This window comes from Poecilia mexicana, unplaced genomic scaffold (genome assembly GCF_051168715.1).
Source record: "Poecilia mexicana isolate PSO_F unplaced genomic scaffold, ASM5116871v1 scaffold_1, whole genome shotgun sequence".
Taxonomy (NCBI): domain Eukaryota; kingdom Metazoa; phylum Chordata; class Actinopteri; order Cyprinodontiformes; family Poeciliidae; genus Poecilia; species Poecilia mexicana.
In genome coordinates, this window is record NW_028263370.1 from 18,499,077 (window position 1) to 18,606,975 (window position 107,899).

The 107,899-nt window shown below is 37.6% G+C and overlaps 8 protein-coding genes across 11 annotated transcripts; 3 read left to right on the forward strand and 5 right to left on the reverse strand.

Annotated features, from left to right (window-relative positions):
- Positions 1-1,970: 1,970 nt before the first annotated feature.
- ptp4a1 (protein tyrosine phosphatase 4A1) lies at positions 1,971-10,641 on the forward strand. 2 transcript variants are annotated; one of them, XM_088005912.1, is made up of 6 exons: positions 1,971-2,127; positions 4,939-5,620; positions 6,975-7,067; positions 7,795-7,925; positions 9,336-9,410; positions 9,515-10,641. In XM_088005912.1, exons 2-6 carry the CDS (start codon positions 5,516-5,518, stop codon positions 9,612-9,614), a joined length of 504 nt encoding a protein of 167 aa, XP_087862038.1. In that variant the 5' UTR covers positions 1,971-2,127; positions 4,939-5,515; the 3' UTR covers positions 9,615-10,641. The 2 variants fall into 2 exon arrangements, with proteins under 2 accessions (XP_087862038.1, XP_014863173.1); XM_015007687.2 differs by having other exon boundaries at positions 1,976-2,127; positions 4,942-5,620.
- A 1,930-nt stretch (positions 10,642-12,571) lies between these two features.
- col9a1a (collagen, type IX, alpha 1a) lies at positions 12,572-40,778 on the reverse strand. Its single transcript, XM_015007695.2, has 33 exons — positions 40,689-40,778; positions 34,754-34,936; positions 33,634-33,708; positions 32,655-32,693; positions 32,486-32,548; positions 30,826-30,879; positions 30,665-30,700; positions 30,443-30,466; positions 30,061-30,114; positions 29,881-29,934; positions 29,158-29,190; positions 28,007-28,063; positions 27,869-27,922; positions 27,722-27,775; positions 27,547-27,600; positions 25,754-25,807; positions 25,622-25,675; positions 25,300-25,353; positions 24,273-24,326; positions 23,538-23,591; positions 23,410-23,454; positions 23,251-23,304; positions 22,418-22,471; positions 22,128-22,181; positions 19,182-19,253; positions 18,201-18,236; positions 18,050-18,094; positions 17,854-17,886; positions 17,009-17,155; positions 15,841-15,895; positions 15,557-15,745; positions 14,348-14,425; positions 12,572-13,210 (listed from the first exon to the last, which is right to left on the reverse strand). The coding sequence occupies exons 2-33, from the start codon at positions 34,826-34,828 to the stop codon at positions 13,002-13,004; spliced, it is 2,067 nt and encodes a 688-aa protein (XP_014863181.2). The 5' UTR covers positions 34,829-34,936; positions 40,689-40,778; the 3' UTR covers positions 12,572-13,001.
- On the forward strand, positions 36,942-46,958 carry hyls1 (HYLS1 centriolar and ciliogenesis associated). Its single transcript, XM_015007691.2, has 12 exons — positions 36,942-37,207; positions 37,945-38,064; positions 38,174-38,293; positions 38,379-38,452; positions 39,302-39,525; positions 39,818-39,873; positions 42,099-42,244; positions 42,833-42,872; positions 42,987-43,041; positions 44,240-44,321; positions 44,560-44,586; positions 46,743-46,958. Exons 1-12 carry the CDS (start codon positions 37,174-37,176, stop codon positions 46,872-46,874), a joined length of 1,110 nt encoding a protein of 369 aa, XP_014863177.1. The 5' UTR covers positions 36,942-37,173; the 3' UTR covers positions 46,875-46,958.
- LOC148161193 (uncharacterized) lies at positions 39,885-42,082 on the forward strand. Its single transcript, XM_088005905.1, has one exon. The coding sequence runs from the start codon at positions 40,839-40,841 to the stop codon at positions 41,664-41,666; it is 828 nt and encodes a 275-aa protein (XP_087862031.1). The 5' UTR covers positions 39,885-40,838; the 3' UTR covers positions 41,667-42,082.
- mrpl4 (mitochondrial ribosomal protein L4) lies at positions 46,896-51,005 on the reverse strand. The gene is made up of 9 exons (XM_015007692.2): positions 50,813-51,005; positions 49,942-50,023; positions 49,667-49,838; positions 49,533-49,584; positions 48,715-48,832; positions 48,442-48,548; positions 47,394-47,503; positions 47,244-47,317; positions 46,896-47,135 (listed from the first exon to the last, which is right to left on the reverse strand). Exons 1-9 carry the CDS (start codon positions 50,858-50,860, stop codon positions 46,990-46,992), a joined length of 909 nt encoding a protein of 302 aa, XP_014863178.1. The 5' UTR covers positions 50,861-51,005; the 3' UTR covers positions 46,896-46,989.
- Positions 51,006-52,037: 1,032 nt separating this feature from the next.
- On the reverse strand, positions 52,038-66,250 carry LOC106930258 (uncharacterized). 2 transcript variants are annotated; one of them, XM_088005857.1, is made up of 5 exons: positions 66,019-66,250; positions 61,923-61,954; positions 61,714-61,825; positions 59,979-60,148; positions 52,038-59,900 (listed from the first exon to the last, which is right to left on the reverse strand). In XM_088005857.1, the coding sequence occupies exons 2-5, from the start codon at positions 61,923-61,925 to the stop codon at positions 52,734-52,736; spliced, it is 7,452 nt and encodes a 2,483-aa protein (XP_087861983.1). In that variant the 5' UTR covers positions 61,926-61,954; positions 66,019-66,250; the 3' UTR covers positions 52,038-52,733. The 2 variants fall into 2 exon arrangements, with proteins under 2 accessions (XP_087861983.1, XP_087861989.1); XM_088005863.1 differs by lacking the exon at positions 66,019-66,250 and adding an exon at positions 65,916-65,952.
- Positions 66,251-67,950: 1,700 nt separating this feature from the next.
- abcc10 (ATP binding cassette subfamily C member 10) lies at positions 67,951-89,464 on the reverse strand. Its single transcript, XM_015007690.2, has 22 exons — positions 89,255-89,464; positions 88,376-88,590; positions 85,997-87,329; positions 84,825-85,052; positions 83,591-83,747; positions 82,746-82,897; positions 81,379-81,458; positions 81,130-81,301; positions 79,908-80,006; positions 79,246-79,435; positions 78,631-78,708; positions 78,274-78,459; positions 77,516-77,654; positions 77,214-77,406; positions 75,642-75,985; positions 74,340-74,509; positions 74,104-74,264; positions 72,490-72,743; positions 71,462-71,607; positions 71,280-71,377; positions 69,969-70,081; positions 67,951-68,418 (listed from the first exon to the last, which is right to left on the reverse strand). Exons 2-22 carry the CDS (start codon positions 88,549-88,551, stop codon positions 68,283-68,285), a joined length of 4,605 nt encoding a protein of 1,534 aa, XP_014863176.2. The 5' UTR covers positions 88,552-88,590; positions 89,255-89,464; the 3' UTR covers positions 67,951-68,282.
- A 904-nt stretch (positions 89,465-90,368) lies between these two features.
- On the reverse strand, positions 90,369-107,638 carry sp2 (sp2 transcription factor). Of its 2 annotated transcripts, none has more exons than XM_015007678.2 (8): positions 107,584-107,638; positions 104,004-104,077; positions 102,282-103,007; positions 99,401-99,619; positions 97,916-98,210; positions 97,113-97,290; positions 95,373-95,566; positions 90,369-94,049 (listed from the first exon to the last, which is right to left on the reverse strand). In XM_015007678.2, exons 1-8 carry the CDS (start codon positions 107,627-107,629, stop codon positions 93,949-93,951), a joined length of 1,833 nt encoding a protein of 610 aa, XP_014863164.1. In that variant the 5' UTR covers positions 107,630-107,638; the 3' UTR covers positions 90,369-93,948. The 2 variants fall into 2 exon arrangements, with proteins under 2 accessions (XP_014863164.1, XP_014863163.1); XM_015007677.2 differs by having other exon boundaries at positions 102,282-103,010.
- Positions 107,639-107,899: the final 261 nt, after the last annotated feature.

A 107,899-nucleotide genomic window follows, 5' to 3' on the forward strand; every position in this document is an offset into this window, starting at 1 on the left:
TTTAATTCTCCACTGTTTGTTCAAAGTATCAATGAATACCAATAAATTTGAAAATATGATAAAATTCAGTTGCGGTGTGCAGATTAGTGCTATAAATCACACTTCTCCGTGTGATGGGTGCCCTAAATGGGAATCTTTTTCAGCAGTACTTGTTTATGTGGGTCTATAATTTCTGTGTCCCTCCATATGATTACAACCATATGATTACCTAAATAGTAATAAATTGTTCTTTATCGTTATCTCACAATAGTACCACAAAATACTGTGGTCAATTTTTAAGTCCATATGCCCACCCCAATGTACATTGTATACAATAATAAAATAATATATGGGGAATATATATATGCAATATGTTTAATTGCGATGTTTATTGATTGTTATTCTCCTCCAGCAGTAATGATCCCACATTTTTTTTAGCATATTTTATTTCCTTCCTTTAGGAAGGAATTAACAGCTTACTGTTAACAATTAACAGTTTACTGTTAATTTGTTGTTGAGAAACGAGTCAAACTGGTTCCATAGTTTCGCAGTAAAGTGTGCGGGTCGTGTTTTGAGTCGTGTCCAGTGTCCCGGGCGTCAGAAACCACCTGACCTGCGCCTCCTCGGGATGAGTCTGGGCATAACACTGCACATTTTCAGGGTGGGGTTTCCAGGGATTGCATCAAGGCAGTGGCAGTGAAACACAAAAACAATCGAAACCGGAAGCAGAAAGTTCAAAATAAAAGTGCCTGTATCATGAAAGTTCTCTTTAGAGTACATTTTATAGACATTGTCAAGAGCTGCAGGTCTGATCAGCAGGTCCTGCTATCTCTTGATAATGATTTTACCTTAGTAAATAAGGACATTAATGCAGCATTTGCACCAAATATTTGCAAGAAAAACAATGAATATCCAGTTGCGCCAGTAGAGTTTTCATATCTGAAGAGCCCTTACACACCCTGTAGTCTCTATGTATCAAGAAAACAGCTTTAGTTATTGATTTGGTTGCAATTTGTAAAATGTACATTCTCTTTTGTGAACAATTAGCAATATGACAACCAAAAGACAGCTTTTGAAAGAATAGCAGAAAAAATAACATGCAAATGATTAGATTGTGCTACAATTTTCGATTAAAAAAAGATGTGAATTATACAAATATTGCACATGACACGAGATTTGTATCAACCTTCACAATATAAAAATTCTGGTAAATGAAGTTTATAATAGAGTATCAAATTACAGCAGGTATCATTTCAAGGGACTTTTCTTAAAGGCCCAATTCAGATGAAATTACAAAAAACAGTTTCAGTTCATAGCAATACAAAACAATCATAGGGTCGCATTACTATTTCTTTTACAAATCAATTTAATCCAAGTTGTAATTCAGCTCTAAGTTATCTGATCACAAAATGTAAGTTAGTGAAACGTCATATACTTAAGGAAGTCTAAGTAACTGCATGAGACATTTAATCCTGAGCAAGCATGTAATGACTAAATAGGACAACTTTGTATTTGCAGCACATCATAATCCACTGGGGATTATAGGAACAAAAAATGTAAATTTAATTTTTTTTTACCTGTTCTCTTCAGATTGATAAGTAGATTCCCAATTCAAAGTAGGAGTGAGTATTTATCGTATTATAATTTATTATGACAAATTTCTTGTAATAAAACTTTGATTTGTTGTTGACACAATAAATTCCAATGAATTATACTTTTTTTAACTGTCTGTTACCTAAAAAATAGTAATTGTTCTTATGACCACTTTTATCATTATCACAGTAGTGCCACAAAATATTGTGATAAACCATTAAGTTTATATAGCAAAAAAGCCTAATTTCATTCACAATAAAAAAGGCAGTTAGTCTTGATATGAATCATTTGTGTGTGTTTTAAATATTGCATGCTGATGCTTGTTTTTATTCAGGCAGTCTTTTATTGTGAAAGTCCTAACCGGAAACGTCACTCTGCGTTGCCTCATCTCCGGTTCGTGTCAGTGTCTTCTTCCCCGGCAGATCTGCAGACTTCGGCTCAGCTCGGAGAAACAACACCGGATTGTATGGTGGAGAACCGTTTCATATTCTGACCGTTTTTCTTGGGACCGGCTGTATGATTAAGCTACAATCTTCAATGAGTAAGCATATCCCAGTAAGTAGCGGTTTTTCTGGCTGCCATTTTGTTTTTCTGTGTGTTTTTTCCAGGCTCACCTCTTCGGGTTTTGTTCTAAAATCAGGACGGAAGCTCTCACCAGCTGGCCTTCACGTTTCCTCGATAAAACCGCGGCCTACGCGGCACAAATTTAATAAAATTTCTCCTTACTCAGACGTCAAAGTCTTTAATTTTTTTTTATTTCGCTGCAGAAAGTCAAAGTAAACTTATTTCTGTCCGTGTTTTTAACGGTAGTGAGGGTTTCTGTGCTGGTCGCCATGCTTTGGAAGCAGCGATCGGATGCGCAGCTGAACCGGTCTTAGCCGGTCTCTTGAAGTTTCTCCTGGTTGAAGTTAACGTATCTTTTGATTAAATCAGTCACAAACACAGCCAATACTTTCCTTTTTGGGTTTATACACTGCTTTTTTAAAATGAAGTTGGCAAAAGGCGTTGTTTTTTTACCCTAAAAATTAGGCTATATCTTCAGGCCTCTGCTATGTGATGGCGCCCCATCTGAGCTGGGAGGACACGTTTAAAGTTTTTAACGAAATGGCGAAATTATATTGGTTAATAAAGGATGAATATATTCTTCTATGTTTTATCTTTATACATCGCCTCCCTTTCTAATAGCTTCTTTGTTCGACCCACAAAATGTCCACCAAATGCTACCGTTCAGCCAGAAAATAGCGGATTATCGCAGCATAATTGAAGAGCTTAGGTTTTAGATTTGCCATAAATGAGGAAAAGCGCCATTGGTGGAAAAACTGGGCTTCAGAGTTCTTGTTAGTGTAATGGTCTGAAACATTAGGATCTGAAAACGGTAAAAAACAATTTAATAACCTTGATGGTAAATTAAAACAAGAAATATTATGAAATCTGTAATGGAGGCCTCATGAAAAAAACAAAAATCTGGCATAGATGTCAGAAATGACACATCCTTTGTATAACACTGGTGGCCATTACATAAGATACTACACAGCATTACTGTAGGTGATTTCCTTTCCCTTATTCCATATCATCTGCTCTGCTGCAAATTATTGTTTAGTTTTAGTGGACAACCCCATTAAAACGGATTAATTTACCACCTGTTGTGTATATGTTCATGCACATTTTTACTCTGTAGACCTTTTATAGAGTTTAATTTTAAATCACAGTTATGCATTGATTTAGTTTCTTTATATTGACATGTTTGTTACACTATTGGATCAGGATTTTTGCTCTAAATAGTATATTTTCATTTCTCCCTCAATATCTTAAATATTTTTGTCTGTCACGCATAACTATTTAGAGATATGCAGACATATTTTTCAGCAGAAAAATTTTACTGACGTCAGTGTTTCCCAGCCCTGATACTCAATGTAGTCTGCCCTGCATGTTTTAGATGCTTACCTGCTTTAACACAACTGATTCAGGTGATTACAGCCTGTTAATCAGATATCATTTGAAGTCAGGTGAGCTGAAGCATGGAAACACTTAAAACATGGAGACCAGAGTTTGGAAAACATTGTTCTACATGAACCATACAGAATTTTCTCTGATTTCTGATATCTCCTTCTGATTTTCTGGCACTACCAATTCCAATTTTACCAGATTTAAAGATTTTTACTCAAGAACTACATTAGCAGAAGATGTATGAAGAATATTTTATCTCAAGGCAATCTAACTGGCAACAGTTATTAATCATCTTTTGAGCAGAGGTGACATCACCTTGTGTGAATGAGGTCACCGTAGTCAGACACTGAAAAACACTATTTTACTGTTTTAAAGCAAAATAATAATGGAGAGTTCATATTAAACTGGCTTTATCACTTTATATTAGTGATTTAGTAATTAGTGTGGTTAGCATTACAAATGACAACATAGAAAAATGTGATTACTACTTTAGCAGTTTGATTTCTAAAAGGCTGCCAGTAATTTCTAAGTCTGGCATTTTTCATCACAGGCAAAGGTTAAACGCCTCAAAGGCCAAGTCAGAGTAATTTTGCTCTAGTCTGCCTTTCAGCGCCAGAGGTGGAAATCATAATTTGATTCAGATTTAAAAGGCTATAATGTGATTATAAGTAGATTATTGACACGCTCACACAGAGACCTATACCCACAGCTTATAATATAAAGAGCTTTCATATGAATTAAAAACGGATCAGAAACCAGGGCTGGGCAATATGACTGAAAAATGTATCACAATATAAAGATTTCATATCAGTTGATCAATAATTATTGATTAGGTTTTTTATTTTTAAATATCTGACGTCGGTGTTGCAATTTTCTCCTTTCATTCTACTCTTGTTTATTTTTAAGCAGCTTTTTAAAAAAAAAACTGCTACTGCATAAGTTACTCAACTGGTGTTGCTAGGTAACCACATAGTGAGTGAGTTGCTAGGTAACCACAGAAGGAGTGGTTAGTTGATGCTACCAACCTCGCTTAGCTATCTGTGAGAGGTTGAGCAACTGAAGTCTTTCTCATAGAAGTATCTTAATCTTTAAATGAGTCCAGAGGAATTTAATCTATCATGTGATTTATTGATTTATTGCGACAGGCCTATGCGTCATCAACCAAATTTCTGTGTTTTAACAGATTATTAAGGACTTTCTTCCACAGAACGAGTGGTTAGTTGATGCCATCAGCCTTGCTTATCTGTGAGTGAGCAACTGAAGTCTTGCTCATGAAAGTATGTTAATCTGTAAATGAGTCCAGAGGAATTTAATCTATCATCTGATTTCTTGTGACAGGCCTATGTGTTATCAACCAAATTTCTGTTTTAACAGATTATTAAGGACTTTCTTGTGTTTTTTTATTGTCTCATTTCACAGCAGTTCTGTGGTGTTCTGGGTCGCACATTTATGGAGTTTCTGAAGGGCAGTGGAGACTACTGCCAGGCTCAGCACGCTGCCTATGCAGACGAGTGAACAGCAAAGCTTGCCATCCATTTTACATACTTGAGCCACTGGAGGGACCCTGGAAAGTTTACAGGACCGGGAAACCTCCCAGAACCAGCGATACTTCAGCCTGGATGGGGTAACTCCACCCGCTGCACACTGCCCTCGTTGGCTTCCACCCGGCCAGACTCAAGGTGGAACCAGCCTTTTTTGGTTTTTTTTTTTTCTGTTTTACTTTCTTTTCTTTTGATTTCATCCCAAAGGAGAGGATTTTAAGTTGCTTTTCTAATTGCCTGCCACTTCGTCAACTGGCATCTCCTTCAAGTTGCCAGCCATTTTTGATGATTTAGCCTTGCCAACCTTCTACAAAGACCGGGGGATCTTTTGTTTCTGGGCTTCCTTGAGCTCATTGGACCTTTGTGTTTTACATTCCCTCTAACTGTTTACACTTGTGTTGTCTTGTTTTTTTGGAATAAGTTTACGTTTTGTTAACCATTTTTACATCGTTACAATGGCTCGCATGAACAGACCAGCCCCTGTTGAGATAACCTACAAAAACATGAGGTTCCTCATTACCCACAATCCCACCAACGCCACCCTGAACAAGTTCATTGAGGTGAGATACGATCTTCATTCTGAGTTTTTGCCAAATCAATATGAATCAGTGAAAATAGGATCTAAACTTTTAGGTTTTTGTTGAGTAATGCTGCTGTTGTCTTATAAACTTAAGACAACAACATAAAACAGTAGCAGGTTGCAGCAAAAAATGCTATTTTCCACCTGTACCTCGTGGACATGTTGATGTAATAAAGCAAGATTTAACAAATCATGAATTGGCGAAAAACCAGTATAATAATTTATTGCATAGATTTCTAAGAATTCATTATTCAGATCTCACTAAAACCAACCAAACCAAATTATAAACCAACAAACGAATCATAAAACTATTTCTTTGGGTTCATTAATAATGAGATTTGTCACCATGTGGTGACCGTTTAGTACAAGACAGATAATCTGATTAAAAAATGTATCTCCTCTGCCTTCTCCCAGTGCTGACTAGAAACAACCAATCAGAGCCAGGAGGCGGGTCTTGGTGCTGTCAATCACCCTCCTTTGCAGCTAGCATAGCCTGTTATGAATGTTCAGGGCTAGTTGGCATAGTCACCAATGACGGCAGATGAACTTTTCCTGTCACTGAGTCGTTTCTCTGCCATTGCCACATTGAGCAGCTAGTACATGAGATTGATTGACAACATGAAGACCCTCCTCCTGGCTCTGATTGGTTATTTTTGGTTGAGAACGGTGCATTTCATCAGACAGCAGTAGTAGCTGAGGGAGGAGTTGTTGGAGGAAATTGATATTTTCACAGATTATCTCTCATACAGTCACATTTTTAACATGTAAAAAAAAACAAAAAAAAACTTTTTATAAGTTACATGCTGCAGCTTTAACACACATTTTTGTCAAATGTGCAAACATTTTATAACTACAACATTTTGAAAATGGCCAACTATTCAAGTGACCCATCATGACAAGAGAGGAGTTTTATTATAAAACCTACACTTTTGGATGCTGGATGCTGCAATCGCCTCTAGAGGGCGCCCTTGTGACTCCAGTCACGTCATCTGATCTCAGACAAATTTTCTTAGAGGTGGAGCAGCAGTGTCATTAAGAACTTAATAAACTAAGATATTTGCATCAAAGTTTTATATATATATATATATATATATATATATATATATATATATATATATATAAAGTAATATTTAGAAAGTATATATCAGAGATGGTATTGTCTAGATTTCTTGCTATGAATCTTTATTTTGATTCAAGAGTTTTTAAAAGTGTTTTGCATGCCTGTGACCAGTTAGTCATAAAATATGAAGAAGCATATAATTTACATAAATATGGAAAAGCAGTAAAACTAATCACATCAGGTTTCCTAATCAGTTGTCGATATTTTCCCGCAGGAGCTGAAGAAGTATGGTGTCACCACCGTGGTGAGAGTTTGCGAGGCCACTTATGATTCCACCCTGGTGGTAAAAGAGGGGATTCAGGTTCTGGTAAGTCCAGTCCTGTTGCATGGCTGATTAGCAGCAGTTAAACTGTCTAAATTAATCTCAGGATAAAGTGAACATTTCCACTTTGATATATTTTTTGAAGGGCAATTTTCTTTTTAGAGACTTCATATTCTATTATTTTGATGGTTTTGATTGTGAGTTTTTTCCCCCTCATTTTGTTTATTATTTTGAATATTTAAAAGTCTTTCAGATCCAGTTTGAAAGACTGGATCATTGTAAACATTCTTTACAATGTTGAAGTTTTAGTCTTTTAGAGGATGAACTTGCAATATTATGCTGTTATTATATTATTTCAAAATGGTCTCAAAATAATGCAATAATTACTGGGACAATTTATCGTCTAGCAAAATTTGTTATAGTGACAGGGCAAAGCAGCAGCAGCAGAAATATTATTTTCAGTTCTTATAGTTAATTTAATTTCAAAGTTAATTTGATGAAGATTTGTGTTTTCTGGGGGTTTTAAACTCTGCTGTAAAATGATCACAAAAATCCAGTTTGTTTTTTTTTTCTAAATCTGTAAAATATTTTGTCAAAATGTCATATTTTTCTAATCTTACATCAGCATTTAGTGTATAATTAGAAATGGATGTTCAACACGTTCCCCCTCCGTTTCTCTTTCCATTGTAACCAGTTCAACCACTCCTTGTTTCCAAGAACAGGGATCCATGACATCATTTCCTCTTTTTCTTTTACCACTCATCTGCCGCAGGATTGGCCGTTTGATGATGGCGCTCCTCCCTCCAACCAGATCGTGGATGATTGGCTGAACCTGCTGAAGCTGAAGTTCAGAGAGGAGCCTGGCTGCTGCATTGCTGTCCACTGTGTGGCAGGGCTTGGGAGGTAGAAATCCATCTTTATTAAAGATGCAGGACTCTTTTTGCAACAATTAAATTAATCAAAATATCCTCTAATAATAATAATATGCAACAACCAAATATCTCCAACGTATCCAAAATTAATGAATTATATTGTTGGCCATTTTAACACAGGTTGTTGTTTTTTTGCGTTCTCTTCCTTACATTTTACATCGGACTATCAATAAAAGCTACTAGTGCCACAAAAAATAATTATCGACCCAATATAAAGATATTATTTTGTTTTTTATAAATTTTGGAAAACTTTAAATTAGTTCTTTTTTTTTTTTTTTTAAGAGTCAACCGTTTTTGGTCTTAATGAGAGAAGTGATGACAAAGATTTACATTTTTGCTCCTTAATTTTTATTGTTTCCAGGTATGTTATCAGTTATTGGCCTTTGGAATTAGAAAACTAAACTATTGAATATTACTTAAAAACGTTAGTTAACAAACTCGTTTAAATCTGCGTTAACTAACTCATTTAATGTAAATTTAACTCAATTTACATTCTGATGTTTTTGAGGGATTTTATTTATGAAGACGTCACAATTCATTTTGTTTGTTTTTGGTTGCGTTTTATTTTTGGATATGTAGAATATCTTCCAATTCCAGTCTTGCATGTTTTTTTACAAAATTAAGTTTCAGTTTTTGAGAGAACAAACTGGCATTATTATTCCACTATCAACATAGTACTTGAAAATTGTCTCAAAACAACAATGTTATTGTTTATCGCAATAATTAGTGGAACAATTTATTGTCCATGCTGCCCCTCTGACAAGATGCTGCCCTGGGTGGTTGCCCATGTATCCCATATCAGAAACGTGCAATTTTAACAAATCTTTAACATATGTATATATACTGCTCAAAAAAATAAAGGAAACATTTCACTTTAATTTTGTGTGTGGCTCCAAATCCAGGCCTCCATTGGTTAATAAATTTGATTTCCATTGATGATTTTTGTGTGATTTTGTTCTCAACACATTCAACTTTGTACAGAACAAAGTATTCAATGAGAATATTTCATTCATTCAGATCTAGGATGTGTTATTTGAGTGTTCCCTTTATTTTTTTGAGCAGTATATATAATATATATATATATATATATATATATATATATATATATATATATATATATATATATATATATATTATATATATATATATGTTATATATATATATATATATTTGCAGAGGCATGATAAAATCAACTTAATATACTTTCAATTCTTCACTGATGGAAACTTTGAGGTTTTTCCCACTTCGGTGAATCATTGTGATGTAATTGCATAATAATAAAATAATTCAGATTTTTCTCTCATCATAGTGAAAGAAAATGTCCTTAAACGTTTTTGTTGGATAATGACTCAAGTTTTTAATAGGTTTTGTCTTCCTGCAGAGCTCCTGTCCTGGTGGCGCTCGCACTGATAGAATGTGGGATGAAATATGAAGATGCTGTCCAGTTCATTCGACAGTAAGTTTGTGTAACAGTTAAAATTGGGATTTAGCGTCATAAAAATGCTGTAAAAACTTTTCATTTTTGAACACTGAACTTCTTGCTGCTGCCTTTTCTTCCAGGAAGCGTCGAGGAGCGTTCAACAGCAAGCAGCTGTTCTACCTGGAGAAATATCGTCCAAAGATGCGCCTGCGCCATCGCAATAACTGCTGCATCCAGTAGAGCCAAACCCCATTCCCTCCTGCCATGCCAGCCCAAAACCTCCCGAAAACTCCTTACTGAAAAACTCATTTCATCCTCACTACCTTGCTTTCTTGGCAGGTTGGATTGTTTTTTCTTTTTTTTTTCTTCTTTGTCTTTTGCCATTGTGTTGAAGTATTTTACTTTGAAAAACCATGTGCTGTAATTCAACTTCCCCTCTCAAGGCTTAAATAAATTACAAGTGTCTGAGGGATAACAAGTTGTGTGAACCACATTGCCCAATAAAAAAGTAAAACTATAAAAACATGAAGGGCAGTGCTGCGTTGTATCTTTGTGAAATGTTGGATTTATAGTTGTTGCAAGTGTCCCAAAGATTTTAATTGGCCACTATGTTAAAGTACTGCAGAAAAAAGTAATGTGACGAGTTAAAATCCACTCTTCTTCCTGTTTGTTTTGTTTGTTTTAATTCAGTTTCAAAAGAGTAGAAAGAGATATGCCTTCCTTCAGATCACATGGATCATTCATAAATGCCTTACGAAGTGAAACCAAGGCAGTCGTGCCACTGGCGTCTGGGAAAGAAAGGTGTTTCATTTTTCTACTTGGAATAATAAAAAAAAAAAAACCTGTTGCCTTTGTCTTGTGCAGGAAGTTACACTTCTTCCCTTTCATTTAATTTTTAATTTAAATTACCTTGCTGTCATATTTATCAGTTGAATGTCTGAGTTTATTTTATTTATCAAACCATCTGTTTAATATTTCACTGCCATGCCATTTGGTTATCTTTCTTCTTTTTAAACTTGGTTCAAGCTGTTTCAGCTTCAAACTGGACTTCCACCATCTGCGATAATGTGTATGCCTTTTTTTTTCTGTTTATGTCCATAACTTAAAACTTGCATACTTGATGATTTTATGTATTTGAAAATGTGTACTATTATTAGGTTGGCTATTTATACTATCAATGGATGTGTGATTTAGTACAGTGAGCGACAAAGTTGTACCTGTTCACCAACTTGTGAGATTACATTAAATGACACTGAAAAAAAACAAACGGACGTCTCATTTTCTGAGTTATTTGTTGGAAAGAAGGTTGAATATTATATGTAGGACTAATTTTTAGTAATTTATTATTTGACACTTTCTGCAGATTTTTCATTTAATCAAATCATTAAAAATGTTAACATTTTGTTGCCTAAAGTGCAATAACAGCATTCTTTATTGTACTCTTATTTGTAGCAAATGATTCATCTGCAGCTAAAAAAAATACTAACCATAAAAAACGTAGCTTTTTCTGCTTGACTTAATGTCAACACAGTGTAGGTAATAACTACCAAAATGTGTCATTGGAGATTTATTTTACAAAATCTGAGCCAGGTAAAGCTAAAACTACACCACTTGAGTTTTGGGTAGAACATACTTTCATTTTTCATCTTTAATGCAAAATGTATATATTTTTGTACAGCTTTGGCTAAATTAATGCTCTCGATATTTGTGTTATTTTAGCAAACGTCCTTTTTTTGAATCTGTATACTCCAGTTAATCATTTACTAAATTAGTTTATGATTAATTATGGTGCTCATCTATATTGTGTTGGCCATGATATTTTTAATTAAAAATCTGATGTAGTTTTGTTAGAAACACATTTTTGGAGGTTATGTTAGCCGTAAACAATAACCACCAAAATGAGCAGTTCGTAACCACTTTTAGAACAAGCATGTATATTATAACCTTCCTCTATTCTAACTACAGGGGGCGCTGTAGTTTTTTTTTTTTTTTAGAGAACCTAGACACGAGAAGTAAAGTTTTTGAAAATGTAATATTAAGCATAATCTAACCCAGTGGTTCCCAAACTTTTTCTTCTGCGCCCCCCAGTGGTTTCCAAACATTTTCTGCGCCCCCCCCTATGGATTACAAATGGCTGTCTGGTTGAAACGACGCGTGTGACGTGGGGGGATCGACTTTTTTGGGGGCAAAATGAATGTACGTTGCTGAAAATAGACACCAACATCGGCAGCCTACAAGGTACTTGTTAAGCTTAAGGTTCTGTATTGATATTAGCTAGTCATCTTTTAGCTAACATTACCTGAATCCAACAGCTTTACTCAACTCAGTCGGTTAGTTTGGAGGGAAAAACTGTGAAAAGTTCTTTGCGTTTTGCTGGTTTGCTGCCGTGATTCTAACACAAACCTACGTAGCTCCGCCCAGGAGCAGGAGGTCTCCTTCACAGGTGTAAACCCAGCGCGAGCGTCGTAGCGCTCATGTTGCGTTTAAAGGCGGCTCGGAAAAACAGGTCACAACATGTTAACAACGGATTAAACAGTTTTAACTGCTTATAAAAGTGACAGAGGTCACAGATATGGGAAGTGTGGAAGCCTCTACTGTACCAAATTGACATAGGAATAACAGAGAGTTGGCCATTCTAAGGTAAAAACCCAGCACATACAGTGTTCATGTTTTGTTTTGTTTTTTTCATCCAGCACTGCTCTAACATTCTTTCTTTCATAACTGTGGCTTTTAGCAAGTAGAAATAATTTTGGAAATTCTGACTGACCTAAAACAAGAAACATTTGGTCTGATGTAACTTCAGACAGTGAGAAAGAGGTATGTGTCTTTTTATTGAGTGTATTTAAACTTCTGGTTCCAACTTTAACCCTGCACATCAGCCTGTGGTGAAGCAGCATCATTCCGCAGGTTTTATTTTTCTTTGGCAGGAGATAAGTATGATGGTCGGAAGCTGGTTAGTGTCCAAAAGATTTGACTCTGGGCTGAAGGGCAACAACAACATTAAGCATCTAGTATATCTTAAATTAAAATTGTTAAATTAAAATCATTTACTTGGTCTATGCAAATTTAACAACGTTATCATTTCTAATACACTAAAAATGTGTTAAAATTGGAACCTGATGGTTTGGGATTGCATTAGCCTTGGGCCGGCTCTCTTGTATTTTGTATATTGTGAATGAATATTTTCACAGAAAAGGTAACCAAAATGTGTATATTTCCTCCTTTGTACAACTTGCAGACATGACATTGAACCTTGATATAATAAATAAGAAATCATACAAAACTGTGTTAGGATCTTTCACACTTCACTTCCTCTTCTGCCCAGAAATGATGGCAACTTAAACCACCTTAAATACTATCAAACTACTGCTATCCAGTTATATATATTGACACATTTACATAAACATACAGAGAAACAGGGTAGAAACTGAGCAGGTGAGACTGTACAGTTATTTCATTTTGGTTACTTATATTTTACAGTACAGAGATGGAAAAACTGAGGTAAAAACAAGAACTTGGAAAAGCTGGTTGGTTGGTTTTTAGAGCATTAAAGTCAGTGTAACCTCCAATTGTGGCTTAAAAACATACTCTTGTTCTGCTGATTTGTTTTTTTAGTTCTGTTCCCTCTCAGTCATCGCTGGGGCCCTTCGTCTCGGAGTTTTTCCCAAAGACTGGTGGCGATGCCACCATGGGAGGGACGCACTGCGACGGCTCACAGTAGCCATTCCTGCCAGCGGGACCCGGAGGGCCTGGAACGCCGTTGATTCCGGGAACGCCGCGCGGCCCCCGCTCTCCGTCACGGCCGTTCGTGCCGTAAGCCGGTCTTCCGGGTTCACCTGGAAGGTGAGTGAACAAAGATAAGAAGTCCAGTTTTTTTTTTTCCATTTATGACCATAATACTGTTTAAAAATTGATTTGGCATTTTACTGCGTTCCGTACCGAGTGTAGACTAGGAGTGTTAAATTCATTTTCATTTTGGGCCGTATTGAGATCACAAATGTTGTCAAAATGTTTTTGGGTTTCTACTGCTTCTATAAAAAAATGCCCAAGTGCTTAAAAGAAAACACACAGGCATTTTTTAGGCAGTAAGTTCATGTTTTTTGTTGTCTGGAAAATTAACTGTTTCAAAATCCTTCAGAATGTAAAGTCACAAATCAGTAGGCACTGCCTGTTGCCTAGCAACCCATGCAAAACCCCAGCCCGTTACCTAGCAACCCAAACTGAATTCCAGGATATTTTGTCAGTTGGTTTTACCTCTGTGTTTGCTGTAAAAGACAAGTAATATTTAATTACTAATATTAAATATGCTTAATATTTGTGAAAAAGAACTGGTCCCACTGGCAGATTATTTTAACAAGACATTTTGTTCATGTTATAAGTGAAATAATCTGCCAGTGGAACTAGTACTTTTGATCAGTATTAAGGGTTTTTCACTTAAAATAAGCACCGATATCTTGCTGAAAAGTTACTTTTAAGTTACTTTTATCTTATTTCAAGTGTACTATAATTGCACATCTGTTTGCAGTCATTTTCACATGTGAATGTAAACAATGAGTTGGGCGGGGTGGCCAGCAGCAGCTTATTTGGATCTAAAGTCAGGAAGCCCTAAAACTGCCTCTTGGACAGCAGCTGACATTTTCTGCACAAGCTCATTCCTGGATAATAACATTTTAGTCTGATCAGTTCTTCCTATGTTCAGCTCCTTTCAGAATGAGCTACTTTAGGGCCTCTTGTCACATACTGGAATGTTTGTCTTAAAATCCAAACCAACAAAATATGGGGTCATCCCAAAATTTAGATTTTTCAAACAACTTACAGTGTCTGTACGCAGCTGGGATTTCCTGTTTTGTTTATTCCATAATAGCTAAAGCATTGGGGAAATCCTAATCAAAACTATCAAACTATTTTTAAAAAACAGTTCTTATAAAATAATACTTTAATTAAAGACAGTCATGTCAGAGATTATGCTTCACCTGGTAGTCCAGGGACTCCTGGTTCCCCTTTGTGGCCCCTCAGTGTGGGCCCTCTGTCCCCTCTGTCCCCCTGGTCACCTGCAGAAACGACAGTAGTTATCACCATGAGCAGACATCAATAACGTTACCATAGCAACCTAGACTAAAATACTAGCAACAAAATGACTGATTACAATGATGAAAAACAGACTCTTATTACGAGAAAACAGACTTTTTGTTGCTTCAAGCATTTCTTATCTAATTTTAAAACTTATCTAATTTTAAAACTGATTGAGTTTTCAGTTTCTCTTAGAGATTATCCTGATTTAAAAAAAATAAATTCTGGATTGGGTGTCGGTGACAATGTTCCCGATCCATAAGGGCCAGTCTATTCAGTCTAATTCTATGCTTTGTGCTCTGAGCAACATCATGCTTACCTATCACTTATAGCTTATTTTACGTTTTATTTAAAATTCCTAATTGCCCTTTCTGAACCATTTGAATGAAGAATTGTTGCTCTTTCCTTGGTAGTCAATCTATTGTTTATGTCAGTTTCAGGTTTTTTATTATTTATTTTACATCGGCTGTTATACTCCTGATATCACTGACTGAACAAATTAAAGTTGTTTTTACATGTTTGACCAAGCTTTAGAAGCTATTGGTCTATTTCAATGTGCTATACTGGTGAAAAGTTATCAAATAAATTTGTAATTCAATACATTTATGTTGGTGTTTAAAAAAATGTATTCAATTCAGCGCTGTTTTTCTGTGTTGGATCGGTATTGGTCGACAACAACAGTGTGAAAGAAGTGGATCGGTGCATCCCAGGTTTCTTTGGTTGGTTTTTTCGCTAACCTCTATGTGGCAGTAATATACCAACTAAGAAATCACTGCAACCCTGCACCAGGAGGCTGTTAGCATACAATGCCGAAACACAAAATCTTATAAAGTAGTGTTGGTCTAGTTTCTAGTGTAAATGTCTTTGTCTGGTAATTTTTGGTTGTTCCTCATTCAGCAGAGTTACTCACAGTCCATAGAGCAGCGATACTTCATAATAAAATGACTCAAGTGAAAGTAAAAATATGCCTAAAAGTACATTTTTTGTCAAGAAAGTTACTCAAGTAGCCTGAGTAAATGTAACTTGGTTGTTATTAACTATCTCAATAACTATGGACATCCTTAAAGTAAACAGGGGAAGTTACAGATAAGAGATTCTAGTTTGGATTCCACCTTTTGGTCCTTTGCGGCCGATTAGCCCAGGTGGGCCCTTCAAACCGGGGAGTCCTCTCGACCCAGAGTGGCCTGGGAATCCGTTCTCTCCAGGCGAACCCGGTGGGCCAGGTGGACCAGGCGGGCCGGGGAGTCCGGCGATGCCTGACTCAGGCCTGCTCAGGCTGGCCGCTAACTGGGCCAGCTGCTCTGTGACATAGACATGTGAGGTATATGAGGTGACTTGATGATGCTAAAGCAACTGAATTCTAAAGCCAGCTAACATGAAGATGACAAACACTTACCTTGCATTACTCTCATGCAGACCTGTTTGATGTGCCTGTCTGTTGGTGGTTTGCCCTGAAAGTATCACAATAAGGCCGACAATCGTATCACAACATAATCATTTTATATCAATCGACATTAATAATTATTGATTCTTTTTTTGTTTTGTTTTAAATATCTGAAATACTGCCAAACTGGTGCGGTGACCTTTCCTGTTTTATGCAGTTTTCACTCCAGTCTGTTGTTTTTTATTTTTAAATAGTTATAAGGCACAGTGTGGAAACCTTAAGCTGCTGCTGTGCCAGTTACTCAGCAGTTTGTTGCTAGGTAACCACAGAATGTGTGAGTTGCTAGGTAACCACAGAATGTGTGAGTTGCTAGGTAACCAAGGAGTGAGTGAGTGACTTGATTCCACCAACCTTTCTTAGCTAGCAGAAAGATGTTGTACGGCTAAAGCTTTTTCTCTGCCTACATCTCCCAGAATGCTGTGCAGTTCTGGGTCGGAGTTCAGTGAATATCCTGTATATTGAATATTCTGTCAGCAGTGTTATCTATTGACATTGGTAATGTGTCTATCGTGTTATATGTTGCTATTGATTGATTGTCCTGCTGTACAGATACATATTTTATTACCCAACTTACACATTTCTTTTAACCTGAGTATGCTTTTTTTTTTAGTAATGGTACAGTATTATTTCTCCTGGGTTTGTCCTTGTGGTACAGTCTCCCGTTCCAATTTTTTTGTTTCTGATATATATATATTTTGACCTTTGAATATACATGGTAACATGCTCTTATATTTTCCTGAAAAGTTTCTTGTTAGTTTGTTTTGTCTTATTTCAAGCATACCCAGACATTTGCAGTAAATACTTGGTAAGATTTTGTGTTATGTACTGTAAATGAAATAACGCTTTGAAAACTGCTCTTTCTTTTTGACTAAGAAAGAAAGAGCTAAAAAGACTGATCAGTCTAAAAAGACTGATATTAAAATTAGTTTGATGACCTTTAAGGGCGGCAAAAACAAAACTGTTTAAATAACAGCCATTAGATTAGCAGGAAAGGCTTTTTAATAGCACAGGAGGTGAGAAGGAGAATCTGCTTTACTCCTCTAATTTATATTTTCTCCACAATTACTACCATATATTTTCCTTTGGTTTTATACGGTTTAATTTGGTGGTATTTTCTCACCGCCTTCCCCTGCTCTCCAGGTAGTCCCGGCACCCCGGTGTCTCCCTGCATGCCTCGTGGTCCTGGCTGACCCGACTTGCCCTCTTTGCCCGGCAGCCCGCGGCCGCCTTCAGGTCCTTTGTTTCCTGTTTCTCCTGGTGGACCGAGCTGCAGTCAGCACAAAAGAAGAATTAAGAGACATGAACTGTACTCCTGAAACTACCCATCAAAATCATTTCTAAAGATATATACAAAAAGGACATCTTGTGGTAGCCTGCGATATTTAAAATCTTCCTGTTTCAGTTTCTTGTGGAGTTCCACAAGGCTCAGTTCTTGGGCCTCTCCTTTTTTCATTAACAATGTTCTTTTAATCTTTCTACTGATGACTTCCAGGTTTATTTTACACTGAAACAGTGAAGTTACTCACAGTGGGAAGAGTGAACAGAAATTTTATTCGTACTTCATAATAAAAATAATCAAGTTGAAGTAAAAAGTAGAGCGTAGGAAAAATATATTTCCAATACATTACTCAAGTGAATGTAACTGATTAAATGCAACTAGTTACAACAAAACTCTGAAATTTATAAACGTGTCTGAAAATCTAATTGACTTTTTAAAATTTCAAACAATGCCAATATTAAAATGTTGAAAACTATGTGAATAAAAACTAGATAAGCCATAGAAAATACTCAAACAGATGATTACACTGTCAGAAAAGCTTAAGAAAATTTTTAAAAAGCCTTTCTGATATGTTAGGCATCCTCACTGCACTCTTTGCAATTTGCTCACTCATGTTACATAATATAACAGCTGTAAATACACACAGACTTCAGGAAGATACAGAGAGAGAGCTCAGGCCTACGTACCGATCCTTTCTCTCCTGGTTCTCCTTGGTCACCCTGGAATGAAAATGAAGAACATCGATTCATATTTCATGTCTCCAGTGAATGTGGAGGAAGGTTTTTCTACCAGACTTTCATTTATATATGATCTTAACAGACCGTTATTGTTTCTCATGACACATTTTGTTAGCTTGTGTCACTCAGTCTGTGTGTCACTCACCAGTTCACCTCTCTCTCCTGGTATTCCTTCAGCACCTGACGGTCCCTGGAGTAAAGACAAAAGGCCGGTTATTAAATCCAGCCGTACCATCTATCATCTGTATGACAGTCTGGATAACAGCAGTGATAATACAAGTTATTATTAAAAATACCTGGTCTCCTTTGGGGCCGGTGAGACCAACAGGACCCTGATGAACAGAATGGTAAGAATTAAGATTATATAGAGGACACACTAAAATGAGTTTGAATCTCTTCATACTATCAACAAGTCAGATTTGACCACTTAAAAAGACAAGAGACATATTTTTGAAAAATATCTTAATTTGTTCTGTTTGCAATATTAATTATAGATATGTTAGCCCACAGCTTCTAAATTTGCAATTCTGTCCATACACTTTATATGGCCTATATGACTATATTGATATAATAGCAAGTGTAAGTGCAAAAATGCAAAATCTTACCAAGTATTTTTGGTCTAGCTTTATGGTCAAAATTTGAGTACAAATGTCTTAGTAAGCTTGAAATAAGACAAAACTAACTTACAAGCAACTTTTCAGCAAGACATAAGAGCTTATTTTCAGCCAAGTAAGCTTAATGTTGATGAAAAAATTACCAGTTAAACTGGCAGATTATTTCACTTGTAACATGGGAAAAATGTCCTGTTATCTGTGAAATAATCTGGAACTAGTATTTTGTTGTTAATATCAAGTCTTGTCTTTTCCAGCAGCCAACGCTGTGGTAAAACCAGCTGACAAAATGTCCTGGAACTCAGGTTGGGTTTCTAGGTGATGGGCTGGGCTTCTCTGGGGTTGCTAGGTGATGGGCTGGGCTTCTCTGGGGTTGCTAGGTGTTGGGCTGGGCTTCTCTGGGGTTGCTAGGTAACGGGCAGCGCCTGCTGATTTGTGACGTTACATTTGGAAGGTTTTAGAAACGGCCCAGTTTCCAGCTATCAAAAAATGTTAACTTATTGCCAAAAACCAGGTAGGTGATTTTTTTTTTTAAAGCACTTGGGCTGTTTTTAGAATCAGTAGAGACCCAAATGGAAGCATAAAATCACACAAACTGAATTTCATATAATTAGGTCCCCTTTATGATCTTTCTTATCTGATGAAAGATCCTTGTGAAATTCTTACCCTGTCTCCTTTTAGGCCTCGGAAACCGGCAGGTCCAGGAAGTCCTGGAAAGCCGGGGTCCCCTTTGCTTCCCTGTGAAGCACATAAGCATAAACTGAGACAGAAAACACTGACGCACATTCAGAACCCACACAGAACCGAATGTGTTTAAAGCCTCAGTGTAAACACACAGGAAAAAACCCCCAAAACATTCAGGCTTCAGGTCATGTGCACAGGCGGCCGCGCCACCAGCCGCCCGGCCAGCATGCCTCGCTCCGGGTGGGTAAGGCTGGGTTTGGGTATGTGGGCATTCCTGGAGAACAGAGATTTCATTGAGGGCCTCTCAGTTTCTTTTCCTGTCCTGAATCCCCTCTGAGCTGCAGGAAAAAAAGCACCTGCAACAAACGGCCCTTCATGCCGACCCATGGATGGATTACAGACTTAACTGCAAGCACAAAACACACACAAAGGGTGTGTGAGCAAGACCCAGAGCTTAACTTTGCAAGGTAAAATTATGTTGGATAATACAACCAGAACAAGAGACCATGCATGTTTTCCCCTGACTGAAGGCTTAAGAGCTCTGATCAGGAGGTATGAAGCTTTAATGAGGTTCCAACAGTCTTTCTGACTTTTGGCATTTTTAAAACCTAGTCTCAGTTGATTTTATCTGCATATTTTCAACAAGCCACATTGGGATCTTGTTGCTTTTCTGTCAGAATTAGCTCTGTTGCTGTCAGGATTCCAGGTTGTTTTGGTTTGTTGTTTTCTCTTTGGTCACCATTTTGTTATTTATGCTCATTCTTATTTCATATTCGTTTTCTGTTGCTGTCCTGTTGGTGATTGGATCACTCTTTCCTTAGATGTTTATTTACATATGTTTAGATTTTGATGTGTTGGTTCATGTGCTTATGGCTGTTCAAAGTGAGGTTCAGGGGCCATTTGTGGTCCCTGGGATGATTTTGTGCGGCCCTCGACTATAATTTAAGTATAATTTAAATAAATTGGGACAAAACTACGGCTTGTAAATTAAATTCTACTCACAAAAATGTTAGCTGTGACACAAAGTGACAATCTTTTCCAAGCTTTCTGGATTTCTTCTGTTTTTATGGTAAATGGAACCACATCTTCTGATTGACTTATCTCTAAATTACAAGTGACTTCACTCAAATCTGCTTTTAATTTCCATTTTTCCTCGTCTGCCTCTACCTGCTCCCTTCTCCAGCTGCTTCTACTCACCTGTGATCAGCTCTTCTGGTTCTCATGTCATTCTCCACTGTGTGTATACGTTGTTCTCCACTGGTTCCTCCATCTTTTTCAGTGTTTCTCTGCCTGTTCTTTAATTCAGCTCTTTGCCCAATGTTTAAGTTCTTTGTTTATTTAATTTTTTTATTACACTCTGAATGTGGGTCCTACCTTAAACCAAACATGACAGTTGGGGAGGTCATGGTTTAACCTTGATAATGTCTTTCTGCCATCAGGAGTTCAATAAGGCTTTGCAATATTAACATGGCTGGAGAATTCAATGTTGGGTTTTATGTTATTAATGAAATAATTTTCTACTTCAGTTTTTCCATTGCATCACTTCTGTTTATTCTCATCTGTTTCAGAACAAACATAGATATTTAGATTCCAGTGAAATATGTTTCCAGTACGTTACTGTTAAAAGGAGAAAAGCCGAAATTATTAATATGATCATCCTTGAACTGACTGTCACTGCAATTTGGAGTTCCTCAGGGTTTTGGACTAAGACCACTTCCTTTTTGAGGGAGGTAGAGCTGCTCTGGCCACATCTCCCATTTTTTTCTGTCTCCAAACTTCTAAAAATAACTTCACAAATATCATGGTTTACTCATAAGCAACTCTTTAGATTTACACAGTAATGAGATCTGATTTATTCAGACTAGACAAAAGTGAGGAATCAACATTTCTTCCCGTTTCTTCTCGATGGGGCCATCACAAACCTTTCTTCATGTTAATACAGGACAGGATGAATGTCTTAGAAATGAATTATTGCCAATATTTCACATCCACTCCACTTGAAATGTACCTCTGAGCAGTGACGTGCGGTGAGGTTCATAGCTGGTGAGGCACCGACTTAATTATAATCGGATTTACAAATCTAGACCCCTGCATGTTATTGTTTACATAAGGAAATTTCGCGCATGCGTACAATGGCTGGAGGGCAAAAAGGCTATTCTGTAACATGTGATGCTTAGCCGCGCCGCCACAGAATAATTCCGTTATCTCAATCAAACTTAGACATGTAGATATTATTAATTTCGTGCTGTGCTTAACAGCAAAGGGAGAAACAGTTAAAGTACAACTCAAAACCACGTCTTTCTCGCTCTCTGTATCAGCGTAGCTACTGTATGGCTAGCTCGTTGTTACTGTTTCTTACTCTGCAGTTGTGGTCTGGGTTCATGAGCGCCCCCAACGATGAGGCACGAGAACTGCCTGCCTCACCTGGAATCTGTTCTCTGCCGTTTCTGATCGCTCCTCAGCACATGAAACACGTTAGTGACAATAAAAACACAGCACATTAAATACATAAACTTAATTATGGAAAATCAATGTTTTTAACCATGTTATTGGCGGCGCACAGACAGGAGGAGCATGCTACCCTAACCCTAACCGGTGCAGTTAGCGAGAGGTTGCACAATCCCAGGTGAGGCTCAGCTCACTGCTGCTTCGCTTCCAAGCATTTGAATGGGAAAATGCGAAAATTCAGTGATTTTGAAGAAAAAAGATCATCAGATTTGGTTAAATTAAATGAAAAATAGGTACTTTATAGTACAAGCCACAGGGTGAAAATATCTTTATAAATGATTTTATTGTTATATATTATTATTTTTCCTTGATGACAGTTGAGGCTATGCCTCACCTTCCTCCCCTCACCACATGTCACTTCCTCTGAGGAAATTTCATTTAATATTTTTCCCTTGAAATAAGCCACCTGTCAGGTCTTACCCTGCCTCCGGGTAATCCTGGCGGTCCATCAGGTCCTCTCTCCCCACGTTCACCCTAAAACGGGACAGAATATTAAACTGTCTCTAGTTTGTCTAACAAATTAGTAAAAATAATCATCAGTAGGAGTGAAAAGGTTGTTGCAGTGCATCTGCTAAGCACTCTGAATGTTTTCAGTTGATTAACCAGATTTCCTATCAGTGGTTTGGCACCAAGTTATCAGAACAAACTGGAATCAAGGGTGAAGAAAATAAACTTCATGTTTTAGGAAGAACTTTAAATATGAAGCTCACAGGTCCTCCTCTGGGTCCCACAGGTCCCACTTCCCCCTGGTCTCCTCGCTCCCCCTGGAAGTAAATATGACCACTAATAAGATAATCATTTAAACTTCAGGTGACATTTATTTCAGTTAAATAGTTTAAAATCACTGTCTTTTGAATAACTCAAGAGAATATTTACCTCTACGTCTCAGAATGGTTTCTGTTGCATTTTGGACTTTAATTTAATTTATTTATTTGGGAGAGACTATGCACATTATATTACATTTATGTAAAGGCACCAGAATTAGCCAAAACGCTACTTTTCATTTGTTGTCCCTGGACAATAAGTCATTTGTCTTGATGAAAATAAACAAAGATTATACAAAACAAAGTCAAAATGACTTTCACTGCAAAAACACAAAATCTCACTAGTATTTTTGGTCTAGTTTATTGTGAAAATAGTACATTTGAACTTTTCAGTTACTTGTAGCTTTAAAACTTATAAGTAAGTTTTCATCAAGCTATAGAAGCTTGTTTTAAGTAAAAAATTTCTTAACATTGATGAAAATTTACTGGTTTGACTGGCAGATTATTTCATTTAAAACACAGGAAAAATGTCTAGTTAAATAATCTGCCAGTGGAACTAGCACTTTTTCATCAATATTAAGGAGTTATTTACTTAAAACAAGCTCCTGTTTCTTGCTGGAAAGTTATTTGTAAGTTAGTTTTGTCTTATTTCAAGTGTATTAAGATATTCACACTAGAAACTAGACCAAAATTATTTGGTAAGATTTTGTGTTTTTGCAGTGTATATACACAAATTCAGCCAATAAATACAATAAGGGTCTGATTTTGCTTCAACTTACTTGCTTCCCTGGAGATCCCATCAGTCCCACAACTCCTGGGCCTCCCGTGTTACCCTTGTTGGAAAAAAGGAGTAACTTTTACTCCTCTCAACCTGTCTACATTTAGTGAGTTTATAAAGTTTTTCTACCATAATAACTGCTACACAGTTTTGATTATACCTTTGTGCCGCTTTGTCCTTTCTGGCCGTATGTACCTGGTAAACCCTAAATGAACAAAATGATGTTCAACAACATTAAAGTGTGAGAATAAAAAAGATAAAAATGGTAATAAAAAAAAAATCACTCACAGGAAGCCCCTGCGTGCCCGCGTCACCCGGAGCGCCACTTTTCCCTGGAAGACCCTGAAAATAAAACAACGGAAAGGCAGAGCGGATCATGACATGTTTTAATGACTAATTAGTAAACACATTTATTCATGCACTTTAACAACACTAAATATTACAAAGGATTTTTGGACTAGTTTCTAATGCTGATATTAATACACTCTAAGTAAGAGAAAATGAACTTACAAGTAACGTTTCAGCAAGATATAGGAGCTTGTTTTCAGTCAATAATTCCTTAATATTAATGAGAAAGATCTAGTTCTACTGGCAGATTATTTCACTTATAACAGGAAAAATGTCTTGTGCAAGTTAAATAATCTGCCAATGGAATTAGTACTTTTGCATTAATATCAAGAAATTATTGACTTAAATCAAACTGCTATATCTTGCTGGAAAGAATTAGAAACTAGACAAAATTTACTTACCAAGATTTTGTGTTTTTGAAGTGTGTGTGATTTTAATTGCGTTTTTTTATTTAATGGAAACACTGAAATTGTGAAATTATGTTTTTTTTTTTTTTTTTGTATTAAGGGAATAGACAAAGTTTTGCATACATTTTTAATGGAAACACAGCTACTGATAAACAGGTTAAAAGGAACTAAACTGTGCTTACAAAAACCTAAACTAGCGAATAAAGTATTTTATTTTTAACTGTGGTTTGGTATAATTTCACATGTACAGCATCAATAACGACATTACCCTTGAGCCAGGCAGTCCAGGTATTCCCTCACGGCCATCTGGACCCGGAAGGCCCTGCCAACAAGACAGGAAGCCATGAGAAATCCTGATACATAATTATATATTAAAACCATCAATATTAAAAAACTATGTATGATTCATACATGAAATAAACAACCATGAACAGGACTGATTTTTGATTGGATTCTTCAGAACTGAGTGTAACTTTTGATTCAGATTATTTTCTGTGACATCTTTACCATTGTTTTGATGTGTCAAGCTCAAGGCTCGGGGGCCAAATCCGGCCCGCCATAAGTTTTTCTGTGGCCCTCAGGACTCTAGATAGACACATAAATACAGCCTTCGAGGAAACAATATTATTTTATTAATCAAATTAAAGCAGTGTTTATCTCTATGCTGCCAAATTACATTAATGTGAAAAGATGTCAATATTATTTAACTTTTAAGAAGTACTAATTGAATGCAGAGACACCTATTTATTTATACTTTAACAGTTTAATAAGGAGTTTTTCAATATATTTTGCCACAACAATCATGATGCTGATGTGGCTTGAAATTAAATTAAGTTTGACATCCCAACATTAGAGCTTACAGCTAAAACCAGATCTTTACAAACACTGAATATAAAGACTTTTTTTTCTCACTGTCTGCAGTTAAATCAGGCAAACCTTTCTTGTTTTAGCTTTGTTAGAATTGAAATAAAATAAAATAATTTATATTTGCTAAAAAGAACTTGGCCAACATTTTTTAGACATTTTTTTTGTAACTTTCCTCAAATTTCTCAAATGTTTACATACATTTGGTGTCTATCAAGGATAATTGTCTTTTAAAATGTATGACAATTTGATACTTTTTATCTAAGTTTGATATCTCATCAAACATAAATATTTTGGTGTGTTTGTGGTGAAACAATAATAGTCAGACTATAATAATCAATAATTGGTGGATTGGAAAGAACCGAGGATGTGCACCTTGACAAGAGTACAGTTTTGCATTTCTGGCTTAAATACGATGAAGTGAGACTTACAGGTTCTCCTTTTGGCCCTGGTACCCCCCTGATTCCTTGTGGGCCCCGATCCCCCTAAAAAAACACAAATAAGAAGCACTGACAAAAAAAACTGGTGCAAATGTTTGGTTTTTGTTTTAAAAGCACAATTTGAGTTATTATCTGTGAGAAAATAATTAAAATAATCTCAATTTCACCTCAATTATAATACAAGCAAAGAGAGAATCAGGGTGTTTATGGAGGAAACAGAAAATGAAGAAAGTGTGAAAGTACTTATCTCAGATGAGAAACCATAAAAAGTTCCTGCTTTTTAATATTCTCTGTACTCTTTTAATTGTCTTACCTGCGCTCCTATTTGTCCACTCTCCCCTATTGCTCCTCGTTGACCTGGATCCCCCTGAAAAGTGAAAACATTCATCAGTAACATTGATTGATTAATTAATGAATCTCTGCAGTCAATTGGATGTCCACCCACTGGTGCTCCCTGAATTCCCCTCGGACCGACATCACCGGGTTTTCCACGAGGTCCCTGTTCAGATGGAGAGTAGAAACAGCTAAAGGTTAATTCAACATGCTTTATTCCCTCTATTTATTAGTACTTATGTCATATGTTGTTGGAGTACATCTACTTAAAATGCACAGAAAAACTTGTTTTATACTGGAAAAAAATTGGATCTCCCCATCAAAGATCTAACATGGGGCAGGATAACAAATCAGTAACAATATCTATTATGATTGATATGAATAGAAAACCTGTAGAATGTAGAATATTCAATAATTCCACTGAATCCCAATCCAGAACCGCCCAGCATTCTGGGGGATGTAGTCAGAGGAAAGACTTTAGCTGCTCAACATCTCACAGCCAGCTAAGCAAAGTTGGTGGAATCAACTGGCTCACTCGCTTTTTGGTTGCCTAGCAACTCATTAGTTCTTTGGTTGCCTAGCAACAACCTGCTGAGTAACTGGCGCAGCAGCAGTTTAAGGTTTCGCTCCCATGCCTCATAACTGCTTAAAAATAAAAAAAACAGTGACGTTGAGTGAAAGGAGAAAATGTGGATAAAACAGCAAAGGTTACATTTGGCAGTATTTCAGATATTTAAAACATACAAAGAAAAACTTAATAAGTAATTATCAATATCTGCTGATATCCATATCAGCAGATATTGATATTCTGTGATATGTTTTTCAGCCCTAATCTAACATGATTTTACTTTTCCCCAAACACAATAAGAGTTTACTTTTTGGCATCTTGATTAGTGTTAGAGAAATAATATAACTATAATAAGTTTCTACCCTAATTAAGCAGCAAGAATTAGGAAATGTAAAAAAGACAAACCATAATAAATGTTTAAAAACTTTTCATAATAGTATGACATATCTTGGAAAATTCTATTGAAAGACATATGGAAATGGCTCCAAGAAAAAAGTCGTGTTTCAAAAAGAAAGTAGTAAATCCTAGTTATGCGAAAGACTGGCGACCTGTCCAGGGTGACCCCGCCTCTCGCCCGGAACGTTAGCTGGAGAGGCACCAGAACCCCTCCCGACCCCACTGAGGGACAAGGGTGTAAAGAAGATGGATGGATGGATGGATGGATGGATGGATGGATGGATGGATGGATGGATGGATGGATGGATGGATGGATGGATGGATGGATGGATGGATGGATGGATGGATGGATGGATGGATGGATGGATGGATGGATGGATGGATCGATCCTAGTTAGTTTTCTTAAGTTGGAACTGGGAGTTTTTTGTCAAGTTGACTGAAAAAAATCAAACAATTCCAGATACTAGCCAGTTTTAAACCACAAAATGAAAAGTTCTTTAGTTTTTCAGCATCAAGCAGGCATCCAAATTATAAATTCTGGCCTTTTGCAAAAGTTTAGTAAAAGGCCAGAATTTTGAGTGATTTTTTTTTTCTCTAACAGAAAATAAATATAGCCAGATCAAAGTTTGTGTCAGACTGATAGACTCCAACCAACAAAAGCCAAAAACTAAAACGGAATCAAAAGTTGTTCAATAACATTTTAGTTTAAAGATGTGCAGACTCGTGACGCCAGATTATTGCAGTTTTTATTTATTTTTTCACATTATTAACCTTTTTTCTTTTTACATAACAGAAAACAATATTTTAACAGAGATTGTAAATCTTTGGAAACACTTTATTATTGACTGGGTTGAAGCAACAAATTGGCAGTAATTTACAAAACGTTTTAAGGTTTTTAGCCATGATGAGTGAACTGTAGATTCAAACCCCGTTTTTCTTACCCGGTCTCCTTTGGGGCCCGTTATTCCTGGAAGGCCTCTTGCTCCACCCGGGCCCTAAAATTACTCAGCAGACAGAGAGGAGTTAGTATGCTGGATTAAAATCATTTCTCTGAGAATAAACATTATCTGTTTAGACATGAGCGGCCATTTTGGAAACAAAAATGAAATATTTTACTGGCAGTCCTTGAGCTCCAACTTCACCAGGCGGTCCTTGATCGCCCTCCTCTCCCTGTTGATTATCGCAGTTATATAAATGTTTTAATTTTACAGTGTAATCTCTGTTTTTTTTTTTAATCTGTTATAATCTGTGGCATGACATCACCTTGTGTCCTTGTCTTCCGGGCTCACCTGATTCGCCCTTAGCCCCTTTGTGGCCCTGAGGAGTAAAAGTTCAAGTTAAAATCAAGTCAAAAACGAAAACTGAAACTGATCTGTAGCCAATCTTTAAAAGTGAACTCACTTTCATCCCTGGGAGTCCAGAATATCCATTCAGTCCTGCTGGGCAGGCAGTGGGACACTGAAAAATACAACAATTAGTTATTTATTTCAGTCAATTTTAACCTTTCCATACACAGGTAAAACAGAAAACACACAATACTAAAGAAAAAACTAATAAAAAAAACTAATAGAGAATTAGAGGTAACGCTTTATTTGAAGAGGTGTGCATAAAACTGAAGTAATGACAGTCATGAACATGAATGAGTCTTCATGAATGTTTACGACATTCATAAAGTGTCATTCTGTAAATAGTGACACTTTTAATGCAAGTTTTAATGCAACTTTACTTTAAACAGGGCAAAAACACAAAATCTTACCAAGTATTTTGGTCCAGTTTCTAATGCAAATATTTAGTACATTTAAAATAAGACAAAACTAACTTATGAGTAACTTTTCAGCAAGACATAGGAGCTAGTTTTAAGTAAATAATTCCTTAACATTGATGAAAACTTAGTAAAAGATTATTTCTCTTATAACATGGAAAACATGTCTTGCTATAAGTGAAATAATCTGCTAGTGGAACTAGAACTTTTTCATCAATATTAAGGAATTATTGACATAAAACAAGCTCTTATAACTTTCTGAAAAGTTACTTGTAAGTTAGTTTTGTCTCATTTTAAGTGCACTAATGTAATTGCACTAGAAACTAGACAAAATTACTTGGTAAGATTTTGTGTTTTTGCAGTGTATGCACATCCCTTCAAATAAAGTGTCACTGAATTAGAATTCAAAATGAACCTAAATAAGACACAGCTGGCATTTCAGAAATGTAATAGATTTTTAAAAACGGACATGAAAATGAATAAATGCAACATATTAGCTGTTTTTACTGGTTGTGTTGGAATAGAGCCACTTTTTTAAGTGAATCTGTAAAAATGTTTGTGTTGAGGTCATGACCCTGATCTACACTTAGATCCTCAAATTAATTTCCTCTGCAGGGAGTGAGTTACTTTAACAGTAAATAACCAGAATTATTGTTTTACCAATCACTTTGAAACATCCACAGTTTTCCTGCGTAAGTCGATGATAAGTAAGTCCTCCTGTTCATTTGTTAGATTAATCACGTTTTGATGTTATTTTACTTCTAAATGGACATAAAACAAATCCACTTACCAGCTCCTCACCCTGGTAAACAGCTGGAGGTCCCTAAAAGATGCAAAAAATGAAATTAGATTATGGTTGTGGGAGAATATTCTGCTTCAAACATCTGGTAGGGATGTACAGTGTTTTTTAGTTATTTAGTTTGGAAAGTTCAACATTTAACTTCATTTCTATAAAAATGATGTGACTGAAACATTTTTAAATTGATAGTTTACTTCTGGTTTGTAACCCAGGAGGACAATTAGGTTGGTCAGGGATGTAGAGCCAGGGGTTAGGGTTAATCACTAATAATGAAAGTTAATCACCCTAATAATCACTTATTGATAACCTCAAAACAAACAGTAAGCCTAACAAATAAAAATATAAAACTAACAGATTGAAAGTTCCTTTCTTTGTGTGGGGAACGTTTGCGTGTTTTTTGGTGCTGAATCCTGAAATGCTAGTGGAGCTGTTGTCTGTCGGTTGCTATGGTAACCGGTCTGTGTGTAGCGTAGCCGACACAGAGGGCAAGAAAACGGAAGAATGAGTGGTTTTCAGTTATTCTTCAACTGTTTTTCAGCGTTATTTTTTCCCTTTTCTGTTGTGCATTGCACTAAACTAATAAAATCTACGTGTCCTGGTTTTATTTTGTTAAAGAAACTGCTCCACGCAGCAGCACCGCGTTGTTTCCAGATGTAAACGACAACATGCAACGTGTGTATAAAGTGAACCAGACGGATGTAGACGGATGTTTACCCGAGGACCAATAGGACCAGGCAGACCAACGGCACCTCTCCTCCCTTTCACTCCCTGAAACACATAAAGAAGTTTTTATCAGTCATCTTCTTATTTCCTTAAAAAAAGAAGTATTTTCTTATGAAAAAAGCAAGTTTCCATTTCAGTTGATTAAGTTTCTACCAGGTGTTGTTTACTCACAGGCGGTCCTACTTTTCCCAGTTCACCTGGTAGCCCATCCGTGCCAGGAATACCCTGTAACAGAACCAGCAGAAACTGTAATGTATGCTGCAAAATGGTACCAAGCATCAGATTTTTAATGTTTGCTACATAAAAAACTATAATAAATTACAATTTCCAGAGTCAGACAAAAACTGAAACAGTTCAATCTGATTTTACTTTGATGTGGATATTTTTGTATTATTCACGTAATAAAGTTTTGTGTTTGATAGACAAAATAAAATAAGTTTCCTTTTAAACTGTGACTTTATTTTCTTTTTTTTTCTATTTTCATAGAATAAAGAGCTTTGCTTTACAATAACAAAGCATAACAATGGAACGTGTCTGTAACTTCTTTACTCACATCAGTCCCATCAAGTCCTACTCCCTGTGGATGACAAATCAGAGATTATGATGTTAATCTGGAATAACCCAGCAGATGCAATCAGACAAAGGCAAACTGGTGCAGTAATAATCTCTGCAGCAACGCTACAGTTTACTGCAAGGTTAGGTGGAACAATTAGGAGATTATAATAATCTATGATATTATCTCTTTGTAACAGAAATGCTGAAAATGTTTACTTACCGGTTCTCCAGCAGGTCCCCGAGCTCCAGGTTCCCCCTAAACCCAAACAAGAACAGAAACTTTGTCTGCCATCCCATCTTTACAGACATAGCTGATGAAAATACTCTGTGTGAAAATCCTCTGGAAAGTTCTTATTAATGCTGTAAATATGACAAACTTACTTTTGAGCCTTTTGGGCCCAAAGGGCCTGGATCCCCCGGGGGTCCCACAGGCCCCTGCAGACGACACACATTTCATTAAAATCCTATCGGTCTAGCAAGCGAGCGAGCTAACTAGCTAGCTTTAAACCAAGCTAGCAGTCAAACTAGCTAGCTCGCTCCAACTGAAGGTCTAATGCATCTATATTTGTACAATTTCCAGATGCTTGACAGTGACACATCCACTCATATTGTTATATAAAGGTGTAAATAAGCCTGTGAATAAATGAAAATGCTTTGTGACGCTGGTGAAAGAGCTAAAACTCCAAATGCACCATGATTAGCCACTCAGGGTCAGAGACATTAAAACGGGTCATGTGGTCTGATGAAGATAAAAATAAAGTATATGGCTGTGAAGCACATCGTTATATTTGAAGTACAACACCATCATAACAGTGAAGTATGAGAATGGGTGGCAGCATCATGCTGTGGGGACAAAAGTGGATTATGTGGAAATACTGATTAAAGCAGCTTATAGCTGTCAGGAAGAATGGGCCAACAGGTCAGCAAAATGTCTGACCCAACTCACACAGTTTACAAGGTGATTCTACCAAACAGCATTTAACTCAAATAAACCTACAAAACTACAAAAATATTAGGTAAAATAAATGTATCAGACTACCTCATCCTTCAGTTAAACTTTTTCCTTTGAATTATGATTTGAGGAAAATCTGGTGTCTTTTTTTTTACCCTTCACTGCAAAAACAGAAAATCTTCTAAAGTATTTTTGGTCTAGTTTCTAGTGCAAATATCTTAGTACACTTGAAATACGACAAAACTGACTTACAAGTAACTTTACAGCAGTATGTAGGAGCTTGTTTTAAGTAAATAATTTTTGAATATTGATTTTAAAAAGTATTTGTTGTATTGGCAGATTGTTTCACTTATAACAAGATATTTCCCTGTATCAAGTGAAATAATCTGCCAGTGGAACTTATAATTTTTCACAAATATTAAGGAATTATTTACTTAAAACAAGCTCATATGTCTTGCTGAAAAGTTTCTTGTAAATTAATTTGGTTTCATTTCAAGTGGACTAAGATATTTGCACTAGACTCTAGACAAAAATACTACAAGCAAGATTTTGTGTTTTTGCAGTGTTGGCCTTCCACTGAACTTCCTTTCTCCGTGCATGAGTGATAAAATCATAATTACCCGTCTAAAGGCAACCAAAATGCTTTTCTCCATCCTAACAGTTGGCAAAAATAAACTGTATTGCTCCTACAGCTGAAGCTCAGTCATATACCCTTAACCTCCATGGTGTAATATCACTCTGTGGCGATCCTGACAGACAGAAAACTCCCTGTTACCACTCCACATGTCTTTCCTGCCAGCCATCTCTGAACAGCCTTTCCCCCCAAAACTCCTTTCAGGTGCAGACAAAAAGACCCCTGTTTCTGTCAGGAAGCCACGTGAGACCCAGCCCTAAATAGCCCCTCTGATTTATTCAGGGGGACATTTTTCCTCTCTCTACTTTTCTGCCCACAGGAGGAAAATCCAAACTGTTCGGATACCAGCAGACACATAACTCCAGTTCTCCAACTTCAGATTTCAAGATGTAAAAAACATCCTTTTAATTAAAATTTAATAAATACACACATTCCTAATTTTGTTTTTTACTTACATCTGCTCCTGGAAGGCCTGGAGCTCCAGAAGACCCATCTTTGCCATTATCTCCAGGAAGACCCTGGAAACAGGAATGTTCAACTCATTATGGTGCATTTTAATAAATAAATCCTAAAATGTTGTTTTCATTATGAAACTCTGCATGTAGAAATTAGAAAATCACTCACTACTGGGCCAGTTACAGAGGAGTCTTCCCCTCTCTCACCCTGAACATGCAGAAAAAATGTTAAAATTAACACAAAAACAATAATTATACATGTAAAGGTTCGTTTGTTTTATAAATTGGCCACTCAACATATTGTTTATGGTTTTATATGCTGTCCCCTTAGCATCTCAAATGGATATTTGTGAGATGTTTGTTATGTTTAGGTGAAAAAAACTATTCGAATAATGCAGATAAACCCAAAACTAAATAAATCAAGTGTATTTGAAATAATTAAATTAAGATTTCCTGATCACCAACAGCTGATTGATGCTGTTTTTAAACTGTATTTCAGATAAAGGTGATGAAAAACAGAATATTTTCTTCTCAATCAGAGACTCAAACAAACACCTGAAAATGACCCTCATTTGGAAACGAAGCTCCAAACTAATTACTTCTGTTTGTTTCCTTCTTTTCATCGTCTCCTATTTGTATGCAGAACCTTTGATTGAATAAAAGTCTCAAAAATCCAAATGACACAATGGAAAAAATAATTTTCTGTCACATTATAACCATATTATTTGATTTTACTAGAATATTTTGCCTCATCTCCTTTTATTATTTTTCTGTCAGTTACTATTTCCTCAAATAGTCCCACACTATACCTTTACACTGAAAAAGGAAAACAGTTGGTCCAACTTAATAAAATTCAGTTAATTTGTTACAAGTAACCAAATTAAGTTTATCCAAGTAAATAAACATAAATAAATTAAGTTTGACAAACTTAATTAAATTATATGTAATAAATTTTAGTTGGAGTTCCATCTTCTGTTTTTCAGTGTATTATTTGATTTTACTGGAATATTTTCCTTGATCTCCACTATTAGGAGAAGAAGAAATCATTTATATATGAGTGAAAGTTGTTTTAATGTACAGTAAGAAGAGCTGTGAAGCTGAAACAGATGATGTTTGGCTTCTGTGAGGGATGAAATAAACAGACTCACATCGATTCCGTCGACTCCAGGTACTCCAGCGATGCCTGGCGGTCCGGGGGGCCCTCTGGGGCCAACCGCGCTCCTCTTTTAAACAAACACACAAAACAGATTTTCATTTTTCAGCCTTAAGCATCATGCAGTGCTGCGGTACTGCGCAGGGCAATCACACAAAGACTTATTGTCCCTGATCTGAGAGGAAAGGTCACGAAACCCAACCCGGCTTTCATTTTAGTCCCATTAAACTGCCTAAGTAGCAGCATGGTTTTCGTTTTCGTTTTTATTTAATCTTTATTTAACTCAGATTTTTTTTTAAAATTTAATTTCCTGGGTTAAACAGCAGTAGAACAAGATAAAAACAAAACAACTACAAAGTTTCTGCCTAAACTTCACTGCTGAACATGATGGGATAAAGAGGCATTTTAGTCATTCTTTGATATAAATATATTAAAAATGTTAAATAAACATCTCAGTTGCTTAAATAACAAATGTCAGTAATAAGTTTAATTTATTTTAACTAGAGATTGTGTTCCATTGAAGTGACGATGTTCAATACAAACTGTTATGAAGTATTGCCTATTATTTTTGATTTATTTTTGCCACAAAAAATTCCAGAAATTATGTCTAAACCCTCTCAAAAACTGTCCACGTTGTTGGGAATATTACATTTACTATTTTCTTCACTGTTTTTTCAATGAAAATATCCATAGATATCAATAGATTTGAAAATATGTGTGCATTTTTGTAACATGGATCACAGTAGGTTATGTGACTGGTGACCTAAAGCAGTGCATCACAAATGGAAATGTTTTTCAAGAGCAGCATTTGTGTTTTGGAGGTTATAATTGCTGTGGTATGCAGTCAGAAGCAAAAAGTTATGTAAAAAAATCATAATATTATAATAATATCAACACAAAATATTGTGCTAAAACTTTAAGTCCATGACTTACAGCCTCAAATGTATATAAATTAGTTGAAGTTAATTTCTAAAGGGATCAAGTTATAAAAAAACATCCAAGAAAGTAGACTCAGTAAGTAGCTAAAGGCGAGTTAGTTAGAGTGACTTAACATCCTGCTTAGAGAAAAATTAATTATCTATTTTCATGCAGCAGTGATGAAAAACGCCTCTCACCTGAGCTGAGCAAATCAACACCATCTGCAGTAAAACCACCAGCAGAGGCTCCTGATGGGTCCTGAAGACAGCCATGGTCTTCCCAAAGAGCCAGGAAGGTACTAAAAAATCTCCTTTTTACCAGATTAGACGAGGCTTTCGGTCAGTCCATCTACCGGTGCCCCCCGACTGAAAGCCCACCGCCTAGAAGGGAGGAAGTGAGAAAGTCCTGACTGAGAAGGTGAGGCTCAGCGGGCTGAAGGAGGAGCGAATACACCTCTGGACTCACAAGGGGGCATTTTGAAACTAAATAGGGAAGGGAAAACGAGTCTAGTTTGATTCAACCTTTATTTTTCTTCATATATCCATCTTTCAGAAATTCTAGCATTTAATTCTCTTCACTTTCCACGTTGTGATTCAGAAAAAAAATATATCAAGCTTCCTTACAAGGCAAACAGCTCCATTTCTTTACTGTAATAAATTAATAGATCATAAACACTAAATTGTTAGCTTCAGTAAAACTAAATTGTCATACATAATTCAATCTTCAACTTATGAAACGATAAGAGGGAGAAACAACTTTTTGTTTTAAATATCTGGAATACTGCCAAACTGGTGATGGGACTTTTTCTGTTTTGTCCACAGTTTTCACTCCACGGCTTTGTTTTTTCTATTTTTAAGCAGCTGGAAACTTGAAACTGCTGCTGTGCCAGTTACTCAGCAGGTTGTTACTAGGTAACCAGATAGTGAGTGAGTTGCTAGGTAACCAGATGGTGAGTGAGTCCAACCTCTGGGCTCACAAGGAGGCCGTTTTGAAATTAAATGCAAGTCCAAACAAGTCAAGTTTGATTCAATCTTTTTTTTTTCACTTATCCATTTTTCTAAATTTCTATAAACTTAGTTCACTTCACTTTTCATGTTGTGATTCAGAATTGTTTTTTATCAAGCTTCCTTACAAGGCAAACAGATCAATTTTGTTCAATTCAGCAGATCATAAACACTAATCTGTTAGCTTCAGAAAAAAGTAATTGGTCAATAATTTGTTGATCTTCATCTTATGGAACAGCAATCAGAAGAAACGGCTCACTTTAAACCAGCAGTTAGAAACCAAATATGGCTGAAATACATATCACAAAATAAGTGTTTTGTATCAGTCTATATCAATAATTATTGATTAGTTTTTTTTTTGCTTCGTATCTCCAGTCTAGTAGAAGAAATTCACACTTTTTTTTTACTTCATAGATCACATCACCCTCAAACTATTGAAGAAAAATCATAAATTTCGACTGAAAAAAGTGCTAAAAATATATATAAAGACCAAAAATGGTATAACAATAAGTCTGCCTCATCTACCTAGACGAATAGAATAATTTCACACTGATTTTGAGTCAGAAGGTCACATGACCTGGAAGCTATTGAAGAAAAATCTTATTCTCTACATATAAAATGACCTGTAAAATATAATAAAAGACCTAAAATGGAATAAAATAATCACCTGGCCAGAGTAGCAGAGTAGCACATTGATTTTGAATCAGTAGGTCACATGACTTGGATGATATTGAAGAAAAAGCCTATTTTTTAAAACATAAAATTACCTATAAAATATAAAATAGGCCTAGAATGGAATAATGAATGTGCCTCATCTATCCAACTTGGTAAAATAATTTCACATTGATTAAGAGTATTTGGTCATATGACTTCTAAGCTATTGAAGAAAATAATATTTTTTTAATATAAAAAAATATTTAAAATATTTGAAATTACTTTAAATTAAGTAAAATGAGTATGTCTCATGTAACAACATGAATTAGCATGTGTGTGTGTGTGTGTGTGTGTGTGTGTGTGTGTGTGTGTGTGTGTGTGTGTGTGTGTGTGTGTGTGTGTGTGTGTGTGTGTGTGTCAGAAGGTCACAAGGCGAGACGTCTATTTACTTTTGCTTCTCAGGAGTGTTTGGTTCGGAAATTTGTTGACGGTCCCTAAGTGAACCTCCGCGCTTTGGAGGAGGGAGCGACACAGAACGGGGTCTGTCGAGGCTTCGCAAATGGAGAAAAACAAAGCTATGCGCCCAACAAGCTCATCACACGTACAAGTATCAATTGGGAAATGAAGGAACTTGTCACTCTAGTATCTCAACAGTATGCCCGAACCAGTAAAATCTGGCGTGATCTTACAGGCTCTTGACCAGTGGGTGGCGGTAGTTACCGAAAAACATTAGAGAGCACGAAGAAGTCGAGGAAGAAGAAGATGGCGTCATTTTCAAAGCTTGTTAACGGCTGTTGTCCTGGTGCTGTGTGTGTGTACACTTTTTAACGGCACTGTTTATTAGCTAATGTTGCTGAGTTTTCAGGCAGCAACCTTGTTAAAGAGCTTGATTTTTACACACAAGCGACCACTATGCCGAAGGTTGCTTTATTTTTCAGTTAACCGCTGTCTTACTTTTTATGGTGGCGAATTTTTTAACAAATTTGCGCGGAGGTAGGTCAGATTTTTGATTCTCAACAACACAATGGCAGCAGTCTAAGTTATAGTAAATCTACTTATCGTCGACCAATAACCTAAAAGGCTAAATCAAAACAGAAATGATATAAAAGATAAATTACGTTAGTCTTCTTGAAAAAAATACACACTGCGCTCAGTCTGAAATTTAATCTTTGTTACGGTAATACTTCTTGATTGCAGAACTCTCCTACACGTTTATATTTTAGCCATATATTTAATGCTGTTTTTTTGATATAGTTTTGAAACATATATTCTTTAAAATATCGATTATAAGCAATAACGCTAAAGTGTGTATGAATTTTAGGCATCAGGCGTTTACAAGTGACCATTAGGGCGTGGTTGCATGTACATCACCTTGACTTGTGCTAAACTAACGGTAGCATACTTGGTGTGAATTTCTTTAGCCTCCCGTATATAAAAAGCACTTTGTGTGGCTAAAACACGGGCTATATAAACCTAATAAATATATTTTGAGATTCAAAGAAAATGTTATAGGAAGAAGTGGATAGAGTACTCAAGAGTAAAACTACTTCAACATAATTTTACACAAAGGCTGCTTAAGCAATGATTAAGTGATTCTAACATCTGATTTAATATTTAAAAGTGATACCATTAGACAGACAAAATAAATCATGTACACTTTCTGGTGCAGATGTACAAATAATTAACAAAGTTTAATATTGGGCTTTTGTGTGTTTACTTTCTCCCACAAGAACATAAAATTGACAACATTATGGACAACCTGGACTTCTCAGAGGAAGAAATTCAACAGCAACTGGCTATTCTTGGCTATAAGACCATACCAAAACACAGGCTGCTGGAGTTTAAACAAGGTCAGCCTCATGAGCCATATGTCTCTTCTTGGAAGATTTTGAAGTTGTAGATATTTATGTGCTGAACAAGAAAACAAATCTGTAATTTTTCTTGTATGCATCCTGTCAGATCTTGATGAACTGATACGCCATGGGCAGTGGAAAAACCTGGCCTCTCCCAGACATATAAGCATACATACTCGGAGAGCAGCATCTCAGTCAAGTCTTCCTGCTTATACTAAAGAAAAGGGTGAGAGAGAGCCAGTTATTTAAACCCACCTAATCATGACGCTGGTAACAGAGTTTTCCTTAATTTTTGCTTTACTTCCCCACAGTCAGCCTGTCATACAATAACAATTCAGGGGATGGATTTTTTCTACATAAAGAAGTAACGGGCCGTGACTCAACGGTAAATAATATGAAGCTACACCCAGATGTAGTTGTATTTTTTCACTGTTCTTTGTAGTTGCTGGCTACCATCACTTGCTTTACCTATGTCTGTCACCTCTGCTATTTTTTTTATCACTATCATAAACTTATTCATCTCTCCTCCTCTGTCAGCTCTCTACACTGTTGTGCCTGTGTAGGCTTAGCTACTTCTACTGGCAGCCTGTGAATTAGTTTGAGCCCTGCTACCACAGAGTGACAGGAGGCTTGTTTATCGTTCAATAATAAATAGTCACTAGTACCAATTAGGGGTGCACCCATTTACCGGTCAGCCAGTTTATTGGCCATGATTTGCTTAATTTTGGGAGATCAGTAATCGGCCAATGCGTTTACTTGAACCTAATCTTATTCCCCGATCTTATCTACCTCAGTGAAGGTCTAAAAATCATCCTCTGTCCTCTTCTGCTCTCCTGTAAAAGAGGTTTGACTGACTGACCGGCCCACCACGTCTTGTCTGCATGTTTACAGTTAACAATTGTCATCCCACTATTACCCACTCAGCAACTTTCTTGCAATATTGAGCAACTTTTCAGACAAAAAGAAAATTGGTATCAGTCAAAATCGGAATTGGCAGGTCAAGTTTTTTAAAGATTGGTAATTTCTGATCAGCCAGAAAACAATCGGTGCACCCCTAACCAAAATAGTCCTCCAGTCTCTCTCAAGAATGTTTTGATCTATGTTGTTATTATTTTTACAAATAGGATCTCAAGAAAAACTCTAAATGTATTGATTTGTAATAGTTTTTTCCTGTCAAGAAAACCCTGTAGTTGACGTTATTTGGTTGTTTTGTTCAATTTTTGTAAATGCACAGCTGTCTAACACACAGAAGAGCGAACACAATGTACGGTCACTAAGCTGTGGCGACTCGTACGCTGCACTGTCTGTGGGTCCGAGGCTGCATTTCTCAGCTGGCGCTCCTAACAGGCTGCAGGAGGAGCCGGATACCGAAGACACCCTGGACTCTTTGCTGTCTGACAGCTACACTTCCTGTTCAGACCACCAGCAGAGGCGAGTAATAAAGAGAAAGGTTTTAAGGTGAGTTTAAGCTGAGAAAAGCTAAAACTTTTCAACTTATTTCCTTTTTTTTACGTGTGGGAATTACAGCATTTGAGGAAAAATGTTCTCTGACAGAACAGAAAACGTAAGCCTGGTGGGGGCACAAGTAAAGCCTGGTGGCCCACCAGGCTTATAATACACTGGGGAAAACTTTATATTTTTAATAAAATGTAAATTATAATTAATATAATTTATATCACTTAGATGTATGCAAAGGTTTTACAGAAACACCGACCATGTGATTTCTGATGTCATTTTTTTTTGTTTTCAGAAAACGAAAAGGAAAGTCTTTCATCTGTTCTGAATCGATTTACACAGATGACTCAGGTAATGTAGACCAATTTATATACCCAGTGCCTTATAACAGTATTCATCCACTTTCAACCACAGACTTTGATGCGTTTCCTGTGAATTGACTTTTATGTGATTAAAACAATCACAAAGTACTTCAGAATGAGAAGTGGAAGGAAAATATACACTTTTTACTTTTTTAAAGTTCTGTGCAGCTGTGTTGAGCTCCTTTGTCTCGGTACTCCGTAGAACCAACTTTCATTGCAGTTTTACGGCGTCTTGTCACTTTAAATCCAAATAATCTGCTGCTGGCTACGCCCCCAATATCAACGTTCACACTCGCACATGAAAATGGCTGCAAACATATGCACAATTATACAACTGTAAATCTTTGAAAAGCAGAAGTAGAGCCTCCTGCACAACCAACAAGGATGCAGCAAGTGGTTGGTGGATTGTAAGTCAACAACAAGACACATGTTTTTTTTCCAGCAGCCATTGTACAGTACATACGGCGGTTAAACAAGCTGACCAAAGGTGCTGGAGCCAAGCTTGGGTTGCTAGGCAACAGGCTAAACTACACTGGGGTTGCTAGGCAAGGGGGAGTGCCTGCTAATTTGTGATGTTACATCCAGAAGATTTTTTTAAACTGATCATTTTCCAGGCACCAGAAAACATCGCCTTATTGCCAGGAAGCACTTTGGCTGTTTTTAAAAGCAATAGAGACCCAAAAATGGATTTTGCACAACAGGTCCCTTATAACTTTAAATCAAACTCCTTGAAACTAGCTGTAATGGGTGACACAGAGTAAATATCGGTTAATAAATCAATATGAACAAATCAAGAGATACTACCCAGTAGTCTCCAGCAGCTGGGGCTGTTTCAGCTGTGAGAAGAGGCGTGTAAGGTCTCTGGATTTCAGCTAATCCTCTTAGCTTCTTCCTCCAACCTCCTGCCTCTGTTGATCCTTCACCCCACACACCTCAACCGAGCCTGGCGCCGCCATGTACAAGATGTATAATGATCAGTGGGACAGAGAGAGCGATGATGAGAAGGATTCCCTTTACTCCTCTTTCTGGTCGGACGGAGAGGCGGAAGACGAGGAGGAGGATGTTGAAATTATGAGACCCGTCAACGACCCAGAGGACTCGCCTCCAGAGAGTTCAGGGGAGGAACAACCGCAGTTATTTAATGAGGTGACTCTGGAAGAAGAGAGTGATGATATTGATGATGGGAAAACTACTGACGGTGCAGCAGAAAGCCCAGTGACCTCTGGATATGGCACATACAGAGCGGAGGAGCAGAACCAACCAGAACCAGGTCATTCTACGAACAAGTTTACCCAAAACAGCCAAGAAGATCTGTCCGAGTTCAGAGACGATAAAGAAGTCTCACGGCCGCTCAGTAGCTTCACTGAGTTTGATAATGAACCGACGCATGGACCGGATGTAAGGGAGCCTGTGGAGTTTGTGTCCGATGGCGTAGATGACGTGAAACTTCCTGTAGAACCAGAACCGGAGGAACAGCATCTTCACATTGATGCAGACGATATGCTCTTGTTTCACAAGAAGGGTTTAGAGGATGGGACAGATGGAGGCGAAGAAGAAAAACAGGAGAAACTGCTGCAAAATCTGAAGGAACATGCAGAAAGCGAGTCAGTGATTGATGTTAAAGACGAATCTTCAAGAAACAAAGGCGTCAGGTTCTTCAACTCCATAAAGGATTTTATCTTGCCTGGTAAAAACCTACACAAATGTCCAAACTTTTTGCTACAAAAATTTACTCTACAAAACCTCAAAATCTTAGAGTATTTTTGGTTTAGTTGGATATAATCTCAGTTAATTTGAAATAAGACAAACTTGGTAAGATTTTGTGTTTTTGCGGTGTATATTTTATTTTTAAAATGAGACTTTTTCATTTTATCAGCTCATTAAGCTAAAAAACAAAACAGACTTGTAAAAAAACAGAATAACACATTACTGTAGATGGGGAAAAAAAAATCTTGCAGGATTGCATTAGTGTAAGACAGGCCAATAGTTTCTACATTTCTAGGTTGATTTTTTTCTTCTTCTTTTTTCTGCAACACTAATTTTTGAGGAAAAGCAAATCATAATTATGATTCCAGTTGCTCCGAGATTACTGTGAATGTAGTTCATAGTAATTCAGTTTTACTTCTGTATGCAAACATAACCTCCTGCTCATGCTTTCAAAACCAGAGCTGTACTACATGAGAGCAAAGCGTAATTGTGTTCATTGTCTATCAGATGCTTCGAGCTGCTTAGAAGAGCGAATGGCTGAGCTTGATCTAACCTCAGATCGGAAAGATTACGACACAGATGAGAACGACTCCCAGGGCTCAGAGACGGACGCCGTCGACTTCCCTGCCTTCAGATCGTGTATTGATGTCGTGGTGGGTGAAGCAGTTTTCCAAGTTACATTTATTAAAGCTGCAGTATGTATCTTTTATTTTAAAAAATGTTTTTTGCGTATTTATCACTGTGATGACAGTGTTCCTCTTCTTATCCCAGTGCTCCCAGTACTAACTACAGAAATACACAGCTTAGTCAGAAAGAACCAATCAGAGCCAGGAGGAGGGTCTTAGCGCTGTCAATCACTCTCTACAGCTGGTTCACATGAATGCCATGATTGCTAATGCTAGTTAGCACAGCCACCAATGATGGCTGAAAACGTTTTTTATGTAACAGTAATGAGTTGTTTTTCCACCATTAGCACAGTGAGCAGCCTACAGGAGGATGATTGACAGCACAAAGACCCGCCTCCTGGCTCTGATTGGTTGTTTTTGACCAGGAGCATTTCTGCAGACCAATAGAAGGATTTGAAGGAGGTTGATTATTTTTTTCACAAATGATCTCTCACACCAAACTGTCACAATATGATGACACGTTTAATAAATATGGAAAAAAATATACTTTTATAAAAGTTACGCTCTGCAGCTTTAAATGTTAAAATGTCTGATTTTTGACATTTTTACCTTCAGACTCAAAGTGATCGGGAAGTACGACCCAAACCAAAATCCTGTAAGTAACCAGAAACGAAGGAGCGGGTCATAGCTAAGCTTTATCGTTCTAGAAGTCTCTAGGTCCATACATTGTTGTAAAATACTTAAAACTTTTTTATGACTTGTGTTTCAGTCATCCGCCCGGTGATGTTCCAAAGAGCCATTAAGAAGAATGATCCAGTGACCAGGTAAGGTAGAAATATCTCTGCAAAGCACAAACATTTATCCACATCTGGCTCAAATCTAAGAAAACAATAAAATAAATCTTCTATGGTGTCGAATGAAGAACTAAATGTTTAAAGTTAACCAAAACTACCTCTTAATTTTTCCTAAAACCACATGTAGTTTGAAGAGTTGACAGAGTGAATAATTACAGGCTTCTGGTCTCAAGATATAGATTTTCCTGGAATGGCTTTTGTTGGGCGAGCGCCAGTACAAAGCCTTAAAGGGGCAGAATTATGTTTTCCAGGCACATAGTGGCATTTTATAGTATGATCAAGTAACTATGGTGCCTTCAGTTGTTATAGAAATGCTATAAATATCAAATATGACTTAATATAAATTTTACTGCCTTCAAATTGGGTCGCTGTCTCTTTAAGAACTAATACTCTTTCTGAAACATATCGCTGGCTAGTCTGAAGGAGCTGAGTGGGGGAGTTGTGAGGTAGAAGCTTGGAAAACTGCAACTCAGAGGAGGAGCTGTGTCCTTGAAGGCGGGGCTAGGTCCACCCAGGCGTTTTGCACAGCTTAACTGTTGCCATGGAGATTGAAGGACTCCTCAAACATGCATGAAAGAATCAAGGAAACAGTCCAGGAGTGTTTTTGATGAGAGAGTAACATTATAACATGATGTAAAGCTCAAAAAAGGTGATTTTACACGATACTGCACCTTTAAATGACCAACTCCAGCAGAAAAGGTCGGATTCCCATTCGGTGGGGGAGGATTGTGGGGCTGAGTTTTGGATACTAAACTCCACTGAAAGAAACTTGATTCTTGGTAGGAAGATTTTTGTTTCAGTCTCTTTAGTTTCAACTGGACAGATTCTGACCTCAACCTGATTTAACAGCTTTGGGGTTGATTAGGACACGGATGGTTTTTCTCATCCAGCATCAGTGTCTGACCTCACAAATGGTGGGAAAATCCCATAAATGGACTCCAAAACCTTGTGGGAATTATTCCCAGAAATCATAAAGACGTGAGAGCAGAAGGTATGACAATAAATACATGAAACCAGACTTGGATTGTGTCATCTGCACTGCAGTCTTTGGTTGGCGTCATCATTGGTATGAAGTTCTTCAAAAACCCGTTTTCTCTTTGACGGTTTGCATTTGGAGTCTGCTGCTCTAGTTTGACGCCAGCTGCTGTGGATACTTTTATCTCTGCAGGTATTTCCAGTACAAGGAGATGTGGGACGCCTTCCAAGTGCCTGGAGACAACGTCAGGAAAGCTCTCCGCTGGCAGATCAAGGTACAGAAACATGTTTCAGACTTTCCTCATTGAGCATTGTTCGGTTTAACTGCTTTAGTGGAACGATGCACCAATATCACATTTGTACAATTTAGTTTTTCTAAGATGTAGAAGTATTTGTATAAATTTGGACTGTATTGGAAGTAAAAACAAAAAGTGGATTTGTAGTAGTGTTAAGTTTAGAACTACCTGGTAAATGTTTATAAGCTTAAATTACTTTACATGTTTTTGTTTTCAGGAAAAGTTATCATACCAGCCTCTGCCTGTGAGTATTCACCATTATTTGCCTGTAGCATAAAAAATTAATTTTCCTCACAGTTTTTGATCAGGTACACAGATCATTTTGTAGTTTAATTTATTATTATTTATGTGGTTTGAGTGGTTCAGCTAAAATATCCCACCAATGGGAAACGTGTTTGACTCCACGACAGATTTTCAAGCAGTGCACACTTTAAAACAGAAAGTTTAAAAATATATATTTCTGTTGAGGTTTTTGATTTCATCTTGGAGCTTTTCAGGACATGTGCAAATTAATTTACTATTAAGTTAATAAATATAATTGAAATGATAAATCATAAATTCAACTCAGAGTATAGTCTAAGGGGAGCCTAAACTGTTTAAACTGAGACGTTTTAAGTATTTTTATTGAATATTAATCAGAATCTAACATTCAGACTTCTTCCAACCTTCTTCAAATTATCCCTCGGTGCATTTTAAATCTTCTAGGAAGAAAGATTTAACAGAAAATCGCTTGTTTTGATGCAGTCAAGTATTTTACAAGTAAACGTGCAAAAGAGAAATGTAGGTCAAATAAATATATATATATATATATATATATATATATATATATATATATACATATATATATATTCACTAAAATAAAGCAAAATAAATAAATAAAATAAAGCAGCTTATCAACAGATCAGGGTTGACTGCAACAAAATCACTTCAGCTGGTGCATCAGAAAGATTTTTGTTTTGATTTTATTATTGTTTTTGCTTTTTTAAAATTATTTTATGTTGAGCAGTAGATGTAGCAGCTGCTACAGGGATTAATGAATGCGCTGTCAGATCTGGACCAGCAGGGGGCAGCATAGCCCCGGTGGCTCCAATAATAACCAGTCAGTTTTGCTTCTGGGCAGAAATGCCAGGAGATAAAGCGTTTTAGCTGAGTCACATTCCTCCTCATTCAGTGGCAAAAATGCACAGTGACGCGTACAACTCTGCTTTATGGATTAAAATAATAATAATGTGGTCATGGAGAAGTAAATTTAGAGTTTAATTTTACACTTATGAGAAAAACTTGGATATAATTAGTCGAAAAGCCATAAATTTGCAAGAAAATTTTTTTTTCCATGATTATAGGCATCAATTTGTGATGTAGCCATATTCTCCGATATTGAAAAGTCAGAAATTTGTAAGAAAAAAATCAGCAAAACAGTCCCACAACATGACGCTGCCACCTCTGTGCTTGGATGGTTAAAGGCTTCCTCGATTTTTCTCCAAATGTAAAAATGGTCATTATGTCCCAACATTTCCACTTTAGTTTTATCAAACCACAACACCCGTCTCCAAAAATGAAGATTTTTAAAATGGCTTCTTTCTTTCTGAGCAGCATTTCAGCCCATGTTGGTACATGACACATTGCACTGAATATTGATGCGATGATGACCAGCTTCAGCAGAATCTTTGCGCTGTATTTAGCTTTTGTTTTGGGGCTAATCTGCAGATTTTGGACCAGAAACTTGAATCTCTGGACACAGAACCCGCCTCCTTTCCGAAAGGCCTGATAATTGGACTTTCCCATCACGTCTAGATTTGTGCATAATTCCTTGAACAAATGAACGCAGCACCTTCCACAGTGAACCAGACCTGAACCATCCTGTACCATCCTCTTCCTGACGTCTCAGCTTGTTTGTTTTGACTTTCTAATCGTGTCAAACCAGAAAGCAGTTTGTTCCAGGTGTGGCCTTAAAATACAGCGACAGGTGTGCCTCCAATTAACTCAAACGTCTGTCCAAAGTCTGGACAATCACCATCATTTAAAGAGATTGTAAAACCTCTGACTTTAAAGAAATGAATAGATAAATCTGATATATTTTCTTGTTACTGTAGCATTTAGCAAATGTAAATAATCCTAGTAATTCTGACCAACCTAAAAAAAGAAGTTTGGTCTAATTTAACTTCAGACAGTGAGGTAAAAAAATGTAAACTACATTTCTAAGAGCTGATGAAACCTCTTCAAATCTGTTTCTGGGAATGTGTTAAGTTACATCAGATCTCACATTTGGACACTGCGTCGCCTCCCACTTCCTGCTCGTAATAGAACATCTTGTTCTGGAAGCACCTTTAAGTCAAGGTATCCCGCCCAGGTGTGACAGGGAGGGCGCTCTAATCTCCTGTCTTCATTGTGTTTGAGCAGAAGCCCAGAAGGGTTTACGTTCCCAACACCTACACGGTGCCAACGCAGAAGAAACGCTCCGAGCTCCGCTGGACCATCAGGAACGATCTGGCTAACCGTCGCCTCCCACAAAAGTTTAATTCTCAGTTTTAAGCTGCACAATTTTCAAAACTGTTTTTGTACTTTTTACAAGTATAATTATTTATTGTGACATTCATAATAAACAAATAAAACAGTCTTGTCAGTGAATTTGTCACAGATAGTTGTTCTAAGGGAAGTCGGAGTACGGCAGTTTCAGCGGGTAAAGAAACGTGTAACGCTCGTCGTGCCAGAGGAGCTTCTCCTCCAGAAACCTGACCGTGTCCAGAGTCAGGATGACGGCTTCGTGTTTCAGCATGCTGTGCACATTCAGACCTGACGGGGGAAATAAACGACATTTAATCCAGTTCAGTGTTTTGGCCAGTATTTACTCATTCTTTTCTATCTGCAATGGCTCTAATACACAGGTTGTACTTTACTCACCGATGGCTGGAATAAGGTTAACTGTCTTTAGGTTTTCTGTAGCCTGGAGGATATTTTCAGGGAACTCTTCAGACCTAAAAGCAGCCACAGAATGAATTAGAACAGAAAACTTATTTGCTCTGATTTACACCAGTAAGGTAAGATACTCACACATCAACCAGCAGCACAGACTCTCCCCAGTGTCTGCTTTTGATGAGCTCCAGAAGGTACTGGGAGTCTGGCGTGGGAATGTTCAGGGAGTCCACTACGTGAAGGTATTGCTACGGAAAACAGGAGTTCAGAGTTATCAAGAAATTATTATGGAGACAAGTGATGGGCAAGACCAGCTGAAAATGTAGCTGCACTAATGTAAAATGTAGCCTAGCAGTTTCAAAACTGCTAGACTAACAGTGAAATTAGCCGAAGCTAAAGTGTAGCGCTTTAGCTAATGCTAAAGTCTAGCATTAGCTAAAGTCTAGCGCTTTAGCTAGACTTTAGCTCAGATTACAATTTAAGCCTACCACAAATCTTCAGCAACAATGTGATTTTGACATAATTTACAAGTTCTATAATATAAATAAAAACAACTATTTTCATTTTTTTGTTAGTTTTTTTATTAAACTAAATTATTGGGAAAGAAAATGTTAGGAGAGGAAACAACTACTGCACAAACGGTTTTCATCCTCTTCAAAATAAGAGCATGACTACTTCAAGAATTAACAGTCGATAAAAATTTCAACAAAGATGTCATACTTTTCTGAACCGAAAGTTTATGAAACAGGGAAGCCAATTAGCGCTTCAGAATTTATCCAGAAAATTTTTAAAAATTATTTTTCAAAGTTAGCAAAAGTGCTAAACGTAAAATTAGCTCAGCTATTAGCACATTAGCTAAGGTGTGCTCACCACTGGAGACAAGTGACACTGCGACATCGATAAAAAAAAAAGATTAAATGATTTTATTTAAAACAATTACTCTGCAATCTAATAGGAATCACCACTAAATAATGTAGTGCAATGACTTAATGCAGAATAAATTTAATATAATCTACATCTATTACCAACAGAATCCTTTGTTGTACTTGTTGAAGAACAATCCATCATCCTCTACTTGCACACATGAACTGGTTAGCATTAATAAGCTCCATATTTTTAACATAAGTTACCTACATTAATCATTTTCCATGCCACAGCTGACAGTCCTACTGAATATCATATTTACCTGAGCCATCTTGGAGCTTAGCGCCACTTTCAGCCCCTGCACTCGTACTTTCATGGGTAACATGTAGTAGTAACTTTTGGGTCCTCTTGGCCCATGAGAAACTCCGCCTGAGGGGGAAAAAACAACGTGAATCCTTCTGGATCACATCAGTAAAGGAAGCTACATCTGAATTTATGGCTCAGCAAAGAAGTTAGCCTTCTTTATAAGTGCAAAAGTTTGGTTTAAGTGGAGGGAATTTATTTAAAAACTAAATTAAACAGCAGATGAAGCTACCTCCTCTCCACAGCGGCGATCGGATGCTTCCATGGCGAGCTCTTCCGCTTCCTTTTTGGTTCCATGGCTTCCTGCCTCCGCCTCGCACCTCCGACCTCACCTTTGTGTTAGCATGACTCTGTGAAACGTTAAAATAAAGTCAGATTATTAGTTGTTTCTATCACAGCCAAGAAAATAAACTTAGAAAAACAAAGTGACTCTAAAAAACTTTTCTTAAATTGATAATTTTCTGAAAAAAAAAATAAAATAATAGAAATTACTTTTTAAAATCCACTTTTTTGTTTTCAAAAAGTGGATTTTATTTCAATCATCCCTTCTGTGTGTTGTACGACAGAGTATTAGTATTATCAGTGGCGTAATCAAAAGTTTCAAAATCCTCCTACTGATAATGATTTGATGCTGATGTGTTAAAAGATTTATTGCTTCTTTATCTGTGAAACTGAGCATAACTTCACCATATTGTCAGCATTCCTCATTTTAATTTTCTGGTATTTTTTGTGCAGGAGTTCTCAAAATTCCTACTTCAGAGTTCTAATATTATGAATTTATTCTGGTAATATTTAAACTTTATTCTTGTATTAATTAAACTTTATTGTTGTGCGACTATACATGTAACATTATGACAGCTAGTCCTTAGATAAGGAAACCCAAACTTTTGGTTCAAAATTTTAAACCAATTATAATAATTAACTAATTAATCATACAGTTTAATAACACACTGCAGCACTCAGCACATAGAAATAATTTTGGTAATTCTAACTGACAGTGAGAAAAAAATGATGAAGGTAAACTTCTGGTTTCAACTGTATTTAACTTACAATTCTTTTGTAATTTCTCTGCCAGGTTTCAACAGCATGTAGAATATCAAGCCTGTATTAAGAGAACGAAGATCAGTTTAAACCTGCAGTGGTCTCAGTGTCTTAATTCAGCATGATGAAAGGTTTCTACATACCTTGGAGTCACCGCAAAGACATCAGGGTGGAGTTCAGTCAGACCCAACGGTTCGCTGTCCTTACTCTCCAGAGTGTCCACCCACGTCCGCACGGGCCTCAGGTGAGCAGGAAGTGCCGCATCGCACTTCCTGATTAGAGGAAGGGAGGAGTCTTCTGGAGGTGGAGGACGCCCTGCAGGAATAAACGAAACAAGTGAAGAGAGAAATATTAACATGTTTGTGTTAATCAGCTGTTAAGATCGAAGTCATTTAATTAACCTCCATGTCAGACTTACTTAATCTGTCAGGATCCACAAGATTAGAGGGAAGGCGTAAGTTTGGAGGGAGAGCGGTCTCACTGGAGAAAGATGAGGCAAACTGAGGAGAGAAAAAATAAATAAAAATACTGAAATACTTATAAAGAAAAATACAAGTTTTAAAATGTAATCAAACACTTTTAGCTGCAGCTGAATGCAGGAATACTAGATGAGAAGACCTTTCATGAAAACACATTTTGCTGGACTACAAATTGTTATTATTTAACATTCGAACTGGAAGACATTTTAAATATCCAAAATAAACAAACAAAACAACAGAAACAACTAATAATAAAGTCTCTGTAAACAAAAATGTTTATGTGCTACTTGAGACCAAAGGACCAGACTGAAGATTTTTATCATCCAGTTTTTGGCAGAAAGAGAGAAAAAAGAAAAATAAATCATGGAAATGGAAATTATGGCGGTAGTGTTAATTTATCATGTGATTAATTGATTTATTCCGACAGGCCTAACAATGCACATTTATTTAAACTACCCTACCCAGCTGTAGAGTTCTGTAGTAACTGTACAGTATTTTTATTATGCTGTAAATTTGTCCTTACTATACAGTCTGTTGTCCTTATATTGTTTTACCTTAGAGTGAATCTCCTGAATAGGATTCTTTATCTGACCCTGATTTCTGACTGCTATTGAGACCAGATATTCACTTAAAAATGCATAAAAAAGACTTAATATTATTTTTGTCCTTTATTTAAAATTAAATCGGACTAAACCTTTTCCGTCATGGTTAATAGCAGGTTAACTTGTTATCTTTCTCTCACTTTCACTACATATGACGGTAATAACAGACGGACTGCAGCATGGAGACCGCTAGCTGGGAATAACTCACCCTTCGAGCCGCTCCTCTGCTGAAAACCAAACAGGAGAAACGAAGCATGTTCTTTTCTTCTTATTCTACGAACAGAATTTTTTTTTTATCCCTGTTACATTTAAAAACTCCAAGTCACAGCAACAAACATGACATACTGAGGCAGCAGGAAAGGTCGTGTGACAGCCTTTTCCGTAAGCTAAGATAGAGGCGCATATTGATGACGTTTATGGAAGTTCAGACATGCGCAGTTCACACAAAGTATTTTTTGAATAAACGTTGTTTACAAATAATACAATAGCAAGCCATATTCGAGAAGAATACAAAATACAAAACTAAGAATATACAGAAGACAAAAAATAAAGATTTAAATTTATATATAAAATATTGTTAGATGTACAAACAAAATGATTGATAAAGTCGAAATGGAAAGAAAAAAGGAAATTACATTTCTGGGGTGCCATTAGACCACAAAATCTGCTGGAAAACACAAATTATACTATTTAGAATTATTCATAGCACAAGTAGGACTTCATGAGCATTCTTTTAAAATCAAATATATTGAAACGCTGTGATTTGGTTAAATTCAAAACTGCAAAATTTATGTTTAAGCAAGATACAAAGAGCTTCAAGAGAATCTTGAGAATCTATGACAAGTAGAAAGGTAATAAACTTAGAGAGCATTAAGATTAAAAAAATAAAAAACATCCCACATCCCAGCATGTCCATTCAGTAGGAAAATAATAAGTGTATGTGTGTGTGTGAGGTGGATCTATGGAATGGATTAAATGATTAACTGAAACAATGTAAAGATATGAATCAGTTTTTCAAAAAGAAGATACAAAAAAGATCTTTTTAAATTGTTATAAGATGGGGGATGGGTGACAATGGTACATTTTCTTAAAGACAAACTAACAGGTCTGTAAGAGTCAGAAATATTGCTAGTTGGTTATTAAACACTTATTTTGTGCTATAAAATGTTAATTAGATAAAAATCGTACAAGGTAATTTTCTGGATTTTTTATTTCAGATTCGGTGTTTCAAATTCAAAATACTTTATTGATCCAAAAGGAAAATTAAATAGCCTCAAAGGGAAATTAAATTAATTGTACATTTCACAGTTAAAATGTGCCTACAATGTAAATAGCAAATCTCTCCATTTTTTTGTAAGTTGGAAAACTCTACAAATCGGCAGTGTATCTCCAAAAATTGTTATCCAGTATGACAGAAGAAATGGCAAAAGTCATGAAAATGAAGGAATTTTATTTATGATTTTTAATTATTCTGAATACTGTAGTATATGTGAACACATGTAAAATAAACCAGAGATGTGAAGATGGTACAGAAGCTTCATAATACATTTATATCACTGCCAACACTTTTGGACAGAACTGCATGCCATACTAATAAAGAAACTACTTTCTTGTTATTAAGGGGGAAAAACAAGCAATTCAATAACTTCATCATTTATGCATTTTAATGTTAGAAGTTACAAGTCAGTTTAAGCTAAAATCGAAAATATGTATGTTTAACTATTTCATCCAATGATCCTTCGATTACAGAGAACAACAGGCAACAAACTTAAAACTTATAGATGATTCTTTTTAAATAGAATAAAAACAATTTATTGCACAATGTCATCCAATAGTTTCAACATCAAAACAACTAAATGACAAATAAAATAGTATTAAAAATGTTTTAAAATGCTGTAAAATATTTTGAGCAAGTATTGTGTAAAATAACAAAATGTAAAAAAAAAAAAAAAAAAAAAAAGTTTTAGCATATTATAAAAATATCCGTTACAATGCACTTCGGCCAAGCTGCAAATGGTTTTATGTACAAAAATATACAGAACACACACAGCAACAATGGTCACAATAAATAAAGAAATAAAGCAAAATATTAAATATACAAAAGTAGAGACATGCAAGTGCTCCTGTGACTATACAAGGTTGGAGAAAAAGTACGTTGAGCCCTTAAGGTAGTTTTCATCTGGAACATCAAGGTCCATTTTTGCTGTTGGGAACCCAAGCCCACTGGTTGTGTTGTATTTACTCTTCTGAAGAGCTTTTTTGGGGAAAACAGTGACAAAGTATCCTCCTGAACTATCAAGGTTATTTTGAGGTAAACCATCCATACTGTGATCTCTGCTACCATCTGGCAATCTTCTGCTGTTTCTGGGGTCAACATAAACCCCAGAAGATGGGATCCATTGTGGATGGTTAGATTGTGCACGGAGGTCTGGTTGTGAACCCCTAGCTCTAAGCACATGGTCTCTCCCTGTGAAATCATCAATGTTGAGATCTGAACGGTTAAAATCAATGTTTTGGTGTAAACCTTGATCCACTGTAGGGTAGCTGGACCTCACATTGGTTTTAGTATATTTTTTATTAAGTCGAATGTCTTGATCTATGTCTAAGTCCGGTCTTTTCAAACTCATACCTGCCATATCTGATCTGCGATTCTTATACGAGACTCCCTTGAAATTTATGGAAGCATTGTCAATGTTAAGATCTGGAGATCTTAGATGAGGACTACGTATGTCTATCAAAGAAGAATTCATACCCATGCGTGCACCAATTAAATCTCCTTTCATTCTTGGGTCAGAGAAGTTCATGTCTGGTTGTCCAATGTTGCCATTTACTCTCATATTACGTTGTTTTGCATTCAGTTTTGGACCATTTATTCCATATTCAGCTAGATCTAAAGCTGGCAAACTAAAATCAGAATCTCTCAGCTTTCGTCCTGATATTTTTGGACTATTACCAGATAGATTGGGCATGTTAAGGTCACTTGTTAGGTTGGCATTGAGGCCTTTTGGCATCTTCATTTGGGACTTTTTTACATTTGCACCAGGTAAACCAATATTGCCATCTGGAGTGTTAATATCCAACTTGGGAGCCTGGAGGTTGACGTTTGGTGCACCAAGCTTAGAGGAGTTGACTCCACCTTTCATGTTTGGCGCTCTGAGATTCAGTTCTGGAGAATTGAGGTCCGGATTTAATTTCACATTTTGTCCCTTTGGTAATTTAGCATTAAAATTTGGTGATCTGAAATCAAGTTCTGGAGAATTGAGGTCCGAAGTTAATTTCAAATTTTGTCCTTTTGGTAATTTAGCATTAAAATCTGGTGATGTGAAATCAAGTTTAGGGTCCTCTAGCTTCGGACTAGAAAATCCCACATCAGGAATTTTCAAGTTTTTCTGTTTAAGTGGTGAAGTACCAAATTCAACATCTGGAACATCAAAATCAGGTATGGAGGTTCTGAAGTCTTTGTTTGGTAAACTCGGGTTGGGAGAATCAAGTCCACCTTTTATTTTTGGAATATCAAGATCAGAGCCACTTAACTTTGAACCTGAAAATCCAACTTTTGGCATTTTCAAATTATACTTTTTATGATTCACTGATGGGCTCCCAAATCCTACATCAGGCATTTCAAAGCCTTTCATCCCACCCTTGACCTTCGGAGCTTTGACACTAAAATCTGGTGACTTGAGATCTGCATTTAAGTCCAAATTTGGACTTGAACCTGAAAGGTTCATTTTTGGCATCTTGAGTTTTCCTGAAGGACCCTTAGCATCCCAGTCAGGACCTTCAATTTTAGGCACATTTAGCTTTCCTGAGGGCATGTCTAAGTTTGCCTTTGGACCACTGAGATCTAGTTTGGGGGTTTTAAAGTTAGCCTTAGGCATATTGATGTCGGGCATATTTATTCCACCTCTGAGATTAGGTCCGGAGACGTCGAGATCAGGGGATCCCAAATCCAAGTTGGGCCCATCTATCTTTGGACCTGAAAGACCCAAATCAGGCATCTTTAGGTTGGGCTTTTTGAATTTCCCAGACAGGTCAGGCATGTTCAAATCTAGATCAGCTTTAGGTGCTTTAAGGTTTAGATCAGGTGCATTTACATCTATATCTGGACCATTTAGGTTGCCGTCAAGTTCAGGTCCTTTGATGCCTGGGAAGTTAAATTTGGGCATTTTCATTTTAGGCATTTTAAGCTTTCCTTTGGGTGATCCAATGTTGACATCTGGTGTATTGATATCTAACTTGGGAGCTTTAAGGTCCATGTCTGGCAAGTCCAGATCAGGAGCATTTATCCCACCTTTGATCTTTGGTGTTTTGAGACTCCAATCTGGTGACTTGAGATCTGCATTTAAGTCTAAATTTGGTCCTTTTGGTAATGTACCTGAAAGGTCCATTTTCGGCATCTTGAGTTTTCCTGATGGACCTTTAACATCCCAATCAGGACCTTCAATATCAGGCATTTTTAGCTTTCCTGATGGCATGTCTAAGTTAGGCCCATCTATCTTTGGACCTGAAAGACCCAAATCAGGCATCGTCAGGTTGGGCTTTTTGAATTTCCCAGACAGGTCAGGCATGTTCAAATCTAGATCAGCTTTAGGTGCTTTAAGGTTTAGATCAGGTGCATTTACATCTATATCTGGACCATTTAGGTTGCCGTCAAGTTCAGGTCCTTTGATGCCTGGGAAGTTAAATTTGGGCATTTTCATTTTAGGCATTTTAAGCTTTCCTTTGGGTGATCCAATGTTGACATCTGGTGTATTGATATCTAACTTGGGAGCTTTAAGGTCCATGTCTGGCAAGTCCAGATCAGGAGCATTTATCCCACCTTTGATCTTTGGTGTTTTGAGACTCCAATCTGGTGACTTGAGATCTGCATTTAAGTCTAAATTTGGTCCTTTTGGTAATGTACCTGAAAGGTCCATTTTCGGCATATTGAGTTTTCCTGATGGACCTTTAACATCCCAATCAGGACCTTCAATATCAGGCATTTTTAGCTTTCCTGATGGCATGTCTAAGTTAGGCCCATCTATCTTTGGACCTGAAAGACCCAAATCAGGCATCGTCAGGTTGGGCTTTTTGAATTTCCCAGACAGGTCAGGCATGTTCAAATCTAGATCAGCTTTAGGTGCTTTAAGGTTTAGATCAGGTGCATTTACATCTATATCTGGACCATTTAGGTTGCCATCAATTTCAGGTCCTTTAATGCCTGGGAAGTTAAATTTGGGCATTTTCATTTTAGGCATTTTAAGCTTTCCTTTGGGTGATCCAATGTTGACATCTGGTGTATTGATATCTAACTTGGGAGCTTTAAGGTCCATGTCTGGCAAGTCCATATCAGGAGCATTTATCCCACCTTTGATCTTTGGTGTTTTGAGACTCCAATCTGGTGACTTGAGATCTGCATTTAAGTCTAAATTTGGTCCTTTTGGTAATGTACCTGATAGGTCCATTTTCGGCATCTTGAGTTTTCCTGATGGACCTTTAACATCCCAATCAGGACCTTCAATATCAGGCATTTTTAGCTTTCCTGATGGCATGTCTAAGTTAGGCCCATCTATCTTTGGACCTGAAAGACCCAAATCAGGCATCGTCAGGTTGGGCTTTTTGAATTTCCCAGACAGGTCAGGCATGTTCAAATCTAGATCAGCTTTAGGTGCTTTAAGGTTTAGATCAGGTGCATTTACATCTATATCTGGACCATTTAGGTTGCCATCAATTTCAGGTCCTTTAATGCCTGGGAAGTTAAATTTGGGCATTTTCATTTTAGGCATTTTAAGCTTTCCTTTGGGTGATCCAATGTTGACATCTGGTGTATTGATATCTAACTTGGGAGCTTTAAGGTCCATGTCTGGCAAGTCCATATCAGGAGCATTTATCCCACCTTTGATCTTTGGTGTTTTGAGACTCCAATCTGGTGACTTGAGATCTGCATTTAAGTCTAAATTTGGTCCTTTTGGTAATGTACCTGATAGGTCCATTTTCGGCATCTTGAGTTTTCCTGATGGACCTTTAACATCCCAATCAGGACCTTCAATATCAGGCATTTTTAGCTTTCCTGATGGCATGTCTAAGTTAGGCCCATCTATCTCTGGGCCTGAAAGACCCAAATCAGGCATCGTCAGGTTGGGCTTTTTGAATTTCCCAGACAGGTCAGGCATGTTCAAATCTAGATCAGCTTTAGGTGCTTTAAGGTTTAGATCAGGTGCATTTACATCTATATCTGGACCATTTAGGTTGCCATCAAGTTTAGGTCCTTTGATACCTGGGAAGCTAAATTTGGGCATTTTAAATTTAGGCATTTTAAGCTTTCCTTTCGGTGATCCAATGTTGACATCTGGTGTATTGATATCTAACTTGGGAGCTTTAAGGTCCATGTCTGGCAAGTCCAGATCAGGAGCATTTATCCCACCTTTGATCTTTGGTGTTTTGAGACTCCAATCTGGTGACTTGAGATCTGCATTTAAGTCTAAATTTGGTCCTTTTGGTAATGTACCTGAAAGGTCCATTTTCGGCATCTTGAGTTTTCCTGATGGACCTTTAACATCCCAATCAGGACCTTCAATATCAGGCATTTTTAGCTTTCCTGATGGCATGTCTAAGTTAGGCCCATCTATCTTTGGACCTGAAAGACTCAAATCAGGCATCGTCAAGTTGGGCTTTTTGAATTTCCCAGACAGGTCAGGCATGTTCAAATCTAGATCAGCTTTAGGTGCTTTAAGGTTTAGATCAGGTGCATTTACATCTATATCTGGACCATTTAGGTTGCCATTTAGTTCAGGTCCTTCAATACCTGGAAAGCTAAATTTGGGCATTTTCATCTTAGGCATTTTTAGTTTTCCTTTGGGTGATCCGATGTTGACATCTGGTGTATTGATATCTAACTTGGGAGCTTTAAGGTCCACGTCTGGCAAGTCCAGATCAGGAGCATTTATCCCACCTTTGATCTTTGGTGTTTTGAGACTCCAATCTGGTGACTTGAGATCTGCGTTTAAGTCTAAATTTGGTCCTTTTGGTAATGTACCTGAAAGGTTCATTTTAGGCATCTTGAGTTTTCCTGATGGACCTTTAACATCCCAATCAGGACCTTCAATATCAGGCATTTTTAGCTTTCCTGATGGCATGTCTAAGTTAGGCCCATCTATCTTTGGACCTGAAAGACCCAAATCAGGCATCGTCAGGTTGGGCTTTTTGAATTTCCCAGACAGGTCAGGCATGTTCAAATCTAGATCAGCTTTAGGTGCTTTAAGGTTTAGATCAGGTGCATTTACATCTATATCTGGACCATTTAGGTTGCCGTCAAGTTTAGGTCCTTTAATGCCTGGGAAGTTAAATTTGGGCATTTTAAATTTAGGCATTTTAAGCTTTCCTTTGGGTGATCCAATGTTGACATCTGGTGTATTGATATCTAACTTGGGAGCTTTAAGGTCCATGTCTGGCAAGTCCAGATCAGGAGCATTTATCCCACCTTTGATCTTTGGTGTTTTGAGACTCCAATCTGGTGACTTGAGATCTGCATTTAAGTCTAAATTTGGTCCTTTTGGTAATGTACCTGATAGGTCCATTTTCGGCATCTTGAGTTTTCCTGATGGACCTTTAACATCCCAATCAGGACCTTCAATATCAGGCATTTTTAGCTTTCCTGATGGCATGTCTAAGTTAGGCCCATCTATCTTTGGACCTGAAAGACCCAAATCAGGCATCGTCAGGTTGGGCTTTTTGAATTTCCCAGACAGGTCAGGCATGTTCAAATCTAGATCAGCTTTAGGTGCTTTAAGGTTTAGATCAGGTGCATTTACATCTATATCTGGACCATTTAGGTTGCCATCAAGTTCAGGTCCTTTGATGCCTGGGAAGCTAAATTTGGGCATTTTCATTTTAGGCATTTTAAGCTTTCCTTTCGGTGATCCAATGTTGACATCTGGTGTATTGATATCTAACTTGGGAGCTTTAAGGTCCATGTCTGGCAATTCCAGATCAGGAGCATTTATCCCACCTTTGATCTTTGGTGTTTTGAGACTCCAATCTGGTGACTTGAGATCTGCATTTAAGTCTAAATTTGGTCCTTTTGGTAATGTACCTGATAGGTCCATTTTCGGCATCTTGAGTTTTCCAGAAGGACCCTTAACATCCCAGTCAGGACCTTCAATTTCAGGCATGTTTATGGTGCCTGAGGGCATGTCTAAGTCAGTCTTTGGGCCACTGACATCTAGTTTGGGGGTTTTAAAGTCACTTCTGAGTTTAGGTGTAGAGGCATCCAGATCAGGTGATCCAAGGTCCAAGTTCGGACCACCTATCTTTGGTCCTGAAAGGCTCAAGTCAGGCATGTTTACGTTGGGCTTTTTAAATTTCCCAGATGGACCTGAAATATCCACATCTAAGTCTGGGACTTGAATATGTGGCAAATCAAATTTGGGCATCGTAAATTTAGGAGCCTTGTACTTTCCAGTCGGACTTTTGACACTAGCTGAAGGAGTATCAGTGGCCAAATTTATTCCCTTCAAGTCAACTTTGGATAAATTAGCATCAGATGCAGACATGCCACTTTTTATCTTAGGGGTTTTAACATTAAAATCAATTGTTTTATCAGCACCCAGACTTCCACCAGGGCACTCCATATTAGGCAATTGGACTGACCCAGATGGAGTATCCACATTGACTTTTCCTAGGTCCATTTGAGGTAGTGTCCCAGACAGCCTAAGTTTTGGTGATTCCATGAAACCAGATGGATCATCTAAATTTAGATCTGGGGTTTTCAGTCTCTTGGCATGCTTCAGACTGAGTTTACCTTTAGGAACTGTTGATATTCCATCTGGGCCCATAACCTCTATGTCATGATCTGGAAGGAACACATCTGAACCTTTTGAGGCCAATCCTGTATCCAGAACTTTTTCAAGATTTGGCATTTTCAGATCACCAGCTGCAGTTATGCCATTTAAATCATCTGGTAATGCCTGAGAGAGATGGTAGTCTCCAAGATGAGACTGTGGATTTCTACCATCAAGTCTTGGTCTTGACACTAGGGTGTTACCAGCAGTAGGTCCATTCAAACTGCCACCAAGTGGTGGAAGGTTTAGATTGGTGCCATCCGTAAGATCTCTGACCTGAAACTTAGAATCTGCATCAGCATCTGCACTCAACGATGTGGATTTTAGAAGTCCAAAGTCAACTCCAAGGCGAGGCAACCCCATGTCACGCTTTAGGTTGACCTTAGATGAGGCGGCTTTGCCAGCAGCAGATGAGTCATCTTTCACAAACCTCTTTATTTTGGCATTGTAGAGTTTAGTATAGGAATCCATCAGCATCTAGAAATTGAAGGCAAAACTAGTTGGTTAGAATGTAATTTCAAAGGCATCAATTTTACGCCATCAAGTTCAACATACTGCCTCTGGATTTCTGGCACACTGGTCCAAATTGTCCACACTCCTGCTCAGGCAGCTTCTGGTAAGAACTTTGACCTTGTCATCAAATGGCTCCATCAGTTTCAGCACGTTTATCACCTCCTGTTTTGACAGCTGATTAAAATCTATCGTTGCTCCCAAAATTTCATCCCCTAAGAAAGAAAATGGATATTTGCGTAAATATTGACTAATTTGTTCATTGTGGAGGGGTGGACACATTGCCTAGAGCCATTGTTCTCCACCCGTGATGCGGTGAAGCAAATAAATAGTTTAAACTCTACTGATGTCCTTTGAGCTTTTTCACCAAAGTTCTGCTCTGGCCAGTTAGGCAAAATCAGCAAACAAGTTAGCAATAGTCAACAATAACAATGAATCCACTAGTACATTTAGGTGTGGAATAACAAATTGAGGGCGATATACTATGTTGTAACATGATGTGTCACTGAAACATGGTGGGTATCAACATAGTTATATTTAGTGCATTAGCATTAGCTTTCAAGCTACTTCAACTAAACCATTGGACCACCTCATGACACAAGTCACATTTACTTCTTAGCAGAGCACATGTATGTAAGAGTTAAAAATGCACTGTTAAATAAACCAGTTTACGCTACTATTTATTGAATTAATCATTTCAAATGTGTGAATTCTTGTCTTTTGAGCTTTTATTTTGAAGGTCCGGTATTGTGTGCGCTTGTCAACCTATGCCTACGTACAGTGGCGCAAAAAGTGGGTTTGCAGCGCATGCAACGCATAGGAGCGCTGCACCAGAGGGGGCCTCAAAACCCCGTCTGGAGGGGGCGGCGCGCCGATGATGCCTTGCATACACTTCAGCGCGCCCTTACGCTCCTTCACCTCGCGCACATGTAAATGTAGCGAGTTTTACTTTTCACGTGGTGCTTTATTCATTTTTTTTTTTTGTTTTAAACATGACAGGATATTGTTCAGGATATATTCTCAATTGTTACTGTGACACTTCGCTGCTATTTTGACCGTAAATATAACTTTTAACGTACCCCTTTGTGTCCAATGGTTGCTATTTCAAGCCCTCTTGTGGCGAGTTATTGTAATTGCGCTTTATTAGTTTGCCGTTAGTTTTTGTTTCACAGATGTCTTTTTGCACATGTAGAAACCAGAACTGCCAGAAGACAGCTGATTTATGTTTTTATTATCTTCAGCACGTGGAAATGGACGTTACAGTTGTTTGTTTTTATATACTTTTCTGTCCACTAAGTGCCACTGTTGTATTCAAAGTGCCCTGGTTTAATAGTATTTTCTTTTTTGGAGGGGAATAGAAATATTTTGTTGGAGAAAAGTAAATAAAATACCTTCTTATTGTTTCTAAGCTCCTGAAGAGTTAATCAGGTGATTTTTACATTTATGGTGTGGTGAGTTGTTGTAGGTAATCAGGAAAACCCGCAGTGGAGTTTTAGCAGTATGATCTTTCTTCTATCAATCAAGTGGACTGGATTCTTTAGAAACAGCGCTGGGTCCAAATTAATATCTTTTAAATGTGAGGGGAAAATGTCACAATCACACACATAATTAAAGCAACGCTCATCGGATAACTCCAGAAATAGCCAAAAAAGAAAAGTTGGATTTTAGTACAGGGGACAATAATTTCCTCAACTCTTACAGTCAGCATGTTTTTAACTGTCAATCTCACGACAACAATCTGACTTTTGAAATGAGGACAAGAAGTAGTGAGAGCTCATACCTTCCTTCAGGTTGTGGGAGGAATCGGTAGCGCTGGAAATGACCAGCGCCCCGTTCTCCGATTCCTCCAGGGTCAAGGCCTCAGAGAGGCTCCGCCCCCTTCGATGCCTTGCCTGCGCACAAAATATTATTTGTTTAGTGTTCATGATTATCCACAAGTGAAAAAGTAAACAAAAACTCAAGCACTGTTGCATAATTGTATTTTCTTACCATATTTTTGATGGTCGTTTGTAGATCTAAACCTAGAAAAAGAATAAAAGTAGTCAATGGACGTCATGGAAAGATGATCAAAATCACCACAAATGACAAAAAGTTATAGCGTCTTCAAAACGTAATGCATGTTGCCTGTATAAAAGCTTAAATCCTGGCAGCAGGTGTTGCTCTTTTACTCACTAAGGTCAGGGGGGGGAAAAAAAGCTTTACTGAGGTTTTTACTTTAAAGAAGTAGAAAAATACATGTCTGCCTAAAACATATTAGAAAAGCTGAAAGACTTAGGGAATAACATGTATTTTCTTCTTTTTTATTATGTGTATTTAGATCAGTAACACCCAGGAAACTTTGTAAGTATGTCAGTTATGCGTTTTAGCTGCTGGGTCATTAAAGGAAACCAGAAACCGGTTCCTGTTGAGTACAACTGCTTTTTAGGCGTTTCTTTATCGTAAGTAAACAGTCAGAGAAACCATACAAACTGCTTTCTAATACAGCAGACATCCTGGCACATTGTCTTATTTCATAATCACACAAAATGAGCTGGACGAGTTTCTTATAAAAACAACATTTAGATGAACTTCTTACTTATTGTTTAACAAATGAGGTCAAGCTGAAACATCTTTCCTTTCTTTATGTCTTGCAAGAACGCATTAAAAACAGATGCAAACAAAATGGCTAAATAAGTCAAAACTGAATTTACATTTAACTGACATAAGTTACATTTTTTTAATGCTCATGTTGATTTCTTAGCAGAGCCTAAACATATGACAAACATTGATTTCGTTTAGAAACTTTAAGGATTGGCCGTCAATGCTCCCTTTGTCAGAACCAGTTTCGAGTTTTGTGTCACTATGGATTCATTTTATTTAGTGATGTCCTTTCTATCAGTGTTTACCTTTATGTGGTTTACAGGCTTAGTTTGTTAGTTTTCTTTTTGTTTAAGTTCCCTGATTGCTCAAATGTTTTGCATGTCCTTGTTTTAAGCTATTATTGCTCAGTAGCTCACTTCTAAATGTTTGTCAGTTAATCTGACTCACTTGTTTTTTGGTCCAGAAATCACCCTCCTAGTCTATAAACCTGTTATCTGTTGGTTCTTTGTCGGATCCTCCCTTTTCCCTCTGCATTACTTGCTCTTTGGTTTCTGGTACTATGTGTCTCTGGTACTTTTGTGTTTTTGTTGTTGCTAGTTTCCTAGCAGTGTAAGACTTCCTGCATTTGGGTCTATATAACTATGACATCTTTACGACATTCCAAAGTTCCTACACTCCTTATTTAATATCTTGTCATTATGTTTTAAGACATAGTGATTTTGGACAGCTTTATGTGCAGTTATCATTCAGCATAAACTAAATAAGACTGAACAATAGAGACATAAAATCTCTTACTACTAAATATTAGTCTAATTTTTAATGGAACTTGACATTAGCTGCCATTTCCTTAAAATTCCTCTGTTAAAACGGTTTCACGTCTGATATTCCCAGTTTTTAATGATTATCACTTTTGAAATTTTACCTCTAAATGGGATTTTCAGACTAAAAATATATTTTTGTCCTTTGTTTTTGTTGTTTTTTTTACATGTTTTTATCCATACACAACAGAAAATGTACTCAGGAAATCAGCTTGCTGCAAAAAATAAATAAATACAGCTTTACGCACAACAGCGTTTTGTTTGGAATGACTTTGAATCTTGGGGGAAAAAATGAAACTGTTTATGTGTCAGCTGAAGAACATGTTCCACTGACAGAAAGGTGTTCACTCGCTTTTAAAGAGCACAATTTACAACAAAGGCTCATCTAAGATAAACTTAGAACGAGCATACTATGGGAGTTATTACAGGATGGACAGAAAAGCCATTTGTGTATAAAAAGGTTTTATTTTAACATTATTATAGGTGTGAAGTTTGTCAAAATTGGTTTACTTATTCTTCATATTAATTTAGTCTGGTAAAAAATTAATTTGCTCCTGACTTTTATTGCTACATAAGTTAAGTTGCGTTGCTCTTGACAGTTGGTGGTTACCATAGCAACCAGTAACCAACAGTTTGCCCTCTTTTTGTCGCCATCATATGAATTATAATCAGCTCTGCGTTTTCCTTTACAACTATTATATTTTAACACAGAATTTACACAAATGTAATTATGTACATGGCTTTATTTGTAGTAATTATAATTTTTGGTGCATTTTAACTGTTTAATTTTACAACTGTCAGCTACTGGCAGTGGCTTGAGACTTTTGCACATTATGTAACTCCCTGGGTAAAAGGCATATTTATTTATTTAAAAATGCTCAAATAAAAAAGTTGGCAGGCCATCACCCCTTAAATTAAAGCTAAAATAACGTCCTTGGGTCTCTGAGAATCAGTGCAGATTCATAATGAACTTTCAAAATCACATCTGCAGATCTGTTCATTGATCGCTGATACTGAGCTAATGCATTAACATTCAACAAAGCAGTTCTGAGGTAAATTGTGTGGTTATCTAACTTATTAACAATCTCCATATCAGTTTCAGAATAAGTTTGATGGTGTTCCCAAACACCATCAATACTGGTTTCCACAAACTGATTATTTAGATTTAAATAATCAGTTTGCACCTTTAAATATTACATATTAAATGCTAAATTCACCCAAAGATGCAAAAGTGATACAAGGACAGACACAGATTATCAGGCTTTTAGTGAGTTTAACCAGAATGACCACTTCTAATTTCTAAAGAAAGAAAGTAAAGAGGTGGAGAAGACTCTGTAGGTGTGTGTACATTAATTATATCTTCTTCAAAACCAAAAGTTAGCAACGGAAAAAAGAAAAGATGAATTACTGGAACATACTTTCTACTTTTACTTGAACAATATTATTATTAAGTATCACTACTTTTACTAGAGTAGACTCTCTGAATATTGAATCCACTATGAGTAACGTCAATAAATAAAGAGCAAACACGTTTTAACCAAAATGCACCAGATGCAGACGCAAATCTACAGTTTATATTGAAGAGAAACCTCTTGTTTTCACACTGCTTTGTTTTTATCTTATTTTCTATTTGTTGAGACATTAATAGGTCATGAAGATACAGCAAACTATTCACATTGTCACTGGAAGCTCCTTATTCTGCACATTAACTACTGTTTTATGTAGGAAAAAGCAGATATGCAAACATTTATCTTACTTTGTAATTATCGTATTTTTTAAAAGCCCAATCTACTATTTAAAATACCAGAATTTGCATAAAAAGTTACATTGTTGTGTACCTAATGGCAATAATTTTAAATATTAGGCCAGATTTTATGATCAATTATGCAATACTTGATAAGTCTTTTTTTATAAAATACTGAAAGAATTTTTTTACACTGCAAAAACCCTAAATCTGGCCAAGTTTTTTTGGTCTAGTTCCTAGTGCAAATATATTAGCACACTTGAAATGACACAAAACTAACTTACAAGTAACATTAGAGCAACAAATAGTAGCTGGTTTAAAGTAAATTATTCCTTAATTTTGATTTTAAAAAGTACTGGTTCCATTGACAGATTATTTCACTTTTAACCAGACATTTTCCCTTTGATAAATTAAATAATCTGCCAGTGGAATTAGGACTTTTTAATCAAAATTAAGTTATTATTTACTTAAACTAAGCTGCTATTTCTTGCAGAAAAGTTACATACAAGTTAGTTTTGTCTTATTTCAAGTGTACTAAGATATTTGCACTAGAAACTGGACCAGAAATACTTGGTAAGACTTGGTGTTTTTGCAGTGTGGACAGCTACTTCTCACTTTTGCTAGAGTAGAAAGTAGTGATACCCTTATGGAGATGGATTTTCAGCAACTCTAAGCTCTTCTAAACATTACGTAATGTTTAGAAGATATTAATCTGTGGTGAACTGCTGAAACCTGCTGGATGAAGTACAGCATGCCTGAAGCAGAGCCCAAATCTCATGCTGGTTTGACAGAAACTGCCTGCATGCCAGAAACTCAACACCTGGAAAGCAGCTTTCTCACCTACAAATTCATCAAAACATCAACAAAGCCCAGGCAGCACATTCCCTGAAAAAACAAAACAAAAAACAAATATAAAGTTAGTAAAATTAAAAGCCAAGCTGACCTGGGGATCCATCCGGCCGTTCCAGGTTGAAGTTGCGTCTGTGCTGTCGGCTCACCTGGCTGTCACTGAGAGGAGCACCTGTCAGGCAGGTGGATACTCCTCCTGAAGCAGACAAACAGGTTGGGCCTTGACCGTCTTGCCACCATGTGGAGAATCGTCACTTCATCCTCCCTCCGGCAAACACGCCTTAACTGCAACACACCTGCGTCTCACACGCATGCAAACACAAAGCGGACGCTGCGGCGCGGGAATAAAATATCAGTTTGACCCACTTTTCACCAAGCAGCATCTTATCTTTTTATTATTATTTTTGCTACAGGTAGACACTTTTTTTGGGGTATGATAACGGAAGACAGTAGGGAAAACAAAACTCAAACAACCCTCCTGACAACGTGAGTGGTGTGAGAAGAATGTTGACCTGAGCCAAGGGAGCGGCGGCGGGCGTTCACCGGATGAGTCACACTCCTTACAGTCTCAGGCTGGGCACAAAGACTGCTGTCTGAGCAAATCTGGGAACAAAACAGTCCCGACCCAAACCTACAGGTATCTCTGCAGCGCAACATCACCTCTGATGATATAATGGGAAATAATGATTTCCAGACACACCCCACTGGAACAAACTGGATGGATGGCTGTGTTTACACCCAGAGGGGCCAGTTGTTCTTAGTAATCACATGCAAATAAAAAACACTTGTGAAGCTGTTCCTTGGCATAATAAATCTTGGAAACAAATCTGAAAGTCATTGGTTCAATGTTTAGTTTGAATTGCAATCAAAAGATAAAAATGTTTACTTTAACAGAGCCTATTATTCTACCATGAACAAGTTAAGATGGGTCTGGATCGTTATATTTTTTGCACAAAATCATTCTAGATAATGAGATTATAGTCTGGTCAGTTCTGCCTTTCAAAATGAAAAGGCCTCATGTCACTTTGAATCCAAACAGCTGCTGACCACGACCCCCAACTCAACGTTTACACTCACACATGAAAATGGTTCCAAACAGATGCCCAGTTATTCAACAATACATCTTGAAAAGCAGAAGTAGAGCCTCCTGCACAACCTACGAGAATGCAGCAAGTGGTTTCTGGATGGTAAGTCAACAACAAAACACTTGTCTTTTCCAGCAGCCATTGTACTATGGATATCTTTTATAAGTCTGTTGTTGAGAGCGCCGTCTCTTCTGCTGTCATCTGTTGGGGCAGCAGCATCAGAACAGGGATCTAAAAAGGCTCAAGAGCATGATGAAGAAGGCCGGTTCTGTTCAGGGAACAACTACAGAACGACTGGAGGTGAAAGTGTAGAGATGATTTTACATAAAAATCAAGAAAACTATATACAATCCTGAGCATTATCTTCCTGAGACTGTCTTAGAGAAACACTGTTTTTAGTCAGAGGCTTCGTCAAGTTAGCTGTAATACAGACAGCTACAGGAGATCTTTTCTGCCCACAACCATCAGTATCTACAATAACTCAACATTTTTTTAATTAATACAAGTTAAAACATTTAATTTTCTTTTGAGATGAATAAAGTACTTTTAAATTGAACTAAACTGAATACTGCGCTAAAACCAAATGACCAAATGTCCTGGAGCTCAGCTTGGGTTGCTAGGTAACGGGCGGAACTCTGCTGGGGTTGTTAGGTAATGGCTAGGGTTGCTAGGTAATGGCCTGGGGTTGGCTGGGGTTGCTAGGTAACGGCAGTGCCTGCTGATTTGTGACGTTATATTCTTGAGGTTTTTAAAGCAGACAAGAAAATCATTAACTTATTGCCAACAAACGGCGGGGTGTTTTTTTAAGAGTTTGAGTTGTTTTTTTAGAAGCAGTAGAAACCCTGAGGGAAGTATACAAACATGCTGAATTGTGCAAAACAGGCCCTTTTTTTAACAATGTCAGAGCAACTGCATCTGATTGAAGAAGGCAGATGGAAATCTTATGAGATAATATTTTAGTATATTTATTACAAAGTTGGTTTCAACACAAACTGGGACGTCTTCCTCACTTTAACCAATAATATAAACTGGAAAAAAATCCCCAGTTGTACAACAATCCTCTAGATCTTACAAAGTGAAGTGATGTATTCCTGAGTATCTCATCCATGTTCACATGCATTAAAGGTGCTTCTTTTCCTTCTGTATTCAAGTTTCTAAATAGAAAAGTAACATATAAACAGGAAGATGCAGTAAAAAAAACATCACAGAGTTCTCAGTAAAACGTCCAGGATAAAGTAGAAAAGCTGGATTCATTCATTGGTTTCTTGGTGGACTAATCTCCTCGCCCACCAACCAGTCTGTGGAAGATGGACGTATCGTTCTGACAGAGAGCAGCGGGCGTGTCGAACTCTACCACCTTCCCAGCATGCATCACCAGCACACGGTCACAGTCCATGATGGTGTTGATCCTGACGAAACAAACAGTGACACAATGGTAACGATTGTTCACTGACAATGCTGCGACTCAGTGCAATCTGATGGGGTTCCTTTGGTCAGTGGTGACAAGTTTTAAGGTCTGGGGGCCAAAAGTGGCAAAATTGAGCCACAGGCAGGCCACAAAATTCATTCAATTAAAGATGCAAAATTTATTTTATTGGTTTGTTTCTTTTACCTGCTCAACAATAAACATTTTTTGTGAAATTTTTACATCATTAAAAGTTTAAAGCATGAACCTTTAATGATAAAGGGTCATCGTTAAAGGTGAGCCTTTAATGACATAAAAAAAGGAAATCTGGGGCTAAGTTTTGACAGAAAACAAGAATTTAATAAGCTTTATTAAAAGAAAAACAGACATTTCCTTTTTTTTTGCATTCGGTCGTTTTTACTATTCTTGACACGTGATCAGGGGCCAAACAAAATAATTTCAAGGGTCACAAATGGCCCTCGGGCCACACTTTGAACACCCCTACATGAGATAGTATTTGTTCTATAAATTTGAATGATGAACCCAACTTGATACATTGTCTAATAAATAACTAGAATAAATCAGAATATGTTTAATTGATTGGATTTATCAGAGTTATAAAAGTTTGGGGTTTTTCATTAAAGTTTAGTTTTATTTTGGCTTTTTGTTTGTTTAATTCAGTTAGTTTTTATGAGTTATAGTAATGGCTTTAGTTTTTTCATAGTTTTATACGGATTGTGTATACATAAGGTAATGAATACTCAACAGAAGATGCCATTTAAAAAAAAAATTATTAAATTATTGTTGAACAACCAACCAACTCTAGTAATAAATAGATTCATAAACACAAAAATTAAGGATAATATATATATATAATTTCTGTATTAGTTTTATAAACACCCAATATAGTTCCGGTTAGTTATGGTTTTTCCTCATTAATTACAGTTTTTATTTCAACTAACAAAAATATTTTCTCAATTTCAGTTTTTGCTATTTGGTTAGTTTATTTAACTGTAATAACTTTGGTATTTCTGTGTCTAAGTTTGATGTTTGGTGTTCATGGCTCAACATAAATAAATTGAAATGAATTTCAGGTGTTGTCTTAAAACAAACACTTGTTTCTATCAAAATTTAGTCCCAGATTTAATTTTAAATTTTAACGTTTATTAAAATTTCACAGTACATTTTAACTTTTAAAGCTCAGTTTTTCCTGCGGGTGAAAACTTTCTATCAGATTACTCTTACATTTAGAAAAGATGATTTGTACTGAAATTAAACTGACTGAAACTGAATGAGAGTCCTGTTTGGTTTTGGTAAAACATTGAATAAGCAGAAAACATGACACACTAAACAGTCTGTACAGAGAAACAATAAAAACTTTAATCAAGTTAAGAATGGAGTTATGGCGACCTCTGGTGGACAGATCCAACAGCGAGATGTGGTTCTGCTGAGAAGCAGAAATTAAACTATACTTTAATCCTTTCTGTAGGGATTAAATTGTCTTAATCTGATACCAAACTGGGGGAGAGAAAATGAAAGGACAGAGCATCTAACCTGTGGGCGATAGTGAGCACCGTTTTGTCCTGAAACTTCTCTCTGATCGTCTGCTGCAGCAGTTTGTCTGTCTTCTGGTCCACGCTGGCTGTGGCTTCATCGATACAAAGAACCTCCATGAAGAGAAGAATCAGCATTTTACCCTCAAATATTCACATCTGAAGGTCAGATTATTTATCACCAGGGTTTGCAGCGGAGCAGGAACCACTAGAAACTTGCTAATGATTGTGTGAAAACAGAAAAAACTCAAACATTTACAGCCGTAAAAAAAAAAACTATCAGAATACAACATGAAGCAGGAAATTAGGAATATATGAATCCATTATTATTATTTTATTTTAAATCAAATGTACTTAAATTCTGGGACCTTGTAAAATTCAAAACTGTACAATTCATGCTTAAAGTAAGAAATGATCGATTTCCACACTATATTTTATACAAAAAATGTTTTAGTTTAAGAGGAGAAGGAAATTTTTAAAAACAATTCATTAAAACCACCAAAACCAGTTTTGTATATCAGTGTGGGGGTAGATTTATGGAACGGATTAAATTATGATTTCAAACAAAGTACAAATATGAACTGTTCAAAATGGAGCTTATTTCAATACCAAAAAACAAAACAAAAAAACGCACCAAGTCTTATGACATAGTTTTGGTCTAGACTGTAGTGCAAATATTTTAAGACAAAACAGACTTACAAGTAACTTTTCTGCAAGAAATAGCAGCTTGTTTTAAGTCCATAATCCCTTAATACTGAATAAAAAAAGATTATGAAACTTACAACATGGGAAAAATGTCTTGTTAAAAGTAAAATAATCTGTCAATGGGACTAGAACTTTTTCATTAAAATTAAGGAATTATTGACCTAAAATCCTCTCATATTTCTTGCAGAAAAGTTACTTATAAGTTAGTTTTGTCTTAAGATATTTGGAATAGAAACCAGAACAAAAATACTTGGTAATATTTAGTGAATTTTGGAAATATGTTGTAAGGGATGTCCAGAAATGCTGCTGTTGATATTAAAAAGTATAAATTATTGTACATTTCAGGATGAGAATGTGAGGTCAAAGGGTCGTTCAACGTGGGAATAATTTAAGAGTTTATCTGGCCTGTGGAGATTTAAATGTTTGCAGGTTGATGATTTTAGAGCAGCTTGAAATCATAAGATCTTGTATTTTCTTGCTGCTCTTTTTTGAACAAATGATTATTTGATTTATTTATTTTATATTTTTGCTTTTACTTTTTGTCTGTATTCTCTTTGTGTTAGTAACTGGTGTTTGGTTGCAGTTGGATGATAAATGTGAGACTCACCTTGGCCTGAGTTAGCAGCGCTCTGGCTAGACACAGCAGCTGCCTCTGTCCTGCAGAGAAGAACTTTCCCCGCTCTCCGACCTCGGCGTCCAGGCCACCTGATACCCACAGACCCGAACCGGTGTTTACGTCTCAACCAGTCCATCATGGGGCAGAGTGAACTTCCTGCCAGTAACGCTCACCCATCCTGCTGACGGCGGCGCTCAGGTGGCACTGGTCCAACACGTCCAGCAGCTGCTGGTCCTCGTGTCTCTCACACGGGTCCAGGTTGTCCCGGACGGTTCCGCTGAACAGGAAGGGATCCTGGGGGATGATGGCCAACCTAGATCTGCAAAACCAGAACGGAGCCAGACAGAACGATCAGCTTCTATCACACGCAGATCTACACAGACACTGAGGAAAAACATTCATCTGATTGGACCTGCTGACCAGTTTTCATCTAATCTGGAACAAACTGACAGAAAACTGCAAAAATGTTGAAACACTGAGTTCCTTTAAACCAAAGCTAGAAAACTAAAATCACAATAAGATTAAAAAAAAAACTAAAGAAAATAATAAATATGATTTTAATAAAAGGCTAAAAACCCATTTGTTTTAAAGAATAAAAGATATAATTAAATTTAAAAAAAAATACAAAAAATGATTTAAAAAAAATAAAAAAAAGCTTAAAAATCCCTCGCCGTTTCAAAAACATTAAATAAATAAAAAAGGTTATGGACAGTATGAATAAAAATACAAATATGCAATAGATACATAAAATAAATAATTAAAATAAAAAGGCTCAAAACTCATTTGTTTTAATGAACACAAAATATATATAAGTTAATAAAATAAAGTAAAATAACACAAACAGGCTATAACAGGTATTTTTTTTAAGTATAATTTAAAAAGTAAGGTAAAAAATAATTTATTTTAAAGAATAAAAAAATCAAAAATAATTCATTTATTTTAGAAATGAATAAAATAAAAACAAAAAAAGATGGCTAAAATCCTAACTTTCCATCATTTCCTGTTACACCACTGCATTTTTTGGTGTTATTTATGTTTCAATCATGTCAGGCACTTTGAATTATTGCCTTGTTGATAAAATAAGCTACACTAAAAAAGGCCTCATCTCGTTAATACAGTCATGGAAACATAAACGTTTGAGAGTCACCGCAAAACGTTCCTCGGTCGTCCCAGGTACTTCAGGCGGCGGCTCCAGTCCTACCTCAGCTGGGCGACGCCCACAGCGCTGACGTCCAGCTGGTCCAGGAGAATCTTCCCCCGGTTGAGCTCCACCATGCGAAACAGGGCCAGAAACATGGTGGACTTTCCAGAACCTGTGCGTCCCACGATGCCGATCTTCTCCCCGGGTCGCACCGCCAGGCTGACTCCATCCAGGGCGTTGGGAAGACCTTCCCTGTAGGCCAGAACCACGTCGCAGAACTCCAGGCGGCCATGTTGGGGCCAGGCGGCAGGCAGCTGCAGTCACAACCATAAAGAGGACAAGAAGAGGATTTACTCTTTAGTTTTCAGGTCAGAGGTTAAACTGAAACTCCTCCTTTAGTTATTAGCTTGTGGTCCTTCACTGCAAAAACAGAAAATCTCACCAAGTATTTTAGTCTATTTGCTTTTAGTGTAAATATCTCAGCACACTTGAAATAAGGCAAAACTGACTTACAAATATATTAGCAAGTCAGAGGAGCTTGTTTTATATCGATTAAAAACAGATAATTTCAATCATAAGAAGACATTTTATCAGGTTATTAGTGAAATAATCTCATCAATTTGATCAATATTAATATGTATTTTCCAGGCTCATGGTGCCATTTAGTAACTTGATCAAGTAACTATGTTACCTTCAGTTGTTATGAAAATGATATTAAACATGACTTAAGAGTCTTGACTTTTAAAACTGATAGGAAACAATTCATGTCAGTTTCTCCTGCTCTTTCTGAAACTCTGCCTTCAGGAAGTCATCACCACGTCACTCCCGTTTTAACCCTTTAGCAGCGTTTCACTCAGAAGTAGCTCATATGATGAGCAGCTCCACCAGGTGTTTGCTAATTGCTGCTGGCTAGTCTGAAGGAGCTGAGTGGGGGAGTCGCAGAAGCTTTTTTTTTTTAACTTTGCCTATTTAAGGAATTATTTACTTAGAATAAGATCCTAAATCTTGCTAAAAAGTTACTTATAACCAGTGTTGAGTAGTAACTAGTTATATTTACTTGAGTAACATTTTGGGGAAAAAGAAAAAGTACTTTTAGGAGTATTTTACTACACTATGCTTTTTATTTTTACTTGAGTAATTTTATTATGCAGTATTTTTATTCTTACTTGAGTGAAATTTCAGGATTCTCTACCCACTGAATGAAAACAAACATGTTTTAACCAAATATTCACCAGACTCCGACACAAACCTGGAGATTTTGTTAAAATTTCATAAGTTTTATTTTTGAAAGAAACTGATTTGGAAAAATGTCCTTTGGCCTGATTTTGTTATTGTGTAAATCTATAAATTATGTTAATTTCAATCTTTAAAATATAAAAATTTCTTCTTAACTTTATCCACCTGACTATATAATTTTTAAACATTAAGTGATTGATAATTTGATCAGTTTCTCAGTACTTGAGTAAACTTTTTACTAAACACTATTTTTACTCTTATTTGAGTAATTTCTTGGATGGCTACTTTTTACTTGAGTAAAAATATGTTGAAGTAGAGCTACTCTTTCTGCCCACCTCAGTTTGTAAATACGTTTTGTCTTGTTTACTAAATACTAAGATATTTGCACCAGAAATACTTGGTTAATTTTGTGTTTTTGCAGTGAAGTGTAGCTCCTACCTGGGCGTCGAGTTGCTGTGGTTCAGTTGGTAATTCAGTGGCGTATTCCTCCGTTCTCTCCACACTCACCAGCTGCATTTCCGTCTGTGTGAAGCTGAATATGAGGCCAGACAGCAGCTGAGTGATGGACAGCGCGTAAGACAGGGACAAACCCAGCAGACCTGAGCAGAGCAACAGCAGCCGGTCAGTCTGAGCAGCAGAAACCATCTAATCCACTGGAGTCCGATCTGTCCCACCTGGATCAACAACGCTGTACTGGTGCTGGATGACCGCTATCGCTCCGAGGCCCGTCACCACGGCAACGCCGATCAGCTGCAAGCGGATGTCCAGCCACTGCATGGCGGCGTTGCTGACAAACAGGCAGCGCTGGTTCTGCTCCAGACGTCTGGAGTTCTCCTCCCTGAACCTGACACAGGGGAAACCAGTCCAGATTGTTCTTCCTTATTTAAAACAGAGTCACACATGTGATTATGGCTGAAAAATTATATAAACATAAGCCGATATCGATAGTTATTGATTAGGATTTTTTTTGTTTCAAATATCTGAAATATTGTCAAACTGGTGGCGTGAGATTTCCTCTTTTATTCACAGTTTTCACTCCGCTACGTTTTTTTATTTTTAAGCAGTTAAAAGGCAGAGAAGAAAAAACCTTAAACTGTTACTGCGCTAGTTACTCGACAGGTTGTTGCTAGGTAACCACATATTACTCGACAGGTTGTTGCTAGGTAACCACATATTACTCGACAGGTTGTTGCAAGGTAACCACATATTACTCGACAGGTTGTTGCAAGGTAACCACATATTACTCGACAGGTTGTTGCTAGGTAACCACATATTACTCGACAGGTTGTTGCTAGGTAACTACATATTACTCGACAGGTTGTTGCAAGGTAACCACATATTACTCGACAGGTTGTTGCTAGGTAACCACATATTACTCGACAGGTTGTTGCTAGGTAACCACATATTACTCGACAGGTTGTTGCTAGGTAACCACATATTACTCGACAGGTTGTTGCTAGGTAACTACATATTACTCGACAGGTTGTTGCAAGGTAACCACATATTACTCGACAGGTTGTTGCTAGGTAACCACATATTACTCGACAGGTTGTTGCTAGGTAACCAAAGAATGCGTGAGTTAGTTGATTCCACCAACCTCGCTTAGCTAGCTGTAAGAAGTTTAGCGGCTAAAGCTTTTCATCTCCCTACATCTCCCAGAATGCGGTTCTGGATCAGAGTTCAGTGACATATTCCATCAGATGTATTATCTATTGATATTGATCATGTGTCCATCGCTACATATGTTGTTGCTGAATCATTGACCAGTCCTAAGACTATAATTAAATAATTTGTCTAGTTCCTAGTGCAAATATCTCTTAGTACACTTGAAATAAGATATGACTAACTTTTCTGCAAGAAATTGGAGTTTGTCTTAAGTCAATAATTTCTTAATATTGATGAAAAAGTTCTGGTTCCACTGGCAGATTGTTTCACTTATAACATGAGAAACGTTACTCTACTTCCCGGCCTCCTACCTGGCAGCGCTGCAACTCGCCCTGATGGTTCCCAGCCCAGTAATCGTCTCAGAGAAATGCGAGTAGATGGGCGACAGGGTCAGGCTGCAGAGGCGCTTCAGCTCCCGGGATGTGTGTCTGTAGAAGTTCTGGGTCCGGTAGTAGAGCAGAGCCAGGGGCAGCAGCGGCACCAGCACCCAAGGCAGGCCATAGCTGATCACCACCAGCATGCCCAGCAGGCCGAAGACGTTGGCCAGCAGGATGTTCAGGATGAACGGCAGGCTGTCGTCCACGCTGTACAAGTCTGAGGAAAAGCGGTTGAGAATGCGACCCAACGGGGTGACGTCGAAGAACGTCACTGTGGCCTGGAGAAGAACACAAAACAGAGGTTTCCTTTACTCTGTTTAATGGCAGGAATGCACCGATTGAGGTTTTCTTTGGTCAATCTCTGATTACCGATATTGTAAAAGTCTGACCTGCCAATTTTTGGCTAATACCCTTTTTTTTGTCTGAAATGTGGCTTAATATAAGAAGAAAGTTGCTGAGTTGGCATCAATGTTGTGACTATTGTTAACTATGAACGTGCAGATATGACCCGGTGGTCCGGTCTGTCTGTCAAATTTATTTATGCCAAAATCCAAATAAACAAACATTCTTAGATGTACGTCAACTATGTTCTTACTGTATGAAAATAATCACATAACTGTTTCTTCCTTGTTATAGGATTAGTAAACCTGCATTTTATCCACAATAAAAGCCTGTCCCAAATTTGGTAAATTTGAGATTTATGTCAAAATTTTGATAAAAAGTACAAATTATACAATCATACATCTTTGAAAAGCAGAAGTGGAGCCTCCTGCACACCCAACAAGAATGGAGCAAGAGTGGTTTCTGGACAACAAAACAGTTGTTTTTTTCCAGAAACCATTGTAGAGCACATACAGCAGTAAACCCAGCTGAGCAAACATTCTGGCACTTAGCTTGGGTTGCTAGGCAACAGGCTGGGCTAGGCTGGGGTTGCTCGGTAACGGGATTTTCTAGACGGCTTATTTTTCAAACACCAAAAAACATTATCTTATTGCCCAAAAAAAACAGGTGTGTTTTTTTAAATGCTTGAGCTGTTTTTAGAAGCAGCAGAGATCCGAGTGGAAATATGAAAACGTACAAAATTTGAATTTTTCATAATACACCCCCCTTTAAGAAATTCTTTAGAAATTAAAGCTCATCATCTATGGAGAGCTTACTTAACTTGTTATGCTATTGTCATTATATTAGTTGAAAACAGATCTCAAAATAACGATATCATTTATCGCAATGACTTCTGGGATAATTTATCATCTAGCAAAATTTGTTATTGTGAAAGGCCTGTTAACCCTTTCTTCACCACTTCACAATTATACATGAACACACGAACTGGGTTGAGCCCTCATGTAAAATCCCAATAAATCACACTGAAATTTGTAGCTAAGGGCTTCATGTTAAGAAGTATGAATATATTTTCAAAGCACTTTTATAAACTCATGTTTTCTACTTAGCAGTCATCCCATAATAACCGCTAACCGTTAGCCGCTGCTGCCAAACGCTGCAGCGTACCTGGAGGACCTGGTCCAAAAGCCGGTTGTGGATGGCATGAGCAGCACAGATGACTCCGTAGGCGAAGAGGAAGGCCCGAAGCGCCGTGAACACGGTGTTGGAGGCGGCTATGGAGCCGTAGATCGTCAGGTAGAAGCTAACGTCGCTGGTGGCGTTGCTGGAAACAACAACCTCCACAGAGGGCAAAGGGCTTCTGGATGGAAATATATTCACTCAGTGAATTCACATTTTTTTTAGTTAAATAATATTCATACCGAGTACCTAGTCTTATTTAAATGATTTTTTCTGTTTGAATAACTTACATCAAGCCTCCAGGTGAGAAAAGAAGGATGTGAAGAGGAACCGGACCGACTGAAGACGAATCGTTCGCAGAACTGGAACCGTTGTGTTTCAGTGAGGAGATCCAGTGGGAAAGCCACCAATCAGAAACGTTCTTCGAGGCTTAAAACATAAATGTACAGAGTACAGAATTAAAGCAGATATGATCATAATTTGCACAGATTATATTTCTGCTACACTCCCCATTAAGATTTTAATTTCCCGATTGTGTCGACTGTATTTTCTGTTGCTTGAATTGATTTATTAATTTATTTATCTGTATTTAAGTTTGGTGGGATTTGGAATGACTTTCAGTGTTGCAGATGTTTTTGTCTTGGAAGACAAAAATGTGATGTTTCTGCAACAGGATTGCAGAAACAAAAATTTATAATTTTTGAAAAATAACTTGATTCTAAACCGAAAATATTTTATTCAGAAATATCAGCCACAGCTATACAACTTTATTTTTTACACATTGCTGACAATTTAAGATCGTTTTACCTTCATTTCTAAATTTTTTTATAATTTGTCTGCTGTAGTTTAGTCTTGAGATCGTTTCTCATCGATGCTGATTGGCAGACTGTCCCAGACCCACTGTTGTTTTTGTTTCTTATATAATCACACATAACGTTTGCTTTCAGTCCGACTGCGTTCAGATTTGACTGCTATATTTTGTCCTGACTATGTTCTAGTAAATAAACCTCTAGAGTCAGAGCAGCGAGTCTTTTCTGGTCTTCCAGACCTTGCATGAGCAGCAGAGACATCAAGATGGCGGCGGCCAGGATTCCACCCACAGCAAACCAGTAGGTCCTGTACACTCCCCACGCCAGTCCTCCCACTCGCTTCTGCTCCGCGCCCAGCAGATCAGGATCGTCGTCCACACAGAGGTCAGGGAGAGGAGCCAGCTCATCCTCACTCTGCTGCTCATCTGGTTTCAATCAGGAAAATTAAACAGAAATCAGACTCTCATAATGCAGCATCAGATTAAAGTAGCTACAGCTGATTAACCACACAGTTTCAGCTAAAGTGAAATTTTTATGCATTTCATTTTGTATCAGAGACGATTTCTAATCGGAGATTTATTCTGCAGAAATCGTACCTCTCTGATCTGCTCTGGGATCCTTTCTCCCCAGTTTTGGCTCAGACTGAATCAGAGGGAGAATCTCCGCTGGCGTTCCTGGAAAGCAAAAAGTAACTGCAGAATAAAACAATAAATTCTTCCTACAATAAATAAAGTTATTTTTATAGATATTTTTATATTTAATGGTGCAGAAAAGGATTTTTTGTTTCTGTTAAAGCAACTCAAGTCTGTTTTTCTTTAATTGTGCTTCTAAATCACAAATAGCCCTGATTGGTATTGATGCATAAAACACTTGGTAGTAAAGAACAACTTTTTAAAATTATTTCTATGCGTTTGACATCATTGGAAAGCTGAGGCACTTTCAGAATCTGTAACTCAATATACTCAAGAAGACGTGTTCCTGGCCAAACAGCACCACTCTTCTTCTCATTAGGATGAACAAAGAAAACAACAAGTGAGCTAAGAAGCTAATATTTTCATCATATATTCAGTTGTGTTATCGCGGGGGCAATGTCAGGGTGATCCGTGACTGTTAAATGGGATAACTGGTCCTCAGCCTGCAAAAGTTTGAGAAACACTGCTGCAGTGTGTTTCTACATCTGTAGTCTTCAGTAAACAGAGTTCGGTCGCTACCTGTTTTGATTATGGTACCGTTGTCCATGAGGACGACCATGTCGGCTCTGTCCACAAACTCGATGCGGTGGGTGCAGAGGATTCTGGTCTTCCCTCTGAGGAGCTCCAGGATGCATTTCTTCATCAGGTGTTCAGCCACGTCTGTGTCGACCGCTGCCAGCGGATCATCCAGCAGGTAGATCTCTTTGTCCTGGTGAGGAGGCCAGAAGAAAAGATGGAGGCTCACATGATTACAGCATGTGAGCCTCCATGTCGGGAGAGAGTAGGAGCTTCTTAAAGAGACAGAAGCCCAATTTCAAACCGGCAAATTCTTCTGTTCCAATAAAACCAGGTTTAATAAACATTCTGACTATTTTAATTGTTCTATCATATCTGCTAAGCCTCCCTTCGTTCCCCACACATATAAATAGCCCCAGGCTGGATTAGCTTCCAGCTACAGTTGTGCAGATGCTATAGCTTCAGCTTTTATCAAAGACCTTTGAGTCTCTTTGTTGGTTGTTTCATGGAGTTTCTAACACCTGGACATGCAGGTGAAACTTGATCTGATCTGTTTACTGAATGCAAAAACACTAAACCAAGTCATTTCAGTGAGTCTAAAACTTTACCTTGAATATAAAGTGGTTTCCGAGTAAAATATTATTATAATGGAGTAGAGGTCTGACCATATAAGCAGCTCTGGCCAGGGCCAGCCTGGCCTTCTGTCCTCCACTCAGAGTCACTCCGTTTTCTCCCACTTCTGTTTTATCGCCGTTTGGTAAAACCTGCAGCAACACAAACGAAACCCAGTCAATTCGCCACAAAACACAAACTTATTTCAACCTGAGCTTCACCTTTTCATCACACCACAAAAGGACAAAACCTTACCAAGAGTTTTTGGTCTAGTTTCTAAAGCAAGTATATTATTACACTTCAAATAAGACAAAACTAACTTAGAAGTGACTTTTCACCAAGATATAGAATTTTATTTTAAGTAAATAATTCTTTAATATTGATGAAAAAATACTAGTTTCACTGGCAGATTATTTGATTTATTATTAGATATTTTCCCATATTATAGGTGAAATTATCTACCAGTGGAACTGGTACATTTTCATCAGTATAAATGAATGATTAACTTAAAACAAGCTCCGATATCTTGCTGAAAAGTTACTTGCATGTTAGTTTAATGTTATTTCAGGTGGACTAAAATATTTTCACAACAAACTGGACTAAAAATATTTGGTAACATCTTGTGTTTTTGCAATTTACTTCCTATTTCCAAATCCTGCTCATAAAAAAACATTTTATATTCATATCATATATAGATTTATCTGCCTTCATACACTGTCATTATGACTAAGCTATATGTGACATATTTCTACTTTATGGACTCAGTGGGGTTTGAGAATCTATAGAAAAGCTTTTTAACTGTGATTTAGTTTTTTTTTATCTTTATACAATTTATATATTGTGTCTGAAATAAATAAAATAATGATGATGAATATTTGGGCTTTTAAATTTAATTACAGGGAGATTATTATAAAATATACTCAAAATTATGTCCCTGAATACTTAATATTCCCTCATCAAACAATAAGATGCTCCACTGTAAAAAAAGAAAAAGAAAAGAAAAACAACATACAGTACGGTAAAATACAGGCAACCATAGCTGTCGGTATTTTACCTTAAACTAAAGACGTTTTTTACAGTGTACTTTAAATAATTGGATGTTTGAATCAATGCGCAGGCAGTACAAAACATAAAATCTGAGACGGCTTCATTCTGTATGCCAAACAAATTAAAGAAGAGGCAAAATGTCAAACACAACTTGGAAACAAATAACAGGATGAATAAGAAAATGCACTGAAATTACAGTTATTTTAAATAGTTATGAGTAAATCGTACACTGAGGTCGTCAGAGAGCGCGCAGGCCTCGATCACAGCTTGGTAGAGAGCAGCGCTGTAGTCCTTTCCAAACAGGATGTTGTCTCGTACTGAGGCGTGTTGGATCCACGGTTCCTGAGCGGCTAAACCAAAACCAGCCTCTCTGTTCGCCACATAGAGAACGCCGCTCATTCTGCAGAGCAAAGGACAAATAAAGACACTCAAACAGAGCTGTGAATTTAATTCTGCAGATAAAAACGGTTTCGGTACCTGCTGAGTTCTCCGGTGATGGCTGCCAGTAAGGAACTTTTCCCACAGCCGACTTTCCCCACAACCACCACCAGAGAGCCCTGAGGAAAACACACGATGCTGCTCACATGGACACCAGAAAGACGAACAGACCTGACAAAAACACAAAACCTTACAAAGCATTTCTGGTTCAGTTTCTGGTGCAAATGTTAAAGTACACTTGAAATAAGACAAAACTAATTTACAAGTAACTTTTCAGCTTGTTTAGAGTCAATAATTCCTTAATATTGATGAAAAAGTTTTAGTTCCACTGGAAGATTATTTCACTTATATACTTATTATTTCACTTAGTTCCAAGTTTTTCATGTGGAACTAAAACTTGCCTCCAAATCCGAGGCCATGGTCTTGAGCCGGAAAAGGGTAGAGTGCCTTCTCCGGGTCAGAAGGCACTCTGACCCGGAGAGTGCCTTCTTAAACTCCTCCACTGCCTCAAGTGGAGGAGTTTAAGTATCTGGGGATCTTGTTCACGAATGAGGGAAGAAGGGAGCGGGAGATCAACAGGCGGATTGGGGCAGCGTCTGCCGTGAAGCGGGCGCTGTACCGGTCCGTCGTGGTGAAGAGAGAGCTGAGTCAAAAAGCAAAGCTCTCGATTTACCGGTCGATCTACGTTCCCACCCTCATCTATGGTCATGAGCTTTGGGTCATGACCAAAAGAACGAGATCACAGATACAAGCGGCCGAAATGGGTTTCCTCCGCAGGGGAAACCCATTTCCTCACCCTATCGCTAAGGGAGATAGGACTGTCCCTTAGCGATAGGGTGAGGAGCTCGGCCATCCCGGAGGGACTCAGAGTAGAGCTGCTGCTCCTCCAAGTTGAAAGGAGCCAGTTGAGGTGGCTCGGGCATCTGGTCAGGATGCCTCCTGGACGCCTCCCTGGTGAGGAGTTCTGGGCACGTCCCACCGGGAGGAGGCCCCGAGGAAGACCCAGGACACGCTGGAGGGACTATGTCTCTCGGCTGGCTTGGGAATGCCTTGGGGTTCCTTTGGAGGAGCTGGAAGAAGTGGCTGGGGAGAGGGAAGTCTGGGCCTCCCTTTTGAAGCTGCTGCCCCCGCGGGCGGGCGGGCGGGAGGGCGGGCGGACGGACGGACGGACGGACGGACGGACGGACGGACGGACGGACGGATGGATGGATGGAAAAGTGGTCAGAATGTAAAACCTTGGAGATGCGAATCTGATCGCATCTCCAATCAGATTCGCATCTGATTGGATTCGCATCTCCATCGAACCGGTGCATCTTTGGTTCGATGCACCGGTTCTGCATTAATGTCGAAGAGCAAAAAGCCAAGAAGGAATGAAGACAATCATCAGCACGAAGCAACAACTCTACCTTAGTTACATGTAGATTCAAGTTTTGCAGCAGCAGACTTCCTGTCCCAGCTTCACTTCCTGTTTCTCCCACTTCACCGCCATCGGGCCGCCGCCAGGAAAACGTGGCCCGGCTCAGCAGGACGGACGTCTGGCCGGTGTCTTCAGAAGACACTGAGGACAAATCACTCATGTTTCAGTAAAAAACAGATTAGGGACAAGGTCTGTCACAATAAGCAATAAATCAATTAACTATATGATCAATTAAAATGAGCTCAATCATTTATCATGTTTCTCTCTTCACCAAAATAGAAAAATTATGAATAACTGATATTTATTGTAACAATAAATCAAAATTCTTATCATAATAAGAAATTTATCATGATAAACGATACAATAAATACCGACTCCTACTTCACACTGGAACTAGAAAAACACTTTAAATGGTGTATTTTTTTTTCACTGTTTGTTCAATAAATATCAATAAAATTAAAAACACGATTAAATATGTAGTTACGATTTGCAGTTTAAAGATATAAATCACATTTCTTTGTGAGCTTGACTTATGTAATCCTACCCATTTCTCAATGTAATGAAGTATTTCACTATAAGACTCTTTAATGAAAATAAATTTTTATTTAAAAGCATGTTAAGGTTTTCATTTGCCTGTTTAATGCACTGCACTAAAAAAACAACAAATTAAACAAAGTGATTACAAACTGATTCATAGCAGGACAAGAAAAATTACTGATCCATAATAATAATAATAATAAATTCAGATTTCATCGTCTGAATGAAAATGATGGTGCTCATTTCAATGATTAATTGCGACATGTTTGTGTTTTAGATAAAAAAGCAGAATCCCACCCCAGGTGTAGTAGGCCTCCAGGTCCTGGTTGGTCAGTTTGAAGAAGCGCTGGATTCGCTCCAGCGACACTTTGGCCTCCAGGATGCCGTTCAGCACCCAGGGGAAAGCATTGAGAGGCATGATCAGCATTCCCACCAGTGCCACGGTGGTGAACACCTGCAGGGGGAAGAAAACCTCAGCTCACCCTGCAAAACCTTCTGAATGCTCCATTTTCAGACTTTATGGACCTCCAGCACGTTATTGTTTACATCCGCACAACGCAGGAGGGCAAAAAGACGATTCTTTTACATGCCATGATAACCGCGCTAACTTAGAAGAACAATCCCGTTAACTAAATGAGACCTGGAGATGTAGGAATTATTCGTTCAGAAACCATTTTTTTCCTCGGTCTGTGTTGGATACACTGCAAACTGCTCATTTTCCTGACACCAAAAACCATTAACTTATTGCCAAAAAACAGCTTTTTGTTTTTAAAGGTGACCTTGAACAAGTTAGGATAGGTCTACATAAAATATGTTCATTACATTTTGACATTGAGATTTTAGTTTGATCAGTTCTGCCTACTTTGAACACCTGTTTTAGGGTCTCTTATCACTTCAAATCCAAATAAGCTGCTGCTGGCCACGCCACCCAGCTCAATGTTTACACTCACACGTAAAAAATGGCTGCAAACATATGCGCAATTGTACAACCGTACAACTTTGAAAAGCAGAAGTGGAGCTTCATGCACAGCCAACATGAATCCGGCAAGTGGTTTCTGGAAAGTAAGTCAGCAAAAAAACAAAAAAAAACACCTGTCTTTTCCAGCAGCCATTGTACAGCCCATACAGTGGTGAAACCAGCTGACCAAATGTGTTGGAGCTCAGCCGGGGTTGCTAGGTGACTGCGCAGTGTGGCTCAACAATCAGGATGCTTTTGAAATGTCTAATTTTCTATTGCCTAAAAATGTCTGGGTGTTGTTTGTAAGTGCCTGGGCTGTTTTTAGAAACCCAAACAAAAAAACATTCAAAATGTAAATATTGCGTAAAAGGTCCCCTTTAAATAAAGGTTTATTTCCATTTGTTCTACTTAAAGAACACGGTTTGTCTTTGAGTTTTACGTTTTCAATTTATGTATGTAAGATATTATCATTGCATCTCAGTGTGAGATTCCTGGTTGAATAAAATCCAGAAGTCATAAACGTCAACTTATAATAACATTCGAGTCAACCAGTAGAGTAAAAAGAGTTTCTACCTTGGCGGCTGTTAGCTGGTGACCAAGCAGCACGTATGTGACAAAGGTGAGGACACAGATGACGACGGGCAGAGCGGCCCAGGTGTACACACACATGGCGTCCAGGTACTTGAGGTTCTTGAGGTGCGCCAGCTCTTGTTCCCGATACTTGGCCACCTTCTGGGTGAAATGAGGCTCCCAGTTGTAGAACTTAATGACACGGATGCCAAAGAGGATCTCTGTCATTAACTTTGGAAGAAACAAAAAGCCTTTTAGGTTCTGAAATGGAGGGTTAGCAAACCTTTCACTCAGTAAAAATCAAGAACTTTCATGGTTACGTTTTCAAGTTTTTAACCTTTGGAGATAAAAATAAATACAAATGAACTAAAAAACAAAAAAGTATCAATTCACGATTGTATAATGTTACTTATTTTTTGTGGTAGTTTTTTACATTCTAGAGTAGAAAATTATAGAAAACATTCTACAGTTTTCTACAGTTGTTTTTGTTTTAACCTTCTACATCTGTCTGGACTGAGAACAAAACACTAATTAATGTGACAGACTTAGATATGATGAGAGTTTGGTAATAACTAGTTACATTTACCTGAGCAACTTTTTTATTAAAAAAATACTTTTAGGAGTATTTTTACTATGCTGTACTTTTTACTTGTACTTGAGTAATTTTATTATGAAATATTTCTGCTCTTACTTGAGTAAAATTTCTGGATTAAATGAAAAACAATCATGTTTTAATCAAAAATTCACCAGACACAGACACACCTGCAGTTTTTGTGAAAGTTTTTCATTGAAAGAAACTGATGAGGAAAAATGTTCTTTTACCTAATTTTGTTATTTTTTGTGACTTACATGAATTATTATCATTTTCATCCTTAAAATACCAAAATTTCCACTTAACTTTATTTTTTAGTCCGTCTGATGATGTAAATTTTAAATATTAATTGATTGATAATTTGATCAGTTATTCAAACTTTTTACCAAATACTTTTTTACAACTTGACTAATTTCTTGGACTGCTACGTTTTACTGTTATCTGAGTAAAAATATGCTGAAGTCGTGCTACTCTTGGGTGAGTTGATATGTCTCTTGATATGATATGACAAGCCGGTATGAGAATAACAATCTCACAGTAATTTCTAAGAGTGTTGCCCAAAACAAAAAGATGAATATCTCACCTTGACGCGGTTGTCTTTGTATTTAAGCATCTGCTTGTTGTTGCTAAGGATACGGGAGGCGAGGAACTTGTTGAACGGCACCAGCACCAGCGCCACACCGAGTCCCCCGAGGAAAGCTATGCCAACCTGGAGGTACAGCAGGTAGAGGGTGACAGAAAAGCAGAAGGGCAGGCTCCAGAGCTCGTGGAAGCTGTTGAAGAAGTTGACGACGCGGTCGGTGTCGGTGCTCATCAGGTTGACCACTTCTCCCAGCGTGAATCCGGCCAGGCTGCAGCCGCTCACCTGCAGGGCTTTCCCATAGACGGCCGACACAAGCGAGGCGCGCGCCGACAGAGAAACTTTGGAGACCTGAAAGGTGTAGATGTTCCGGAGAACAGAACCTGCAAGGGTTGCAGCAAAGAGGCCCAACACACAAGCAACGCCTTGACTGGAAGGAGCCTCCTTTTCTTCAATGAAGTTCACCAGACTGCTGAGTAAGAGAGGCCCTGCAAACGTCGATACGTTCACCGTCACCTTCAGCACACCCAGGAGGTAGTAGCGCAACCCAAACGCCTTGTGCAACACTCTCAGCAACCCAACATCCCCTTCAAGCTCCAACAGCTCTTCCTTAGAGTCCGAACCCGTCACCGGTTGGGGCCACTGGTCCTGTTGGTCGCTTCTTTTTGCCCCTTTTCGGCACTTTTCCCAACACTGGTGGAAGTATCGCCAAACAACTCTGGTGCGCAGCTTCCAGGGAAGGTGATACACATGCTGCGGTCTTTCCAAATCTCCCTGCCGACCTCGCTTGAGCAACGGATCCAACCAGAGGTAGAAGAGCCGAGACAGGCAGTCGCTTCCGTCCTCAGCGACTATGTCAGCTGTGTCTGGCTCTGGAAGGAGTGGGGAGCCATCCACAGCGTTTATATTCAGGGCGTAATCAGCCTCACAGACGCAAGGAAAAGCAAAGGCGAGAAGGTAAACTAGTAAAAGAAACGCCCTGACTGAGGTGAGGACCAACCTAGTCAGTTTAATTGGTTCTGTAAAATATTCCTGGCTATTGCAGTAGATCATCAAGGTGATGATAATGTTGGGCACCAACAGGAGAGTGATAGCAAGCAGCAGCAGCGGTCCTCTGGTTCTCCTGAAACTAGACCTGAGTAACACCGCGATGGCGCTACAGTGAACCAGCCAGGCCAGGAGGGCCGAGCCGTCAGCCAAGACATCCAGGTACATGTCCGCCTGCTGGAGGACGCCCACCAAGATGGCGTCTGCAGTGAAGAGCAGCGCGGCTAGCAGCGCCGAGACCAGTCGGAGCGTCCAGCCGCACGGAGCCGACCTCTGGAGGAGGTCACTTCTGAAAAACAGACAAAAAAGTGAAATATTCATATTTATTTTTTACTTTATTAATTTATTTCATTAATTTTGATTATTTTAAGAGTCCATTATTCTGAATGTGTAAATATGGTCTTATTTTAGTAATATCATAGATGTGAAGTTTGTCAGAAATAGTTTATTTATTCGTCAAATTTATTTTGTTTGGTTGAAAACGTACTCTCTCTCTCTCTCTCTCTCTCTCTCTCTCTCTCTCTCTCTCGACATTTGCTGCTATGGAAGTTCCGTTGCTCTTGGCAGTTGGTGGTTGCCATAGCAACCGGTAACTGACAGCTCTTCCCCCTTCTTCTGTTGCCGTCGGTAACTGCGGTATGCATCAGGTTCAGGTCTGTTTGTTTTACATGCATTATATTTTAACACATACTTGAGACTAATTTATTTATATACAGGGTTTCCTGTGTAATTTTGACATGTTTTGTATGTTTTTAATTGCTATTATAGTTAATGTTGTTCATTTTAGCTGTGCTTAATTTTACTATTAAATGCTGTTTACTGCTCATTGGGAGCTATTACTCTGTAGTTTGTTTAGGGATATCTAATGTATTTTATTTAATGTATGGGGAAGAAACTGCTAACCACCAACTTGATTTCCTCTGTTAGAATAAATATGGTGAACCTGAGGTCTGTTGTGAAGTCAACCTACTGGACCTGAGACGAATAAAGAAGAGGAACAGATGCACCGATCCACTTGTTTCACTTCTAATACAGATACCGATATATGAAGTTCGGCATCGGCCAATACAAAAAACAGTGCCGAATTGACTTAAAATGTTCCTTTTTTTAAAACACAGACATAAATATACTAAATTACACACTTATCTGGACCTCAGGAATATAGTTATTTGAGTAATAGTTTTTTTGTTTAATTTGTTAAACTTGCATTTTTATTGAACTTTATCATAAAATAACTTTACACTAGCTTGTTACACTCAAACAATGTGTTAAAACTACATTTTAAATATTCAGGGATGTGTATATAAGGTAGTTAAAACTGGGGATCAGACCTACCTGGCCATGCTAAGGTAGCAGGCGCTGAAAACCGCCATCCCAGCGTGAGGCAAGGCTCCAAGGACGAGTTGGTTGAAGCAGGGACTGAGGTTCCCGTCCTGCCACAGAGGAAAAGGGTCGTCCTCCGGCGTGTGGCACAGGCCTGACAGCAGCTCAGAGAGCCAGGAGTCCCTCATCCTGTCCTGCTCTCAGACCGACGCCGTTTCAAAACACATCTGTAGAAAGAGAACGTGTGTCAGAACAGAGTTCTTTATCGGTTCTTACAGGTGGAGGTCACTAATTTACAAAATCATTCAAAGTAAAAATCAGTATGCAAAACCTAAATTTATAGGATTATTTGCAGGCTAAAACTCCAACTTAGTCTGTGTGGTGTGCTGAAACAGCCTACTCAATTATATGCAACTTTTTCCTTTTTTAATTGTTTTCTTTTTTAAATAATATTATTATTATTTCTGTGTGTGGGGCTTTGATTCAATTTAATTAAATTCAAAATAGTGCAGTGGAGACCAATCCCAGCCATACAACAGTGAAGACTACCACAAGTTTTTTAAGGACTTTTTGTATCATCACGTTCTCACTATCGAAATAAAAACACATAATATTGTGATAAACTCTTACATTAAGTAGCCATAAAGAACAATGTGTTAATTTAGCACACTGACACGAACCATACTGTTTAAAACAGACGTGTTACAATTATGTCAACAAAGGGAGCTACCTGGATTGCTCAGCTAGGTGAATTATCAAACTTTTTCACTTATTTATCAAGTTAGCTGGATGCAAATTAAATAACCACTGAACTAGAGATAAATAAATCTAACACCAGCGTCATAAAATCAGCTCAGAAGTCTTTTCATACAACCGGTGTTATAGTTCTACCTGTAGTGGTGGTAAATGGTGACTTCATCCGGGTAGCATCGGCAATCTGGGTTTCCGCCTTATAAATCCTCTGAGTTGGAGGACTTTTTGCTGGTGGACACTATGGACATTAGATGTCCTCTACGTCCATGGCAACCACCATAGATCAAGACACAATAGACATGGCAACCACGGTAACTGTCAATAAAGGACCAGGACAGATGTAGGCTAGCAGGAAGAGACATTTAGCTGCCCTCCTGATTGCCTGTTTTGTTTATGTAGCAAAGCAGGGTCTATTTGTCGGTTCAAAAATATTTTATGAATCCCAAAAGGGAAATTACATGTTGTTTTAACTCATCTCATATTAATTAAAAATGTTCAAAGAGTTGATGCAGATGCTAATGGCTGGGTTCGGAAACCTCCGACTTAAGATACTGATTTCCAGATCTTCCACAGAAGTCCCCAGAACAGAGCATTCGTTTTTTCTTTTAAATCAGGTTTAGGCTTTTTATCTGGTTACTTTTTACTTGTTTTGTTTATAATTAAAATGATTCAGTATTATTACAAAAATTTCCAATTATTATTAAATAATTTTAATTATTAAATAAAAATAATGACTATATGTAATCATTTCAAAAAGTATTTAAAAAAAACTAAGTATTTTTTAAACAAAAATATATTTTAATATTTTTATATTTATATCTTCTGTATATAAAACATTATTCTAATATTTATTCTGCAGTCATTTCTTAAATATGTTATTTTAATGCATAGAGATAATTTTCTTTATTCATAGGTTTAAATAAAAAACTACAGAGCACATTTAAGACCAACAATCTCATGCTGATCCCAACCAAATTTAAATGTTTCCTAAAAATATGTTTCTTCATCTATTTTCCACACCATTTGTTGATCAACTTAAAACTTACATAAAATCCTCTACCTTTTTTCCTTCTACTCCCTGTAATGTCACCGTTCCACTTGTGCCTCTCTAATTTATACACATGCAAATAGGCAACTGATAATCACCATATTTAAATGCATTTAAAAAAAACAACTAATTTAGCAAATACTAACATCATTAATTAGCCTTGATCACTTCTGTTGATTTCCCAAAAACAAATGAACTGAAGCGTTTAGACTGGTTTGAGCACTTTTTATTGAGGAGGCGACTGTAGAAAAGGAGCAAATGTGTGTTAGCACCTTTAATATCGATGATTATTTGCTGGTTCTTTGTGTTCTTCTGGCAAAAACACACAAAGCGGCTGAAGAACATTATGTTAGGCTTGAAGAAGAATCGCTTCATTTACAGAAATTGAGCACCAGAACTGCCATAATTTAGAAAAAAAGCATTATATTTAATTACAATCAGCAATAATTTTGTACAAAATTTGGAACCTAGGGGTTTATAATCAGTGCTCGTGACATTACATAACATAAGGTAGAAACACAAAGCAAGTTTTACAAAGGTTAACCAGGATTAGACAGAAAAAAAAAGTTAAAATACTGGGCGCAGCTGTCTAAGGCATCTCTCATTCAGTTAAAAAAATCTAAACAAATAATACAAAGCAGGAATGAATCTATACAATGTCACAATTTAAATATATATATATATATTTATATATATTTATATACTTTAACTTACAAACTGTACAAGGTTCTTTCCTTCCAGGCTGGCGAAAACCAACCGAATACCTGTGTAACTTTTTTATAGCCTACATTTACTGGTTCCAAAAAACACTATTTACATATTTATGAAAAACATAAATATCTTTTTCCACCCACCCGTGTCCAGACAACTTTTAAAATATATTACACCAAATATTGGCCGCCGGAAACTTAAGAAATCTGTCGCCCTGTGTCAAATAACTGAACTTTAATGGCATAAATTAAACCAAAGGTTTGTAAACTGTGAACCAATCAATAAATATTAGGAACTGATAATCAATTTTAGGCTGCTTGAAGGAAGTCGGCACAAACTGTTTCATCAAAAACGGACCGCATGTAATCAGAGCAGAATCTTCTGTTAATTGTCGTCTGATTTATGGTGTAGAATAACAAAATAAAAAGAAAAAAAACAAACATTTTGTTGCATATTGTGACTGATTGTCGCATAATAAAAGATCCAATCATATAATCAAATTTACACAGTTCTTTATGTTTTTAACAGACTTATCAAACAATAAATAAACTGGCCATCACATGCGCTGGGCTTTTAGCCCCTTCATTTCGTACAATTTCGTAACTTTTGTGTACCAATCACGCGTCGACTTGTACCCAATTTGACAGCTGACCTTTTAAAGTAATTTTTGTTTAATCAGGAGTCACAATCTGTCGTGTTTCATGAGAACCAACAGGCAAAAATAAGATCAGAACCTAAATAAATGCAAGCGTATTCAGACCAAAACCTCAAATTAAGTTAAATCAAACATGGAATTCTGACATTTTATGATCTCATCATGAAAAACAACGAGAGATAAAAACATGCAGCGGTTTGTTTACAGGAGCAACAGGGATAAAATGTCGGCGCACTGGGAGGACAAATCAGTCATTCACAGCTGTTTACACATCAGTTTGATGATTATTTATTCTGCTAGTGTTGCTAAAAATCTGCTTCTGTAGTTTATAACACAATCGTAAAGTAGAAAGTAAAATAGAAAATTCACATCCTGTGTGGAATAAAGTCTAAAAGTCGCCGGATTAACAGAGGAAAAGTGATTTTACAGTACCGAGCGTATCGAGATCTGATTCCTCAGACGTAACCGTACCTGGATCCAACGGTGGAAACAAAATTAAAGTTTATTTACTCATCATTTAATCTCTAATATTTTATATAATTTAATCTTTTAAGGAAACTCAACATTTCAGAAGGTGTAAGCTGATTGAATGACGATTTTAAATGTATCGGTTGTTTTAAATTCCTTAAACTCAAGTTGATAAAAGTTTCTGTATTTTCAACATGTCTGACAATTTTCTAAATGCGTTTGGACAGATGAGTTATTTTATTCAAAGCTGAGAAACTTTTTATGAATTTTGTGTCATTTGATAGTTTCACTCCTGTTGCTTCACATGTTGGGATTAAAACAGTTTCCGTTTTGTCTTGATGGTTTGATAGGCGACCAATACGGAAACATTTAACCGCCAGAGACGGGGAATAAGTTCAGGAGCAGCATTTCAATTTAACGACAAATATACAAAGTTTTTCTTCTTAAAACGGAATAAATTAGCTCCTTGTGACTCTCTGTGTTCTCATTTAATTCAAAATTCAAAAATACTTCATTGATCCCAGATTGAATTTAAATAATAATAATAATAATAATACATTGTTTTTATCTTAATTATAGAAATAATGTTATAACAACATATAAACTAGTTAAATATGAAAAAGTCTCATTTTAACAAAATGCTGCTCCCGTTTTGTTTTTTTCTTTACTCTGGCAGTTAAACATTTTTTTGTGGATCACAACAAATCACTTTAATAAACTTCTAAATCTGTTCAAACTGGAATCCTGATAACTTCTGGATTTCCATTTCAGTTATATTTGATTCCAATTTCAACAAATTTCTTATCTTGGACTGAGTTAAATCCTGCTGCTGCTGCGTTCAGGTCACTCTGAAGCAGTAGGTAGTCGTAATAACTGAACTGTTTCACTCACAGCGGATCTACTGGCCGTTTTCTGTTATGAGATTCACATAAATTTTAAATTAAATAAAAACTATCAAAATGAGAAAGTGTAATCCTCCATTCTGATTGCAAGTTATATTAATCCTGTAAGTTAAAGAAGCTCCATTAAGCCCCAGGGTGCCCAACATGTGGTCCGCAGGCCATTTGTGGCCGTTGAAATGATTTTAAATGATCAAGAATAGTACAAATATGGCCAACAGAACAGAAAATAACTAAATTGTCAGTTTTTCTTTTAATTAGAAAACAATCTGAGGCCTTTTATGTTTTTGATGTCTAAAGATTGATAGATCTCATAAGAATTGTGTTTATTATCGAGCCAGTAAAAAAAGAAAAATCAAAATAAACTCATTTTTGCATTTTAATTTAATTAATTTTGACGCCTGTGAGTCACTTAAATTTGCCAGTTTTGGCACAGGGACAAAGTGTTTGGACACCAATGATTTAGCCAAGGTCTAGTCAAGTTAATCAGTGTGTAAGATTTCATTAAAATTTTTATTATTATTTATTAGTAGTAGTAATTGTAGTAAGAGGAGGCTGTTAGCTCCCCTCATGTATATAAAACAGTGAATGCCAACTAAACGTATTAATTTTCACAAGATATGTTGAAAAGTGACCAAAAATTAAATTAATATTCCACTGAGGCAACATTTATTTTGGGCAATTTAAAAAGCATTTCTTGATTTTTGACAGACAGCAGAGACAGAAACCATCACAGAATCCCCGTTAGCATGTTGACGCCTGAATCACTCTGTGGGTTGACGACACGGAGTTAAACACCTGCAAGCCGCAGAATTAAAGCCGAGTTTCGTTCGTACGCTTTTCACACCAGCAGACAAATCTTTTAAAACCAGATATAAACTGCAATGAATAGCTTTGTTGGGTCGGCCCCAGGGGAGGATTTCTTTATACATCAAGTCAGTGAGAGGAGATTTTTTTCGGGGCTTCATCTGGGTTATTTCCCTTGTGTGAGTCGCACACACTTCCTGACTCCTTCCTGTGGCAAAGTTCTGAGTGTTTTGGTAAAAAAACCTCATAAGTTCTTGGTGTTTATGTGAGTTTTGTAATGCTTTGTCAGGTGGTCGCTCCTCATGAAGCGTTTCTTACACTGACTGCACTCGAAGCGTTTGTCTCCTGTGAAAAAAACAAAGAAATGATGAACGCATTTAAGCACAACTTAATAAAAAGACATAAAACTTTTTTCTTTGACTGTCTGAAGTTAAATCAAACCAAACTTTTCTTAATTTAGGTAAGTTAGAGTTATTAAAATTATTTCTGTTTGCTAAATTATGAGAAAGAATGTGTCAGAGATTTATTTTTTAATGTCTGCAGAATCAGAAGTTCAGATTAATTTTATGTTTAACGGTGGAGGAGTCTGTGGTTAATTGTGATGTAAAACCACACAGACATGATTGTTGGGATATTTTCAGGTTAATTCACACATTTGTTGTCTTTGTTTCCCTTCCGTCCTCACCAGTGTTTTGTACTTTTTACATTCAATGTTTTGGTCACTATAAAGGCTAAGTGAAACTAATATCTTAGTCTGACTGTGGGAACAGTTCACAGACATTCAGAAAGGGCTGAAACAACTAACTGTAATAAGTCGATTATTGAAATAATCGTCAACTAATTTAGTAATAGATTAATCGTCAAGCGGATTACACAGACTGCTGAAAGGACAACACACTCAGAGCGGTAATTAAGCCAAAACTGTTCAAATATATAAATATTTGCATAGAAGATTAAAAAATTTACTTAAGGGCAAAATAATCTACTTAGTGTATAAATAACAATATCTGTTCGACAAAAAATATAAACATTTGGCATTTAAGATGAAAGATAATAAATAAAATTCTCTAAATATGTTCTACTTGTAGCTCAATCAGTGCCATAGTTTTCGCTTCACCTGGTTCAAATTTTGTAAAAAATTTACGAGATGATGTTCATAACTGAACATCATCTGATATTCAGTTACGAATTGGTTAATTCAAACAATAATCAATAGATTAGCTCTGTATTGATAATAAATGAGAGGTTGAGCTTTTCATGTGTTTAAGTATTTTTTTAGACATCCTTTGTCACAAATGATCAAACGTTCACTAGGGAAATGCTACGTTGTTGCATTTTGGACAATACATGCTTTTTCCTTATTTAAAAAGAGGAATTGAATTATTTATTTAATTTCATTTTTTTAAATAAATTTTCAATATTGTATAAAGAAGGGGTAAGTTAAATGCAAAATCTGCAGAATTTGCAGATTTCTAATCTGCAAATTCTATAACTAATCAGATTTAGTTATAGAATCCGATTATCCAATCCGATTAGTCATCAGAATAATCAATTACTAAAACATCTGTTAGTTTCAGTCCAGCATTTAACCCAGTAGTTCATCTGGAGCCATTCTGTGCAGAACCAGAACAGATCCCTGAGGGATGCCTTCTTTCATGATGCGCTTACCTGTGTGCGTCCTCGCGTGCCTCTGCAGCTCGTCGCTGCGTGTGAAACGTTTCCCGCAGAAAACCCAGTTGCAGACGAAGGGCCTCTCCCCCGTGTGCAGCCGGACGTGGGCTCTGAGGAGCGACGTTTTCCTGAACGTCTTCTCGCAGCCAGCGACGTGACAGATGTGTTTCCTCTTCCCCACCTCCCCAGGCCTGCACCACAAACATTAAAGGTTATCACGCTTTCTTCAACAGGTTAGGACAGTTACAATGTTACATGTTCATTACTTTAAATCCAAATAAACTGCTGCTGGCCACGGACCCAAACTCAACGTTTACACTCATGTGAAAATGGCTAAAAAAAGATGCACAATTATACAACCGTACATCTTTGAAAAGCAAAAGTGGAGCCTCCTGAACAACCAACAAAAATGCCACAAGCCGTTTCTGAATGGTAAGTCAACAAAAAACAAAAAAACCACTTGTCTTTTCCAGCAGCCATTGTGCAGTGCGTGCAGCAGTAGAACCTGCTGATCAAACATGTTGGAGCTCTGATATATGTTTTATTTTACCAGGATAATCAATTGATCAATCTAGCTTATTTGTATAGCACATTTCAGGAGGTGGTTCAAATTGTTTTACATCATAAAAACACAAAACTACAAAGTCCTATAAGACACAACACAGTCAATAACTGAGAAAACCCGGTAAATGAGTGTCATCGTTACAAATCAAAATGTTGGTTAATAGGATAAAAAAAATTCACTGAGACTGAAAACCACTTTAAGGGAGTCCTGTCCAAAAGGCAGCAACAAATACAACACAGAGAAAGCCAAGAGGCTCTGGGGTCACAAGGTGAGAGGAAATTCCTGCTGATTGGTGACATTAAGAGCGTTGGCTCATTCTCCAAACGTCAACTTATTGGGTTGTTTTTGGAAGCAGTAGAAACCCAAATCAATGCACAAACATGTGTAGAATGTAAATTTTGTATAACATGTTCCCTTTAGTAATGCCAAAGCAGCTGAACGGCCAGCCCAACTTGAAGAAGGCAGACGATGATCTTGTGAGTCAACAGCAAAACATTTGTCTATTGAACAGAGCAGATGGCAGTAAAACCAGCTGACCAAAACAGCTGGAACTTCAGTTGGGTTGCTAGGTAACGAGGCTGGGCTAGGCTGGGGTTGCTAGGTAACGGCGCAGTGACAGCCTGGGTAGGCCTGACAGGACAATAAACTGTCACAGAAATTATCGTGATAAACGATAATTTTGTTGCTTTGAGACAATTTTCATGTAATATAATGGTAATGGTAGAATAATGCAGGAACACATTCTCAACTTTAAACTCTAGTGAACATTTATCACTGGAAATGGAAAACATTTTAAATATCCAAAATACATACAACAACAAATAAAATTAATTATGAAGACTGTAAATAAAACCAGACTGAAGACTTTTGTCATTCAGATATTGGTAGAAAGAGACAAAAGATCACGTAAATGAAAATTATTGACTGATTATCGATTGATTTACTGATTATCGTGACAGGCCTATTAAGTACTTGTGCTGTTTTTAGAAGCAGTTGGGACTCAAATAGAAGAACAAAAACACGTAAAATGTGAATTTATCATAATAGGTCCACTTAAGAAACATACCAAGTATCAACAGGATGTAAAACCTTTTCTCCAAACATATTTGTGACAAACTGAATTCGCCTCTCTAAAGCTAACCACTGCATCCGCAGGTATTTCTCGCGCTCACCTCTTGTCTGCGTCTTTGCAGTTGGGGCATGTGCAGGCCATGCGACGTTTCTTCTCCCCGGGCTGACCTGGCAGCTCCAGCGTCAGCGTCTGGTCCACCTGGATGGCCGGCTGGCCCTGCGCTGCTGCCAGCTGCAGGCCTCCGCCATGCACCGTCTGCACCGTCAGGTGCTGCTGGCCTAATTAAAGCACATCAATCAGTGACACACAGCAGGATTACATCAGGGCTGGACTATCGATTAATGGGGAGTTAAACTGCCGACTTGAAAGTCAGGAATAATGTACAATAATGTAACAATGTTTTTGTCTTTATGCAACACTTTGGTGCAGTTTTAACCTGATTTTAAAAGTCCTGCATAAATATATTTAAATGCATAAATACATTCCTTTAGTGAACTCTTAAACATTTGCAGCATTTTTTTTATTAACCGATTAAGAAATTGATAAAATGTGCTTAATAAGAGATTTTGTTTACATAATTTGAAGCAAACGAACTAAAACGATGGCACTTCAAGAGTTTTGGGTAGATTAAGTTTTCTTTTCAATGCACAATGTATATATTTCTGTACAATTTTTATTTAAGTGTTGCTCTGAATACCTTGTTCTTTCAGCAATTTGCCTTTATTTGAGTCTTTATACTCCAGTTAAAAATTTATTGATTCCCAAATTAGTTTACCATTATTTCAATAATCAAGTTTATCTGCACATTTCAGCAACAAGGCAGTTAGAAAATGTAAATACCTTATTTTATCTGTGCTGTAACCTATTTTCTCAGTAATGAGAGCGAACGCCTCATTGTCTCACCTCCTGCGTTGGTGATGGTGACCGGAACGCCCTGGACCTGAACCCCGTTGATGCTGATCGTCTGCACTGCTTGCGTCGCATTCAGCTGCGACGGACTGAATGCGATCATCCCTCCTGCAGGGGCGATCTTCGCCAGAGTGCGCTCCTTTCGCGCCCCGGCCTGCGTCCTTTTGCTGCCAGCAGGGGGCGATGTGGGGGGCGTGGGCGCGACAGAGGTGGTAGGGCTCGTCGCCTTTGAGCCTGGGTCCTGTAGTTGAACTGACTGCCACTCGCCTGAAGCTGTTTTGAAGAGGATCTAAGAAAAGAAAGAGTTAAAAAAAATTACAATGAGAAATGCAGTGAGCTGATTTACAGAGGTTTTCTCTTAAAGGGGCAACATTATGTAATTTCCAGGCTCACAGGGGCTTTTTTAGCACAATCAAGTGTTTATGTTCCCTTCAGTTGCTATAGAAACACTGTAAATCTCAAACATTGAAATTGGCGTATGTCTCTTTAAGAAGCTCCTACTCTTTCAAATAAGTTATCACAGCAACGTTTCTCCATTATGAAGTTTAATTTATCTATGAATCACACTGTTGCAAAATATTTTATTTAATTAACCGACATGTTGAACATTATCTTCCATAAAAACAAAATCAGTAGCGGCCACGAACTAAAAAGTTAGCTGTGCTAACCCTAAAGCGCTGATCATAGATAACAGCCCTGCTAACGCTAAAGCACGACACCAACACAGCATTTAGCAGAAGCTAATGCTAAAGCAAAACCTTCAAATTATATCTTGACATAAATATTCTATAATGCCCTTAGATACTGTTTTATGTTTATATCTAACATCTAATATAACAAGAGAACAGGAAACGGAAGTCCAGCGTAAACAGTCTTCACCCCCTTCAAAATAAGAGCATGGCATAAACGTCTACTCGAAGTACTCTTCACAGTCGATATTCAGTAGAGGTGTCAAACTTTATTCAACTGAAAGCTGAATGAAGTTTCAGCCAAGTAAATTAGCACTTTACTATTTATCTGGAGATATTAATTTAGGGGAAGATAAGTGAGCTAAAATATTTCCACCTGTTTTTTTATTATTATTCACCAATTAGTGCATGAAAAAGAAACATTACAGACTAATAAACAGAGGTACTGATCTGCAAAATAACAGCTAACTACAAAAAAGAAGGTACACATTAAGATGGATACATTCAGGACAAAAACAAAAACACAGAACATAATCAGATGGTGTCACAACAAAAACAATCAAATTATTTAACATATAAATATTTCAGAGTTAGCAAAAGCACCAAAAGGCCAAACAAAAAATTAGCTCTGCTATAAGTGGATTAGCAGAAATGTGGCCACCAGTGGAAAACACCGACACTTCAAGCAAAGCTGACAGAGCGTAAACATGTCTGATTTAAATATTGGTGATGCAGCTGACTTCCTGTCAGTCTGTAGCGACACGGACTGACAGACAGACTGAGACGATACCTGGGTTGATGAAGGTTCCGGTGGAGTCACTTGCAGACTCGAAGTGACAGGCTGTTTCTGTGGGACCTGAGGCAGCGAGGCAGAAGCAGCTTTCACCACTTTCAAAGCCTGCTGGGGAATCTGGATCAACTGAGACTCCGTCTTGGGCTGAACCACCTGGACCTGCTGCACCATAGGTGGCTGCCCAGGACTCTGGACGATCAGCAAATTGTTCCCCGCCTTCACAAAAACACAGGAAAGCTCATCTTTGGATGTCAACAACTTTAAATTATGCTTTCTTGTGCAATTAGACTTAATTAATGAGTCTAGGCCTGTCACAATAAATAAATTGATAAATTAATCGCATGATAAATTAAAGCGATATCAATAATTTCCATTTGCATGATGTATAAGTTTTCTCTTTTTACCAAAAGTCTTCAATCTGGTGCTCTGGTCTCAATCTGGTCCTTTTTTTTGAAGGATAATTTTATTTACAGAAACTTCATAATTCATTTTGAATTATGAAATGTATTAAAACACATTTTAATACATTATTAAATGTATTAAAATACATTAAAATGTATTCCAGTTGTAGTGATAAATGTTATAATTTAAAGTTTATTGATCTCTGAGAATGTTTTTGCATTATTGTTATATTACAGTGGGGAAAATAAGTATTTAGTCAGTCACCAATTGTGCAAGTTCTCCCACTTAAAAAGATGAGAGAGGCCTGTAATTGACATCATAGGTAGACCTCAACTATGAGAGACAAAATGTGAAAAAAAATTCGAGAAAATCATTTTGTCTGACTTTTAAAGAATTTATTTGCAAATAATGGTGGAAAATAAGTATTTGGTCACCTACAAACAAGCAAGATTTCTGGCTGTCACAGACCTGTAACTTCTTTTTTAAGAGGCTCCTCTTTCCCCCACTCATTACCTGTATTAATGGCACCTGTTTGAAGTCGTTAACAGTATAAAAAACACCTGTCCACAACCTCAAACAGTCACACTCCAAACTCCACTATGGTGAAGACGAAAGAGCTGTCGGAGGACACCAGAAACCGAATTGTAGACCCGCACCAGGCTGGGAAGACTGAATCTGCAATAGGCAAGCAGCTTGGTGTGAAGAAATCTACTGTGGGAGCAATAATCAGAAAATGGAAGACCTACAAGACCACTACTAATCTCCCTCGATCTGGGGCTCCACGCAAGATCTCAGCCCGTGGGGTCAAAATGATCACAAGAACGGTGAGAAAAAAATCCCAGAACCACAAGGGGGGATCTAGTGAATGACCTGCAGAAAGCTGGGACCAATGTTACAAAGGCTACCATCAGCAACACACTACGATGCCAGGGACTCAGATCTTGCAGTGCCAGACGTGTCCCCCTGCTTAAGCCAGTCCATATCCAGGCACGTCTGAAGTTTGCTAGAGAGCATTTGGATGTTCCAGAAGAGTATTGGGAGAATGTCATATGGTCAGATGAAACCAAAGTAGAACTATTTGGTAAAAACACAACTCGTCGTGTTTGGAGGAAAGTGAATGCGGAGTTGCATCCAAAGAACACCATACCAACTGTGAAGCATGGGGGTGGCAACATCATGCTTTGGGGCTGTTTCTCTGCAAAGGGACCAGGACGACTGGTCCGTGTACATGAAAGAATGAATGGGGCCATGTATTGTGAGATTTTGGGTGAAAACCTCTTTCCATCAGCAAGGGCAATGAAGATGAAACCTGGCTGGGTCTTTCAGCATGACAATGATCCCAAGCACACTGCCAGGGCAACAAAGGAGTGGCTTCGTAAGAAACATTTCAAAGTCCTGGAGTGGCCTAGCCAGTCTCCCGATCTCAACCCCATCGAAAACCTTTGGAGGGAGTTGAAAGTCCGTGTTGCCCGCCGACAGCCCCAAAACATCACTGCTCTAGAGGAGATCTGCATGGAGGAATGGGCCAACATACCAGCAACAGTGTGTGCCAACCTTGTGAAGACTTACAGAAAACGTTTGACCTCTGTCATTGCCAACAAAGGATATACAACAAAGTATTGAGATGAACTTTTGTTATTGACCAAATACTTATTTTCCACCATTATTTGCAAATAAATTCTTTAAAATTCAGACAAAATGATTTTCTCAAATTTTTTTTCACATTTTGTCCCTCATAGTTGAGGTCTACCTATGATGTCAATTACAGGCCTCTCTCATCTTTTTAAGTGGGAGAACTTGCACAATTGGTGACTGACTAAATACTTATTTTCCCCACTGTACTTGAAAATGGGCTCAAAACTACAACATTGTCGTTTATCACAATAACTTCTGGGACAATTTATTGTTGTGACCGGTCTAAATGATTCTACCTCAAAAATATTCTCACTTCACCTGGTTGTTTGGCAAAGAGTTCATCTGGCAATCTTTCAAAAAGACGTTTGTATTTTGTTTCTTGCTTGTTTTTTGAGTTGCTGTTAAAGCTTGAATGGCTAACTTTTATAAAACAACATATATGTATGCACAGTACAATGGTTGCTGGGAAATGCAAATATTTTGTTGTCGACTTACTATCCAGAAACTACTTACTGCATTCTTTTTGCTTGTGCAGGAGGCTCCACTTATGCTTTTCAAAGATACAGTTTTATTATTGCACATCTGTTTGCAGCCATTTTTGGCTCCTTTCGCGCCCCGGCCTGCGTTCTTTTGCTGCCAGCAGGGGGCGATGTGAGTGTAAATGTTGGTGAGTGTAAATGTTGGAAGGCGTGGAAAGCGGCAGCTTATATTGATTTAAAGCAACAAGACGCCTTAAAACAGCTCAGTAGAACTGATTGGGCTAAGATTTCATTATCCAAGAAGAATTTTGTTCAGAAACTGTAATGAACATGCTTTGTATAAGCCATAGACATATCCTAACCTGTATTATGTTATCTCCGGCTTCAATCAAAATGGTCTCCATCTGCTCCGGTGGCGGAGAGGCGGCCTGAGCCGGCGGCGGTTCGGCTGGCAGAACCACTTTCTTCTTCCTCCCTCTTCGCCCCTTTCCAGGTGTGGGAGGCGAGGCGGCTGTCTCCGTGACGACCGGAGACCCGCCCACTTCTCCGGTTGCGACGTTAAGGGGCAGAGTGAGCCCGGCGGGCAGCTGCATCACGTTCGCAGCGCCGCTGTTTGCCTTCCGTACCTTCAGCGACGGTTTGATGGCCACGGTCTTCTGAGGCGTGACCGGCGTCACCGCAGCAGCCGCAGGCACAGTCATGGGAGTGGTGATGATGGCCTGGTTGGTGCCTGGGATGAGCTGGATCTGACCGCCCTGCGGCATCACCTGGATCTGCGGCATCACCTGATACTGGATGTTGGCGGGCCCGGCGGTGTTGGTGCGTGCGGGGCTCTGCTGGATCGTAAGCACGATGGGACTGCCGGGAGCGGAGTGGCCCAAGCCGGGCGGCAGCTGGATCACATTGCCCTTCGCTGAGAGGAAACCCAGGTTTTTGGGCGGAGCCGGTGCGATGGGGGCGGGCTTTATGGGCTGAAGCCTGCGAGGCTGCGGCTGCGCTGGAGGAGAGGCGACGGGGGCCTGAGCGGCAGGGGGTCCGATTTTACTGCAAGTAGCAGCCAGAAGGGCCAGAGGAGACGGCTGTGTGTCCTGCTGTGAGAAAACCAGGAATCAAATAAATTTGATTTAATACATTTCATTACTACCTAGGGCTGGGCAAAATGGCTGTGAATGTATTACGATATCAGGGTTTCATATCAGAAAAAACAAAAAACAAAAGTTAAAAAAATTATACATAAATGAGTAAAATAAAACCTTGTCTACCTTTCAGTCTGCACAAGTACTATTTTAACAAAAAAAGTGTCCACAAATACTATTCAAATACATATAATAAATAGTCTGTCACAGTAAAAAAAAATAAAAATATAAAAGTAAAGAATATATCAGAGGGATCTGCTTATGAGACAACGTTACATTTCTGAAGAAGAGTTAATGTTTTTATAAGTTTCTGATTATTTTTCAACAGAGGCAGCATATGTTTTTAAAATTACTAAATGAGGGGATTTATTTCACTCCATTTCATCCTGTGAACATAATATTCGCTACATTTATTATATAAATGTATATAAACATTTATTATATAGACAAATATATATTACATTTATTATATAAATGTAGCAAATGTATAAATGTAATGTATATATTTATATAATGTATAAATATGTATATTTCATCTGAAGAAAAGGCTGAATTGTTAAAGATGAGAAAAATTAGCAAATTTTATAAAACAGTGTTCTTTCCAATTTTCTCTGTAAGGAGTTTTTGCGAATCCAACCAAAATATCCCAGCATGAGAACACTCCACAAATAAATGTTCAATACTTTCACCTTCACACTGACAAACACGCCAACCCATCTTAACTGCGAGACGTTTAGTGGTTAAAGCCTTGCCTCTGCCTACATCTCCCAGAATGCAGTGCAGTTCTGGATCAGAGTTCAGTGAAATCTGAATGTTCTATGGAATGTAACGTCTACCGATACTGATCACGTGTTTATCGCGATAAGCATTGGTATTGATTTACTGTCCAGCCCTGACATAATAAGTATAATCAGAATGCATGGAGTGGCAGCGCATGCAGTTACTTACTTGTGTAGAAGCAGTGGAGGGCTGAAGGTATTCACTTGGACTAACAGCAACAGTGGCCATACTGTCCTGTTGTTCTGAAAAACACAAAGCAGAGGCAAACAGGTGTGTTTTGGCTGTTGATGAGCCAAACATGTGGACATCTAATGCACTCAGAAGAGAATAAAAACCCAAGTTATCATGTTAATAGATGACAAAATATCACATACTCACTGTGTGCCTGTTTGATTTCACATTAACTTAATTATGTTTGCATCTAGACTATTATAAATGCAGACATTAAAGAACACTGGGGGGTTTGCACAGAGGTGGGTAGAGTACTCAAGTATGAGTAGCTCTACTTCAACATATTTTACTGAAGTAAAAATAAAAAGTGTCTGTTCAATAAACTACTCAAGTAAAAGTAAAAAAGTACTTGTTAAAAAGGCAACTCAAGTACTGAATAACTGTTGAAAACATTATTTTTAAAAGTTACGTCATTGATCGGACCAAAATAAGTTGGTATTTTAAACATCAAAATTACTCATGATCGGTTTTCCAAATCAATTAATTTGAAAATAAAACTTCTGAAACTTTAACAAACACTGCAGGTGTGTTTCTGTCTCTGGTTAATTTTGAATAAAACATGTTTTTTTGTCCATTCAGTGAATAGAAATTTTATTCAAGTAAGAGAAGCAATACTTGATAATGAAATTACTCAAGTTAAAAAATAATGTACAGTGTAGTAAAAATACTCCTAAAAGTCTTTTTTTCCCCAGAAAGTTACTCAAGCAAATGTAACTGAGTAAAAGTAACTAGTAACTATCCAACTCTGGTTTTGTATGCCAACTCTCCTTTATTAGTTTCTGATAAAATAGGTCAGAAATTCACCTGAAAATGTCGCAATGCACTTAAATAAAATACATCAAAAGCGTTCAGCTGCAAAAGTACTAAAGGTACTCTACATTTATGTTCAGTTTTGTAGGTTTTCAAAAACTTTCTATAGTAACTGAATTCCTGTCTGATAGACACCGACTAGTTCAGGTCTCAGTATCTAACTAAAGCACATGCAGCTGTCCCAGCTGCAGTAAGAACCACAGAACAGTGCAATTCCACATTATAAGCTTATATTGATAATAGATTACATCAACTTCATTGTTCCCAAGGGGCAATTTGCTTTGCAGACAGTAAGAACTGAAGATAAATACATTTAAAAAATTACACTAAGAGTAGACCACAACATCCACACAGCACCACAGTACAATCATATACAACCTCGGTTTGTTTGGGCTTATGTCCAATTATTCATGAGGCTGACACTAACGGGGACAAATTATTATTTATAGTTTTTTCTGTTACATTTTATCACCATATATCTATAAGAAGAAGGCAGAAACCTGTAACGGTGATGAATAGGGCTGCATAATATATTACAAATTTATTGTTAGCACAGAATCACTTAATAGAACTATGCAGCAAAATGTACAAAGCATTCAGGCCCTTCAATATATTTGGTGACACTTATTTGATGAAGCACATGAACATTTATAAAGTAAAAAGTTGGTGCAGTCATTTAAAAAACAAAGTTGTTTCATTACCAAAACAGCCAACATCAGCCAGAAGCAACTATTTTAATAAAACCTCATGGAGCTGGACATTTAATTTTTCCTTTAGTTTTATAGACCATTTCCAACAGCGTCTTCGCAGTTCTGACTAAAACAAAAAAAAATCAATCCTCCAGCAGCAGCTGATCCAGAACGCTGCTGCTGGAGTTCTGACTAAAACCAGGAAGATAGAGCACATAACACCAGTCCCTTCACTGGCTCCCTGTAGCTCAGAGAATGGACTCTAAAATACTGTTAGTATATAAATCACTGAACAGCTCAGCACCACAATACATTAAAGATCTGCTGTTGTCATGGCAACCTTCCAGGCCACTCAGGTCTTCTGGTTCTGCTCTGCATCTCCAGAACCAAACATGGAGAAGCAGCATTCAGCTTCTATGCACCACAAATCTGGAACAAACTTCCAGAAAACTGCAAAACAGCAGAAACACTGAGTTCTTCAAATCCAGACTAAAACCCAGCTGTTTGGAGTTGCTTTTGAAACATTATAAATAGAAAATTAACCAACATTTTTATGTGTATTGAAGATTTTAACGATGGCACTTGGCAAAATGTTTGTTGCTGGTTTCTACAATCAGTGACTGTATGATGTGTTTATGATCTTTTTATGTTTTCATCATGTAAAGCACTTTGAACTGCCTTGTTGTTCAAATAAACTTGAATGACTGAATTATTTATAAACAACCTTCATCAAAAATCACAGCAATATTAAAATTGATACTACATGCTAAAATATTCATAACAAACGCAGCTTGCAAACAAAGACTCAGCAGCAGTGCTTCAACGGTTTCCACTGTGCATTTATATAAATACAGAAGAACAAGTCAAAGTCAACAAACAGTAGGTTTGTTGCTGTGTTTAGTGCATTTTGGCTAAAATGTGTTTGTTCCTTATGTAGTGAAGTTACTTCACAGTGCATAGAGCAGCCAGAAATTTTACGTAAGTAAGAGTAGCAATGCTTCTTAATTAGAGTTGCAATGGTAAATCGGCCGATTTCCTTAATTATGGGAGATTGGTGATCAGCTGACACTTACATGTGAAACTGACCTTATCCACCAATCTTATCTACTTTGGGAAAGGTCAAAAAGTCAACCTCTGTCCTCTTTTCTTCTGTTGTGAGAGATTTGAAAGACAGACTGACAGACAGGTGCACCTCTATGCTTAATAATATAATATCTCTCTACTAAAAGAAAAAATTTTAGTGCAGTAAAACTACTCTTAAAAGTACTGTTTTCCACAAAACATTACTTATATATATCTAAATAGCTACTACCCACTTATGGTAAAAAATATATATATTGAAGTAGTGCTAATCTTGAGAACAATTTCTGGGTTTTCTACCCACCTCTGTCAAGGTGTAGTAGGAAAAGACTAAGCAGAAACCTCCGACTTTTGTTTTACAGCAAATGACACCTGATTTCAGCATTCTTCATCTGATGATAACGCCACTTAAATACCTCTCAAAACTGTACAAAACCAAAAATATTAATAATAAAACACTGCGGATTCAAAAGTAGTGTTTTCGCTAAGCCCAAGCAGCTGGGTTTAGTTTCCTCTGAACAAGCTACTAGCGTTAGCAAGAAAGCGCAGAGCTAGCAGGCTGGTTTAGCATCTATGCAACTTCCCCCTCCTGTAACACGAATTACAATTTAAACTGAACTAGCACAATCAAAATATCTAAATGATTTATTATGGTGAGGAGGAACTGAATGCGAAGAAATTGGGGACAAGTGAACCACCAGCTACATAGCAATGTTTAGCATTCGCAGCTAGCCAGTGAAACTCTTTGATAACGTTATAGAAAAAAATGCAGCCCTTTTCCGGAAGTTCGTGGCTCATTCTAGTGCATCGAACCAACCCGGTTCTGATAAAACACGGCTACATGTGCACAAGACACTCGGCGCTTTACTCCACAATAGCAATACACTGTTTATGAAGTAGAATGTAATATAAACATCAATGTTTTCATTCCTACCCACCGCTCATGACGACATTCGCTCTCCACAGCCTTGAAGACCAAGACATGAAGGAATCCGCCCGCGCGGCTGCACCAATCAACGGTCAGCAACGGGTTGATGGACAGCCAAACAGACCAATCAGCTTTGAGGGATTTAGTGATTGAAAAGTACTGAACCACTCTTAAAAGGCTATTTCTGTACGTCCAACGGTTCAACCAATAGGATGTCGCCTTTGCACTCAGGGGGGCAGTTCCTAGAGGATAATCCAGTACCCTATTACAGCGAGATTACACGTTCACTGACATGGCTAGCGACCAATGTGATGTCGGAGGGGCAG

Excerpts from the sequence above, each read along its gene's own strand:
- hyls1 (XM_015007691.2), top strand. The coding sequence starts at position 37,174 with ATGGTGGCGAATTTTTTAACAAATTTGCGCGGAG. Across the intron at positions 37,208-37,944 it reads TTTAACAAATTTGCGCGGAG|AACATAAAATTGACAACATT; the intron begins GTAGGTCAGATT and ends TTCTCCCACAAG. Across the intron at positions 38,453-39,301 it reads TAACGGGCCGTGACTCAACG|CTGTCTAACACACAGAAGAG; the intron begins GTAAATAATATG and ends GTAAATGCACAG.
- ptp4a1 (XM_088005912.1), top strand. The coding sequence starts at position 5,516 with ATGGCTCGCATGAACAGACCAGCCCCTGTTGAGATAACCTACAAAAAC. Across the intron at positions 7,926-9,335 it reads TGTGTGGCAGGGCTTGGGAG|AGCTCCTGTCCTGGTGGCGC; the intron begins GTAGAAATCCAT and ends GTCTTCCTGCAG. Across the intron at positions 9,411-9,514 it reads GCTGTCCAGTTCATTCGACA|GAAGCGTCGAGGAGCGTTCA; the intron begins GTAAGTTTGTGT and ends CTTTTCTTCCAG.
- sp2 (XM_015007677.2), bottom strand. The coding sequence starts at position 107,629 with ATGTCTTGGTCTTCAAGGCTGTGGAGAGCGAATGTCGTCATGAGCG. Across the intron at positions 104,078-107,583 it reads AGCGAATGTCGTCATGAGCG|AACAACAGGACAGTATGGCC; the intron begins GTGGGTAGGAAT and ends TGTGTTTTTCAG. Across the intron at positions 97,291-97,915 it reads CACCATCACCAACGCAGGAG|GCCAGCAGCACCTGACGGTG; the intron begins GTGAGACAATGA and ends TGCTTTAATTAG.
- LOC106930258 (XM_088005857.1), bottom strand. Across the intron at positions 60,149-61,713 it reads CTCCCACAACCTGAAGGAAG|GGGATGAAATTTTGGGAGCA; the intron begins GTATGAGCTCTC and ends TTTCTTTCTTAG. Across the intron at positions 59,901-59,978 it reads GTGCCAGAAATCCAGAGGCA|ATGCTGATGGATTCCTATAC; the intron begins GTATGTTGAACT and ends TTCAATTTCTAG.
- LOC148161193 (XM_088005905.1), top strand. The coding sequence starts at position 40,839 with ATGTACAAGATGTATAATGATCAGTGGGACAGAGAGAGCGATGATGAG.
- abcc10 (XM_015007690.2), bottom strand. The coding sequence starts at position 88,551 with ATGAGGGACTCCTGGCTCTCTGAGCTGCTGTCAGGCCTGTGCCACACG. Across the intron at positions 87,330-88,375 it reads TGCTACCTTAGCATGGCCAG|AAGTGACCTCCTCCAGAGGT; the intron begins GTAGGTCTGATC and ends TCTGTTTTTCAG. Across the intron at positions 71,608-72,489 it reads GTGGGCGTCGCCCAGCTGAG|ATCTAGGTTGGCCATCATCC; the intron begins GTAGGACTGGAG and ends CTGGTTTTGCAG.
- col9a1a (XM_015007695.2), bottom strand. The coding sequence starts at position 34,828 with ATGGCTGTCTTCAGGACCCATCAGGAGCCTCTGCTGGTGGTTTTACTG. Across the intron at positions 30,701-30,825 it reads TGGGCCCAAAAGGCTCAAAA|GGGGAACCTGGAGCTCGGGG; the intron begins GTAAGTTTGTCA and ends GTTTGGGTTTAG. Across the intron at positions 27,923-28,006 it reads CTGGACTCCCAGGGATGAAA|GGCCACAAAGGGGCTAAGGG; the intron begins GTGAGTTCACTT and ends TTTACTCCTCAG.
- mrpl4 (XM_015007692.2), bottom strand. The coding sequence starts at position 50,860 with ATGCTTCGTTTCTCCTGTTTGGTTTTCAGCAGAGGAGCGGCTCGAAGG. Across the intron at positions 49,585-49,666 it reads GTCTTTGCGGTGACTCCAAG|GCTTGATATTCTACATGCTG; the intron begins GTATGTAGAAAC and ends CTCTTAATACAG. Across the intron at positions 47,318-47,393 it reads TCTGTGCTGCTGGTTGATGT|GTCTGAAGAGTTCCCTGAAA; the intron begins GTGAGTATCTTA and ends GGCTGCTTTTAG.